Below are 143,863 nucleotides of genomic sequence, written 5' to 3' on the forward strand. Positions count from 1 at the left end.
CATGAACAGATGTGATGGCCTGAGGTCCTGGCCCAGGAAAAGGGGTGCTTTATTTGGCACCTACAAATGCTGGGGGAATTTGCAGACATGTTCCCCAGCGTCAGCACGGGCAGAGCAACAGTGAGTCACGTTAGGGTTCACCAAGTATCGGCACACGCATCCAGCCTTCATGTCCTTCGACTTCACACAGGAGAAATCGGAGGCCTTGGAGGCTGGTGGGTTCTGGGAACACAGACCTGCCACGGGAGAGCTGGGGCGATCTCTACCCTCTGTCCCCTTCATCACAGCCGCGCGCTCCTGACCCCACAGCCTGAGCCTGGGGATGTGGACACTGTCCCCTTCTCTCTGTTCCCTTCTCCACAGAGCTCCCTCCTCCAGGCCTCTTCTCTGCCCTGCTGCCAGTTATCCTTCTAAAATGCAACTCGGATCCCACCCCTTCTTAATAACTTTCCTACCAAATAACTGTTGTTGAGATGAGGTCTCGCTGTCACCTAGGCTGGAGTGCAAGTGGACAATTATAGCTCACTGCAGCCTCAGACTCCTGGGGTTAAGTGATCTCCTGCCTCAGCCTCCTGAGTAGCTGGGACTACAGGCATGTGCCAAGCTGCTAATATATATCAAACACTCAATATGCCAGGCACTATAAGGAGATAGCACCTCACTTATTCGCATGAGAATGTTGTGAAGTATGCACTATGATTGCCCCATTATACAGATGAAACCGAGGCACAGAGATGACAAGCCTCAAGCTCAACGGCACTCAGACTGTACCTGGCAGGGCAAGGACTGAAACTAGCAGGTGCACACTCCCTGTGGAGGTGGAGGGGAGAGCTGTGGCAGGAGCCAGGAAGGCTGAGCTGGGGACCAGGACCAGGTCACAGGCTCTGTGACCCTCTCCACAGTCTCCTCAAATAGAACTAAGCAAGAATGTCCTCTGGGAATCAAGTTGTCCGGAAGACAGCCAGTTCTGTGTTGGTTCTGTGCTGTCCTGTGACGCTGGCCACTCCTCACCAGAACCACCTTCGCTGAGTTTCTGGAGCACATCTACACGGGGGCACTTCTACCCGGGAGCACATCTACACGGGGGCACTTCTACACGGGAGCACATCTACACTGGGGCACATCTACATGGAAGCACATCTACACAGGAGCGTGTCTCCACAGGAGCACGTCTACACAGGAGCACATCTATACTGGGGTACATCTACACTGGAGCACATCTACACTGGGGCACATCTACAGGGGAACACATCTACACTGGAGCACATCTACACTGGGGCACATCTACACTGGAGCATGTCTACATGGGAGCACGTCTACAGGGGAGCATGTCTACAGGGGAGCACGTCTACACGGGAGCACATCTACAGGGGAACACGTCTACACAGGAGCACATCTACACTGCAAGGAAGGCTGAGTCTTCTCATCCCATCGTTCAGCAAGCCGAGGTGGCAGCCTACATGACCAGTCTAAGGACTGCAGCTCCTCAGTGACAGGCCAGAGCCTATTGCCTATACTCCTTGGGGTTGCTGTACCGTCTTCTAGGACCTACTATGTGGATAGGACTGGCTCTCACCCATGTGGAAAGCTTTCCATCTGCAGGTGTAACTGGGTTCTCCCAGACATTTCTGAAAGGAAGAATGAGCTACCCTGTGACTTAGGGGCCTGCAGGACCCTCAGCAGGGCAGGTCATGGGCGAAGGTATGTTTTTAGTGCTGGCCTTGCCGTCTTGCCCCAACACCATCTGCTTTGTTTGTGGCTCTGCTGCCAAAGTCAGGGTGGGCCTGGCTGATGGGCAGAGGCCCACGCATGTGTGCAAAGCACTCTGTTTCCTCTGCTGAGCCTGCTGTTCGTGCCACCAAGCCCTAAACTCCACATCAGAGAGTCATAGCTTCACTCAAGGACAGCATCTCCTGACCCCTCAGTCAACACCTGCTGGGTGCAGGGTGGCAGGAAGGGACATCCCCATTCTACGTTGCCCTGAGGCTGTGGTTTTAGCCAGGCCAAACCCATCAGTAGAGGGCATTGCCCTGATTTCTATGGGATAGAAAGGCAGGGGCCATGGGCTGGGACCTGGGGTGGCTTCAGAGGCCAGAGATCAGTGGGGCCAGCCCCATGGCTGAGGGAGTGCAGAGGCTCTAAGGAGTCTCATGCAAGGAAAATTCAGGGAGGTGCGGGGCAAAGCTCACGCCTGCATCTTTTCCTTTTGTTTTCTGAAGAGGCAAATCCCTTTTTTCTGGATTGTTGAGAGGTCAGGAGGTCTAGGACACGGGTCCACAGTTGGCCTAGGGAGGTAGGCCTGGGCTGTGCAGGCTTTTCTGCCTGGGTTTAACCAGAAACCCAACAGTTATCTCACCCAGAAAACCAGGCAGGACCAGGCTGAGGGGACGGGGACGCAACCCTAGGCCCCACAGAGCTGCTGCCAGGAGCCAGGCTGCCCTAGCTGTCTCCTCGTCCTCCGAGGTTGCCATGGCAACTGAGCAGGAGGGACCCTGCTGTCTGGCTCTGGAGCTCATCTTTTGCCTTTCCAGCCTCATCTGCATTCCAGGTCTTGGTCAGAGCTGGTGTCCAGAGCCCTGATATGGAGATGACATCTGCCGAGACCTGACCCTGGTCCAGTGCCTTGCATGGCGGGGATGGGTTGCTGGGATGTGCGTGTGTGGTATGTGTGTGTGAGAGAGAGAAAGAGTGTGGTGGGGTTGTTGCCTTGCTGTGTGTGACTGTGAGTGTGGGGGGTGGTTGCCCTGCTGAGTGTGTGAATGTGAGTGTGAGTGAAGGGGGTGGCTGGTGTGGGGTGGTTGCTCTCTTGGGTGTGTGCTCTGGGTGTGGGTGGGGCTGGGTTAGAGAAGTGGGAGGGTTTGGATTGAGGAAATGGGTTGATCTGGGCAGGAAAGGAAGAAGAGACCGAGCGCCTCAGTCTGCAGTGCGCAGCACGTGGGTGCTGTGTGAGCGGCTGCCGTTGTGCTGCGTGTGCAGGTGCTGTGTGAGCGGCTGCCGTGGCGGGAGGGCCTCTTTCCAGGTCTTGGGTCCTAGTCCTCTGAAGGAATGGGCAGTGAGGGGACCTCAGCCTAAGGGAAGTTGTGCCATTAACAACCTGTGACCCTGGACAAGTCGCAGGACTTCTTGAAATTCAACTGGAACAGGGACTCGTTTATTTTCCTTTCCTTTTTTTTTTTGAGACAGAGTTTTGCTCATCACCCAGGCTGGAGTGCAGTGGCATGATCTCAGCTCACTGCAACCTCTGCCTCCCAGATTCAAGCGATTCTCCTGCCTCAGCCTCCTGAGTAGCTAGGACTACAGGGGCCCACCTCCATACCAGGCTAATTTTTGTATTTTTAGTAGAGACAGGGTTTCGTCATGTTGTCTAGGCTGGTCTCAAACTTCTGACCTCAGGTGATTTGCCCACCTCAGCCTCCCAAAGGGACTCATTTATTTGTCTGTTTGTTTTGGTTGATGGGGGTGGCTCCTGGGCCAGTCCTAGGGACAGCTGTGATGCTGTTCCTGGGGCCACCAGTGTGAGAGGATGGGTACATGGCATGAGACCCAGTACAGGACTCTGGGAGAGGCAGGCACCCTAGTGAGCTGCACCCCGAGATTGCCTTACCACCCTGGCCTTGGGCAGCCCTGGGTGCCACTCACTTGGGGTCCCAGCATTACTGATGGGTGTGGGAGAAACATTTTGGACAGACCCAGCCTGGTGTGGAAGAGAAAAGAGAAAAGAGTTCCCAGCCTGGGAGTCAGCTCCTGGGGTCGCGTCCCACCCTGAGCCATCGGTTTGGGTGACCTCTGCACCCCCTTCCACCCTGAAGCATGCAGAGCCTCAGCCCACAGCAGCTGGCAGGGGACCACCATGTCATGGAGCCACCGCCATGGGGCCAGGGAGGAGAGAAGCCCACTCACCTACATTTTCCCGGGGACTGCCTCCCAGCAAAGCCCAGTTTGCAGTGTTCTTTGTTAATGGTTGCACTTCAGCTCAGGATTGAAACTTCCATTCCACCCCTGGTGCAGGAAGAGCAACCACACACATTTTTAAATCACCCTGCATTTACTAATTCCCCCCCGCCACACACATACACACAGTAGCCTGGGCTAGGGAGGCCTTCCTAAGAATTATACTACAGAGAACCGCACACCAGAGCCATCGAAAGACCTGCCTTGGGTCCCACAGCTCCATGAGTGGGGCTGGCTGGGTTTGCACCCAAGTCTTCCCACTCCAAGTTGAGCCTTGCATACACAGTCTAGGAAACAGAGAAACTTGCTTGTCTCGCTGGGACATTATGAGGAAAGAATCTATAAAAATACTTAAGACAGAGCTGGGTGTGGTGGCTCATGCCTATAATCCCAGCACTTTGGGAGGCTGAGACGGGCAGGTCACCTGAAGTCAGGAGTTGGAGACCAGCCTGGCCAAGATGGTGAAACCTGGTTCTACTGAAAATACAAAAATTAGGTGTAGTGGCAGGTGCCTGAAATCCCAGCTACTCAGGAGGCTGAGGCAGGAGAATTGCTTGAACCTGGGAGGCAGAGGTCGCAGTGAGCCAAGATCGCACCACTGCACTCCAGCTTGGGCGACAAGAGCAAGATTCCATCTCAAAAAAAAAAAAAAATACTTAATACCTTTAGAAATTCAAAGTGCTGGGTCTGAGCTGAATAATTGATGGGCTCAGGCTGCTCAGAGCTGACGCACAGTCCTCCTGCCTGCAGGCTGGGAGCGTGGAAACCTTCCTTCCCATTTAGCCCAGTGAAAGGCTGCCAAGAAAATCCCCAAGAAAGACTGCTTCCCTGTTGGTCAGAAAGAGGCCCTAGGAGCTATAGATCTAATTTATGGCCTCCCTGAAAGGAGAGGAGAAAGCCCAGGGCCACTGTAGGGAGAGGGGCTCTTGGGACACCTGGTCACTGTGTGTTCCTTCCAAGGATGCAGGGCTCTGGGAAAAGGCAGCCTTGGCAGGCAGGGAGAGGTGCCTGAGAATCTGAGAGTTTGATTTTGGAGGAGACGGGGAGAGGGAAAATAGCCATGGGAAAAACAGAGAAGGAAGTGGTTCTCCTCCGGGGAAATGCTCGACAAGGCAGGGATGCCCAGAAGGGCGAAGGCAGCCCGCTACCGCCCCCGCAACCGCCACATGAGACCCAGGGCTTTTGTGGCCAAAGGCCATGGTGGCAGTGGGGATTAGAGAGCAGAAAGTAGACACAGGGTGGCCTTTAAAGCAATCGGCAGAGATAAAAGCAGAATGCAGCACAGGCTGGGGTCCTGACTGTACAAACAGCAAATGCTTCCCAGCCAGCTGAAACTCAGACACCAGGGCACAGCTAAGGACACTGGGGATGTGGTCCTCCCCCATGGCTCCAGTCCACCAGAGTGGCTCCTAACCAGTTGGCACTGGCCTCAGCCTCCACACAAGGCAGATCTAGGACTATTTGAATCCACAGGATAATTGGCTCCAACTTGAAAATAGGCAGAATCAACAAACTCCAGCTCAAGTGGGGATTTGTCCAGATGATCTGCTTTCTATTTTACTCCACAGCACAAGTTCCAAAGCCCACGGTTTCAAAAAGACCTCCTAGGGCCTTTCATGGTGTTCCCCGAGCTTATGCAAACTGGGCACCTCCACATTCGGGCTGGGGTGCTGACCTCCCAGGGGTAGAAGGGTCCTTGGGGTTTCCTGGTGTTTGGACGCAGTGGGGTCCCAGTATGGCCTCAGCCTGGCTAGGAGTGCCCAGTGAGGCCTGTAACTGGCTGCAGGAGCAGCACCGTGCCTGCACTGGGGCTTGGTGGGGACACGTGGCCTGAGTGCCCACAGGCAGGACAGAAAATGGGATGTGTGACCTTGCTTCCCTGCCGTGTCAACGTGTGCTGGAGGCACTGGGCTGCTGAAGCCTCCCGGGTTCACACCTCACAGAGGAAAGGAATCGGGAGCAGGAGAAAGAGATGGAGCAGGTTAGCAATAGGGCAGAGCCGGATGTCGGAGGACATGGGTGGGTTGACAGCCAGCCCTGCCGCTTACTAGTTCTATGACCTTGATCAATAGGTTCAGCCCTCCTAGGCCTAGGTTCCTCATCCATGAAACAGGATTATAGTGGATCCTACCTCACAGTCTTGGAAGGACCAAATGAGATCAAGTTTACATGAATTTTTAGTTACACCTCTAATAGGATTGTCACCTCCTGCCCTTGACCGTGCTTGGCTGTCACTCTCTTTGGTCCATCAGGTTGAGAAATGGCTACTGCACTGCGAAAGTTAACTGAAGCATGCAGAACAGCACTTGACTGTCGGCTCAGGACTCGGGACTCTACTGCACATGCCGTATTGACTCATCAGCAACCCCACCAGACTGCATGCTCCCTGAGGACATGGCCTTCGCCTCCTGCTTCCTTGGTAGGGTGGTGCATTTGGATCCTAAACTCCTTTGCAGAGACAGTGGGATGTTCTGTGTGGTCTCATTATGCCAGCTGCAACCTGGGTGCATTCAAATCAGTAACACCCACCCCCACCCCACTCGCTCCCACGCAACCGCAGGGGCAGGGACTTCAGCGTCTTTATCTCTTGATGATTAGCAAGGTAAACATTAGAAATGCGTTCTCATTGGTGAAGACAGAGGTATTCAAGATATGTGAGTTGGCTAAATGGATTCAGAGACACTCTCGACTCAGGAAAGAGCAGGTGAAAGAATCCATGAGCGCTCCAGGGAGGTGTGGTCATGCAGCAGAGAGCAGATTGCTGGACTTCCCCGAGGCCACGGGACAGCCTGTACAGACTCCGCTGGGCCTATGTGCAGTAAATATTTGTCCAAAAATGTGTATCTGTGTGGCAGAATTTGCTCTGAGGCTGCTTTCATTCAAACTTGATAATGAGGCTGTCTTCACCTTCCTCCAAGTTTTCTGTGGCTGCTATCAAACAAATAAACACAACAGCAGCAGCCGCAGGTTTTTGGTTAAACCTGGGAGGTGCCTGTGTGACCCAAGGGACTTAGGTCAGTTCACACCTGGCATGGGACTTCCAGGGCGAAGTGTATGGAGAGGATCACAGGACGAGGGAGGTAGTGACACTTTCAACTTGATGGTGGACAGTGGGGACTGGGTCCCTAAGGCAAGAACCCTCAGCCAGAACCTTCCTGGGTGGCCACCACCCGGCGCATGCTTAGGGTCCTTAGCTGCTCGGGGCTGCTGTGCTCACCCGGCTCGCAGAGGCTGCTTGGGCCTGCTGTGCTCACCTGGCTCGAAGAGGCTTGGCTGGCTTCCTGGAATGAGGAAATGCTGCCCAGCCTTTGGGAAGCCCTGGAACTGTAGCCAGTGTGCAGGTCACTGTCTAGGCTCTTTCCATACCTGCCACTCGACCTGGGAAATGGGCTCTGCCCTTGGCCTGTCCCTCTAGGTCCCAAGGGACAAGCCCTGCAAGGGAGCACTTGGGCGTGCACTGCCAGCTTCCACCTTTTGATCTGGAGGCCCTGGAAGGAACTCCTGGCCACACTGAAGAAATGGGGGCTTGGTCTCTGCCCCCAGCGGGAAAAGGTGAATCCCCACTCCCTGCAAGTCTCTGCAAAGGCCAGTGGGGAGGAGGAGCACACTGACAGGCCCCCTAGGGACCCTTTGGAAATTCCTCAGTGAAGGGAGGGGGAGCAAGGCCACCCCTTAGACCACTCAGGGGGAGCTACTGTGTGCTGAGGCCACATGGCAGGGCCCTGATGTGGGGAGGAGCCTGATGCTAGACAGCTGCCACTAGAGAAGAGAGGCCCCCTTGATGGCTGTGCCCACAGGGAGACGGGGCTACGGCTCAGCACGGTCCTTCTCTCGAGAGTGGCTGATGGATGAGATTTGATGCTGTCTTATAGAGCTGAGCAGGCAGGCAGTGCCCAGGAGGAAAGGCGGTGATGTGGGAGCAACCTCCTCTCACTGCACTGCTCGCCTTCTCTCTCCATGCTTGTCCTTCCTCTCCAACACTTCTCAAGAGGGAAGTGGTAGGGGGTCAGGGTGGGGAAGAGCTGGTCTTCAATGAACAGGGCAAGGAACCTAACCAGGGAAAAGCTGAGACCTGCAGCCTTCCCGACTCACCCTGGCAACAGGGCCTCAGTGGCAGCTCAGACTCTACAGGCGATTGCAGAGCCAGTGAGGCTCACCTGCTGCCCCTTCTAAACTCTGTTCCCACCTGTCCCATCCTTCCTGCTCCCCAGCTCCCCCTGCCTGCCTTGTAGCCCATCCTCAGCCCTTCAAGGTCTGTTTCAGTCTGTGCCTTTCCTTTCTGTCTCCACATGACAATCCAAGTCTCGGGGTGCATTTGTATAGTAAGAGCCATCCAGGCTAATCCTAAGGGATTTCTAGTTAGTGGCACATGAGCGCTCCCCGAACCCTGGTTCGGAAACCAGGGGCAAAGCGCTCAGCTATTCATCTTCTGCCTTTGCAAGCAGCTCAAGTCCCTTGGGATAGCACAGCTCCCAAGGGGTTCTGGGAATTCCAGGAGCTCCTGTAGGGCCAAGGGGGTTTTCTGCGAGCAAGATTTGCCTAGAGAACGCAGGCAGACGGGGTGTGAGAAGCCTAGCAAGTAGTTTCTTCCTCATTGGCCTGGGGCTCTGTGGCTCGCTCTCGGCAAATAGTTAGGCAAGACCTTAATTTATTTCCCTGCCAGAGTCCCTCTTGGAGGGGGGCCAAGCTAGTAGACAGGAAGGCGGGGACTGGCAATTTAGTGGAAATCCAAGCATGTAATTGGGAAGACCCAAAGAACAGGAGCAAGTGTGCAGGGAGTCTGGGGACTCTGGGCAGGCAAGGAGGAAAACAGGGGGAGCAACCCTTTCTTCTGCTTCAGATGAGGAGTATTGAGGCTGGCCAGCCAGACCCAGTGGCACAGCCTTGCAAGCTCCTGATAGAAGAAATGGCTTTCCTGGCTCCACAGGGTTCTCAAGCTGGCAGGGGACCTTCTCAGGTCACGAGATGAGCCCCACTACACAGTTCTCATTTCTTTTGCGTGTCGGTGGTTTCTGCCCCTCTCTGGGCGTCAGGGGCCTCAGATTTCCTAAAGCAGCCTTCCTTAGAGCACTGTCCCAGGAGTCAGGCACGTGGGCTGACTATCTCTGCTCTCTCACCTGGTGTGGGAGCCACTTCTGAGTCCCATTGGCAAAACAAGCATAATAGGGCCTCCTTGAAGGGCAACGGGGAGGATGGAGTGACCAAGGGATGCTAGGGGTTTCCAAGTCGTGCACTATCCTTAAATATATTCAAGACAGAAGAGCTTCATCTTTATCCACTCCAAGCACAGCCCATGGCCGCTTTCCAAGCTCCTTAAAAACAGGCAGCAGAAGTTCCTATCCTGCCGACGAGCTCAGGCGACAGGCGCCACCGCACCTCTGCTTTCCCGACTTTAAACACGCTCTCCACTCTCCAACCTGAGCTTAGTAGGTAGCAGGACTGTGTCTCCCTGTTAATGGAAAGCTGCTTTGGAGCACGTGTCCCTTGGGGAAAACCCTGTGGATGGGGACCTGGTATCCTCTTCTGGGATTCTCCAGCAATGATGGAGAGTTTGTGAAAGCTTGACGGGAGAACCTGCGCTTGCAGGCATAAGGCAGTGGCTAGCCCCCAGCCAAGAGCCAGTCCTCCTTCCAGATCTTCCCAGGAGGTCCCAGTCCTCAGAATTCCCTCCAAGCCCCACCGGGAATAAAAACCAGGTAGTAAGGGGTTTACAAAACAAAATACATCCAACCTGACTTAGCTGAAGAAGACACCCCACCCCTTGTGGTCTGTGGTCCTGTGTCTCGGCAACTCTGGGTGCCCAGCTTCAGGGCTGACCTGCTCATTCCCAGGGGCCACTGGGCTGTGCCCTTCCCTCGGGTCACATTGGCTTGGGTCCTTAGAGCACCCTTGGGCCCAGGTGCCCTGGGCCACTTCTCCTGAGTTAGGGACTGAATTCGTGAGGACAGAAACTTCCATCTCACCAAGACTGAAGACAGGAGCCAGGCTGGGCTTGGAGGTCACCAGCCGCCTGGGAGTGGACCCGGAGAGGCTGAGTGGGGCCCGCCCTCTCAGATGGCAGATCCCAACCCTCCACCCAGAATCCGAGTCAGGACAGGGCCAGCAGGGAGCTGGGAGATGAGTCCAGCCCTGGCTGCCCGGCTCCCCGGGGAGGACAGCCAGCCCGCAGGAGCGGGAGCGCATGACCGGCCTCTCCTGGGGGCGGTGGACGCGCGTCCCCTCTGGGGCGCCTGGGGATCGGGCTGCTCCGCGCCAATGCTCGCGCTGGGGACCCGCGACGCCCCAGCCCCTGCCCAGCCCGCGCCGCCCGCCGCGGCCACACCTCCCAGCCCCTGGGAAAGTCCCCGCCGCCGGCGCGAACCCACCTTCGGGGCGCCCAGGGGCCCTGCTGGGGACTCTCCGGGGTCCCCGCCGCCTCCTCCTGCGCCGGTCCCCGCTGCCCGGCTCCGGCCCGGCCCCAGCTCGGCGCTCCCGCCTCGCCTCCCCAGCTCCGGTGAATTCTCGGCGCCGCTCCTTTCGCTCCTTTCGGAGGGGACGTTTTTTTCCCCGCGTTGCGTCAGGGCCGTTGCCTGGCGACGGCCGAGCTCTCCGCCGCGAGCCTTTCACCGCGGTCCCGGCCTTGCTTCTCGCCCCGGGTCCGAGCGCGCCCCGGGTCCTAGCGCCCTGCCTGTTCCCCTGCCCGAGCGGCCCCCGCGAGTGGAGACGAACTGCACACGCCTTCGCCAAACCCCAGATGAAACCAAACCCAAACATCCATTTTCTCATTAAACCCGAAACCAAGGCATTTTCCCCCCAGTCGTGGCAACGTGGCTCCGCCACTGTCAGCAGTTTGTCCACGTGGAGGAGGCAGGGGAACCCCACGCCCACGGCCTCACCCACCCACACACGGCTGGAGTTGACAGGACCCGGGGCCACAACTGCTCCCGAGCGCCCACCGTGGGCCACACCCCCCGACGACCCAGCAGGGCAGGTAGGTATGGGCATCTCTGGCTGCCAGATGGGGAAACTGAGGCGCAGAGACCCGAGCGTTTGCCCCACTAACCACAGGGTGTCCAGCCAGGGGCGCGGCATCGGCCACCTCCGGCTGGTCTTGGGTTCTAAGACCCAGTCCCCGCTCCATCAGGACCAGAGCTGCAAACCCGAAGGCACACGCAGGACAACAGCCTGAATCGCCAGCTGGCAGGTCTTCAGGACCAGTCCCAGATGCGAACGAGGGGCCCAGGCCAGACACCGGAGTCCCCAAGGCTGGTTACTGGATGGGGGCCTCTTACCCCAGACCTCATCAAGCACCTTTCCTAGATGCCCGGGGCTGGAAGCGTCTTTCAAAGCGCTCCCACCTGCCATTCTCACGACAGCCCTGGGCGTGCGTGCAGGTGCCGTCTGCATGAGCAGACGCGAAGCTGAGTGGTGGGCCTGCAAAGTGGCTGGCGAGGGCTCCATGCAGGTGCGCGGCTGGCCCGGCCTTCTGTGGGACCTTAGCCCCTGCAGGTGCCCGAGACCCTCGTGCTGCCCTCTGGTGCCCGTGTCCTTCACTGCAACTCCGCATCCAGCCCTGACCTACTCCCTTTCTTTCTGACTTTCACTGGAAGGTCCTCTAAGGGACATGTTCTAAGGAGATACCTTGCCAGCACAGACCTAGTCATGCTAATGGGGCAACGGTCCTAAGCTAACAGGTGTATTAACAGGTGTCTTTTGGAGAGTCACAGCACTGATGCAGACCTTCTGATTCCAGCTCCTAAACATCTCTCTACTCCTTCCTTCTTCCTGCCCCCTGCCACTGTTCCTACCCAAGCCACCAGCAGCTCGCCCTACCCAGTTCTGGGACCTGCCACCTGAGTCCGAGCGCGCATGCAGTCTCCTCACTGATCTTCCTTTACCCACTCTCAGCAGCTCCCAAGACAGTTACTCCACAACCAGGGGAAACTCTGAATGGAAATCCAATCTCAGCTGCTGCTTAAAGGCCTTCAACGCCCCCAGTCCTCTGAGGATTAAGACAGGGGACTGATTGGCCTCTATCTCTAGGGCCTTTTGCATGGCCCCTGCTCCCCAGACAGATGCTCTTCCAGTCCCTCTGTGCACCTGCTCCACCCCATGGGCTGCTGCAGCTCTGCCTCCCAAGGGAACCCCAGGTTACAGGTGCTCGCAGCCCCCCCCACCTCTCCTTCATGGACTAGTTATAATTCCAAGTTTATTTGTGAGGTTATTTGATTAGTGTCTCTCTCCCTCCGAGGCAGTGGGCTCCGGGAGGGCAGGCAGGAGCCTCGATCCAGACTTGAGGATGCAGCATCCTTCTGGGTGCTGGCTGCGCCTGACCACAGCGCCGGTGCTGAGCGCTGGGAGGCCGCGTTGTTCGCTGCTGTGCCCACGGCCCTGGCACGTGGTGAATGCTCTAAGGTCTTTTTGGACGGGCCGTTCAGCCCCATCTGGAAATGTTTTGTCCTACCTCCACCTCCTGGCTCTCTGGCCTGTGGCTTCTATTTCTGGGAGTGCAGATGCTTTCTCATGAGGGAACTGTCACATGTCTCAAATGGACAGGCGACCTGTCCAGGGCAAGGATAGTGTCTTGCCCTGTGGCTGCCATTCTGCCTGGCATGTGCCTGTGGGCAGGGGAGTGATCAGTGTTGGGACCAGGAGGGGAGTGGGCCAGAGGAAGGAGGAAGGGGAGGAGGAAGAGCAGTCTTGGTTGAAATAGCCTCAACTCTAACGTCAAACCATATGGAGTGGTCACATAAGTGAGTTAGCACAGAATGGTATGTAGCCATAGAAATAATATTTTCAAAAACTGTTTGATCATAAAGAAAAATACTAATGATTTAATGCTAAGTAAGTAAGACTGGGACACCAAATCCTGTGCACATTATGAAACTTCTCATTCGAATATCTAATTCATATGTATACATGGAAAAAAGACTGGAAGAGTATATGCAAATATTAGCTGTGGTTATCTCCGGGCTGTGGATAATGGAGGACTTCAAATGTCTTCTGTAAGCCTGCGTTCGTTTTCTACAGTGAATCGTTTTGTAGTGAGGAACATCAAGGAACACTACTAAACAGGAAAGATGGCACTGTGTTGGTCTTCCTGATGGTGCTGCCTTTTGTGTCAAGCACTCTGAGACCCATTGGTGGTGGGAGGATCTGGGTGGGCCAGAGAGAGCAGGGACACCTGGGGGCTCTTCCTTCCCCTCAATTCCTTACAGAGCAGTTTCCTTTCAAAGTGGTGCATGATACATGAGACATTGCCTCTTGTAATCCTACAGGAAGCTGTGAAATAGATGAGTCAAGAAATATGCCCAGCTAGGCATGGTAGCTCACACCTGTAATCCCAGCACTTTCGAAGGCAGATGCAGGAGGATTGCTTGAGCCCAGGAATTTGAGACCAGCCTGGGCAACATGGTGAGATCCTGTCTGTACAAAAAAAAAGAAGAAGGAAAAAGCAAACTCAGCTGGGCACGATGGTACATGCCTGAAGTCCCAGCTACTTGGGAGGCTGAGGTGGGAGGACTGCTTGAGCCCAGGAGTTGAAGGTTGCAGTCAGCCATGATTGCACCACTGTACTCCAGCCTGGGCAACAAAGCAAGAGACCCTGTCTCAAAATAAAAAAAGATTTTGGCTCACGCCTGTAATCCCCGCACTTTGGGAGGCCAAGGTGGGTGGATCACGAGGTCAAGAGATCGAAACCATCCTGGTCAACATGGTGAAACCCCATCTCTACTAAAAATACAAAAAAATTAGCTGGGCACGGTGGCACGTGCCTGTAATCCCAGCTACTCAGGAGGCGGAGATAGGAGAATTGCCTGAACCCAGGAGGCGGAGGTTGCGGTGAGCTGAGATCGCGCCATTGCACTCCAGCCTGGGTAACAAGAGCGAAACTCCGTCTCCAAAAAAAAATAAAAAATAAAAAAAGATTTAAACTTAAAGTATTATCTTTCAGAATTTCTCCCAATTCATGTATTCGTCTATTCAGTAAATGCGTATTAGCACCACTAAATACAGGACACTGTTCTCGGCTCTTGGGAAATGTTAGTGAACAAGTTAGGTGAAGGACCTAGCCCTTGAGAGCTGACAGTCTAGCAGAGGAAAGCAGGCAGGCGCTTACCAACAAATATGCTAAGTGAATGAGCAATACTGTGAGTTATAGAAACGTAGGACTGTAGACTTGTATTGGAAGCAGTGGCAGAGGAGGGGCAAGGGTGGGCATGTTTTCAGGCAAAGTGGGCAGGGGCTGGCCTCGCTAATAAGGTGGTTTCCTAGCAAAGATTTGAGGGAGATGAGGGAGGGGGTCTTGTGGTGTCTGGGGGAAGAGTGTTCTAGGCAAAGGAACAGTCAGTGCAGAGGCCCTGGGCCAGCAAACGTGCCTGCCACAAGCAGGGGCCAGCACGGGTGCCTCAAGGCCAGAATGCAGCAGGCAGGGAGTGGAGCAGGTGTGGGAGATGACGTCAGAGGCAGGCAGGGCGGGTGCTGAGGCAGAGCCTGTGGGCCCGGCAGACCCTGTGAGGACTGGCCTTCTCCCGAGCGGGCGCTCAGAATGCACAGCTGAACAGGGCTCTGCTCTCTTGGCTCTCTCGGGGCACAAAGCCCTCTCTAAATCAGTCCCTCCTGTTCCCTTTCGAGTTTGTAAGCTGCTTGAAGGTGATTCCTGGGTTCTGGGGATATGAGAGAAGAAAGGCTGAAATTTCTGTTGGGCTCTGTAGGGCAGAGGACCCTAGGGTGGCGACATTCCTGCCCTGCTCCAGAGAGCAATGAAGACTCCCAGTCCGGGACAGGAGACCACCAGCCTCTGCTGTTTGCTTGTGGAAGGGACTTTTCCATCCGTGGGCTCAGGGTTTCAAGAGGAGCACGAAGTGACTGTCTTAGGCATGTCGAAAAGCGATGGCTCTTGCTGCCCTCATGTCTCAGAAGAGGCTGCTTTGGGCTGAAGCTCAGAAGGGCAGTGAGGGCTGGCTTTCTGTCCTCTAGGGAAGCTGTTAGTTCCATTGAGGAGCAGCTGGCTCTGTGCCACCAGGGGGTAGACATGGGGGTGTGGCACATGCGGCTTCTTTGTAGGAAGATAATGAACAGAGCAGTCACCACACAGAGCATCCACCTTAGTGCTGGAGGAGGGAGGTGACAGATGCCACCTGAGCCTGGGTGAGGAGGAGGAGTGGACTGCAGCTGGGAGAGGCACCCATCCTGAGGCAGCAGAGGGAACAGCATCTGGAAGGGCATATATGGAGGCTTCGTGCAGAGCAGGAGGCAGGTGAGCGGCTGAGGTGAGGAGCGGCAGGCGCGGGGGGGGCACAGCTGCAGGGTTTGGCGCAGTTGCAAAGGCAGTGGCTGAGGAAGGAGTGTATTGTGGCTCTCCTAGCTCAGAGGAGCTGAACAGGTGAGAGGTCGGGACAGGATGCCCAGGCAGAGGTTGTTTCTGTGTTACTAACCGCTCAGGGCGATGGGGCCCCCTGCATGTCCTAGACGATGATGACATTGGGACAGCAACGGAGATGGCAACAGCAGGGACCCGGAGCCAGGCAGACCCCAGTCACATCCTAGCTCCTCTGGTGATTAGTATGTGCAGTGCGCAGTCACTGAAGTTTTCTGAGCTACAGTTACTTCATCAGTAAAATGGAAACTATTTTACTATTTACAGTACTGTCTTGGTCCACGAGCAAGAGGGCTGCCTGGGCTGGATTTTAGAGAGCCCTGTCCTGTGCTTTCTCCAAGCAAAAATGGCTGGGGGGCCAGGGGGTGCCCACTCAGAGTCCACTGCCTCCCTTCCACCCAGGACCCTGAAGACCCAGGACCCAGGGATCTCCTGCCCAGATGTGCCACGTTCAAGCTTGTGTGGCCTCTTCCTGGATGAAGCCTGGGCTCTCAGGCTGGGCTGTTCCCTTGCCCGAGCACTGGGTGGGAAAAGTAAGAAGGAACCACAGGTGGGGGCCGAGGCCTCACTCCCACTTCCCTTCTATGTTCAAGGGTCCAAGGATGCAAATCAGAGCCTTGCCTTTGACGTTGTTGTAAAGGTATATTTGTCAAGGCGGGAGGAAAGAATGAAACCTATTTTCCAGTTTATTAACTTGATTTATAACTTTCAAATATTTAGAGACCTGGCATGTGGACCTCCCTTTGTGCATTTGCTTTGGGCCTCTCAAATGGGACTGATTTGGGCGTTTCTTGCTGGTTTATTTAAGGAGCAAATGACGCAGCACACTGCACACAGACACGAGTGATCGCCTTCTGAATCCCGCTCCTCTCCATCATGCTGTCTTAGAGTTTGCAGAGTTTGCTGCTTTATCTTGTGAACACTTGTACGATCATCTTCTAGAAGATGCTGTGGGACGTGTTTCCAGGCCCAGCACCAGCACATCCTTGGTGACGCCTGGAAGGAGGCCTCCTGAACACGCACAGCACTTGCTTTTTGTGTTCGTTTTGTTTTGTTTGAGACAAGACCTCTCTCTGTTGCCCAGGCTGGAGTGAAGTGGTGTGATCTCAGCTCACTGCAACCTCCGCCTCCCGGGTTCAAGTGATTCTTGCATGCACAGCATTTGAAGGGCACCAGAAATGTCAACACTAACAACAGCATAGCGGCGACCCTGATGGGCAGGGGAGAGCCTTCTAGACGTGATTCTAAGCAGTTATGTCACCCGGTGAGCCTGGATGCTTTGAGGAATGGAAAGAGCCCTGAGTAGGAGCTGGGGATCCAGGCTCCACTGTGGGCTCTGTTACTAACTGGAACTTTGTCACATTCACGTCCTCCAGTTGGATGGTTTTCTTTTCACTAGAACAAGGGGTTCCACCTCTGCCATCCTCTGATCCCTGATTCCATGACACTCTGCACCTACTGAATGGACCCTATGCAGCTGGGCAGAGGCAGGAGGCAGGACCAGGAACTGTCAATTAAGGGGCTCTGGCAGTTACTAGAAATCAAGGCCAGCAAGAAAGAAGAAACAGGCTGGTGCCGAGACTGCGATGAGAGCTAGCCAGGGATGCTCAGGCACAATGCGGCACCCCATCCCGGAGAAGAGTCAGCGTGAACTCAGGGTAACCTGCAGGCAAGACCAGGGTGTCTAGGGCCTGCAGTAGAATGCTGCCCCTTATGGAAGCCAGGTCAGGGAAGCCCAATGGCTTCTCCAACTCAATAGCCCGTGGCAATGTCGGTGCTGCAGGAGAGAGGACATAGGAGCTCATTTCATCTCCACTGGTCAATCCCTGATGATACTGGAGGCCAGAGACACCTTGAGAAACCAAGGTGCACAGGACAGACTGATGAACACTGGTGTTGGGAAAACTTGTCGCATGCAGGGATGATCGTTCTGTCACCAGGAAGGCCGAGACATGAGCACAGGCTTTGGAGGCAGGAGTGAGAGGAGCTGGTGAAAGAGAAGGACGGCTTGCTGCTCACTGTAGCGGGGAGATCCCATAAGTGCTGAGGCAGGAGCCAAAAGCCTCAGCCTATTTCCATATAAATAATGAAGAAGAAAGTAACTAGAAATATAACCGTAGTAGTTATTAGTTATTCTTAGTTATTCATAGGTGATCCTATTTCTTTTACTAATGCCTCTCAGGTCGAAAGTATGAACCTGGGGTGACATTGTGAAATGAAGAACTCTAAGGCAAGCCGCTTTAAGCCCTCTGTCACTCCCGCATAAGGGCTGTGGGAGGGCGCCTTGGCTGAGCGGCAGGGAGCGCCAGAGCTGGGAAAGCGCCACTGTTTAGCCAGCTAGGGAAGGAGACGTCCAAAATAGCTGAGACGTCTCCTTCCTCGGAGGACTTAGGAGAAAACTCCGCTTCTCCAAGCTCTGGTGGCAGGCCTGATGCTGTCAGGTAGGCCCGCAGACATCCGGGGGCTTAACTGTCTCTGTGATGCTGTGCTTCTGTGTCATGTTTCATGGCAATCTTATGACCTGCTTCTGCACCTGGTTTCTTTTTTCTTGTAAGAATTAGTAAAAGTAACGTAAATCTTAATGTCTTTGTGACAAGTATAGAAAAAGTGCTGACGCATTATACCCCTTACCTCGTGTTGGCTATGGAAAATTCCTGAGCCCCTACCTGTTTGACATGTGATGTACTTGACCCGATCACTGCCACACCCTCTTTAACCCTGCCCCCAGTCGCCAACCACCAAGGCCATGTCCTACCTTCCCTGCCCCGAGCTTTCGTACTCAATCAAAGTCAGAGTGTGCGGGAACTCGGGGCCACTGCCAGACTCCGAGCTTTGGTTGGCAGTGGACCCCCAGGCCCAAACTCTCTTTTCTCTATCTCTGTGTCTTGTGTCTTTTATTTCTACAATTTCTCGTCTCCACACCAGCAGGGAGGGGCTCACAGAACCCGGTAGGGCTGGACCCTACAACTCACCAGTGCTGGGAGGGATTCTGGGGGAAATGGGCCTTTGGCTCTTAATATTCAACCCCTTTTCAAGAACTGTACCCCGAGGAGATCCTGGGAACAGAGCCTCCCTTCTACATAACTTATCTCCTAAAATCAGCTCTAACCCACTGCCCCATAGATGTCCAAACAAAAGGGACCCACACCGTCTTTCTCACCCCCATCCTGGCCGGCAGGTGGGAGGAAGTGTATGTGGTGCGGGTGCCGTTCTATCCCCAGGTCTGCCCTTTGCTGCCAGGCTGCTTTGGGCAAATCCCTTAGCCTCCTGAGCCTCAGCTTCCTCCTCTACATGTCGACGGTACCAAGAGCTACCATGAAGGTCATTGCGAGGATTAGAATTAACGCCTAGAAAATGCCTGACAAACTTAGGGAGTAGCACACAGGAAATAGTGTGTTTTGTTTTGTTTTGTTTTTTGAGACAGAGTCTCGTTCTGTCGCCCTAGCTGGAGTGCAGTGGCACGATCTCAGCTCACTGCCAATCTTTGCCGCCCGGGTTCAAGCGATTCTCGTGCCTCAGCCTCCCAAGTAGCTGGGATTACAGGCACCCACCACCACACCTGTGTAATTTTTTGTGTTTTTAGTAGAGACGGGGTTTCGCCATGTTGACCGGGCTGGTCTCCAACTCCTGACCTCAGGTGATCTGCCCGCCTCGGCCTCCCAAAGTGCTGGGATTACAGGTGTAAGAGGCAGTGTCCGACCAACGTTTTTTATCACGACTGTGCACCACCTAAAGAGGGGCGTGGCTTTCACTCATTCTGGCACCACGCACAGCATGAGCAGATATTCAACAAGCAAGCTGGCAGCATTCCTGCATATCTTAGCTGCCTTGTTTGACTTCCCCCAGCATGAGGTAGCCCTGTTTGGAACGTGACACCAGCAAAACAGGACGATGCATGGAACAGACAAACATGCCCCGTGGTTCAGCCACAGTTTCTGGGCACAGACTCCAGAGCACTTCCCAGTCGAGGAACGCAGCAAGCCACTCCACCCTGGTCAGCTGCCATGCTATGGTTCACATTTTAGAATCGAGACTTGGTTTCTGCTTCACGGAGAGAACTAGAGGTAGAAAAGAAGAGAAAAATCGGGACAGGCACCCAGAGATGGGCTTAGCTACGGTCCTGGAAGATGGGAGAAGCCACGGTGCAGAGGACAGACTGATGAACACACAGAGAAATCACTTCTGCAAGAACCCACTGATGTTTCATAGTCTGATCAAAATGTTTCACAATCAGCCCTCCTGGAAAAATGGCTGTATGGGATGATGCCATAGGCTTATGGGGAGGAGACAGGAGGAGGAAGGAAAGAGGAAGAGGAAAAGGAGGGGGTGAGGAAGAGGAAGAGGAGGCAGAGGAGGAAGGAGAGGAAGAAGAATAATCACAATAACATCAATAACTAAGGCGCCATGAAGGAGAGGGGAGGGGAGAGAGGGAACGGAGGAGAGGAAGGGAAGAGAGAAATGCTCAGCGGGGGGTGCACTCTGTCCAGAAGCCAGATGTCCTGGCGTCAGAATGAACAAATGAGCAGGACTGGGTCCCTCTGTCTCATAAAGGCTTTGGTCCAAGCAGACTGTGCAGTCTGGCAGCTGCAGGAAGGGCCAGGGCAGCCTGGGGCTGACAGTGCTGCAGCCAAGGCCCACTGTGCCTACCTTAGACAGGTTCCCAGCTTTTCCTCTGCAGACAGAGTTTGCCTGCTGTCGCTGGGGGCCCCCTCCCCTCACCCCTCCCTGTGCCCCTCCAGCCTGGCCTCAGTTTTCCTAGTCAGTTTCCCTGTGGGCCTCTCTGTACCCTTGTGCCAGCTCACAGAGTCGAAGGACTTGAATTGTCTTTGAAGTTTTCCAAGGGGGGAAAACAATCTGTTGGCAGGTGGAAGTACCTTCCAGTGTCTGCATAAAAGCCTCTCAACCCCGCCGCACCCCCAGCTGGGCCTTCTCAGCCTGATGTTCAGCCGTGCAAGTCACTCAGGCCTGTAGCATCTCAGAGCCTAAATCAGAGGAGGCCAAAACGAAATCAAACAGACGCCAAGATTAAAACACAGTTGAGGTCCAACCTGCTACACATCATCCTCCTTCTGAACCTCCCGCAAAAGCCTTCTTGCCGTCGGAAGAGCCATTACGTTTTAAAAACACACCCCTATACAAGCACACCCATACAAATATATCCAGCACCAACTGAATGATCTGACTCAATCAGTCAGGTCAGACATGCATAGTTACAGGTCCTAGAAAACACAGGTTCTCTAATCTTTCCCTAAATGAGTTGATTCTAGCTCTGTTCCTCTCCCCCGACACGAATTGCTGCCCTCACCTGTGTTTCCCTATCACCCGGGACACCTGCGGCTCCCACACTCACCCCCGTGGCCGCAGACCTCGTCTATCCTCCCGGTAGACTACAAGTTCTATGAGTTCAGGGGTGGTTTCCGACTCATCTTTGAGTAAGAAATGTTCCCAGGGCCTAGCGCAGAGCTGGAATGCAGTGGGTACCTAATCAGTGATGCTTCTACAAGTGAACAAATAGATGAATGAATGAATGAGCCTGCATTCTCATTAACACTTCTGCTTAGTTTCCTCTGTTGAAGAAAGAATGGGTGGGAGATGAGACAACCGGAAAAGCCAGGAATGTTCCAGATGAGTAGTTGGTGCCAGGGTGAACGGTGTGTGAGCCAAGCCATGTGTCCTCGCCAACCCTAGGAATGAAGCAGGTGGAGAGGAAGGAGAGGCCAGAGGAAGCAGCGCCCTTAGTTCACCGCTGATGTGATGTGGCCACCAGTGCCCACCCCCATCCGCCCCCAATCAACGACAGAAAGACACGCATGTATCTCCACACTGCTTTTAATGGGCTTATGTGATCTCATCTCTTTTCTGAGGAGCTAAAATGGGGTTGTAGAAGATTCCATCTCCTTTCTCTGAAAATCGGCAAAGGGCAAATTTTGACAAACTTTGACGCATCCTTTCTGTGGACTCAGAGGCTCAGACCCCTTCCAAGGTGCCCCCAGCCCACAGGGGAAGCTGGGCTGGACTCGCCATCCCCTCCAGCCAGCATGCTGGTAGCAAACATCAGTCCCGGCCCAGGCTTGATGGCAGCATTTTCCCTCCCGGAAATGTTTCCCTCCCGCAGCCCTCCACCCGGAGCTAGGAGCAAGGTATGTGCAAGTATTTTCTGCTCAGTCATAGGGAAAATCCCATGACTTGCCCCATCTCCCTCCAGAGCCTCTGGGAGCCCAGGTGTGAGCCGGGGTGGGGGCGGATAGAGCCAAGGAAGGGAACACAGGGCCCCAGCGCAGTCCCTGGCCTTGAAACCTTTCCTGGGCGGATGGGTGCCTTGGCTTGAGCAAGAGGGTGGGAACTTAGGCATCCTCCGGCTTAGAGCCCTGTGTAGACCTAAAATGCTCTCCTGTGTGCCTTGTTTGGGAGACAGTGTTTTGGGTTGGAGTGAGGGTGCCAGGGCGGAGGCAAAGCCTGAGTCTGTGGGAGAGAAATCAGGGTGGTGGGAAGGGAGCATGTGTCACAGCAAAGCTGGGGCCACCCACCTCTGCGGGGGGCCACGAGGAGAGGAATGAAGGCCAAGGGCGAAGGCGGCCTGTATGTGCAAAGTCCAAGAGGCCTCTGCTCCCGGGCTTATTCTGGGCCTAGACCTGGCCCAGCCTGGCCTGTTTGCTCACCACAGAGCCGGTCCCCAAGGCAGTCAGGCAATGGAAGGCGGCTCCTCTGGAAGCTGAGGGGAGCTGAGGGGAGATAAGGGTCTGGGAGCTGAGGGTCTGCTTTTCCCATCAGGGTAGGGTAAGTGGCTGAAGTCCGTGGCTGAGGAGAAGAGCAGGCCTTAGGCAGGCAGGCCCTGGGACAAGGCCCACCCCTCCCTCCTCTCGGCCCCTTCTCTGGAGGGGGCATCTGTCCTTCCCCATCCCCTTCTTTCTTGGGGAAGCACTTGAAGCCCCTTCCCCTTCCCTTTCCAGTTCCCACGAATTCCCATAACCTTGCTCAATTAGCCCTTGTTGGGGGTCTCTGGGAACCTGTGGTCCCCACCTGCCCCCACCCCGTGGAGGCTGCACCCCACCCCACAGGGCATCTTGTGAGGCATCCTTCCCTCGGGGAGACCAACTCTGGCTACTACAAAGCAAAGAAGCCCAGTAAGGGGAGACTGAACACTTGTTTCCTAGATAGATCCTTCTAGAATGTTTGCTTTCTTAAAGAGAGTGATCCTTTACCCTGAGGCATCTAAGTGGGGAATTTCAGGTTCCAGGGCACAGCTAAGCCCTCTGCTTTCTCCAGAGTCCCCACATGAAGCAGTAATGGCTGGCATCATGCACCAGTTACACCAGGCACTCGGCATGTGTGTTACTTTATCGTTTTTCAATCATACATTTAGATTTTTTTCTTTTCTTTTCTTTTCTTTTCTTTTTTATAAAATAGATCCTTTAGATTTTGTTTTGGTCCCAATTTCTCCCCAAAAGAAAATAGCAGTCATCCATATTCCCATGAACCATCATGAACCGTTATTGCTATTTCAGCAGAATTTCCTCTATGTTTTTCATAGTCCGTATTGTTTTTAAAAGTGTGCTAGATGTAAGTAAAGTGATTCTTCTTCTAGAAAACTCTAATATTATAGATAAGGTTAAGCCCTTTTTAATCAACCCCCATCCCTCAATACTGCTTCTGGCTCCTCCTCCCCATAATAATCACTGCTACAGGTTCAGGGTTTATTTCCCTAACCCATTGTTTGACTTCTACATGCAGGTGTATATAAAGCACATACAGTTTTATTTTGTTTATTTGTATTTTTTTAATGGTATAATGTTCTATGCATTGCTCTGCAATTAGCTTTTTTTGAAATGGAGTCTCGCTTTGTCACCCAGACTGGAGTGCGCTGGCGCAATCTTGGCTCACTACAACCTCCGCCTCCTAGGTTCAATTGATTCGCCTGTCTCAGCCTCCTGAGTAGCTGGGACTACAGGCAGCCACCACCACATCTGGCTAACTTTTGTATTTTTAGTAGAGATGGGGTTTCACTATGTTGGCCAGGGTGGTCTTGAACTCCTGCTCTCAGGCGATCCGCCTGCCTCGGCCTCCCAAATTGCTGGTATTACAGGCGTGAGCCACTGTGCCCAGCCTGGCATTTGCTACTAATACACACAGATCTAAGCCACTTCAACAACCCACTCCCTTCCTGATGGGCATTTCTGTTGTTCTCTGCCACTGCACTGAGATAGCATCCTGTTCACCCATGCTTCTCAAGCACAGGCTCTTGGAGGTGGCATCCTGGGTGACTGGGCCAGCACATGTTGTGTTTTACTAGGGACTGACAGAATTCACTCCATATATCAATGTAACTGTGTATATTCCAACCACTAGGGACCTGTTTACCTATGAACCAAGGCAACTCCTGAGAGTGACTGATGTTTTTTGTGTGTGATACGGGAGAACAGTGTCTCACTGTTACTTTTCATTTCTCTGGTTACCACGGAGGCGAGCATGTAATTTTTTTTGTGTGGGTACCCAAGTACTCCAGCATCATTTAGTGAGCTGTTTATTGAGTCATTTATCCTTTCTCTGATGGTTGAAAATGGCAACATTTTAATATGCTTTATTTCAATATATGCATGAGTCATTCTGTTCAATTCTATTGATCTAGCTGTATATTCCTGAGTTAATTGATACCACACTGTTTTAATTATTATAGCTTTATAATGCATTGGTATTTGTAATTTTACTCTTCCTCGTAGTAATTCTGTAAATGTATCATTTTCTTCTGATTGATGAGGAAATTGAGCCGCAGAGTTAAAATGATTAGTCCATGGCCTCTTTCACAAGGACCCAAAGGGACTTCAAATGGGGTCCATGGATTCTCCTGCCCACTCTGTTTTCCCTGCGCCTTCCCGCCCCTTGGCATTAGTGTGGGACAGGAAACAGCCCATGAGCCTTGTCCTGGGCTTCTGTAAGGAGTGTTGGGAGGATCATGTCCCACATTACACAGCATCCCCTCTAAGGGAACCTACCAGACCCTCTGGAACTTTGGGTGAACTTTGTGTGATCTCAGCCTCAGGAGAATGGGACTTCTTTGAACAGCTGGCTGTTTGTTTTCTCTTGGACATGAATCCATGAGCACTAGAGCTGTGCTCTTCACCCTGGGTCCTGGACTCCCGCCTTCCCCACTGCCCTGTCACGTGGAGAGGTGCTCATGGCAGGCTTTGTGCCTGCCATCCCCCCTCCCAGCTCTGTCTTACTCCTCTGCTCTTATCTTCTCCTTTGACTTATTCTACCCCTCTCCTCACCAGCTTCTTTAAAAATGGTTTATTTGGTGTATCATAGTTGTGCGGTGTTTTTTCAGAACAAGGTAGCAAGGCACTCTGTGAATGAAAAGTTAAAGTGAAGCATTTCAGGTAGTTGTGGGAGCTATTTGGGGCCTCACCCCAGTGAGTTAGGAGGTTTCAAGGTCTTCTGGGGGCCTCCAAGCTTCCCTGTCCCATCTAGAACCTCTTTCACCTCCCCAGAGAGAACCCCCGACCCCATGCCAACATCTGCAGCTACCTCATCTCCACAGCCACGCCAGCTCCAGCCACACCCTCCTGCTCCTGGGGCTTGGTTTGTGTCCATCGACTGATGCTGGCTTGGCCTCGGCTTCTGCTACTGCCCTGGTTGAGGCCAGGACTCTCCTGGGCATTCAGGTCTAAAAGAGCTTCCCTGAACTCAGCCATGACTCACCAGGGTGGGTCTGGCCAGGGCGGGGTGGCCCCTTGAGGGGTCTTGGAATGGCCTGGAGTTTCCAAGCTATAAATGTTGGCATTTGTATTATTGAAATTACTGAGAAAGTTTGATATGTGGCAGCTCAACCTTCAGGGGTTGATGTTCCCAGAACATCTGCTGTCAACTCAAACCAGTCATTAGTGGGATTGTGGTCTGGAAGTCTGGGGAATGTTTTCTAAAAGGCCAAGTGTTGGAGAGAAATGAGGACTGGACCATGGGTCAGGAGACCTGGGATCTGGTCTGGGTGTCACTCCTCACTGGACTGCAGCCCTGAGCAAATCTCTTTCCTTCTCCTAACCCTATAAAATGGGGAGAATAAGGCCATGGGTGAGAATCCCTTCAATCACTCAATAATTATGACCAAGCACCTTTAATGAGCTAAGGAGTGTTCGAGGTTGCTGGAGGTACAGTGGCAGTAAAGAACAGCAAGTCAATAGCATTCAGATCACCAATGTACCAGGCACCTTTAGGTATTGATAAATACCATTAAGAGAACAAAACAGGGTGACTCGGGAGAGTACTGGGGGCAGGGGAGTTAAAGGTGATCAGAGAAGGCGATTGTCCAGGTAACTGATGCCTCATCCCGGCTGATAGCAACAGAGATGGGGAAAATGGACAGACTGCAGATAATGGTGGAGGTAGAACCCTTAGGATTAGCAGACTGGGGGAACCAAGCCATGAGGATGATGACCACCAGGCTTTCAGGGTTGAGCAACATAGTCACTGATGCTGTGGAGTCGTTGAATTGGGGAAGAAGTGGGACTAAGAGGAAAAATCGAGAGCTTGGTCTTGGACACGTTAAGTCTGAAGCCCTAAGTTGACACCCAAGTGACACCAAGTGGAGATGTGATGTAGACAGGTAGGCACCTGTTTGGGAGGCCTGGTGCAGAGCTACAGCCAACACGGGGACTCACACGTGGTGAGGGGCTACCAAAGGCGTGGCTGCAGGGCTCTAGTGCTCTTTACTATCTTCCCGCTACTGTTCCCTTTCAAATCCTCTCACACTCCTCTCTGCCCCCAGCACCTCAAACCTGAGCCTGTGCTGGCCCTGAGCTTCCCCTGCAGGTGGCTCTGGGGCCATTCCTAGCTCTCTGCACAAAATCCTCACCTAAGTCCTAGGCCCAGGGTCTGGCTCCAGTTAGCTGACAGGTAGGAAAGAGGCCAGTGGACTTTCTCCAAGATCTCACCCACACTGGGCATCTTATTTTCTGATAGGGCATTTCTGCTTTCCTTTTTTTTTTTTGAGGGGACACTGTTATGTAGGAGCAAGAGAGCAATGTCCCAATGCACAGGCACTATTGACAACATTCCTGGTAATTCTAGAGTGGGGCCCAGCTTGGAATGGTTCAGAAACCTCTGGAGGCCTCTGAATAGCTTGATATGGGAGCTCCTCGGGCAGGGAGGGCTTCTTTCCCTGAGGGAGCTTTGGAAGACAACATAGGGTGTCAGCTCCTGTGATGGGTGCCCCCAAGATTCCACATGGTAGATCTCACACATCAGGGCTTGAAAATGAGAGGTGTGGGTTCTGGTGATACAGCCAGAGCTAATGAACTGTGGCATAAAGAAACATCATAGCCACGCCCAGATACACAGAGATGAACTCCATTGTCCCAAAGTGACAATGGGATCCAAACAATCAGGACCCCTAGTGAGCACCTGCGCCTTGCTCGATATTAGACCAGCTCACTGTTCACACACACAGTCACTCTGTCTGGTGACGATTGCTGTCCCCAACTGCAATTTAACAGGGCAGGAGGTCAGTAGGGAAGCTTCCAGGTTATTGGCTGAGTTGGGTTCTGTATAGTCATTTCTCATGCTTCTATAAGGAAATACCTGAGACCAGGTAACTTATCAAGAAAAGAGGTTTAATTGGCACAAGATTCCACAGGTTGTACAGGAAGCCTGGCTGGGGAAGCCTCAGGAAAGTTACAATCATGGCAGAAAGCAAAAGGGGAAGTAGGCACGTCTTACATGGTGAGAACAGGAGGAAGAAAGAGCCAGGAAGGTGCTACATGCTTTTAAACTAGATTTCAGGAAACCCACTTAGTATCATGACGGGGTATCTGCCCCAGGATCCAGTCACCTCCCACCAGGCCCCACCTCCAACCCTGGGGATGACAGTTAGATGTGAAATTTGGGTGGCAGCACAGAACCAAACCCTATGAGGATCTTTATCTCGGGACAGGGCCTGGGTTCTCTGCAGGTGAGCGGGTGAGCCCTGAGCTGTCCAAGGGCCCGTGGAGGGCAGAGCTCATCTTCAGGGACTTTGATGGGTCCTCATAGCCCAGCCCCATCTCAGTGCTGCCAAATGAGGCCAGTGGCTTCCTCTAGAAAGCAGAGTGAAGGACGTCAGCATCACTCCATGGAGGGCGTGATCAAACAGGATGGATCTGCTGCCTCATTCTCCCAGTGCTGTCACCCCAAACCACCCAGCCTCTTCGTCCATGACTACACACGGGCCTTCTCCGTGTCGTTGGGAAAACACCCACCAGCAGCTGGAGCTTACTGACTCCACAGAGGGTGTGGGCCGTGAGGCAGGGCTTTCTGGGTTGCCGCCCTGACTCAGCCTTTCACTTACCTTGTGATTTTGGACAAGTCGCTTAACCTCTCAGGGAACAGTAAAAGAAACTACAGTATCTCACAGAGTTGTGTGAGAACTAGAGGAGATAATACCTGAAAGGAAATTGAAACAGGAGGTGGTCATAATAAGAGTGCAATCAACGTTAGCTGTTATGACTATTCTCTGCATGGCAATCCCCCAAATGGCTGTAAGGGCCACAAAACCACTCCGTGGAGCAGTGCCTGTCGTCAGAGACGTGGGACATTGTAATCAGCAGGCACCAGGTCGTTGCTCTCCCCTGTGACCAGGGAGCACTTTCTTACCAGAGGAAGGGGATCGGGGGATTTTGAAAGGTAGATTAAAAACAACAGCAAAACAAAACACTGAGGCAAAACTAAAAACAGCACCCACAGTCTTCTACAGATTGCCCCAAACCATTATGTCCACGGTCTCAGAAGGTAGGTGGTCAGCTTAAATAGCCAGCCTGTGGCTGTCTGCGAAACTCTGTATCAGTCTGCTCGGGCTGCCATAACAAAATGCCACCAGACGGGGTGGCTTAAACAAAAGAAGGTTATTATCTCGCAGTTCTGGAGGGTGGAAGTGCAAGATCAAAGTGCCTGCTGGTTCGATTCCTTCCTAGGCCTCTCTCCTTGACTTGCAGATAGCTGTCTTCTCCCTGTGTTCTCACACCGTGTCTCCTCTGTGCACACACATCCCTGGTGTCTCTGTGTGCTTCCCCGTCTTATAAGGACACCAGTCAGATTGGGCACAGGCCCTCCTGAATGAACTCATTTTAATGTAATCACCCTGTTAGGGCTCTATCCCGATGTCTAGTCATTCTGAGGTACTGAGGGTCAGACCTTTGACATATGAATTTTAGGGAAACGCAATGCCCTTCATAACAAACTCTATCCACAGAATTTCAAGTGTGCAGAATACAGACTTTAGGAGGACTTCTGAAATAACTGAGTTTCTAGGCTGGGCAAAATGATGAGACTGTCTCTACAAAAAGTTTTTAAAAAGCAGCCGGGGAAAAGTGATATGTACCTGTAGCCCCAACTACTTGGGAGGCTGAGGTGAGAAGGTCATTTGAGCCTGGGAAGTCGAGGCTGCAATAAGCCTGGGCAACAGAGTGAGATTTGGGGGGGGAAATAAGACAAGACAGATGGAAAGAAAGAAAGGAAGGAAGGAAGGAAGGAAGGAAAGAAAGGAAGGAAAGGAAGGAAAGAAAGAGGAAGGGAGGGAGAGAGGAAAGGAGGAAGGGAGTGAAAGATAAAAAGAAAGAAAGAAAAATCACTGAGTCCCTCCCTTGCTTCAGTTAAGAGTCAGGGAGCCTTGGTTCCCTCCTGACTGTCATTCATTTCATGTGTCTAGTCCACATGGCTACAGTGATGATTGTAAATGTCTGGTATGTTAGGAACGATTAGAAATGCTTTGTATACTTCAGCTTGTTGAATCCTCACAAAGAAATAGGTATCATTACTATCTCCATTTTAAGGCAAGGAAACTAACTGCAGCTAGATTGGGCAACTTTTCCAATTCTTGGAGCTGTCAAATGTCTGTGGCAAGGTTCAAGCTCACAGAGTCTTGCTCTAGACTCCAAGGTGTTAACCACTAAACTTTTTCAGAGACACAGGAGGACCACATGTAAAGATCCACACTGTTCAGGCATCATGCTTTTGATTTAAAAGAAAAGGTAATGAACATTTTCTGAGTGCCTTTTGAGGGCCAGGCACTTTACAGCCTGCTCTCACAAGAATTCTAAGAACTCTTGTAATCTTAGTTTTGGAGATGAGAAAACTGAGGCTCAGTGGTGAAGTGACACAGCTAGAATCTCACAGCTGGTAAGTTTATGAAACTAAAATTTCAGCTTTGAGATACAGGATGGTAAAGTGCTCATCCTGCTGAACTCAGTTGCTTCTTAGGCTAGAAAAAAGTTCCTTCTGAACACACCATACTGGTGGTTTTGGGGAATTTGTTTTTGTTTTTTTCTCTGTGAGGATTGATCCCTGAGTGGTAGTGGAAATCAACTTAGTTGGTCAAAACCAACTTTAGAAAATGAAATAGAGATGAAGTGGTATCAGCAAAATGGCAGACTAGGCAGTCCCACCCCTGTTCATCCATAAAAATGATGGTTTAACAACTACTCATGTATGAAAATGGCTCTGAGAGAACTCCAAAGTGTAATTAGAAAGCTGCAACACCCCAGTGGATTGCAATAAAAGAAGACAGCCACGTAGAAAACTGCTGAAAGCCTTTCATTTGCATCGCCCCAATCCCAGGCTGGCACAGCTCAATGCCAAGAGGTACACCCTTGGTCACGACTTCCTCCAATGAGAAAAAAGGATAGCAGAAGTACCCTGGAAGCCTTTACAATTGAGGACACTAACAGACCTTACTGCTGCCACAGGCACTGAGTACCACACAGTCTTCACCAATGCCAATCCTAGCTGACAGAACTGCCCAAAGTCCATAGCACTGTGCCCCTCAAGAGCCAGAGCCATCACTGCTCCTTTCCTGGGACCTGAGCCACCACTATGCCTCCCCCAGGGCTGGAGTCACTACCATGTGCATTCTTACACCCCATCCCATTGTATATGTACCTACCAATCAGACCCATCACTAATGGTGGCCATGTGCCCACTGGCCAGACCTGGCATCACCACATGCACCCAGAAATGGCAGCATCCCAGGACCTTGTGCTGAACCCAGCACTGCTCACACCGTTTCCAACCAGTGCCATTGTGCCTACCCCTAGGTAAAGGCCTTTCCCTACCAAAGCTGGTTTGTAAAGTCTGGAAGAGGTGGTTGCTCCTTTATGTGAAGGCACCAAGGCAAGGCTTCAAGATACACAAAAAAATCAAGGAAACATGACAGCAACAAATGAATACAATAAATTTCTAGTAAATAACTCCTCAAAATTGAGATCTATGAATTTCCTGACAAATAATTCAAAATATCATTTTAAAGAAACTCAGTTAGTTACAAGAAAACAGAGTTCCTGAACACAGGGAAACAGTACATGAACAAAAGGAGATGTTCAGGAACTAGAAATCATGGAAAAAAAAAAAAAAAAAGAACCAAGCAGAGATTCTGGAGTTGCAGGATACAATCAATGAAATGAAAAATGCAGTAGAGAGCTTCAACAGCAGAATTGAGCAGAAGACTCATTTAACTCAAAGACAAGTCCATTTGAAATTACAGTCAGAGGTGTGAAAAAGAATTAAAAAAAATAAAGAAATCCTATGAGATTTATGGCATAGCATCAAGTGAGCCAAATACACATTCTGTGAATTCCAAAAGAAGAGAGAGAGAAGTAAAAACTTACCCTCACTTCTAATTCCTGAAACCTCTGGAGATTCTGTGATGAAAATAAAATCTTTACTTTGTTGACAGGTAGATTTATCAAACCCATCTTTGGTTTCGCCAATTTCTCTTTTCTTTGTTTGTCTTTTATTTCATTGATTTCTGCTATAATTGATTAACTTCCTTTCTTATATTGTGTTTCATTTGTTCTTTTTCAGTGATTGTAGACCAACCTTGTATTTTTTCTAATATTAATATTTATAGCTACAAATTTTCCTCTAAGTATTTTTTTTAGCTGCTGCCATAAAATTTTATGTGCCACACTTTCATTTTGATTCAGATCAATATATTTCTTAATTTTTCACTTAATTTCTTCTTTGACTGGGGTTGTTTAGAAGTGTGTTGTTTAATTTACACCAAATAAATTTACCACAATTATTTCTGTTACTGATTTCTAATTTAATTCCATTATGGTTAGAGAATACACTTTATATAATTTTATTCCTTTTACAGTCATTGGGCCTTGCTTTAATACTCTATGGCTTACATAGGGTCTACCCTGGTGATATTTTATGTAAGCTTGAAAATAATGGATATTCTGGGTGGATTGCTTGTATATGTCAGTTTAATGAGGTTGTTTGATAATGTTCTTACATTCCGTTTTATCCTTTCTTTTTCTCCACTTGTATCAATTACTGAAAGAAAAACATCAAACTCTTCAACTATAATTGGTATATTGTGTATTGAACTTTTAATTCAGTCAGGTTTTGCTTCACATGTTTTAGGGCTTTTTTGTCTTTTTTAAACTGTACTTTAAGTTCTGGGGTACATGTGCAGAACATGCAGGTTTGTTACATAGGTATACATGTACCATGGTGGTTGGCTGCATCCGTCACCCCATCATCTACATTAGGTATTTCTCCTAATGCTATCCCTCCCCTAGCTCCACCCCTCAACAGGCCTTGGTGTGTGATAATCCCCTCCCTGTGTCCATGTGTTCTCATTGTTCAACTCCCACTTATGAGTGAGAACATGCAGTGTTTGGTTTTCTGGTCTTGTGTTAGTTTGCTGAGAATGACGGAGTTTCTAGCTTCATCCACATCCCTGCAAAGGACATGAACTCATCCTTTTTTACGGCTGCATAGTATTCCATGGTGTATATGTGCCACATTTTCTTTGTCCAGTCTATCACTGATGGGCATTTGGGTTGGTTCCAAGTCTTTGCTATTGTGAACAGTGCTACAATAAATATACATGTGCATGTGTCTTTAGAATAGAACAATTTATAATTCTTTGGGTATATACCCAGTAATGGGATTGCTAGTTCAAATGGTGTTTCTAGGGCTTTTTAAAAAGGTACATGCACATAATTTTGACATCTCTGGTTGTTGCTTGCTCTTTCCTTATTATGAAGTCACCCTTTTTTCCCAGTAATATATCTTCTCTTAAAGTCTATTTTATCTGATATTAATATCGGCACTCCAGTTGTAATCTATATATTGTTCACATGATATGTGTTTTTTTGCATCCTTTTACTTTTAATATGTTTGTGTCTTTGAATTTAAAGTTTATTTTCTATAGCCAGCATAGAATTGGGTCTTGCTTTCTTTTCAGTCTAACAGTCTTTGCATTTTGATTGGAGTGTTTAATTCTTTTAAATTTAATAAAGTTTTCCATGTTTGGATTTAGATTTACAATTCTCCTGCCTCAGCTTCCCAAGTAGCTGGGATTACAGACACCTGCAACCACACCCAGCTAATTTTTATATTTTTAGTAGAGACAGGGTTTCGCTGTGTTTGCCAGGCTGGTCTCAAACTCCTGATCTTGTGATTGGCCCGCCGTGGCCTCTCAAAGTGCTGGGATTACAGACATGAGCCACCACACTCGACCTCCTCTGCTATTCTTTAATTGACTACTTTTATTTTATTATTTTATTTTTTAATTTATTTTTGAGATACGGTCTCACTGTGTCACTCAGGCTGGAGTACAGTGGCACAATCATGGCTCACTGCAACTTCTACCTCCTGGGCTCAAGCGATCTTTCCATCTCAACCACCTGAGTAGCTAGAACCACAGATGCATGCCACCACACCTGACTAATTTTTATATTTTTTGTAGAGACAAGTTTTTGCTGTGTTGCCCAGGCTGGTCTTGAACTCCTGGCTCAAGCAATCCTCCCACGTTGGCCTCCCAAAGTGCTGGGATTACAGGTGTGAGCCACTGTGCTCGGCCAACTACTTTTATATTAAAATATCTTTAGTATACCATTTAAATTCTTCTGCTTATTTTTTAACTCTGTTTCTTTGCATCTTTCTTCTTTAGTGGTTGCTCCAGGGACTATAATACGCATCTTCAGTTTATCATAATCTACTTTAAATTCATACTGATTTACTTTTTCAGTGAAAAATAAAAACTTTGCACAATTATAGCATCATTTCTCACCCTCCCTCCTCTGTGCTGTTATTGTCATGTATATTGTATTTATATATATAATACCATACTGTGTCATAAACCCACAGTATGGCATTATAATTTCTGATTTAAATAATTGTGTGTGTTTTTTAAAGTTAAGAGAAGAAAAAGTAATGTATACATATATATTTTGTATTTTAATTATTATATTCTGTATTTTCACTTTACCTACATGCTCACTATTCCAGTGCTCTTCTTTTTTTGTGAACTGGATTACTATCTGATATTATTTTCTTTCATTTTAAAGGACTGCCTTTAATTTTTCTTATAGTGTAAGTCCAACAGAACCAAATTCTCTGTTTTGTTTATCTGGAAAAATATTTATTTTACCTCTACTTTTGAAGGATAGTTTTATCAAATAGTAAATTTGTAGGTGAAAGTCCTTGTTCTTGTTTTTATTATTCTTTCAGCAGTTTAAAAATATCATTCCACCACCTTCCAGTTACCATTGTTTCTGATGAGATATCAACCATCAATCATGTTGTCTTCAATGTAATGTATCTCTGTTTCCGTCTCTTTCTCTTACTGCTTACAATGTTATCTCCTTTCTTTGGCTTTGGCATTTTGACTATGATGTCTCTTTATGTTTTTTTGTTTGTTTGTTTTTTTAACTTTGGGTTTATTCAGTTTCTTGACTCTCTGAGTTAATGGTATTCACTCACATAGAGAATTTTCAGGTTTTTTTAAAAATAATTTTTCTGCGCCTCTTTCTCTTTTGTATTTTTTGGGACTCCTATTACATTTGTGTTTGAACACTTTGTATTGTCTGACAGGTCTTTAAGGGTCTGTTCATTTTTCTTAAATTTTCACTCTCTGTTCTTTGGATTGCATAACTTCTGCTCTATCTTCAAATGTAAAGCTTCTTTCTTCTGCCATCTCAGATCTGCTCTTGAATCCATGTAGTAAACTTTTGTAATTTTTAGCTGTAGAAATCCCATTTGATTCTTTTTTCGTAATTTCCATTATCTATTAAAACTATCATTGGTTCATTGTTAATGTAAGTTTCTTTAATTCTTTGAACATTTTTCTTTAATTCCTTGAGCATAGCTATAACAAGTGCTTTGAAGCCCTGTCTGAATCTACTGTCTGTTTTGTTTTTTCTGGTTACGCTTTCCTGTTTCATTGCATGTCTAGCAATTTCTCGTTGAAAACTGGACATTGAGTGATTCTAGATTCCATTCATTTTCCTAAAAGTTGTTTTTTAGTTTAGTAACTTTTCTGGACTTAAATTGCAGAATTAATCTCCTCCACGGTGTGCAGCCACTGATACTACAGTGTAGCTTTTATTACGCATTTTTTTGTTTTGTTTTTCAGTCTTGCTCTCTAAGGGTGTCCTCTATTCCTACATTACATAATGATGAAATAATTATTTGGACGGAAGTTATGATCAGATACCTTGAATAACTAAGCCTCCCACCCTCTGCTGCCAAAGCTGTGCGTGGCTGGAGAAACACATTCACATGTATAAGTCCTCGCAAAGGTGGGAGGGTGAGATGGGGGTGAGAGTTGAAAAACGACCTGTTGGAGCAACATGGCAAAACCCTGTCTCTTAAAAAAATACAAAACACTAGCTGGGTGTGGTGGCACGTGTCTGTGGTCCCAGCTACTTGGGGAGCTGAGGTAAGAGGATCACTTGAGCCCAGGAGGTCAAGGCTGTAACAAGGTATGATCACACTACTGCACTCCACCTTGGAAGAGAGAGTGAGACCCTATTTCAAAGAAGAAAAAAAACAAACTACCTATTGGGTACAATGCCTACTATTTAGGTGATGGGCACACTAAAAGCCCAGACTTCACCACTACACAGTATATCCATGTAAGAAACATGCGCTTGTACCCCCTAAATACATAAAAACAAAAATTTTAAACCAAACATAACATTTTTTGCACATCCTCAGGTCTCTCTTGGCTCTCACTTTTTGCTGCCCTTTTTTTTTTTATTTCTTCCCCGGTCAGAGATGTGCAAGGAGTCTATTGTCTCAGCCCTCTCATGGCTTGCTTACTTCCAGGTTCTCCTCATCAGAATCCTGGCTGATCTGTCTACCATGAACAAACGCTATAATCTCAAGTCAGTAAACCTGCAGATTTTTACTTTCTCTCCAGAACTGATTCCATGAACTTTAACCCACAAAACTACAGGTTCTCATCTCCCCATTTCAGACCAAATCTACCACCTTCTGCTGGTGTAGCTACTGGTTTTCTTTTTATTTATTTTTTAATTTATTTTTGAGATGGAATCTTGCTCTGTCACCCAGGCTGGAGTGCAGTGGTGCAATCTTGGCTCACTTCAACCTCTGCCTCCCGGGTTTAAGTAATTTTTGTGCCTCAGCCTCCTGAGTAGCTAGAACTACAGGGGCCCACCACCATGCCCAGCTGATTTTTGTATTTTTGGTAGAGATGGAGTTTCACCATGTTGTCCAGGCTGGTCTCGAACTCCTGACTCCAAGTGATCTACCCACCTTAGCCTCCCAGAGTGTTGGGATTACAGGCATCAGCCACCATACCTGTCCTAGCTACTGGTTTTCAATGACAGGCCTCGAACCAAGCCCACCATTCCCATTAGGTAACCTTTACTTTTCCTCACTCAGGCCAGGGGCTGGGGAGCTTTAGGCAAGATGTCCGCAGACTCGTGGCCATTCTGATGCAGGAGTGGCTTTTTAAGATTAAACACTTATCAGTTTGTTTTCTGTTTTGGGTCATTTTCCAATACCCAGAAATTGTTGTTTTTGACAATTTTGTCTAGTTTTATACCTGTTTTTTTTTTTCAAAAGGAAATTGGCCAACTCCTTAGACCCTTCTAAGATGAATCTTGGACTGGATTGGTTTCATGTTTCTTCCACTTCAATATTTTATTGCCCACAGCTTTTGATTTGGATCAGAGATGTGCTGATATTAGGAGGCTGGCGTAGGCACATGGACGGAGAGCTGAATTTTGCATAAGTCACCTCAAATGTACAAAAATAAATGGGAGAACCAGTGATGCTGAACGCTGAACTGGGCGTTTCAGAGCTGGGGTCTAGTCTCAGTCCAGCCTTGAGAAAACCTCTTTGAGGTTTTCTAAAAAAGTATCTAACAAAGGATTCCCCAAGCCTCCCCTAACATGTCTCACTGTTTCCATCTCCTCCCCAGGGTCCTTTCCCGACTTCTCCTCTGCCTTTCTCATGGGCCTGTGACTGTGAGGGTGAAAATGGCTGAAATTAACTTTCACTTCTGCTCAGACATCTGGAACCCATGAGCAAAGTTATTTTCTTGTTTTCTTTCTGAGTGGCTGCTGGAATCCTTTGAAAGAGAGAGAGATAGTGAGTGAGTGTGTGTGTGCGTGCGTGTGTGTTATTATTTTACAACCTCTGTCTGCTGGGGTGGACAGAACGATAATGTTTTATCCTGGATCATATAAGGGCCAGCACACCTCCCTGCAGATTCTCACATCCCCTCTCACTCTACCTTGGGTAGATGGAAAATGGATTTTCTTTGTAGGAAGCTGGATTTCTTGCTCCCCACCATATTCTCTATACCCTGAAGTCCAAGTATATTATAGTTGTCCAAAAGCATCTATTTAGGCCCCACTGACAAACTATTAGAAGTGGTTCAGGCAACATCACAACATCCTGGTTCAGCAAAAGACTCAGCCCAGGGATCTGTCTCGGAGAGTCTGTAGGAGTCTTAGTCATGGATCATGTTCAAAGCCATCTCCTTGGCAGCTTCCCCCAGTGACCCCTGATAGAATTTTGCCCCTGCCTCTGGTCTAGCACTGTGCCTTATTGAGGACTCAGTGGCTGCATCTACCGTGCTCCACTGCAGTGATCTGCTTACCAGGCCCCTTCCCCAAGCTCCTTAGGCTGAGAACCTCAGAGGAGGATGGAGCATAGCTACATCGGTATCTCCAGCCTCTGGAGGGTGCTTACCACAGAGCATGTGTTCAGAAAACCGTGCTGCGTTAATTTAATTGAAGTAGGAAGACTGAGTCATCTCATCTCAAATCAGTCACTTTTTAAATCAGAAGCTTACAGAGTTTGGTGGTCGGGTCCGCGTAGTAGGTATCAGGAGGTGAATGTAAGAGTAAATTAACAGGAACTGCCATGGACCGAGCAGGCCCAGGGTTCTGGACACTGTTCTGAGCCCTTTGCTACCTCGCAGAGAAGATCAGATCTGGGACTTAAAGCAATTAGCCACATTCACATCAGCTTCCAGGTATTTGGAGTCTAGTATGTGCTAAATATGGTAATAGATGTTTTTGATGCATGAATCCATTTATTCTCACAAAAACCCTGGGGAAGTGAAACAGATTATTTCCACAGTGTCTTAAAACCCCAGAACTCTGTGTTGCTGCCTCTATTGACATGCGCACCTGTCAAAGCTGTAACTCACAGCTCAGTATTGTCTTAGTCCAACCCAAGGAAATGAACTCCATGAGGAAACTGAGACTCTGGACCGTGCAGCAGAAGCTGGCCTGTCTGCCTCCCACACCCACTCTCAAGGATCCAAGACCATGAAGGGAGAAGAGAGAGCCCACTGAGTGGCTTCCTCTGATAAGCCCGATCAAGACACCGGTGGAAAGGAACCAGCTGACCAGTGATTGGCTCACCATGCCTGGTTTGACCAGCAAGGCTCTGAGGTCATCTCAGAAGCCTTCTTGTTCCCACTGGTCCCTTGACTGCTGGTGGGTGGTACAGGACACCACCCACCACTCCAGGCACCACTCACCACTCTAAATGTTGGAATCCTTCTCCCATCACCTCCATTACTCTTGTTCTCTCCTCTGAGTTTTCATAGCCAAGTAAGTAAATTGCCACCATTGAAGAAATATAAGTCAACTGCTGGCTGGGGTACTGTAAAGCACATGAGGAATTAGCTTTTACCGAGCACCAATTCTGCGCCCACCGTTCATGCCCATTCTACCACTTAATGCTGATTATGTCCTGTGTGCCAGCTATTATTAACATCATTTAAAGAAAGACAACACAAAACCAGTGAGGCTGAGAGAACAGCTTCCCTGGTGCACACAGATGGCACACGGCAGAGCCCAAGACCTCTCCCTGAGCTCTGCAGCATCTGTCCACATGGCAGGCAAATTACCTTATAGAGTCAGCGTGGAGGTTTGCTAACTCTGTCAGACTTGGTGCAGGAAAAACACCAGCCATGCTGTTAAACCAAAACCCCATGAGAAAACTTTCTGGTGACAGAGGGGCATTGTGACCCATGTGGCCCAGGGCCAGGGAAAGGGCAGCTGCTCATGGTCGTTCCTCAGGCATTTTCATGGAGCAGAGGGACCCCCTGCACCAAGCCCAGGAAGCCCACAGGAGCTTCAGCAGGGCTCGGCTTGAGGGCGGGGCCCCTGCTGCACTTGCTCACTGGGGGCTGGGGAGGCTCTGATTGCAGACCGGGGTGCTGCCACCTCTGTCTGCTGCCAGAAAGCCACAAGCCATGAAAACTGATTGAGATGAGAAGAATTCATCTGGGACTGGCGTTTGCTTTAGGATGGTGTTGGAAGCTGCTGGTTGTTGCTAGAAGTCTGCTCCACTGTAAGGGTGCCAGGATTTGAAGAGCTATGGTGCAACACCACTGAAGCATTGCCAAGGTGAGGCTTCGTCTTCCGGGTTCTTGATCGTCTGCCTGTAAATTGTGCAAATAGTGCTCTAAGGCCTGTTGTGGGGACAGCAGGCAGGGACATTGCTGTGGGTGCTACAGATGGAGGAAGAGGCATGAATAGGATGTCTGCCTCAGCTATGAATCAATTGCCCCATGGTTTGTGTGTTTCCAGTTTTGAGAATTTTTCATTTATAAAAGTTTATCCATCCAGGGTAGATTCTGCTTTTTGGGCTCCGGAAGTTGGAAAAAGCAGTGAATGTGCCACAGAGGAAAGAAGGGATGTGGGCTGTGGAAAGGGGGTCGTGTGGGCACACACAGGCCACCGCTGCACTGTGGGCGAGTCACTTGGCCTCTTGATAGAAGGTGATATCGTCTGTGCAGAGTGTATGGAGGTTAGCGGGCACACGCAGGGAGCGTCTGGCTCAAGGCAAATTACTGGTTGTTGCTTTCATTTTATTTTGTTTGTTTCTGAGTGAAGTTGTTCCATTGTTCAGGCATTCGGGGATGGGGTAACTGAATGGATTTACAATGATCTTGGTTAAGAGATCTGTCTCGCCAGGAAACACCAACTGTGAAAAGGAAAGCTGTTGATCACATATTTTGAAAGGATTTATTTAAATAGTAAGGCTTGGCCAGCTTTTCCACTTATCTTGTAATGTGTGTAGATGAAGTTCACCCTCATCTACCCACATTACCAAGGAACTAAGGAATCGTGCGTTTGCAGTAACAGAGAAGAGTTTGCTGTGATATGTGCAGATCCTCCTCCCTTGGGAGAGGGAGACTTAATTCCCCTCACCTTGAGTGAGGCCTGGACTAGGGATATGGAAAGGGAGAAATGGTTGCTCTGTCGTGGAGAAAGCTGCAGATGCCAGCTTCACCAAGCGATCAAGCTTAGCATCACCAGGGATAAGATGAGCTGCTATTGTGACCTGTCACGACAGTGCAGTTCTTCCCATCAACTCATAACCCCAGTCTAATCATGAGAACGTATCAGACACATCCAAACTAGGGAAGATTCCACAACAGGTTTCACCTTCAAAAATGTCAAGATCAGGCCGGGTGCGGTGGTTCACGCCAGTAATCCCAGCACTTTGGGAGGCTGAGGCAGGTGGATCACCTGAGGTCAGGGGTTTGAGACTAGCCTGACCAACATGGAGAAACCCTGTCTCTACTAAAAATACAAAAATTAGCCGGGTGTGGTGGCGCATGCCTGTAATCCCAGCTACTCGGGAGGCTGAGGCAGGAGAATTGTTTTTACCCGGGAGGCGGAGGTTGCAGTGAGCCAAGATTGCACCACTGCACTCCAGCCTCGGCAACAAGAATGAAACTCTGACTCAAAAAAAAAAAAGAGTCAAGGTCATGAAAAACAAAGACAGGGCAAGTGCCACAGATCAGAGGAGACATGACAGTCAGGACACCCAAACCCAGAATTTGCATCCTGTATTGAATCCTAGAACAACACTGCAAAGGTCATTGGTGGAAAAATAGATGAAATCGAAACAAGGCCTGGAGTCTCGCTGATATTATGGTAACAGTTACTCCTTAGTTCTGGCAAAGGTACCATGGTTAGTCAAGGTGTTAACATTAGGAGGACCTGTGGAAGGACATATGGAAATTCTCCGGACTATCTTTGTAATTTTTCTCCAATCTAAAATTATTGCAAAATATTAAAAAAAAAAAAAAAAGTAGACTCATTCTTCCTCAGAGCAGAAGTTCCAAATCCTGGGCATCCCTGGGAAAACTGGCATTCATGGCCTGGTAGTCGTGCCCTCTCTTTGAACATTGTGGAATATAGCAGGCCTTTTGCATTTTTGATCATCTATCGTTCTCTTTCCCAACCCCGACCTTATTCTAGAATAGCTCTGTATTTGCCTCTCTTTATGGTATTTCTCATGGATGATTTGTTGTTGTTGTTGTTCATTGGGTTTTGTGGGAGTTATTTTTTGTATTTTTTGTTTGTTTGTTTTTCACAGATGGGGTCTTGCTCTGTTGCCCAGGCTGGAGTACAGTGGCAAGAGATCATAGCTCACTGCAGCACTGACCTCCTGGGCTCAAGCGATCCTCCCACCTCAGCCTCCTGAGTAGCTGGGATCACAGGTATGCCACTGTGCCTGGCTGATTTTTAAATCTTATTTTTTGAAGAGGTGGGTCTTGCTTTGTTGCCCAGGCTGGTCTCCAACCCCTGGCTTCAAGCCATCCTCCCACCTTGGCCTCCCACAGTGCTGGAATTGTAGGCATGAGCCACTGCGACTGGGCCAGCATGCATTTTTGAGCCTTTGCTCTGTGGCAGGGGCTGCAGGACTGTCTGCCTAGCCAAGCTCACTGCACTGGTGTAGGCTCCTGGTACCCCAAGCACAGGCCCAGCTACCCAGACCTGACTCCTCTCCAGGAAGGAAGCAGAAGGCCAAGAATGGAGGGAGTGAGGACCCGGGCCTCTAGGGGAGTACCGTCTTCCAGCCAGATGGAATCTGCTGTCCTCTGGGCTCAAACAGCCCCACAGAATCTGGCCGGCCAAGCAGCTGTGAGCTGGGCTGGACAGCCCTTCCTCAAGAGTAAACTGTGGCCTCCAGGACGTAGGCAGGGACTCAAAGGTCCAGCTCCTGTTTGAGTACTCTGATCTTGTGGGCCCACCAGTGGCCTGGGGTCTGAAGCCTTGTGGACTGCCCACCAGCGGCCAGCATCCTTGCTTGCAGGGGTCATGTGTGTGGAGCGGTAACAGCCAGAGAAACCTGGCCCCACTTGCAGGCCCAGAAGAGCAGGTGAGCCCTGCTCAAAGGTGACGCTGCACCTGATTAGAGAAAAGCTTCCGAAGCAGGCGAGAAGGAAGAAAGAATGATAAAGCTGCAGGAAGACAGCATGTAGATGGAAATCTCAAGATACTTAGAAATAAATCACACAACTCTTACAGGAAAATCACAGCTAAAAGGTGGTGATTACACATGGGCCTGAAGTGCCTTTCCTGTCACATCTGCTACCTCGCTGTCAGCCTGTATGCAGCGGTGACAGTAGCCCTCACATTTCTGGAATGTTCCGTGACATGCTCCTGCTTGTCTGAATCCCCTCCCCACCTTCCCATGTAGGCAACTCTCAATTGCTCTGACGTCCTGGGCAAGTGCGGATGTCTCCTCCCAGTCACGGTGCCCAAGCCCATTTGTGTGTTCCCAGCAACCACCAGCACATGCCCGGGGCTGTTGTTTGAGGCTTGCCAGGCTCTCTGGACCAGAGCTCCTTGAGGACAGGGACCGGCCCTATGTGTGCCTTTAGGTCCCAGCACCCAGCAGCACAGTGCCTGGCCCACCAGGGGTATCTGGTAAAGTGGTTCTTGAGTGAAAGACACAAGGGCAAAACCTTGAATGAAAATTCAGGTTAAGACATGAGGATGAAAGCTTGAAAGAGGAAAAGCAAAGGTAATTAAATAACCATCCCTAACCATGGTGCCCTCCAGTGCCGTCAGCATGCTGGGGTTTTGACACGGCCCTTGGAAGAAAGAGAAGAGGCATCTGAGCCCTCTGGCACATTCCACTTCCTGCAAGGCAATGTGGTATAGAGCAAAGCATTAGGGCTTCCTTTCGGCCAGGTCTGTCTGGCTGTGCACCCGCCAGCTGGGAGTGTGAAATGGGAGCAGTGGCACCCACCCCCAAGTACAGATGTGAGAACTGAACAGAACTACGGGATGGGGCTCCTGAGCCTAGGAGGCTCCTCCTCGTCCACTGTGGGGCTTGTGGGTACCCCTTCATCAATGCACTGGTGCTTCCCTCATTGCATTCAAGGAAGTTCTCTCACGTGCCTTCTCATCACCACTCTCTACTGGCCTCTTTACACACTTTGGTACCTAGGATGTTGAGTCTGGACCAGTGGGGGGGGCAAACAAGACGCCTGGGATGCAAAAGCTGTGATTTTCCTGTAAGAGTTGTGTGATTTATTCAGGTCGTTCAAGTGCAGGGAAGGTTTGTGTATGGGTGAAACACACTGTGCCATGTGGTGTCTATAAGGGCATTTGAGGTTCTGTGCTTAACGGATGGAGTTCTGAGCATTGAGTCCATGGACTCCTGATGAGTTTCCTGGTGCTCTGAGCTCCCTGAACTTTTAAGCAAGTTTTTATGTAGGTGGGTACTTACATTTTTATGAGATTCCCAAAGGGGTCTGTGAACCCCAAAATACTTGGAATCATCCAGTCAAATATTTAGTAAGGATACTTTAATTTTCTCTCTCAGCATGTTGTGGATATGAGGAGGTGGAAAGGACTCAGACATAGAAGTCAGACAAAGCAGCCACGTCTGAGCAGTCCTGTCCTGCAGTGTAGCGGTTAGATGGCTGGCCTTGTCAACCAGAGGGCCCCAGTGCAAGGTTCAGCCCTGGCAATGTGACCAAGTCACTGTGTGCCTTCCTGAGATGACAATAGTTTGGCCCCACTGTATACTAGCAGCCTTACCTATCTCAGGTAGGTTAATTATACCCTCTTCATCTTATTTCTTTATTCATCGGTAGTATCACAGTACTGTCAGAATTAAATTGCAAAGCCCTAATTCTTAGGTGAGGAAGCTGAGGAGCATGCATTTCTCTTCTTATCGGCTGCACTCAATTCTCAATGTCAGAACCACCAGGGGGTCCTTGTACTTCACAAAGACACATCTTACATGATAACGTCTTTGATTTCCTTTTATGCACAATAATCATTTTGAAGTCTCGAAAAGGAGAGCGTGTTGTTTCTCAAAAGAGAAAGTAAATTTAATAAGATTGAGAGACATGAACCTAGACTGTCACGGGCCACATAACAAGATTTCGGTCAGTGACGGACCACATATGTGATGGTGGTCTCATAAGATTACAGCACTACGTTTTCACTGCACTTGTTCTATATTTAGAGACACAAATATTTACCATTGGGTTACAGTTGCCTGCGGTATTTAGCACAGTCACATGCTGTATAGGTGTGTAGCTAGAAGCAACAGGCTATGCCTCACGGTCTAGGTGTGGAGTAGGCTCTGCCATCTCAGTTTTGTGTACCGTGTTCGCACAACGACAAAATCACCTAATGACACGTTTTCCAGAACAGATCCCCGTAGTTAAGCAATGCATAACTGTATTTTGGGAACTTTCCCTGTATCAAGATAGTCAGTCCAAGAGCTGTGTGTTTGGATCTCGCAATGCTTGAGATGCTGAGAGAATCTCATTTCCTGAGTCAGACTTGGGCATCCTTTCTTGGCATGAGTACTTTGTCCTTGGCTTGTGCTGAAGGCTGCATAAGAAACAGAGGTTGGAAACTCATGGTGGCATTTATTGCTGAGAGGACACTGAGCTGCTCACCATTCTACCTGGGACTTCCATAGAAGGAGTCATGGGAGGATGACTCTCAGACTCCAGATCTGGGAAATCCATGCCTCTCTGGAGCAATGGATGTCTTACAGACACTATGACTCTTCAGACTGATCATTTTCTTCTCTGTACTTTGGACTCCAGGACACTTAGAGCGCAATTTGCATCTAACCACTAGCAGCTGGGTGCCGGCATGTCACGGTCTGTATTTCCATGCACCAGCTTTGTACACAAATTTTTTTTCTGCCCTAACTTACCCTTTGGTCTAATTTCTTTGTCTCTTTTTCTATTCTGTTGTATTGTATATATTTTTATAAGTGGTCTCAAATCTTTTCTGGAAACACCAGGAAAGGAATAAACAAACAAATACAAGCAGGACAGCATTTCTGAAAGAGCCTGATACATAGTGTGTGTGCTCACTAACGGTTAGTTCCCTCTCTGTGCAAAAAACAGAGCAGTTCACTGAGGGAGCCAACCTACAGTGAAATGTGCAGCTGTGAGTCTATTTTAGTTACAGAAGTAGCCTATTTTTACAGACATTCCACCTTCTATTGATTTTGGGGGTTTTTGTTGTTGTTTGTTACTTGAGACAGTGTCACTCTGTTGGCCAGGCTGGAGTGCAGTGGTTTCATCTCGGCTCCAGGGTTCTGCAGTCTTTGCCTCCTGGGTTCAAGCGATTCTCCCACATCAGCCTCCTGAGTAGCTAGGACTATAGGTGTGCGTCACCGTGCCCAGGTAATTTTCGTATTTTTTTGATAGAGACAGGGTTTCATCATGTTGACCAGGCTGGTCTCAAACTCCAGACCTCAAGTGATCTGCTCGCCTCGGCCTCCCAAAGTGCTGGGATTACAGGCATGAGCTACCATGAGTATATATATGCCTGTAATCCCAGCTACACAGGAGTCATTTTAAGATTCTTTTATTCCTGCTATTTCTGTGGTGTAGTTGGTTTTTTACATAAAATTAAATAATAATTTTTATTTTGGCCAGCTGAGGTGGCTCACACCTATAATCCCAGCACTTTGAGAGGTCAAGGCAGGGGATTGCTTAAGGTCAAGACTTTGAGACTAGCCTGGCCAACATGGTGAAACCCTGTCTCTACTAAAAATACAAAAGTTAGCTGGGCATGGTGGCACATGCCTTTAGTCCCAGCTACTCAGAAGGCTGAGGCAGAAGAATTGCTTGAACCCAGGAGGTGGAGGTTGCAGTGAGTTAAGATCACACCACTGCACTCCAGCTTGGGCGACAGAGTCAAAAAAATAAGAAACTAAATAATACTTTTAATTTTATTATTTTATTTTAATAAATAAAATGATACTTTTTAATGTATTACACATGAAAATAGGTTCAAAAGTAATAGCCCGTTTTCTTGATTTTATTTGATGCTTTATAGGAAAGGCTAACCTTTTCTTTATTTTTACACATTAGCATGGAATGGAATCATTTCTACTTTGTGGTGTCTGTCTGTCTATCTGATGGGCTCCCTGGCACCTGCAGTGCCATGGGGGAAGTGTGAGGTCAAGGTAGGCATCCTGCTGACGAAGAGCACGGTGTGCTAGTAAGCGTTTAACAACCAGCTTTCCGGGAAACGAATGTACCGTATACATACCTAAGTTCATAATAGCATGTACTGATACGAAGGATGTATAGCATTTAATTTACAAATAACAAAATATGCAACAATCCCTATTCTAAATACCACATAGGCAACTGGGTCTCACAGGAAGCTTTCGTGACTTTGTCGCTGTCGTAGCTGTAGCCAAGCAGCGGTCGCAGCGGATGATCAGGTGTAGTGTTGGCTCGAACACTGAAACGTTCATTTCTGCTAAGGAGTAAATCAAAGTGAAACAACAAAGATATGGGGCAGCCTGCAGCCTTCGTGCCATGAGTGGCTTCTTTGCTGAATTGGATCATAGTTTTTAATATTCAAAAAATTTCCTCAAGTTTTTGTGCTACTTGCAGTGTTCTAGCTACAGACAAGATGCTCTTTTAAGTATAGAAAGTCCACAAAACAAATCAATGTCGATCTGTAGCATTTGCCCATTCCTATTGTGTAAATACTCCCATCAGGGCTAATTTCAAGTTGCCAACATGATGTGCGTGGACATGGGTTTGAGAAGAGACGTGCAGTAGCACAGCACTATAGAATGCTTCCGCCTTACAGACACAGTCGATTAAAGAACCTCAAAGCACATTTATTATTAAGATGTAGTAAAAATAATTAGGAAGTGATAAGGTTTAAGTATTTATAAACTTTGTTTTAATAGAATCATTTAATTATATCGTATAATTTAACATTAATTTTTTATCATCTTAATTTATATAGGTTTTTTTTTCTTTTTCTTTTTTTCCTTTGAGACGGAGTCTTACTCTGTTACCCATGCTGGAATGCAGCGGCACAATCTTGGCTCACTGCAACGCCTCCTGGGTTCAAGCCATTCTCCTGCCTCAGCCTCCCCAGTAGCTGGGATTACAGGCACCTGCCACTATCCCCAGCTATTTTTTGTACTTTTAGTAGAATTGGCCAGGCTGGTCTTGAACTCCTGACCTCAAGTGATCCACCCACCTCGGCCTCCCAAAGTGCTGGGATTACAGACGTGAGCCACCACGCCCGGCCCATATCATTTTTTATACCTTAATCTTGCATAATGATTTGAATAATTCAGCTCACAAAATTCCTGAGAATTTAACAATTGGCTCTTGCACATGGACACAAGCTGGACCGCAGTGCGTCACTCATGGAGAGGTAGAGTATCTGGAGGGCAAACTGCTCCTGCCTGCAGCTGGCTTCGCTGAGCGGGAACAAGTGGAGAATAATTTGCCTCCTAGGCTCTCCTGAGTCCCGAGGTTGACAGCGGGGACCCGGGTGGGTGGCCCTGCTTTGTGGTCGGTGGCAGGGAAGGGGAGTGATCTAGGGGCCTGGATGGAGAACCTCTCCCCATGGCTGTCATGTGCCTACTTCAGCTGCTGCCAACTAAAGTCCCCCCTCGCCAAAGGGCTGGTGCTTTCCACAACCGTGTGCTACAAGGGTGTCCTCTTGGGTGCCTTCTCATCCCCACTCTCTGCTGGCCTCTTTGCACACCTTGATACCAGGGATGCCGAGCAAGGACCAGGGGAGGAAAAGGCACAGCTGAGGTGCAAAACTGAAGGAGGCCCTGATGCTGGAGATTGTCCAGGTGCAGAGAATGTTTGTGTATGTGTGAAGCACACAGCCACACGTAGCATCTAAAAGGATATTTGATGTTCTGCACTTCATGGATTAAGTTGCTTCTGACCTTCCAGCCCCTGGGCTCCTGATGAGTCTCCTGGTAGCCTGTCAGCTCCTGATTTTGGATATGAGCTTGTGTGTAGGTGGGCACTCTTTTGCAAAGAGTGTTGGTAGATTTTATCCAGTTTCATCAGATGAGAAAGATCTGGGGCTGCCGGTACAGGAAGGATTGAAGTCTGGTAACTCTCAAAGGGAGAGGGTGCAGCTTTGTCACCTGCCCCTGTGTCGATATAGGATGCTTTTTATTTTCTGCTTTTTCCTGCATCCAAGCTTCATGCAGGGTGACCCTTTTGGAGAGGCGTTTGCCAGAGGATCAGTGAGAGCATGTGGCCAGGCAGTTTCCTGCAGTGGACTAGGGCTCTGTGCACTGACTGAAGTGAGCAGAGGTTCTCTTCCTTGGCAAGGTCTGAGGGCTGAGACTGGCCAGAAGACACTTGCTCTCTTGATCACCAGGCTGGGGGTTCCTACGTGCAGGTGTGAAGGATGGAAGCGGTCACTCTACCCATTTTCCTGCCAGGCCCTCACCTCTGCTGAGGCTGCTGGCCACGCTAGGCTCTCAGTGAAAGGGGCCAGCTCCCTCCCTCCCCTGCTGGTCAAGGGCATCTTCCTAGCCTCCTGCACCCCACGTTGCCACCAAGACAAATGCCCTGTGAGAACTGGCAAGTGGGAATCAAATACCCCCAGAGAGGCTCCTAGCCGGGAGATGAGGGGTTCTACCCTGGGACTGGCATCTCCTCAGCCTTTCTTGGAGCTTGGGTCCTGGCTTGCCTGTAATCCCAGCTACTCAGGAGGCTGAGGTAGGAGAACTGCTTGAACCTGGGAGGCAGAGGTTGCTGTGGGCCGAGATTGCGCCATTGCACTCCAGTCTGGGCAACAGAGTGACATTCCATCTAAAAAAAAAAAAAAAAAAAAGACAAAAGAAAGATCCCATTCACCTGCACAACAGTCACATTCCTCTGTGGCCAAGGAAAGGGTTTCAAACCTTTCTCTACAAGGCCCCTGGAAGAGGGATAGCAGGCATTGCAGTGGGGGCCACATGCCATGCATTCGTTGCAGTTGCTTGGAATGACTCCACACCATCCATCTCGGCGGCACGGAACCTTCTGTTTTCGAATCAGGTTCCCCTAATTGCTGCCTGCCCATAAAGCCACCCTCTCATGATGGAGCTCCACCCTCCTCCCTCCCTCCTCCTATTTATTTTCAGACTGTCACAGTGGCCTCTCTGTGGCCATTTGGACTGCCTGCATGTAAGAAAATTGGCATCTTCATATTTCGTCTTCCTTTCGTTGACTGAAGACCTGCTGACAACTGACTGAGGAAGAAGGCATAAATCTGAATGGGGAGAAGCAGGGGCCTTCAGGAGCTGGTTATCCGTGTATGTGATGCCATCACAGGGGCGTGTGTTCAAGATCTTTTATGAATCTTCATGGCTAAATACTTTTACTTAATTGCAGGTGGGAGGGGCTGCTAGCTTAGGCTCCACAGAGCATGGGCTCAAAAAATGTCTCCAATATGGTGACTTGCTGTTGGAGGACAGTCTAAGTGACTGAGAAGTGTGCCCCCTGTCCCCATCCCTGAGATGAGATGTGAGAAGGGTGCTTGCATATTTAGTGTTGGGTACCCTGCGCTCTCTAGCATGTGGTGTTTGGGTTAAGTGGTCCATGTGGATTCTGTTTCAAGGATTTTACAACAAGAAAGACTAAAAAGAGGACATCTCTGAGGCCATATAGCAGGCAAGGGGGTAACTGCTATAGAATATATGCACACACAGACAAACACACATGCACAGACACATGCAGACACATACATGCATACAGACACAGATGCAGACACACATGCATGAGAACACACGCATAGACACATGGAAATACATAGACACAGAGGAACACACAAAGATAAACAGATACCCATACAGGTATACCTACACACTTACCAAAAACAACAGCAAAATCATCTACCATGACAAACACCATTGCAACAAAAGTGAACGAATAAATTCTGTGCCATAAAGATTCCCAAGCCTCACCTATTTTGTAGAAATCGAGTCGCTGGGAGTACCATCCTTCACAGAGTTCTTTTATTCTTTCTACCATACAAAGTTTCCTGTTGTCCAGTGGCAAGACATCTCTATTTTCTACTTGGAATGGGCCTGGAGAAGGGAGACAGCACCCATTCCCTCCACTCCTTGTCCCCGAGCCCAGCATGGTGACCTGCCAAGCCAGAGGGTGGCCTGGACACTCACATCTCAATACAGAGCCAACCGTAGCCTCTGGCCAGCGTCCCTAAGTAAGGGCAAAATTGCAGTAACGCCTGTTCTCTCCTTTCTCAAATTTACTCCCAAGCTCCACTGCTTTTGTTCAGGCCCTCCCACCTCTAGACTGGATAGTCCTGCATTTTTGGAGCTCATCTCTCTTTCTGCAGCCACTCTAATCCATTCCATGTGTGGCTGGCAAGGTCTTTCTAAAAGCAAATGTGGCTACATCATCCCCCAGGTCAAAACCACCATAAACTCCTCTGTGTTTGAAAACAAGGGCCAAATCTCCCATCGAGGCCTCCAAGGAGTGGACAGTCTGGGTCTCCTTTCTTCTCCAGGAATGCTGGGCCCATTTGTCCTGTCGCCGAGGACTCCCTGGCACACATGACACTTCAGAGCTGTTGACAACCCCACTCCCTGCCTGAAATGCCCATCTCCCTCAGAGAGCTCCTATGTATCCTTGGAAGTCCAGTCCTAATGTCCCTGCCTCCAATGAGCCCTCTCTCCATCTACCTCTTGCCCTGCCCCTGGCCCCACCAGGCATGACAAATCACTTTCTGCACTGGACCCAACAGGGAGGCGGATGGTAGAACAGGCTTTGGACCGGTTGCCAGGTACACGTGGCTCTTCATCCTGGTTCTCCAACGCACACCTGGAGAGCTGAGTGCCTTTCCTGAGGTCACGCAGACGGTGACCAGCCTGGCTCTGGAGCTGTCTCTTTGCCACATCATGGGGTGTCTTTAAGGTGACCTTGAATGTGCTTGAAGCTCTTCTATGTCCTGTTTACAGACCTAGGGGAGGATAATGCCAGGGCAGAATTTGTCTCATGTCTTTATTCTCTTTTACCTTCTCAAGGTCACACAGCCTGAAGACACTTAGGAAGATGTATTTGGCTCATTTATCATTTTTTAGAAAAAAACAAAATGACAGAATGTGCTGAACCTTTGCAATTGTTGGCAATGACATTAGCTTCATGGAAGGTGGAAGGGTGGGTTAGGCTTCTTATGAAGGCATTTCTGGCCTCTGGAAGGGTGTGGGTGGGCTTAGGTGAATGATTGACAGAGTGAATTTATGTATGTTGAGTGTGAATCACAGTCCACAGCTTGGTGTGCAAAAATAGAACATCTGTTTGGTAACACCTATGTCCCTATTGGGGAGAGGAAACTGATGTCTCAGCTCAGGGTGTTCACCCCTTTCTCCATGGTTGGGTCCAAGTTCTGGGAACCCCATGAGTCTCAGGAATTCAGGGGTCGCCTCTCTGGTCTTTGTCATCATTTCGTGCAGGGGGTTGCTAGGATGTGTCATGTCAACATCTGGCCCTGGCTGAGCCCCTTCTCAGAGATTCTGGGCCACATCCCAGGGCAAGGGATGCATTCTCCCACTCCGGGTCCCCCCGAGGTGGGACTCTCAGGGAGGCCACTTGAGACCCATCTGCCCAAACTGTCTCCACAAGATCTCTCAGTCGGTCATATCTGCATCACAGGCTTAAAGCAGGAAAGTTCTTTCGTTTTTCTTTCTGCTTCCCCGTGACAGTGGGTCCAGAACCAACATAAATGGGTTCAGGTGTGGGTGGAGAAAATAATAAACAGAAGGAAGAACAGTCTCAGAAAAGCAGGTCTGTCCCATCTGCTGACAGAGCAGTGTGTAAGCATCACTGAGCTTGTAATGCTGATGTTTTTTCCAGCATGGAGTATAAATGTACACTGCGATTTTACAAAGCCAGGAGCAGAGTAACAACACCCTTGGCACCAGAAGAGCGAAGTGAGGAAGGAAACTGAGGCAGGCTAGGGCGGATGGACAGCTTGACAACTAGTTAGAATTGGAAGGACGATGGACTGGGATTGTAAAAGAATAAGACAGAATGCCCTACCTTCCTCCCATGGCAAACCCTGCCCCTGGGAATGGTCCTGGATTTGCAGTGGGCCTGGCCTGGACCACCATGCAGCTGTCACTAATGGATCCTACCAAGGGAAGGGCCTGTCATGACCCCCAAGAAAGACAGGGGTGGCCACCCCAACTGCAGAGGAAGACACCACCCACCCTGCAGGGCTTTGGGGAGCTTTTAGAAGAAGGCAAGTCAGTGCTCTAAAAGAACTTTGAAGAGACAGGAGTTTAGTGGACCCAGTGAAGATAAAAGGTCCAGGTAAGTAGTGGCCAAGTGCTTGGAATTTAGGAGAAACCGGTCAGAGAGTCCCAGTGGACCAGCTTGGGGGTTTGGGGGGTTACTGGCCCATGTCAACATCAAGCTCAGTGGGTGTCAAAGATCGGCCTGGCTGAGGGTGCAGATGACAGCGAGGCAGGATGGCAACCTGGATTAGGACCGGAGGGGGAAGCTGAGGCCAGGAGAGCAGGGAAGTGATTGCTAAGATGGTCAGCCATGGCAAGCTAGTTTTCTCTTCAAGCCAGCATTTCTACACCTGGGCACTGGCCTGGCCATCTGGCTGGATGACTTCCTCTCTCTGGGCTTCAGGGCCCAGCACTGCTAATCAGGGGTAAAGTTGACAGCCTTCCAGTGTGCCCTCCTGTGGCTCTGTGTGGCACATCAGGCACGCTGGTCAAGTAGGGGATCGCCGCCAGGCTTTGGGTGCTTCTCACCCCTAAAGTCACATCGTCCTCACAACAGCCCCGTGATGTCATCAGGAACATGCCCGATGGCCCAGGGCTGGAAGGACCAGAGCCAAAGCACATGCTCAGGACGGTGTGACTCCAGAGCCAGTGCCCTGAACACTCCACCCACCTTCATTAACCACCGCCTCTGCCACTGCTGTAGGGCAAGAGAAGAGTGTCATGGCACGAGGGCTAAGCACATGCTGTGAAATCATCTGTCACTCGCAGATACACGCACAACTACTTGGGGGAGATCAAGAGCCAAGAACGGTGAGCTCGAGCTGTGCTCACATGGGGCATGTACTGGGTGATTGCAGGCCTCGGGAAACCTGGGACTCAGAACGGCTTTCCTCCACTAGGAGGCTCTGGTGCAAGCTTGTCTGAGACGTGGCCCTGTGGAGGAGCCGTGGGGCCTTCTTGGCCCCTCCTGGTGAGCCGCATTCCTGTCCACACAGTAGCTCCAGCCCCAACCCGTGGCTTTTCACGTCTTTCTTGCTTTCTGCTTCTGTCCACCCTAGGCCAGAAGGTCCTCATGTCAGTCCTCTCCCGCATTCCCTCTGCCTTCGAGTCACCTAGCATTGGAACTGTCACTGGTCAGTCGTTACTTGTGGAGACATGCAGAAAGCCAGACAGTGTGCTGGGCCTCGGGGCAGAAACAAGACAGCCCCTAGTGTCGGCTGTGTGCACCCATCTGTCCTTCCGACCCAAATACAACTGTGATGGGGGCCGGTCCTGCCCTTTGGGGTCATCAGACAACAGAGCAGATCACTTGTGCAGAGGCCAGAGGAGCTGTGGAGGGCTGGAAGGAAGCACCTGCCCATCCACTGAGAGCTTTGAAAAGGAAATGCTGGGGGCCCTTTGTGCCTCCCACTCATCACTTCCCCCAGCTGCAGGCAAGGGAGGTCGGTAGCAGCCCAGCCCATGGGGAGCAAGTGGGCCTTGAGCTGGTGCAGCTGGCACTGCCATAACTTAGCAGGCATCACAACAATGACTCAGGTGCTGACCCTGACCCTTTACCAGGTCACAGCAGCCACTTGATTGTTGAAGCTGCTACTCCTCCCTCAAGTTACAGAGCAGGAAACTTGGCAATGCTCTCTCGGTGGCGGCCATGGGAATAGCTAATCTCACAGCACCCGTAGGGATGTCATGGGGACCCCACATCTGTTTCCAGCATTAGCCAATGCCGGCAGGAAGCCAGCCAGGCCTGGGGTATGGCAGCCCTGGGACTTTGCTGCCTACCACCTATAGGGCTGTTGCCCTGGTCAGGTCATTCACAGCTGGCTTACAGCCAATTCATGGGTAACATGAATCCAAAAATCAGAGGCTCTCATGTATTTAGAGATGGAAATGCCTCACCTGCTTCCATGAGCCAGTCTTCATGCGGCAGACTCACACTGCATGGGGCCTGATAGGAAGCAGGGCGGGCGCTGGGATGCGACTGTGCCTTGCCACTGTTTCCACTCACCCAGCTTGGGTTCTGTGGTTGTCTAAGCCTGGGGGGTACTCTGTGAGTCTGCAGCTACCCAGCTGCCTTTTCAGCCTAATCACCAGAGAAGCCATGGAAAGAGCTGGGTCGCTCAGAGGGGCAGGCTGGCCGCAGCCGCTTGGAAGAACAGGCTGATTTTGCACAGATGTATAATTTTCTCCTGACTTTTAAACTATAAAAATTATATAATACCCTAGAAAATGTTGAAAACAGATATAAATCATCAATAATGCTGCCGAGCTAACACTCTTACCTAAGAGCCGCTCATCTTGATTTATCGGGTGCACAGTTTTCATTGCTGGAATCCTAAAGAGCATAACACATTGGATTCTCTTTTCTTTTTATCATAACATAAGCATCTTTCCCACTGCTACTTTTGATCACTTTTGAGGACTCAAAATGATCATTTTTGAGCCTGCATAATGTTTCGTCGTATGAACTCGGTATCACCGTTTTAATCGAGTGTTTCGTTTGCTTCCATATTTTTCATCGTTATAGAGGGTGATGATTGAAAAAATAACATGCAGCTTGCAAAGTCATTCTGAATTACATCATGGAGCTGGAGACTATTCTTTCCTAATCCTGTCAAAGAATTATGAGGATATGGGGAGATGAAACACTCTTTTGGGGGCAGGAGTGGGGTGAGCTTTGAATTGCATTTAAAGTGAGTGTGATAGTGACCTGATTTTTCATCTCTCTTCTCCAGCTTCTTGACAGCCATGCTTGCTGGCCAGGGTCACTGATGTGGTCTTTGGCTGGAGAGCAGACTTTCCTCTCTGTGAAATGAAATGACTCATAAGGAAACAAAACCCAAGGCTTTGGCTGCATTTGTCCCATCATGCAAACCAGGGTTTCCAATCAGAGGTCCATGAATAACTGTGGGGCTTTGTCGGGGGAGAGGTCCTGAAGCTGGGCGCAATATTTTGCATGTATGTAATAAGTGTATTTTCTAGTGATAGTGTCTGTAATTCCATCAGGTTCTCAATGGGGGCTGTGGCCCCAAAAATGTTTTTTAAAAATCCCAAGTCTCTCTCTCTGTGTCTCTTTCCCCCTTTCCGGGAATCTGAGATTGAAATGAAAGAAATAGAAAGATCTTTGCTTAGATACAGAGGTCCAGTAATGGGATGAAGAATATATTAAACCCTTTTTAAGGATGAAAAAACTGAGGTTCAGAAGTACTGGCCAAAGAGCACATGGTGAGCACGTGGGGATCCTTGGATTTGAACCCATTCTGTCTTGCTGTCAAGTCTGTATGCATACACCTGCTGTGCTAACGTGCTTCTTCATGAGCTGGCACGGTGGCTCATGCCCGTAATCCCAGCACTTTGAGAGGCAGAGGCGGGCGGATCACTTGAGATCAGGAGTTCAAGGCCAGCCTGGTCAACATGGTGAAACCCCATCTCTACTAAAAATACAAAAATTAGCCAGGCCTGGTGGCGAGTGCCTATAGCCCTAGCTACTCGGAAAGTTGAGGCTAGAGAATTACTTGAACCTGGGAAGTGGAGGTTGCAGTGAACCGAGATCACACCACTGCACTCCAGCCTGGATGACACAGAGAGTTTCTGTCTCAAACAAATACAATTAAATAAATAATTAGCCTCTTGGTTAAGGCAGTTGCTTCTATTTCTACTTTTTTAATCAAAGCTAATTGCTAATGTGTTAAAGTATCAGATTCAGCCTTGATTATGGCCATCCGTGGTTCTTAACTAAAGGACATGTTTTGGCATTTTAAAAACAGATGGATCCCACAGACTTTGCATTTCTCACCAGGGAGTCAGACTGACACAGAAATATTTGTGGTTGGTTAATTGCTCTTTCCTGCTACAAGCATTCACCATAGGAGGTTAGCGGTATTTACCAAACTGAAGTGTTATTACTTAAGGCTGAAGGAGCCAAGGAATCCTGGAAATTCAAGAGACCAAACCCGAAAGTCCCACCCAACCGAGTCAGAGACTTCAGCCCATTGACGTCCTGAATACAGTTTGGCCTTTTCTCTTCACATAGTCATTTCTATTAACAACAACCTCTCTGGCACCAGTGAGTGACTTTGACTTCCTAAATGCGTTTGATTTCCTTTCTCTCTTAGTAATTCTGTCTTAAATTTCCTTTAACTCAAGTGTGTATACCTGGAGCAAAGAACATAGGGTGTAATCCAATTTCTCTTCTCCTTTCTTCCTCTGGGAATCTCTGCTAGGTTTCCCACTGATTATTGATGAAAACTGGCAGTCATTAAAGGGGATAGACTTCATGAAATATGGCAAAGAGTCATGCAACAAAAAGGAGAAAATTATATTTTCATTTTGGGCATCTTAGATGTAGTGCAACATTCAACATGAGATCAGGGTGTCTTCTTGACCCCAAAGTATTAGCTAATGATCCATAATCAATATTCAGGATATCACTGGTTGGGGGTGTGAATGATATCTTTCTATCATTGTCTTGGCAAATTAAACTATTTACTCCTTCTGGCACTGGGATGCTCTCGAGAGGTGGAAAGTAAGCATTTTCTTATATTTGGGTTTTCTGTCATTGTTTGATTATTTATTCATTCAAAGAAGAGAAAGATTTACTGCATGTCTACAGTGTTTCGAGTGGTAAGATGGGGTCTGAAAATACAAAGATCGACAACCAAATAAACAAAAAGCATTTTCTTTGAAGAGCCCAGGAGTCTAGTTTAGACAGCAGACATGCGGACTTGCGTTCTCTGCTACTGGTCTGTAAGAGGCACTGTGGGCTCAGAAGGGATGACTTCATGAGTACTGGTTGGTGATGTGTGGACGACATCTTGAATGAAGACTAGTTCTTCAAGCGGACCCATGGAGGACACCAAAGAAAACTGTATTGTTTGTTTAGCTCTCAAACAAACAATACAGTTTTGATCTGTATTGTTCTCATACACGGTTATGATCTCATAACACGGTCTAGTCAATATCATCATAAGCATGTAAAATTCCTCATCCTAAACCCTGTCCTGAAATCACTCTGACAACATGTTAGCCATCTAACATAGATGTAGATAGTCTGAAAAAACAGCAGTTATAATCATTTAGCTTTTATAATTTGGTCTCAACAGAGATTTTATATGGGACTTTATGTTTTACAAATTATTTTTGTATTATCAATAAGATCCTTTAAGTCAGGCAGAAAACATATTTCCACCGCCCACTTCATAGATAAAGCCACTGAGGCTCAGAGAGATTTTAAAATTTTGCTGTAAATTACATTGGCTTCTGTTTTTTTTTGTTTTTGCTCTTTGTTTTTTCTGAGACAGAGTCTTGCTCTGTCACCCAGGCTGGAGTGCAGTAGTACAATCTCGGATCACTGCAAACTCTACCTCCCAGGTTCAAGCGATTCTCTTTTCTCAGCCTCCCAAGTATCTGGGACTACAGGCGCCACCCACTACCACATTAATTTTTGTATTTTTAGTTAGAGACAGGGTTTCACCATCTTGACCAGGCTGGTCTCGAACTCCTGACCTCAAGTGATCCTCCTGCCTCAGCCTCCCAAAGTGCTGGGATTACAGGCATGAGCTGCTGCGCCCAGCCATACGCAGTCTTCTAACTTAATAAATACAATAATTTCTTCGTGGTTTGGGGTGACTGCTACAATATTATTGTGCCATGATATAGTAATAACTAATATTTATAGAGTGCTTAGTTCAAGGCACTCTTCCAAGTACTTTATATGTTCTGAATCCTGTAACATGAAATCACTTAAGAACTAGCTTTCATGAGAGCACTTTGGCTTTTTTGGCTTTACCTTGTCTTATAATGATGGGTACAATTATTCAATTTTTATTTATTATATTTTTTAGACAGTCTCACTCCGTCGCCCAGGCTGGAGTACAGTGGTGCAATCCTGGCTCACTGCGACCTCTCCTTCCCAAATTCAAGCAATTCTCATGCCTTGGCCTCTTGAGTAGCTGGGAATACAGGTGCCGCCCACCACCATGCGTGGCTAATTTTTGTTCTTTTAGTAGAGACAAGGTTTCCCCATGTTGGCCAGGCTGGTCTCAAGCTCCTGAACTCGAGTGATCCACCCGCCTTGGCCTCCCAAATTGCTGGGATTATAGGCATGAGCTACCACAGCTGGCCAGATTGTTCAATTTTAAGGTCTTATGGGCCACATAACATGATTGCCTTTCTAAAAGAATTATTCATTCATTGAAAGCTGAAGCAAGATTCTCTCGAAATTCTTTTTTGTCCTTGATAAAATATTTTCTTTTCTTGTTTTATCCTCCTATGAGATCCCTCCTGTCCATGCCCACTGCTTAGATCGGTCTCTGCCTTGAGCCTCAGCACCTCAGCATAGCATGCTGGGTCCCAGGGCTTGCCCTCCATACACCACACGCAGTTGGCTCAGGAACTGGGACCTCTGAGTCTTGAAGTGAGTGTGGATGGTACGGAGGGGGAGATGGAAAAGCAGGGGAACAAGGCTGATGCTGGCAGCAATGAAGACTTTGGTGATTTGTGGACCATGGTGGAGACTGAGAGGGAGTGGAGAGGTGAAGAGAAACCAGAGCACCATTCCTGATGGAGCCCCGGGTAACCCCCGGGCTTCTTTAGGGCAGAAAAGTGCTGGGGCTAGACCATCTCCAGGCTCCACGCTCTTTCTCCGCAGCTGTGAGCAGAGCCCAGGCTGTCTGTCCCTCCGCGCCTCCTAAATCTGTGGTGGAATCATAGCCCCTGAACGTTACGGCTGGAGGCGACTCTGAGATCATCCACCCACAGCCCTCCTTGCTCAGAGGAGACAGAAGCAATGAGATGAAGTGACTCATACAAGATTGCACCTGGGGCTGCAAAATTCATACCAAGTGATCCAGGGAGGCCTTTGAGGCATTGCACTCCCAAAGTGCCTTCTAAATAATCAGCCAGAGTTACAGAGTGGTGCTCAGGACAGGTTGCAGGCGTTCACTGAATTCCACGTGACTTAAGTGTGGCCAGTGGGCAGCCCACACCGCGGCGCTGCATGGGGACCCCGTGTGAAGTCAGGTTGGAGTAACAGAGCGGCCGGGCCCAGACCAGGTGGATTCAGAGTCTCCCATCACTTGGAGAAGCCTGCGCCTTGGAAAGAATTCAACACCTTGGCCTGACTTTTGCGAGGGAAATGTTTGGGACGTTTTATAGGTCTCCGTGGGTCTGGTGTTTTATGACATGGAACCCAATAAAACCTGTCATGACACGGGATCTGCCAAGGGGATCCGGACCTTCCCTTCTGGCACAAGGAACCGTACTGTTCGGGATCTCAGGAAATGAGCGAGGGAAAATCCTCGTGATTTCAAGTGAATAGAGTCTGGGTAAGGTCTCTCCCTGGGCACCTTGACCACGCACAGCCTGTCGCTGAATCTTACGGTTGCTCCAACTCAGCCAAAATCTGTCCCCGAGGTGCTCCTGTCTGCTGCCCTGGCAAATGTGAGAAAATCCGCTTGTCCTTTGTGAGAAAGGCATTGGTGTCAGTCCCATCCTAAAGGCAGGACACTAAACACGGGGACAAGGGTGTCTGGGGTCTACAGGCAAGCGTCCCACAATGGCCTCCCCCAGGGAGTCTGAGGCCCAACAGGCCACCCAGGTCTCAGAAGCCTCGTAAGAGTAGAGTAGAGGACCCTTCTTGCACGCTGAGCTCTGAGCAGTCAGGGGGACAGCTGGGAGAGAGGCTGGGGTGCAAGTGACACTGTGCAGAGATGCTGTTCCCGGCCACAGCTGCCACTGTGGGCCTTCTCCGTCCACCCAGCCCTTGTGACTGCACTGTCCCCACCTCTCGGCTTGAGTAGCCTGTGAGCCTGCCCTCTGGACCCATCCTGGCAAGTGGCTGGTGTATATGCCTGTGTGGCAGGGCCACTGCAGGCTTCAGAGGGCTCCATTCCAGCCCTGGCTAAGCATCAGAATGGGGGTGAGGAGTAAAAAATACAGATTCCTGGCCCTGTTTCCGACTTTCTGTATCATATGCAGGAGCCCAGGAAGCTGTTACAGTCCTAGATCATTTCTGATGCAACTCACCAGCCAGCTCCACCTGCTCAGATCTGGGGGTCGCTAACCTCAGTCCCCTCCCTTTCCTGGGGAGCTCCCACTCCAGGGTCGATGCATACATGACCTCCACGTCTTCTGGAGTCCTCCTCACCCTGTCCTCCAACAAGCTGCTCCTCTGGGAGTCCTTCCCCTCCCTCCACACAGGCCAGCAGTCACTGCAAACACCCAGTCGCCATGCACCAAGGACCTTCAGGGTTTTGTGCTGTTTTGCTGGTTGGTGCCATGAGATGGAAGCTCTAGAGTGGGGTGTGCTGTCCCCTGGGCTGGGTGGAGGTGGCCACAGCAGAGAAGGAAGATGGGTCTTGGAAATCCAGGCAGCCTGGGCTTGCAACCTGCCTGCCCCGTTCCTGGCTGAGGGACCTCGAAAAAGCCTGACCTCTGTCTGTCTTCATTTCTTTACCTGTAGAGTGGAGGCTGGCCTCCTGGGAGGCTTTGGGGATGAACAGGAGCTGAGAGGCAGTGCCAGGGCGTCAGGCACGTCGGCGGCTCCACCTGCATCCTCAGGGCCTGGGGGAGTGTCTGGGATGAAGTAAGCAGCCGACACATGGGGGTACTCCCTGCTCCGCTTTTTGCTTGCATCCCTCTCGGGCTTTCTTTTACTGTCTGGCTTCTTTGCTTCCTGCCGCCTTCATTGGGTGCCTGCTTCTATTTCCCCCTTCCTTCCATTTTCTTTAACTGCATTATTTTTCTGTGTTTTTAGGTCCGTCACTTACCTCCTTAATTTTCAGACATTTGTCTTTTCTAAATATTATCTCGACGCTAAAAATGCTATGTTTCCCACGTCATAGAGCCTTGTGTCATAGGCAGTGCACTGCATGAGGGGATGGCCCGGAGCATCTTCCCGCAGTCTGTGTTCTTCAGAAAAGCGGCTTCACATGGGAAATCAAACAGGGAATCGCCTTAGTTGTTCATGAAATCGAGTGAGCTGCTGCTGGCATTTTAGAAGCAAAATCATATAGAATAGAAAATACACAGGGCATTTCCTGTAGGAAAGGCTTTGGGAGGCCTTTGTCTCCTGGTGTGGGGATGTGTGTGCACTCGTGTGCCTGGGATGGCGGGCATTGCAGATGGACTGAACGTTCATGCACAGATGAACAGATAAGCAGATGGTGGCCTGTACACTCTGGGGAATACCATTCAGCCTTAGAAAGGAAGGAAATTCCGTCACATGCTGCCCCGCAAAGACAATTATGCTAAGAGGAAAGAATCAGACACAAAGGAGAAACAGTGCAACTCCATTTAAATGAGTGCCTAGAGTAGTCCCATTCAGAGAACAGAAAGCAGAATGGGGGTGCCAGGGGCTGATGTGTTTCTCAGTGATGGCCACAGTAAGAAAGGACAGAAGGCCCGACGGGTGCTGTGGTGGACACTCTCAGACCACACAATACGGTGGGGACTTCACAGCCCCCGAGTCCTGCACGTGGCCGGTGGTTCTGACGACCGCCCTTCCCCCTCATGGTGCAGAGAAAGTTTGGAATGGTGGCGGCTGTCCTGTCGCTGTCTCTCCTGGAAGATCTTTCTGATCTACTCAAGGAGCATTTATTAATGATCCATTGAGAGACAGATAATCTAGTAGGTCCTATGTATTTTCTATCTTCCCTCATATCTCCAAGAGCTATATCTGTGATAGCAGCCCTGTTAAAGTAACTCCCTGACCCAGCTCCCAGCCCCCAGCCCTTGACACCTGTTACTCTACCATCTGTATCTATGAATTTGACTACTTTAGGGACTTCATTTAAGTGGAATCACACAGTGTTTGTCCTTTTGTATCTGGCTTGTTTCACTTAGCACAGTGCCTTCAAGGCTCACCCATGTCGTAGCATGGGCCAGAATTTCCTTCCTTTGTGAAGCTGAATTCCATTGTACATATAGACCACACTGGGTTTATGTATCATCTGTTCATGGACACTGGCTGCTGCCACATTGTAGCCACTGTGCAATGCTGCTGTGAACATGAGTGTACAAATATCTGCTTAAGTCGCTGCTTTCAGCCATTTTGGGTACACACCCAGAAGTGGCATTGCTGGATCATATGGGGTAATTCTATGTTTAATTTGTCAAGGAAACTCCATACAGGACTTTGAAGTTTACTCTGAATGAGATGGGGTGTACTGGAGAGTTCGGAGTACGGAAGTGATGTGATGGGACCTAACGTTTTTCTAGAGTCACAGTGGGCTGCCTTTGGGAATAGGCGGGTGGGAGGGCAGGGAAGAGGGGAGCAGTCAGGAGTTGCTGTGTGTATCCTGGAGAGAGTGAAGGTGGCTTAGACCCAGCTGTCAGCCAAGGCAGAGAGATGTCTATTTCTGGCTGCCTGCGGACAGGACAGCTAACAGAAATCAGGGTTGCATGTGGATTTGTATGTGCAGAATAGGAGAGAAAGAGCATGAGGGAGATGGAGCTGCCATTCACAAGAATAGAAAATGACCAAGAACTCAGCTCTGACTATTTTAAGTCTGAGACATTTACTAGAAGTCCAGGTGGCCACATCACTTGGTGACATCGTCAGCTGGTTCTCTGACCTCTACCAGCCACTTTCCCTGGCCCTTTTTTGGCATGAGCCTCCAAGCTGCCAAGCATGCCTGGATGCTCCAGATGCTTCCAGGTTCCCAGATCCTCCTGCGATGGCAACTCAAGGCTTCCTTTCCGGTCTCATCTGCTTTCAGTGTGATATTTGAGGTTTTCTCAGGTGTGTGGGAGCGAACAGCACGTTGTGGGGCGAGGAGACAGCTGTCAGGCCCTTGACAAGGCAGGGACAGCTTCAGCTCCTGAAGACCCTCTTGCCTTCCCAGCCAAGCCAGAGGCTTGCAGGCTGCTACACACAGCCAAGGCAGCACCCCTGCTGCAGCCTGGTGCTGCAGGCAAAGCTCTTGGTCCTGTTGCAGGGAGTAAGAGTGTATGCCCAAGGCCCCAACAGTTTGAACCTGAGTCAAGGGTCACCTTTCAGAGCTGACATTGACTTCTGGAAAGCCAGAGAATTGCATTTCTCCATAGTATTGAGGGCAGCCCAGCCCTGTGCCCACCGAGGGAGGGAAGGGGGCTTCTAGAGGCATCATCAGAGCAAGATGTGAGCTGCCTTTGCTTCGACCTCACTGTCAGGGCCTGCCACCAATGCCGGCACTCAGAGCTCACTCTGCAGAAGAGGAAACCAAGGCTGGAGGGGCAAGAGAGTGTGCAGGGTACACAGTGGGTGCATGGGTGAGTCAGGCAGAGAGCCCAGTTCTCCTAGGTCCCAGGTGTGCCGGCAGCCTGCGCAGAATGGCCTTGGCTTGGGCGTCTTTCCCCACAAGGCATGGACTTTCAGATTCAGACCCCAGCTGAGATGAGACACCAGCTCGATTCCTTTTTAGACGGTGCATCCTGTTAGAGCTTAGGCTTCCCAGAGCGAACATGCACTTTCGTGTGAGTTTTTCAGTGCATTCAGTTTTTTAGAAAACTTCCCCGTAAATGCCTGCTAGAGATTGGGTTCCGATTCTGAACACAGATGCCCACCATGGATGGATGGGGGAGGGCAGAAGATTTTAATCTTTGGGAGGATTGAGGGGTGTCTCTCTCCCCTGCATCTCTGAAAGTCACTGCCACGCTGTCACTGGCATCTCAGCATTTCCATCCACTTCACCATTTCCACTAACAGCGCCCTCCCCCTGCCACATCCACCTCTCACCAGTCTCCTGCAGTGACCTCCCACCTAGCGTCCTGCTTCCCTGGCACCCCACAGTCTCCTCCACACAGCAGCTGCAGTGATCCCTTTAGAGGTGAGTTTGCCCCTGCTTAAAACCATACAATGGCTCAACATGGCACTGGAAACAAATTCCACTACTTCCCCAGCTGGTCTCCAGGCCCTGCCCTCCTCTCGCCATCCCTGGCTGCTCCACTCCAAGTGCAAGGAGCTTCTTCCTCCTCCGGGAACCCGCCAAGCCTGTGCCCATTTGGAGCCATCTCTCTGCTCTGCCCTCTGTGCTTTGCAAAACCTCTCCTTGCCACTGAAGACCCCAGCACACATTGCGCCTTCTGGGAGAGGTCTTTCTCTGATCCGAATAGCCCTGGGCCTGTGCGATGATTCTGTCTCATCATCCTATTTGAATCTCTTCGTGGCACTTGACTCTCCTGGAAATCAGTGGCTGTTTACTTTGCTGGTCTGCTGTCTGCCTTCCCTTCCACTCTCCACCCTGCGTCAGCTAGAATGTGGGCTGTAGCCTCCAGCCTGGTGCAAGATCAATCTCAAAAGTTCTTGTTCAGGGGATAATGAATCCTCATGGGAAGGAATCACACCCTCTCTGGGTCTCCCCTGGGTGCTAGAGGACCTCGCTGCCTTCATGTGGGGCCGCTGGGAGCCAACACTGTCACAGCCTTTCTGGACAGCAACTTGGGCAGTCTAGACCAGGAACCCCCAAACACTCCCCTGGTATCAGACCAAAGTAATAATTCTGAGAGCCTAAACTGAGGGAAGAATTCTTAAATGTAGGCGATAATTCATACACGAATGTTAGATGAAGCTATATACATACATACATTCATATGTTCACACAAGTAGTAGTGAAATGTCAAAAGTGGTATTTATTAAAGCTTGAATGATATAAAAAGGTTTATGGTATAGTATTAAGTAATAAACATACAAACGTGTTTACAAGCAGCGTCATCACAGTTCATTTATGTGATGTGAGAGGTAATAACCTTTTATTTCCTAATTCTTGGAACAACACTGTGAGGTAGTTATTATTATCTCAATTTTATTGACCGAGCAAATGAGACATAAACAGATCAAGGAAGCTGACAAATGTGGTGTAGTTTGTGGAGTGTAATGTGAGGATTTGAATCCTAGCTGTCACACTCCAAGCGCTCCGTTTAAACTCTACTGTATACTGATTTGAGTTTCATAAACAACTTGAAAATGTGCATATCTCTCACTGCCCCCACTGCCAGAAAGACTAAGAAGAAATACACCAAAATATTCTGTGTATTCAGGACATGGGAAATTTTTTTAAAATAATGTCCTATGTTTAAATATTTTTCTGTAATGAGCACATATTATTTTCATGTAAAGTTTTGAGTTTTATGAAAAAATAAGTAGTCACACACAAACCACAGATAACTTTGGCTTATTAATATAGAATCAAAATGCTTCTAAAAAACAAAACAAGCAATTTGGCCAGGCACGATGACTCACGCTGTAATCCCAATGCTTTGGGAGGCCAAGGCAGGCAGATCACAAGGTCAGGAGATCAAGACCATCCTGGCTAACATGGTGAAACCCTGTCTCTACTAAAAATACAAAAAGTTAGCCAGGCCTGGTAGTATGTGCCTGTAGTCCCAGCTACTTGGGAGGCTGAGGCAGGAGAATCACTTAAACCCGGGAGGTGGAGGTTGTAGTGAGCCGAGATCGCTCCGTTGCACTCCAGCCTGGGTGACAGAGCAAGACTCTATCTCAAAAAACAAAAACAAAAACAAAAAAAACCAAGCAATTTGAATCAAACATGGTGTTTACTATGAGTAAAGAGGGCTCATTCCACTATGAAAAGACAAGTTAGCATTCAGAACCATATAGCCGAGCGTGGTGGCTCACATGTGTAATCCCAGCACTTTGGGAGGCTAAGTAAGGTAGGCAGATTGCTTGAGTCCAGGATTTCAGGACCAGCCTGGTCAACATGGCAAAAACCTGTCTCTATAAAAATATACAAAAATTAGCTGGATGTGGCGGTGCATGCCTGCCGTCCCAGCTGCTTGGGAGGCTGAGGTAGGTGGGAGGATCACTTGAGCCCAGGAGGTTGAGGCTGCAGTGAGCCATGATCATGCCACATACTCCCAGCCTGGGCAATGGAGCAAGACCTTGTGAAAAAAAAAAAAAAAAGGAAAGAGGAAGGAAGGTAGGAAGGAAGGAGGGAAGGAGGGAAGGAGGGAAGGAGGGAAGGAGGGAGGGCGGGAGGGCAGGAAGGCAGGCAGGAAGGCAGGAAGGCAGGAAGGCAGGGGAAACATAATCAAAGGTATCCCTGTAAAAGCCTGTTGTAACCTAAAGGAAAGGGAAACTTCCTAGGTATCTTCTGCAAGCCCATAGCCAAATTCAGAAGTGAGAGACACCTGCTAACACTGAGATTATTTACCTTCATTTTGGGAATTATTACCTGTGTTAATACAACAAGAAAAGGTAATACAACATCTACACATTTAGGAAAAAAGCATAGCAGATGATATATTTGTCTTCCAGGGAAATCTAAGACAAGTAACTAAAGTTATTAGAACTAATAAGAGAACTGAAATACACAAAAATCAATAGCTTTCTTTTTTCAGCAATCACATTAGCAATGCCAGTTCTCCAAAAATTATATGTGAATTTAAATTTAATGCCTATAATAATGAATACAGGAATTTTTAACTTGTCAAAATTATAGCCTTAAGTGAGATAAGTAAAATGGATCCGAAAGAATAATGAAGAAAGTCTTTAACAAAGGAATTGAAACTGTATCATTGAACTGGAGTAATTAATTTACACGGTTCTATGCAGGAAAAGACAGAGCCCAGAAATAGGCCCATGATTATGTGAGAATTGAGGAAGTGATAAGGAAGGCAATTCAAATCAGTAAGAAAGATGGATTTTTAAAAATTTTATTATCTAATATTTGATTTGTCAAGTCATTAAATAATTATCTGTATCCAAAAGATATCCTGTATTTTTTCTAAAAGCTTTAATTTTTTCCTTTGATTTACAGTTTTTAAGATTTTTTTTGAGACAAAGCCTCACTCTGTCACCCAGGCTGGAGTGCAATGGCATGATCACAGCTCACTGCAGCCTCAACCTCCCAGGCTCAGGCAATCCTCCCATCTAAGCCTCCCGAGTAGCTGGGACTACAAGCATACACCATCATATCCAGCTAATTTTTCTATTTTTTGTAGAGATGGGGTCCCACTCTGTTGCCCAGGCCAATCTTGAATTCCTGAGCTTAAGTGATCTGCCCACCTTAGCCTCCCAAAGTGCTGGGATTACAGGTGTGAGCCACTGCACCTGGACCATATTTATGTCTTTAATCAAGTTGGATTCAATAGTTGAGAATGATTGTGCAGTAAGGCCACAGTTTTATGTTTTTTCTGTATAAAAAGAAAAACAATTTTCTCGGCATCATTTATTGAGTGGCTCATACTGCCCTGGATACCCACATTGCCTCCCCAGCTTGTGCATGAGGGTCTGTCTGGGACCCTGTGTTTGTTCCCTGTTCTATTTTTGCGCTCTCTGGTCCACTTCGTCTTCATCACCGCAACTTTTAGTAAGTGTGGACATCTGGGAAGGGACTCCTCTCTATCCTTCATGGATATCTTTTCCAATTTTGAGCCTTATCTTATCCATAAAATTTTGAGAACCAGCTTGTAAAGTTCCTCAAAAACACCCTTTGGAATAAAGATTGGAAATGCATTTGGTTTTTAAATAATTCGGAGAGAATATGCCTCTTAATGATGAGTCCTCCTAATCATGGTAAACCCATCTTTCCTCTTGTTTAAGCCCTCCTTTAGTATCTTTCAGTAAAGTTTACATCTCCATGCAAGTTTGTACATATTTTATTAGGTACATTTCTAGGTAAATTATGTATTTAGTTGGTGTTGGAAATGAGTTTAAAAAAACTGCATTTTCCTAAGCGGTCGAAATGTATGATTAGGCCATATACAGAGGCAAAAAAAAACCCATGTAGCCCATGAGCATCTCAAAAATAATCAAGTTAAAACAAATAAAACAAAAAGATTCCATTTATTATCTATTCCATTGATAAAACTGATATCTGACAATACGAGGTTTGGTGAGAATATGAGGAAAATGAAAAGTCTCAGGTATTGCTGGTGGATAAGTGGGTTTGATTGTTTTCGGGAGCGTTTTGGGAACCCACAGTGCCACTGAAGGAACACAGCCTACTCCCTTGTAAGTTCACAAGTAAATTAAATCCCTAAATATTAAATCCCTAATTCCCTATGTTGTTCAGAGAAACTCTCACATACATGCACAAGGGGGAACGTATGAGGATGTCCATCCCGATGCTGTTTATCATTATGAAACAGTCTTCCTTAGAAAACGAATGAATAAAAAAAGGAAGATTATTCACTTAATAGAAAAGGATACAGAAAAAAAAAGAATTGGGAATCGATATATTACAACGAACAAATCTCAGAAACACATATTTTTGAAAAAAAAAAAGTTGCAAAAAGTTTACATATATTATGAAGCCACTTTTTAAAAGTTTAAAACATACAAAGCAGCAATATATATTGCTTATGATTGCTTATACATGTCATAAATGTTCAAAATCATACATTGTTAAGACCTACTAACTCCATGAGAATTATTACTTTTGAGGAGAAAGAGAGGAGAAAATAATGACCAATCTGTAGTTGTATCTTCATATCTGGAACAAAAAAGGGAGAGGAAAGAAAGAGAAGGAAGGAAGTGAACCAAAATATTTATATCTGTTTGATCTTAGCAGTGTCACATTACTTTCTGCTTTTTTTATATGTTTAAAATATTCATAGCTAATGGTAAAAAAATTAAAATAGTTGTATATTTTTATCATCTTGGATTGAAGAAGACATTTGCAAGTGTGAACAACAAAGGAAAGATGAATAAATTGACTAGGTAGAAATAATAGCTTTTTATGCATAGTACATACCATGTTGTAATACATAATAGAAACACAAAGTTCATTCGGGTGCGGTGGCTCACACCTGTAATCCCAGGACTTTGGGAGGCCAAGGCAGGAGGATCACTTGAGGTCAGGTGTTTGAGTCTAGCCTGACCAACTTGATCAAATCCCGTCTCTACTAAAAAGACAAAAATTAGCGAGTGTGGTAGCGGGTGCCTGTAGTCCCAGCTACTTGGGAGGCCAAGGCAGGAGAATCATTTGAGCCCCAGAGATGGAGTTTGCAGTGAACTGAGATCACACCACTGCACTCCAGCCTGGGCAGCAGAATGAGACTCCATCTCAAAAAAAAAAGCAATAGAAAAGTAAATTAATTCTATGTTTTTCATCACTTTTCACTCAGCAGACTGACGAAGTTGTTTTTGTAATTTGATATAAACCGTTGCCCAGGGATTGGAGAAATAGTTTCCTTCATCACTATGAGAATGTAAACCAGTCTTACCTTTATAGACATTAATTTAGCTTCATAGATCAAGATCCTTAAAAATGTGCTATTCTTGAACATCCTAATTCCAGTTACAGAAACATAGTTTTAAAATATTGGACAACTAAATACATGCCTTACAAGAATGTTTACTGTGGGTTTATTTGTAACAGCCAAAGGTTGAAAATAACTTATTTGATCAATAGAGGTTCAATAAATTAATGGTAAATTTGTAAAATAGCATGTAGTTATTAATATGGTTCAAAAATATATTTACTTATATATAATTTATACTGAACTGTTGACAGAAATAACCAAGTTATGACACACTATAAAGAGTTCGACCCATTTTCCAAGAGTATATGTATATGTAACACCTTTGAAAATGCATACACTGAATATTCACAATGATTTTCCATGGGTGGTAGGGTTGTGACTGATTTTTCTCCTTCGCATAGATGAGAATTTTCTGATTTTCTATGTGTGCAGTACTTGCTTAATAAAAAATGGGATTGAAAAGTAAAAGACCACTTTTTTGTAAGTCAGCTCAGAACAGATGAAAACAGTAATACTTATTAGAGAAAGTGCAGGGAAATACACACTTCCATACTGCTGCATGAAAGTCTAAAGGACAATTTGCCAAGATATATCAGAAGACTAAGAAAGGTTATGTATCCTCTTTAACCTAGTAATTCCACTTGTGGCTTTTTTTTTTTTTTTAGATGAAGTTTCGCTCTTGTTGCCCAAGCTGGAACGCAGTGGTGCGATCTTGGCTCACTGCAACCTCCACTTCCCGGGTTCAAGCGATTCTTCTGCCTCAGCCTCCCAAGTAGCTGAGATTACAAGCGCCCACCACCACGCCTGGCTAATTTTTGTATATTTAGTAGAGAAAGAGTTTTACCATGTTGACTAGGCTGGTCTTGAACTCCTGACCTCAGGTGATCCACCTGCCTCGGCTTCCCAGAGTGCTGGGATTACAGGCATGAGCCACCGTGCCCGGCCGGGATTTTTAACTTCAACAAAAATTAAGGGAAGATATGAGCAAAGATAAAGGACATGAGCAAAGGACATTTTTGCGGCATGCTTATTATCTTGAAAAAATGGAAACAACTGGGGCGTGTGGCACTGGGGAAAATCACAGCAGGTCGTTAAACCTCACGATCAGATGGCGACAGCCCCTCACAGGTTGCTGCAGACAAAACCGGAACGACAGGAAAAGATGACCGTGATACTCGCTGCTAAAAGCAGGTCATAAAACGGAATGTAGATAATGATCCTGTTTCGCTTTTTAAACAAAAATGGCCATGGAAAATTACATATCACGAATGTTCAGAGTGGCTCTCTGTGGATGATGGTGTTGTAGTTAATTTTTATCTTTCTATTTTCTGAATTTCCCATATCAAAAGCAAATTGATTGTGTGAAGGGGAAAGCATATTTAATGTGATTCCTAAAAACTCAACCCTCCCTGCATCGATTTAGCACTGAAAGAAGAAGGTTCTGTCACCTCTTCCGTCCTGACCCTCGCCTTTTCTAAGGTTGCTCAACAGCACGCAGATGTATTTGCTTTAAGTAATTGCTTGTTTGTTTTTAATATCACATCATTTTTTTTTTTTTTTTTTTTTTGAAACGAAGTTTCGCTCTTGTTACCCAGGCTGGAGTGCAATGGCGCGATCTCGGCTCACCGCAACCTCCGCCTCCTGGGTTCAGGCAATTCTCCTGCCTCAGCCTCCTGAGTAGCTGGGATTACAGGCATGTGCCACCATGCCCAGCTAATTTTTTGTATTTTTAGTAGAGACGGGATTTCACCATGTTGACCAGGATGGTCTCGATCTCTTGATCTCGTGATCCACCCGCCTCGGCCTCCCAAAGTGTTGGGATTACAGGCATGAGCCACCGCACCCGACCTAATATCACATCTTAAAAAGGTATTTAGACAACATGAGTTTGTTACTTTGTGTTTAACCCAAATCCTTCAGAGGTACTTAAAATGTAAAGTCCTCTCATCCCTTTGTGAATTTCAGTCCGCAGAAGTCCCACAGTTAGCAGTTTGAGTTTTACCAAAAATTTCCGGACATTTTCTTTTCATCTGCAAATGTGTTAATAGACTCCTTTTTTAAAATTTCACACAACCAGGATCAGCTCATACAGAACATTCTGTAATGTACTGTTTCACGTAACAATAACACGTCCCAGGCATTTTTCTTTGCCAGTTCAGATCTTTTTTATCCTTTTACTAATTTACTTACCTATCTATCCATTTGCTTAACTAGATTTTATTATTATACAAGTTATCCATGAATATTATTTTCAAAAATGTGAACAGTCAGAAAAGCTTCAAGCTGAAAACTCGAAGTTCGCCTCCCCTGCCACCACTGAAGCGCCTTCCTCGGAGGCAGGCAATGGAGCAACTTTTGTTTTTTGTGTTTTTTTCTGAGACAGAGTCTTGGACTGTCACCCAGACTGGAGTTTAGTGGCAGGATCTCGGCTCACTGTAACCTCTGCATCCCTGGTTCAAGCGATTCTCCTGCCTCAGCCTCCCGAGTAGCTGGGATTACAGGCACCTACCACCACGCCCAGCTGATTTTTGTATTTTTAGTAGAGGCGGGGTTTCACCATATTGGCCAGGCTGGTCTCGAACTCCTGTCCTCAAGTAATCCACCTGCCTTGGCCTCCTGAAGTGCTGGGATTACAGGCATGAGCCACCGCACCCATCTGCAGCTTGTTTTTAGACATCCTTTTCATTACAGGTACAACTTCAAGAATACTAATATCGATATCTCTGGCTAAATATACCAATAGCAGCAGAACTCACCTCATCGTGCTATCTCTTTCCTACCTGGCTTTCACCTGCACACTCCCCTCTCCACTTCCTGGATTTTTATCAGTTATTCCTTATCCTTCTAGTGACTGGCTTTATGGCTTTAAATAATATATTTAAATGTTTACGTCTCAACTCATTAGCTATGGACAGTATCTAAAAGTTGACACCTGCCGGCCACCGCCGCTTTCAACTTCACATCCTACTTTTTGTTATACTATTATTTTTACATATTAAGGCTTATCATATTTATATTCTGGCCAGCGAGGTGGCTCACACCTGTAATCTCAGCACTTTGGGAGGCCAAGGCGGGTGGATCACCTGAAATCAGAAGTTCAAGACCAGCCTGGGCAGCATGGTGAAGCCCCATCTCTAATAAAAACACAAAATTAGCTGGGTGTTGTTGTGCATGCCCGTAGTAGCAAAATGTACTACGGAGGGAGGCTGAGGCAGGAGGATTACATGAACCCAGAAGGCGGAGGTTGCAGTGAGCTGAGATTGTGCCACTGTACTCCAGCCTGGGTGACAGAGCGAGACTCTGTCTCAAATATATATATGTATATATATGTGTGTGTGTGTGTATATATATATACATTTGTAAATATATATATTTATATATATTCTGTCCTGTTCAGTTCTTACATAATTTTACTGTGTTTCATCAATAGGTTAATATTCAAAACTTTTTCAATTGAAAATCAGGCATTACGATAATATAATTATGTAAATTTTATTCTGTAGAATCAAGTAGGATAATTGGATACATGGAGAAGGCCATCTGATACTATGTCATTAAAATTTGCCATTTAAGGGAGAATTTCCCCAATATCAAGGTTTTATGAAGCCTCTTTTATTTTCTTTTATGTGCTTGGGGGTCATAATCAGCTATCCTTATTTGTTATAACTCATGTTATTCTCTTTCTTAAATGCTTTATTTTCAGTTTGCTAGAGGACATCCTAGTGTCCTGTATTTTTCCCTGCGTATGCATGTTTGCAAAGGGACCATTCATTGGTTTTAAGGCTTAATGTGGATGTCTAGACAGGAATAAGCTTTTTCTACCAGCTTACAAAACTTAATACACCAAAGGCTATACAAAACTCAACACCCTTCAATGACTTGCAAATGTTCTTTTTAAAAAGTCACCTCTAAGGATGTGTAAATAACATTCCATAAAATTCACCCATTTGGGACACAAGCATGCATTTTTTGTAATATAAACACTTGTATAAACTCTACCACAATCAAAATGGAAAACATTTCCACCACTCCAATAAGTTTCCTTTAGCCCCTTTCGTTCATACCCCTTATGCTACCTCCAACCACCGATCTGCTTTCTAGAACCATAGCTTTGCCTTATCTAGAATTTTTCATTTTTCAGTAGAGAAAGAGTTTAATTGACACAAGCCTAGCCCACATGGGAGAACTGGAGTTGTCACTCAAATCAGTCTCCCCAAGGGCGTGAAGGTCAGGACTTTTATGGACAATTTGGTGGGCAGAGGAATAGAGAATGGATGCTGTTAGAGAGATCCAAGATGGCTGATGATTAGCAGCTCGGGCATGTACCTCCCAGTGAAAGCGCAAAGAACGAGAGGACGCCACACTTTCAGACGAATATTTGTTGCTCACGGACCAGGAGATTCCCAGTGGAGGAGCCCCACGGGTCGCCAGGGCGACTCTTGTGGCCGGCGTGGTGGTTTTGCTGGTGTCTTAGCACGCCAGTTCTTGGTGCAGAGTCCGGAGATTCCCGGGCAGAAAAGCACCATCAATCTTAACACCGCTGTTTTGGCCGGCTCAGTGGATTGCTCAGATTTCGGCGCAGGGAATCAACAAGTTGGACGTCAGAGACCCAGTTAGAAAGCCGGTAATTATAAAGACGACAGATGGACAAATATATAATGAAGGGAAGAAACCAGCGTAAAAAGGTAGAGAATACTCAAAATCAGAATGCCTCTCCCTCTACAGGGGATTGCAATTCCTCATCAGTAACGGAACAAGGCTTAATAGATTACACGTGTGTTCCAATAACAGAAGCAGGTTTCAAAACGTGGGTGATAAGAAACTTCTGTGAATTAAAAGAACTTGTTCTAACCCAATGCAAAGAAACTAAGAACCTTGAAAAAAGGTTTGACGAACTGTTAACGAGAATGGACAATTTAGAGAAGAATATAAGTGAATTGATGGAGCTGAAAAACACAACACGAGAACTTCGCGAAGCATGCACAAGTTTAAACAGTCGAATTGATCAAGCAGAAGGAAGGATATCAGAAGTCGAGGACCAGCTCAGTGAAATGAAACGAGAAGACAAGAATGCAGAAAAAAGGATGAAAAGGAATGAGCAAAGTCTCCAGGAAATATGGGACTATGTGAAAAGACCTAATTTACGTTTGATAGGTGTACCTGAATGTGATGAAGAGAATGAATCCAAGTTGGAAAATACTCTTCAGGATATCATTCAGGAAAATTTTCCCAACCTGGCAAGGCAGGGTAATATTCAACTCCAGGTAATACAGAGAACACCACAAAGATATTCTTCAAGAAGACCAACCCCAAGGCACATAATTGCCAGATTTATTAGGGTTGAAATGAAGGAGAAAATACTAAGGGCAGCCAGAGAGAAAGGTCAGGTTACCCATAAAGGGAAACCTATCAGACTTACAGCAGATCTCTCAGCAGAAACCCTACAAGCCAGAAAAGAGTGGGGACCAATATTTAACATCCTTAAAGAAAAGAACTTTCAACCCAGAATTTCCTATCCAGCCAAACTAAACTTTATGAGCGAAGGAAAAATTAAATCTTTTGCGAACAAACAAGTACTTAGAGAGTTCACCACCACCAGGCCTGCTTTACAAGAGCTTCTGAAAGAAGCACTATACATATAAAGGAACAACCAATATCAGCCTTTCCAAAAATATATCAAAAAGCAAAGAACTTTAACACAATAAAAAATTTACATCAACTAATGGGCAAAACAGCCAGCTAGCATCAAATGCCGGTATTAAACCTATATATATTTTAATTGGATAAAAAGCCAAAACCCATCGGTATGCTGCATCCAGGCCCATCTTACATGCAACAATACACAAAGACTCAGAGAGAAGGAGGAAGATTTACCAATCAAACAGAGAGTAAAAATAAACTAATAAACAAAAAGCAGGAGATGCAATTCTCGCCTCTGATAAAGTAGACTTTAAAGCAACAAAGAACAAAAGAGGCGAGGAATGACATTACATAATGGCAAAAGGATCAATGTAACAAGAAGAGCTAACGATTCTATAGATCAACGAGATAGAAAATTAACAAGGATATTCAGAACTTGAACTCAGACCCGGAACAAGTAAACTTAATAAACATTTATAGAACTCTCCACTTCAAATACACAAAACATACATTACCACCTCACACCTATTCCAAAAGTGACTACATAATTGGAAGTAAATCACTCCTCAGTAATCGCATAGCATTTCATAGGTTTAAATTAAATATTGGTTGGCTGTTTGTTTGTTATCTTCTTCCCTTATTCCTTCCTGACTACATCATTAAGTATAATTATCAGTATAAAAGAGCTTTTCAATACCCATTACTAAATTGCATTCTAGCCTGGGCAAGAAAGCAATACTCCCATTCTCTCTCCCTCTTTCTTTTCCTTCTCCCTCCTCCCCATTCTCTCTCTCTCTTTCTCTTCCTTTTTCCTCCTTCCTATTCTCTCTCAAAAAAAAAAAAAAAAAAAAAAAAAAAGAGAATGGATGCTGTTGATTACTTATAAATGAAATCATAGGGGTGTGGAAAATGGCCCTCATGATCGAGTCCTGCTTTGGGTGGGGCCACAGGACCAGTTGAGTCATGAGTCATGAGTTTGGGTGGGGTCCATCGGTTACCAGAATGCACAAGTCTGGGGGTAAAAAAAAAAAAATTCAAAAGAGCAATCTTAGGTTCTACAATAGTGATGTTATCTACAGGAGCAATTGGGGAAGTCAAAAATCTTGTGATCCCTGGCCACATGACTCCTGAGCAGTAAGGGATCACAGAAACTATGCCTACATTTTAGAAATTATGTCTACATTTTAGCAGAATTCAGGTCCCTTCATAATCCTATTCTTGTGGCCTTTCATTAGTCTTACAAGAGTGATTTTTTGTCCCTGAGCAAGAAGGGGGTTAGTTTTAGGGAGAAACTATTACTATTCTTGCTTTTTCTTTGAGACAGAGTCGTACTCTGTTACCCAGGCTGGAGGGCAGTGGGATAATCTCAGCTCACTGCAATCTCTGCTTCCCACGCTCAGGTGATCCTCCCACCTCATGCCCCAAACACATGCTACCATGCCCAGCTAATTTTTGTACTTTGTGTAGAGATGGGGTCTTGCTATGTTGTCCAGTTTGGTCTCAAACTCCTGAGCTCAAGTGATCTGCCTACCTTGTTCTCCAGAAGTGCTGGGATTACAGGTGTGAGCCACAGCACCTGATGATCATGCTTGCTTCTAAGTTAAAGTATAAACTAAATTTCTTCCAAAGTTACTTTGGCCTATGCCCAGAAATGACCAGGGAGAGCTTGGAGATCAGAAGCAAGATAGTCAGCCATGTCAGATTCTCTTGCTGTCATAATTTTGCAAAGGTGGTTTCAGTTCCCCTCACACACACTTGGGCTTCAGCATACCTTAATCCTGAGGTATGTGTGAGCTATGGAGATAGGAAAAGGCTAATGGCTGCTCTCACTTCTTTCTGCTGACAGGGGGTGTAATTGGGGGAGGGATTGCCCTCAGGGTAAAAAGAGTGGAGGCAACTTGCAGCTGTCTGTATGTATTCACAGGTAACTGGTTGGGGGGTCCAAGACGTGTAGAGCAGAAACATTAGTGCTCTTATCCACAGCTTCAATGCAGCACTTAAATGAAGAAAAATAATGAGCCGTAAAAAGGAATGAGAGTATGTCCTTTGCAGGGATGTGGATGGAGGTAGAAGCCATTATCCTCAGCAAACTAACACAGGAACAGAAAACCATACACTGTATGTTCTTACTTATCAGTAGGAGCTGAACGATGAGAAGACATGGACACAGGGAGGGGAATAACACACACTGGGGCCTGTTGGGGAGGCGGAGGAAGAGCGACAGGAAAAATAGCTGATGCATGCTGGGCTTAATACCTGAGTGATGGGCTGATAGGTGCAGCAAGCCACCATGGCATACATTTACCTATTTAGCAACCCTGCACATTCTGTACATGTACCCCAGAACTTAAAATTTAAAATAATAATAATAATTAGCCCTAACATAAAGAGTGAAAGTGTAAATCACCCAGTGGGTTCACCTTGCCCACTGCCTAGACAGAGCCAATTTATCAAGACACGGGAATTGCAATAGACAAAGAGTAATTCACACAGAGATTTACTGTGTGGGAGGCTGGAGTTTTATTATTACTCAAATCAGCCTCCGAAGCATTTGGCGATCAGAGTTTTTAAGGATAATTTGGTGGGTGGAGGAAGCCAGTGAGTCTAGAGTGCTGACTGGTTGGGTCAGAGATAAAATCCTAGGGAGTCAAAGCTGTCTTCCTGCGTTGAGTCAGTTCCTGGGTGGGGGTCACAGATCAGATGAGCCAGTTTATCCATCTGGGTGGTGCCAGCTGATCCATCAAGTGCAAGGTCTGCAAAATATCTCAAGCACTGATCTGAGGAGCAGTTTGGTGAGAGGATCAGAATCTTGTAGCCTCCAGCTGCATGACTCCTAAGTGATAATTTCTAATCCTGTGGTTCATTTGTTAGTCCTAGAAAGGCAGTCTAGTTCCCAGGAAAGAAGGAGGTTTCTTTTGGAAATGGGCTGTTACTGTCTTTGTTTTAAACTATAAATTAAAAACTAAGTTCCTCCCAAAGTTAGTTCAGCCTATGCCCAGGAATGAACAAGTACAGCTGGGAGGTTAGAAGCAAAATGGAGTTGGTTAGGTTAGATCTCTTTCACTGTCTCAGTTACAGTTTTGCAGGAGCGTTTTCCAAAGTCCTAGTTTCAGGAGTCCCTGAACTCCTGAAGTCAGTAGAACTGACCTGAACCCTTAAGGAATCTAGGTGAATGACCCTGAAAACCAATCAAATATGGGGTCGTCAGCAGAGACTCAAAAACAATGGATGAGACTGGAATCTAATAACAGGTGTGCTGTAGCTGTTTTGAAACATAATTTTTCTCTCTACAGTTTATTTTTATTAAAGACAAGTCCCATTCATTTGCAAAATAAGTTTGCCTTATTATACTTTGCCTAATTATTTACATAAAGTGCAGCAAGAATAATTATTGGCCATATAGGCTTTTTTTTTTTCTAACTGTCTTTGCTAGAATTTTTTCATAAGGAATCTCAGATTAGAACTTTTAAAAGCCTCTTGAGCCCAGCCAAAGGTTTATTTATGCTTGAAGATAGTTGTATGAATTGGGTGAATTCCTTTCTTCTTGAGGTCCCAAGAAGTGTATGTTGGAGTTCCTGGGCCTGTCAGAAAGTGATATTCTTTATTTGCCACAGGTCAGGAATCCTGAACAGGACAAGGTAGGAGGCCAGTTCCTCCAAGGGGCTTTCATCAGTTCAAAGGTCAACCTGCATTTCTAAAGCCGTCTGAAAACGTGTTGTCCCAGTCAAAGCTTTGGTAAAATAACCAGCATCTCCAATTGTGTCTTGCTACAAAAGAAAACCAATTCCTATTGAACTTACTCAAATAACTATATTCCCATATGTTAAAAATACTCACGAATAGTTTCCAAATTCTGGAGAAGTCAGGTAGAGAGAAAGAAATATGCTCTAAATTTTGTTTACAGGAGTGTATTTTGCTTAATTGTTAAAAGTTGTAAATAGCTCAATAGAAGGTTTCTTGACTCTGAAAAACAAAAAGAATCAGCAACATTTTAAGCAAAAAGTCATAAAAAGATTATTCCAGTTACTGAATGTTTTGGTTGTTTCCACCTGGGAGCTAGTTAATATGAGTAACAATGCTAAGAACATATACGTCAAGTCTTTCTGTGGTCATGTGTTTTCATTTCTCTTTATAAGCAACAAGAAGTGAAATCTCTTGATCACAGGATAAGAAGCTCCCAAAGTATTCCCTAAAGCTGTTGTTTCGTTTCACCTTATCACCAGCGTCGTGTGCATCCCAGTTTCTCTATATCCTTGCCAACACTTGGTATGATCATTCATCTAACTTTAGCATCTGGGTGGTTGTGTGGTGGCATTTCACTGTGGTTTTAGTTGCCATTTCCCTAATGACTGATGACACCAAACACCTGTTCATGTGTTTGTTTCCCACTCAGCTGTTTTCTTTGTTTAACTGTTTGTTAACTTGAATTTTTGGCTTCTTTTATAGAGTTGAGAAGTTAATTATATATTCTCATATCAGATACATGTTTTTCAAAAATGTTCTGCCAGTCTCAGGTTTAGCTATTTCTTTTCTTAATGGTTTTTTTAACGTGCAGAAGTTCTTAACTTTGAAAAGTCTAATTTATCAATTTTTCTTTTGTAGTTTATAATCTCTTCTAAGGGAATGATCTCTTCTAAGGGAATAGAAGATCGTATCTGTATTCTTGTTACTCATATTCTTTATATCCTTTGTGACACCGGCGTCACAAAGATTTCCTTCTATGTTTTCTTCTAAAACTATAAAGTACCTCTTTAAAGCAGCTTTTACGATTGTTTTTATTTATCATTGGTTTTCAGCAATATGATTCTAATGTACCTTGTGTGGTTTTCTTCATACTTGTGGTTGATATTCTTGAATCTTCAGGTCTATAGTTTTCACAAATTTGGAATTTCCATTTTTTGTTTCTTTAAGTTTTATGTTCATAGTCTTTCTGGTAGCCCAATTACATGTTTTTTGACCACATGCTAATTTCTCCCCACTCACTGATGCTCTGTTGTTGCTGTTCACCTTTTTCTCTCTGTGCTTCACTGTGGGTGGTTTCAATTGCTCTGACTCCAAGCACACTGACCTTCCTTGTGCAGTGCTTAATGTACTATTTATCCCATCTAAAGTTTTTTTTGGTTTTTGGTTTTTGTTTTTTTTTTTGAGAGCGTCTCGCCCTGTTGCCCAGGCTGGAGTGCAGTGGCATGATCTTGGCTCACTGCAACCTCTGCCTGTCAAGTTCAAGTGATTCTCCTGCCTCAGCCTCCTGAGTAACTGGGATTAAGATGCCTGCCACCACACTAAGCTAATTTTTGCATTTTTAGTAGAGATGGGGTTTCACCATGTTGGCCGGCTGGTCTCAAACTCTTGACCTCAAGTAATCCATCTACTTTGGCCTTCCAAAGTGCTGGGATTATAGGCATGAGCCACTGCACCTGGCCATGTTTTTTTCCTTTTATAAAAATTTTAAATATTTATTTATTTGAGTCAGAGTCTCGCTCTGTTGTCCAGGCTAGAGTGCAGTGGTGTGGTCTCGGCTCAATGCAACCTCTGCCTCCTGGGTTCAAGCAATTCTCCTGCTTCAGGCTCCCTCGTAGCTGGGATTACAGGGGCTCACCACCATGCCCAGCTAATTTTTTGTATTTTGAGTAGAGACAGGCTTTCACCATGTTAGCCAGGCTGGTCTTGAACTCCTGAGGTCAAGTGATCCTCCTGCCTCAACCTCCCAAAGTGCTTGGATTACAGGCATAAGCCACCACTTTTGGTCTCTCTTTTTTCTTAATTTCAGATGTTGTATTTTCCATCTGTAGCAGACCCACTTAATTTTTTTATGTCTTCATTTTCTCTTTTCGTTATCTTATTGCTTTCAGTTCTTCATTTGAACCAGTTTATGTAATTTGTCATTTCCGTTTTAAGGCTGTAATCTACTAATTAAAAAATGTGTGCAATTTCTGCTTATGTTCCTATCAGTTAACTTTTCTCCTGGTTGGGAGTCATGTTTTTCTGTTTCTTTGCATGCCTGGCAATTTTTATTGGATGACAGGCACTGTGAATGCTGAATATGAGTAGTGGGTGCTGAATATGATTGTGTTTCTTCAGAGAGTGTCAGACGGCCGGGCACGGTGGCTCACGCCTGTAATCCCAGCACTTTGGGAGGCCGAGGAGGGTGGATCACGAGGTCAAGAGATCGAGCCCGTCCTGGACAACATGGTGAAATCCCGTCTCTACTAAAAATACAAAAAATTAGCTGGGCATGGTGGCGCGTGCCTGTAATCCCAGCTACTCAGGAGGCTGCAGCAGAAGAATTGCTTGAACCCAGGAGGCTGAGGTTGCAGTGAGCTGAAATAGCACCATTGCACTCCAACCTGGGTAACAGGAACGAAACTCCATTTCAAAAAAAAAAAAGTAAAAAAAAAAGAGAGTATCAGATTTGGTTGTGGCACATTGTTAAGTTACCTGTGGATAAAATTGGTTTTTGAGTAACAGTTCTGTGACTTACTGTACCTTGAGCAAGTCCTCAAGCCTCAAGGAACCTGAGTTTCTTCATCCGTAAAATAGGAAGGCATATGTCTGTTGTCAGGCCTACATATAATGCATGAAAAGCACATAGTATAATGCCCAACCTTGAGTCAGAAGGTGTTCTAAGCACTGTGCCGGCACATTAGTATTCATGTTTTCATGTGATGAGCAAATCCTGAAACAGCGTTATAAGTTGATTTTAAATCTCTGCCTCTCCAGCAGGACATCCATGTCTCTAGATCCACTCAGTAATTACAATCAACCCGAGCATGTTAAAGGCCTCAGACCCTTTTATTTTCTTTTTCTTTCTTTAACGTTTTCCAATCTCACATTTGAAAGCATAAAAGAGAACCAGCATTTTCAGTCCAAATGTTCTCCTGCACCCTCAAACCCGATGGAGGTGCTTCTCTGTGCGCGCTCCCTTCTTACACGCTCCGTCTCTGGTTCTGCCGAGTAAACATTGGAGAAGCAACTCCAAAGGACTGAATGATGCTAGAGCCTTTTAAGAGAAGTTCAAGTTGTGACCAGATGCGCATCTGGGGAAGATACCTGTGACCCTCCGTGGGAAAGATCACAGCTTTGAAGTCAGAGACATGGCTCAAATCTCTGTTCCATGCTTCAGTTTTTTCCCTGTCTGTCAGAGAAGAGGAGGAAGATGAGGAGGAGGAGGAGGAGGAGGGGGAGGAGGAGAAAGAGAAGGAAGAGGAGAAGGAGGAGGAGAAAGAAGAAGAGGATCTGTCTAGCTTACAGAAAGTACCACAGAGGTGTGAGTTATTATAAAAAAGGGAAGTTATTTCCCTCTGTCAAAAAACTATGCAAAAATACACTAATATGTAACAAATGTTTGTATGGACAGAAATAATTGATTTCATGGAGAGACACGAGGATCACTGGCGGTAAAAGTGCAGGTGTATTTTTGGGAGACTCAGAGGAGGTAACGCCCCGTGTTGGCAGGCCTGCCTTTCCATCCTTGTCACAAGCCGTGCTCCAGAAGCTCGGCCAATTGGAGAAAGGGTCTCTATGAAGTGGGGTTCGTGATCTGCCTGCATCAGCATCATCTGGGGCATTTCTTAAAAATGCAGATACCAGCACTGCTGGGGCCAGGGCCAGGAGTCTGCAAACTCCCCCGCTGGTTAAAATGCAAACTCAGGTTTCAGAACTATTGTGCCAAAGAATCATAACTGACTCCATTAGGAAGTAATGAACCCATGATTTCATTTCTCATTTAATTTTTAAAAATGCAAACAATGCAAAAAATTAAAAATTGAAAAATAGGTTAAGGCCCATAATCTCATCAGTGCAAGACGTAACTGTAGTTGTATTGACATTCTGGCATATCGCTAACATATTTTAATAATCACTACTGTGAGGATTTTTTAAAATATAAATTTTCACAGTGTTCCCAAAGAAGGAATTTTACTCACATAAAGGAATTTTATCTGTCCCCAGAATTACTTAATGAATTCCAAGCTTCCCTGTTAGCAGAATCAAATGTAGGTCATTCAATAAACAAGTGCCTGTCTCTGACCTAACACAGCTTTCTAAAAATGGATTCTTCCTTCCTTCCTGAAGGTCTACTCAGCACCCTCAAACTTTTTACCACCTGAAAACCTTTTCTGTCAGCTTTACCACAACAGTGGGGGGAGGTGAATTTCCACAGCACATCTTTTTACTTTAAAAAACTTAAATGGCCACATAGATTTCTTCTCCTAAGTGTGCTGAAATGCATACAAGTCACATGTTGGCATTGCTAGGTCACCCCTTTGCAGGGGCCACACGTGCCCAAGGCCCTTCCACAGCCAGCCAGGTGTTACAGAGCAGCATCTCACCATCAGGCTCTGTGCTGTGCTGGGAAAACATTCTGCTGGCATTTAAAAGTAGTGTACAAGGAGGCCAGATGGGGCGGCTCACACCTGTATTCATCTCAGCACTTTGGGAGGCTGAAGCGGGAGGATTGCTTGAGCCCAGGCTTTCAAGACCAGCCTGGGCAACATGAGAAAACCCCATCTCTACACAAAATTGTTTAAAAAACTAGCCAGGCATGGTGGCATGTGCCTGTGGTCCTAGCTACTCGGGAGGTTGAGATGGGAGGGTCACTTGAGCCCAGGAGTTCAAGGCTGCAGTGAGCCATGATCATGCCACTGCAATCCAGCCTGGGTGACAAAGACAGAGAAAAAGAAAGAAAGAAAGAAAGAGAGAAAGAGAGAGAAAGAGAGAGAGAGAAGGAAGGAAGGAAAGAGGAAAGGAAGGAAGGGGAAGAAGGAAGGAGAGAAAGAGAGAGAAAGAAATAGCCGGGCATGATGGCGCACGCCTGTAGTCAGCTACTTGGGAGGTTGAGGCAGGGGAATCGTTTGAACCTGGGAGTTGGAGGCTGCAGTGACCCAAGATTGTGCCACTGCACTTCAGTCTGGTCAACAGAGCAAGACTCTGTCTCTAAAAAAAAAAAAAAAAAAGAAAGAGAGAAAGAAATAAGGAAGAAAGGGAGAAGGGAGGGAGGGAGGGGGAAAAAAGTATTGTACAAGGCACTAACTGTGAATGATTCTAGCACACAGGCTGCAATCCAGCAGTGGAAAAGCTTTGTTTCTGAATGTGTCTTCCATCTTCATGTCTTTGGGGAAACACCTACTTCTCAAATACTACCCAGCCCTGGTGGGAGTATGCCTGGTTTTGCTTGTTTGTTTGTTTGTTCGTTTGTTTTTGGTGTTCCCAGTTTCTCATCCTTTGCTCTTTCAAATCCCAACTAACAAATGTGGAAGGAGGGATGAAATTAGAGCACTCCCATTTTGTAACCCCTAACGGGGCTTTTCAGTGTTGGTGAGGAACTTGTCAGTGGAGGAATGGGAGCGCCTGAGCCTCGACCCGTGTTAACATCACAACACAACAATGGTGCAGGTAGACACACGAGCCTCCTGGTAGGATACCACGTGGAGCACAGATCACCCCCTCAACAGCATCTCTACCAGGAGGGGATGAGCTTGAATCTAACGGAGCCTATAGAGGTAACTCTGTGTATAAGAAATATGAGAGGGAAGAGCAAGTGATGAACCATCACAAGGAAGCAAAATCCAAAGTGCAGAACATTCTATAGGACTGGCTTTTACATATCAGTGGCTTGAAACTAACCAAAGTCAGAGCAGAAGGGACTCCTGTTTAAAGGAAACCTAAGAGGTTGAGTTATGTATGAACCTTGTTTGAATCCTGAGTAGGACAAACTAAGCAAGAAGCTATTTTTAAGACAGTTGTTAAAATTTGATTTTGAATTGGGTTCAGTGGCTAGATGGTTAGATGATACTGTGGAAATATTGCTGGTTTTATCAGATGTGATAAAATGACATTGGGAGTATGTGAGCAAATGGCTCCCTGCTTTAGAAACAAATGCAAAATACAGGGTGGTGAAATGACTTGCTTTGCTACATTGGTTTCTTGTCATTTTGAAGTTTCATTCATTTAGAGAAAACAAGATGATACAATATAAAATATTTCAACCCAGAAAACAATTTTAAATTTAATTATTGAATCTGGGTGACAAGTGTAGAAGAGGGTTTTTTTTGTTTCGTTTCTGTTTGTTTGTTTTGAGACAGAGTTTCACTCTATCACCTAGGCTGGAGTGCAGTGGCGTGATCTTGGCTCACTGCAACTTCCACCTCCTGGGTTCAAGCGATTCTCCCACCTCAACTTCCTGAGTAGCTGGGATTACAGGCACGCACCACCATGCCTGGCTAAGTTTTGTATTTTTAGTAGAGACGATGTTTCACCATGGGCAGGCTGGTCTCGAACCCCTGACCTCATGTGATCTGCCCACCTCAGCCTCCCGAAGTTCTAGGATTACAGGCATGAGCCATTGCGCCTGGCCAATATTATTGACTTTAGTGTATTTTGGAATGTTTCATAAATAATAGTTTTAATATAAATATATATATATTGTAGCCATTCTTCTCAGGTCTGGCCAGGGTTTTCTCCCAGGTGGAAGTAATTTCTTTTTGCTGAGCTCACAAAACACTTTACCCAGGCTTCTTTTTGCTGCATAATCGTGTCCACTCTGAACTGTTGGAATCGGGTGCATGCCTTACCTCCTTATTTTCCCCTGAGAGCAGGCTCCATCCTTGTTTCATGCCAAACCTTCCGCTGTGCCTAACATAGTTCGTGGTTGATAGCAACTGAATGTTTGTGGCTGAATAAACAGAAGAACCTAGGTGCTAAGAGCCGTCACCGGGGCAGTTTCAGGTCCACATATGGAGGGATCAGTACTGGGGAAAAGGTGAGGAAGCCTCATTTCAGTAGTTTATCCTGAGTTGAGACACGAAACATGAATTTTAACTCAAATTCTTTAGCTGCTTCTTTAATTCAGAGCCACAGGCCAATCGCTGTACTTTCTTCATTTACAAGATGGGTATAGCACTGGCAGTTTGTACTGGGAAGACTTGGAATCCTGGACATTGGCGAGACGCTCCACATGGGATCTCACATGGGCAGCTGGCATGGCACTGTGTTTGCAACACCCAGGCTGAGCCTCAGCTTTGCCAGTAGGTTCCCCTGTTCTACCTGGATGCTGCCCATCTATGTCTGGCAAGTTAAGTCAGAAAGGCAAAGCTTCCGGCACATAACATGGCAAGGTTTCCAGGTACAAAATAGCAAAACTATTTTGCCATGGTGGGGGACAGGGAATCTGAACTGTCCCCCACACAAGGGACACAGAGCCTCAGGCAGGGCTACACGTGTACCTGTTTTGTGCAGAGGGCTCCAGCAGCCCTGGAGACAGCAACACCCTCCAGCTGCCAGCTCTGCCACCTTCAGCATGACCTTAGCAAGGCACCTGGCCTCTCCTTCTTCAGTGGTAAAATGAGGATAATTGTAACCAATTTATGGAGGCTGTCATTAATATTTTTAAAAAAACACCTGTGATCTGTCAAGTACTTTTCAGCCATGACATGCTAGCCAAGTGCAAATCAGGGGTTTCTAGTTTTTCTGTTTTTAGTTGTTGCCTCTACCACACCCCTTGTTTGACTGAAGCTGTGTGTCAGGCCATTTGAGCACCTCCCCAGGCAAACATTGATCGGTGAAGGTCTGCACAGAGGGCCGAACTGGTTTCAAAGAAACAAACAACTCCCCTTCCCCTCCTCTTGCTAACTCCCCTCACCATCCCCACACATGCACACCGTGCACAGGCATGCTGTCTCGCACATGCATATATACGTGCACAAATACACAAGCACACACACATATACAAACACATCTTCAAGCACATACACATGGGTGTATTCACACGCATGCCCTCTCTCTCACACACAGACACACACACACAGGTGCACATAAGTGTGCGTGCTTCCTCTCCCACTCTCTCACAACCATACACAGATTCACACCCTCCCCCAGTGCAGCAAAGCCACCTGGGGCCCCAGCCGGTGTGTGCTGCATTTTGCCTCTGTCTGGACTTCTGCACTTCCTGGCTCCACCCAACCTGAAACTGCTGGGTGCAGCCAGAGCACCAGTGATAGCCCTGGTTATCACATGGCCTCCTGGGTAACCCAGGTCTCCAGTCAGAGCCAGTGGTGTAGGGGGACCCATAGAGACCCCAGGTACTCGTGAGAGCCATGCAAAATCACTTGCACACACACTGCTAAGGAGTCGCAGGACATAGAAGTGTAAGTAGGGGGTCATTTAATTTTAGGAATTTTACTTTTTATCCAGTTCTTTGTTCAATAAATTGAACAATCAGTGTTCAATTATGTAGTTTCAGTGGACACAGGTTTTTGCCAGGAAGCTTAAAGTCAATGGCAATATGGCTGGCAGGACTAAGGAAGACAAGAGGGCTGGTTACCTGGGCAGATGTGGAAGTATGAGTCCAAGTCTGGGGAATGCACTAGGAGCTGCAGACCACTGGCCCTTCGTTGAGCCAGGGAGGCTGAGAGAGGCCAGGAAAGGCCTGAGGCTCAGGTAGTCCTGGCTGGCCACTTAGTGGTCATTGTTAAGAACTACAGGCTCCGGGCCTTATACCCCTCTGTTGCCAGGCAAATCACTCACATCCTCCTTTTATTTTTCTGCTTGTATCAGTAATATATGCTTAGTATTAAAGAATTCAAGAAATATATACAACTACAAGAAAGAAAGTAAAAGTCACATGAAGTCCTATCATCCACAATAGAACAGTATTCACTGTTGAGAAAATATGTTTTCAGGGCACTGCTTTGCATTAGCAAACACACAGTTTTTTAAGTCTGCTTTTTTTTTCCTTACACCTCTGTTTTGTATCTCTCCCTCCCTCTAGCAATAGCCACAGTAAACAACTTGATGTTCATCCTCCCCAGCCTCTCTCTGTGTAATATGCAAACACTGCACACACCTGAATAGGGGTTTCTTTTCTTTTTATTCGATGTTTGCAAATATGGGATTCCCTCTGTACCTCTTCGGGTCTTGCTTTTCTCATGTCACAACATGGCATAGAAATTACTCTTGACATCACTGGTGAAGCTCCAGCACATTTTTTTGGTGGTTGTATGATATTTGAGAGATTTGTAGAGTGTAAATTTATTCAACAATCTTTAATTGCTGAGCAGTTACATCGTCGTTTTTTTGTTTGGGATTTTTTGTAGAGGAGGGGATTGTTGCTCCAACTATTGCTACAACAAACATTTTCGTCCCTCATATATGTCTATATAATGATGTTTTATTAATCTGAGATAGTCCAGAGCGGGACTGAAAATCAAAAGGTATGTGTGCCTTTTTATTTTAACAGTATTTAAAAGATTGACTTCTAAAAGAATTTAAAAGACTGCGTCTTCCAATAATATTTCATGTTTTGTCTGATAAACATTTATTAAGCCCACACTCTGTGTCAGACATTGGTTTAGCAACTTGGATTCAACAATGAATAAAACAAAGATTCCAGCCCTCACAGAAGGTTAATCCTAGAAATGGAGTGGGAAGGAACAAATGAAACAATAATTATAATAAACACTTTACTATTTGGATTCGTGTTGCACTAACTTCTTATTTCTTATCTTTACACATTTTTCTATTGAATGGATTATATGCTACAATATACTTCCTGTCAATATTTTATGAGCTTTGTATCTATTCTGAATAGGCATTTATCTGATGCTTTGCAATCTCTTACCCAATCTATTGCTTATCTACAGACTTCATGGGTAGTTTCTTATACCATCTAATACTTTTAATGTTTATGAATTTGTACATATTTTGTCCTCTCTTAGCTTCTGACTATTCTATCTTTGCTAATAGTTGTCTCCAAACTCTGGGTTATACACACAGTTTCTTACATTTCTTTTAATTACATTTTTGTTTTTTATTTTTTTCATCAGTACACCTAGAATTTATTTTTAATATGGTGTGAGGTCAGGGATCAATTATATTTTCCTTAAAGTAAACAGCCATTTTTCCAATACCACTTATTGAAATAAACTATCAATTTTTTACTGAATTAAAATGCGATCTTTTTCATATATGCAGTTCCTATATTCACCAAAATCTGTATGTTTTTTATTCTGCTCTGATGATTGTTGTCTACTTTTATTATTCCAATTTCATGCTGTTTTGATCACAATCTTCTATTTCATAATTATAAAACTAGGTTAAAACTTAATTTAGTCATATAGAGCTTCAGATGATTTTATCCAATTATGAATTATAATTTTAATTAAAATAACATCCAACTTATATTAAGAAGAAGAAAAAAATCACAATCAAAAAAGAGAACCGAGTATAATAATTACAGACAATACTACATAAAACTTTATGGCAACAAATTAGAAGATGTAGATGAAATTAAAGATGTCCTATAAATCATATAAATCATCAGAATGGCACAAGGAGGAGAAAAACAAGAATAGATCATTCCTATAGAAAAAATTGGAAATGTCTTTAAAGGTTTACTATTTGAAAGGGCCCCAGACACAGATGGCTTCACAGCTGAGTTCTATTTAGCCTGTAAAGAGCAGATAACCCCAATGTTATGAAGCCACTCAAGACCATAAGACAGCAAAGAGAGAGCTCCTCAATACTCCTTACAAAGCCAGTGCAGGTTAATGCTAATGCCTCCTAGACAAATCTCCCTTGGGAATACAGATTCTGATTCTAAATAAAATATTAGCAAATAGGGCCAAGCATGATGGCTTACACCTGTAATTTCAGCATTTTGGGAGTCTGAGGTGGGCGGGTAGCTTGAGCTCTGGAGTTTGAGACCAGCCTGTGTGACGGCAAAACCCTGTCTCTACCAAAAAATAATAATAACAACAAAAAAAATTAGTAGGGCATGGTAGCACATGCCTGTCATCCTGGCTACCTTGGAGGCTGAGGTGGGAGAATCACCTTAGACTGGGAGGCAGAGGTTGCAGTGAGACAAGATTAGGCCATCGCACTCTAGCCTAGGTAACAGAGTGAGACACTGTCTCAAAACAAATAAAATAAAATAATTAGCAAATAAGAATCCATCTGTGTGCTGAATAGACTAATATGCTGTAATCTAATAGCTTTTATTCCAGGAATGCAAGGATGTTTCAATAACAGAAAATTTACCAATATAATTTATTACGTTGACAAATTAAAGGTGAAAATGTATCATATTGATAGATACTGAATGGGCACCTGGTAAAATTCAGTAGCCATTCCCAATACAAACTACAAACCCAGAATATCTCTTTCTCTCTCTCTCTCTCTCTTTTTTTTTTTTTTTTTTTGAGATGGAGTCTCACTCTGTTGCCCAGGCTGGGGTGCAATGGCATAATCTCAGCTCACTACAACCTCCACTTCCTGAGTTCACATGATTCTCTTGCCTCAGCCTCCCGATTAGCTGGGATTACAAGCCTGTGCCACCAGTTTTTATATTTTTACTAGAGACAGGATTTTACTGTGTTAGTGAGGCTGGTCTCAACTCCTGACCTCAAGTGATCTGCCCATCTCAGTTTCCCAAAGTGCTGGAATTACAGGCATGAGTCGCTGTGCCCAGCCAAACCCGTAATCTCTAATCCCAAGTAGCTGGGATTACAGGCCTATACCACCACTTTTATATTTTTACTAAAGATAAGGTTTTATCATGTTAGCCAGGCTGGTCTCGAACTCCTGACCTCAAGGATCTGCCCACCTCAGCCTCCCAAAGTTCTGGGATTACAGGTCTGAGCCACTGTGCCCAGCCATAATCTCTTATTCAAACTTCTGAATCCCTAAATCTCTGAAAACCGAAGTGATACTTGTAACCCTGGCACTATAATTCACTTGGTGGTGATCTGAAGTTACATAAAGCTGATCTGAGCTCACATAAATTCTTCTATGTAAAAAGTGTCATTCCTTAAAACTGTAAAGTATTATGTGTTCTGTATGCAAGACATACTTTACAAAACACACTTGTGAATTTTTTGCTTTTGTGGTTTGCCGTCCTATATCGAAAATTATTACAGTATTTTCTTTTTCAAAGTGGGTTTGAGGAGAAATGATGTGAAGAAGGTGCTTTCAACTCTCTGGGAGAAATACATGACTGTGTTTCATTTAATGTAAGACACCCCTGATAGGAAGGCTAACGTTTAATTTATCGTTAAAATAGAAAAAATATGCTATTACTAATTATATTGCAAAGCATCCTCCATTGTAAGAGGACTCCCAGTTCAGAGACATTGAAACGTGAAAACGGTCCATCTTAGAATTGATGAAATATGGTGCATACATCCAAAAGAAATTGCCACTAACAGCACGGCCTTCTGACAAGTGTGGGGACTTGGGTGATTCCTCTCTGTGATGTCTGCGTCTCTGGGAAGAGGCTGATGTAAGCGCAGGAGTGCAGGGGTCTCAGGTCAGACTGGACTCCAGCTGGCTCTGCACCGGCCAGTTGTTTGACTCTGAGCAAGCTCCTTAATATATAAGTAGCACACCTGGAATGAGGATGGTGACAACATGGTGGTGTTGGTGGCGTCAAAAGGGTCTTTCCCGCATCTGCCATCCTAAGACTCTTTACCGAAGGAAAAAACCTGACCACAACTTCCCCGCTTTAAGGAGACCCCCGATGTTACTGTGAAGCGGCAGCTGGGCCCCGACGCCTGTGCTGTCAGCCTGTCGTAAATGTATACAGTGTGTCCCCCACAAATCTGAGTGCAAGAGAGCCTTAGTCATGTTCTAACAAAGCCCCTGCTGTTTACCGAAGAGCTAATGGGCCTGGAGAGAAAATGTCACTTTCCCAAGTGACACAGCCCGTGACAATGTGAAGACTAAACCCAGAGAGCCCCAGACACGTCGGTAGGCTCTTTCCAGAACACCACATGGCCTCCTGCTCAGGCTCCCGTCCCCTGAGGACCCGGATCCACCCCAGTGGTCTCTGGCGGTTATCTCCAGCCAGATGATTTCTGTGTGCTAAATGCCGTGCTTTCTGCTCTATGGACCCCTGAAGAAAGATGGGCGCACACTTACCTCACCCACCCACTTGTACCCATGTTCTGACTGTGAGGTCTTTGCTTTCCCACTTCCACCCCACCTTTGTAGCCTGCCTCCCGGAAGGGGCTGGGGAGCCCCTCTGTAACAGAGTGATCTGAGGCCCTGCCCTCTCATATCCTCCGTCTGCTGTGTGCCTCGAACAGGATGGGGATGGTGAGCAGCAAAAGGCAGGTCAAGGAGAAGGACAAGGGCCGATGGAGCCCCCTGAAGGCCAGCGCCCAGGACAAGGCCCCCCCACCACTGCCGCCCCTGGTGAGTGATCCCCCACTCCCGGCCAAGAGCAGGTTACTTACTTCTCCTATGCCTTAATGTCCACATTTGTAAAATGGGTTATAGCAAAAGTGCCTTCCTGATAAGGATGTAACGAGCTGCACTGTGTAAGTAGGTGTGCCATGCAATACAACACACACAGGACCCGGCCTGGTTAGCGCCCAGTAATTCTTAGCCGGAGCTCATTTCTCAAGGGCAGCATGGAAGAGAATAAGAAATTTAAAAGGTCAGCTTGGGGAGAGGGTGTCATAAGGGAGGATGCGGGTATCTAGCTGCAGCCACTGCCTCTCTTCTCCCCAGCAGCTCCCGGAGACCCTTGGCTCCTACATGGAATTGCAAAGCGCCTGCTCTCCTGAGATAAGCATCATGAAACAGGAGGGTGCCTGTCCTCACCTCCCGAGCAGGCTCTCAGGTTTTACTGGAATGCCTTGGGCATTTTAAATGAGAAAAACTTTCCAAAGGAAAAAAAAGTGAAATTTCAAGTGAAAAGTCTATTGCTGGGGAATGCGTCTTCCTAGTCATGCAGTTTGATTTCTTTATAAAGCAGTTAGTGCCCTTTGATGGCTACTACTGCATGTCTGAAGATGCCTTTTTTTTTTTTTTTTTGAGACAGTCTTGCTCTGTCACCCAGGCTGGAGTGCAGTGGTGCAACCTTGGCTCACTGCAACCTCCGCCTCCCAGGTTCAAGCGATTCTCTCTCATGGCTCAGCCTCCTGAGTAGCTAGAATTACAGGCAAATGCCACCATGCCCAGCTAATTTTTGTATTTTTTGTAGAAATGGACTTTCACCATGTTGGCCAGTCTGGTCCCGAACTCCTGACCTCAGGTGGTCCACACTCCTCGGTCTCCCAAAGTGCTGGGATTACAGGCATAAGCAACTGCGCCTGAGCTGAAGGCGTGTTTTAGATGACTCTGTATGCCTCCCACTCCCTGACCAGTGACCTCCTTTTGGTTTGGGGCAGTTGGGAGCCATGCCTGGACCCTCTCCCCTGCGCTGTCCTCATGCCCACGTGGTCATCTCTTTATCTTAGCAGGGGCCTGATGGGGAGACAGGGATTACTAATCCCACTTCCTAGATGAACCCAGTTCTCTTATCTGTCTGTGTCCCAGTTTCATGCCAGGCTCAGCACACAACCGTAAGACGTTTGTTGAATAAATAATTGATCAAATGGGGAAACTTGAACTTGGACTGATTAATTCCCCAAAGTTTTATGGTAATAAGTAATAGCACCTGGAGTTTTTTTAACTTAAAAAAGTCACATGATACATATTAATTATGGAAGAAACTATAATTACTCTTTATTCCACTATGTAGAGTCACCAGGGTTAGCTCTTCAGAGCTACTGCAAGACCCTTTCATAGAAACATACATACATAGCGTTTTGCAAAATGCTGCTTCAAAACTGTGTTCAATAAATATGGAATTAAAAAAAGAATATTGGGCTGGGTGCAGTAGCTCACACCTGTAATCCCAGCACTTTGGGAGGCCGAGGCCGGTGGATCACCTGAGGTCAGTAGTTCAAGACCAGCCTGGCCCACATGGTGAAACCCCCATCTCTACTAAAAAATACAAAAATTAGCCAGGCTTTGCTTTTTAGTATTATCACATATGTATATACCCCTAAACAATAATTAGTTTCATTTTTCATGTTGTAAGCTTTAAATCAGCTACATCCAGCATCACATATGCTTCTGAGACTGGGGTTTCGGCTCTGTGTTATGCATGTAAGATATACCGATATTGATGCACGTGGCTACAGCTCATTAATTTTATTGCATGAGCATACTGTAATTTGTTTATTCTTTGTCATGAGGGTTAGTTCCACTTTTTAAAATTATCTATTGGCCAGGCATGATGGCTTACGCCTGTAATCCCAGCACTTTGGGAGGCCGAAGAGGGCATATCACTTGAGGCCAGGAGTTCAAGATCAGCCTGTCCAACATGGTGAAACCCCATCTCTACTAAAAATACAAAAATTAGCTGGGCATGGTGGCAGGCACCTGTAATCCCAGCTACTCGGGAAGCTGAGGCATGAGAATTTCTTGAATTTTTTTTTGACCTCCTGCATCCTCCTCATCCTCCACGCCCACGCAGCATGGGGAAACCTGCTCACACCACGTGCACCAGGAGGCAGAGATTGCAGTGAGCCAACATTGCACCACTGTACTCCAGCCTGGGCAACAGAGCGAGACTCCATCTCAAAAAAAAAAAAGAAAGAAAATTGTTTCTGTATTATTATTTTTGCTAGGAGCACTGTTACACACGATTCCTCGTACACATACGCAAACATTTCTTTACAGGATATATATCTACCAATATGTTTGTTGAGTTTTGGGGAAATATGCTTGTTAAATATTTTTTCTTGTCCACAAATACCCATTTTCAGTTTGCTCTTTCAGTGGTAGAGCCAGAATGTTAAGCCCAAGTGACTGGGCTTCCCCTCATTCTCCACAGCTACCTCTTATCCACCCTGGGGGGGTCCCCCACGCGGTCAGGGCGAAGGCAGCAGAGGGTGGGGGTCTATCTGAGGGTGGTGCTGGTCCCTGGGTTCAGAATTTCCCTGTGCAGCCCCCACTGGCAGCTGCCTCTCCTCCCACAGTGGGTCCCCGGAGATAACCTGGCTGCCTGCTCAGCAGCCTCATCCATCCCCCCAGGCCCCTCGCCCGCGGCAGGGACTGAAATAACTCATGCATGGTTTCTACCCAAGGTCGTCTTTAATCACCTTACTCCTCCACCGCCCGAGGAACACCTGGACGAAGGTAAGAAGGGTGGTGTGGGAAGCTGAGTCTCCACGGCCCCCTCCCCCAGGTTCCAGCCTTGTGGAGTTGGAACAGGAAATAGTCAGGAGCAGCTTGAGAGCTGGAGAAGAGAAAGAGGGGAAGCTGAGTGGGGTCCAGGCTCCGTGCCTCTTGGGGGTGTCTTCAGGAACCAAGCATGAATTTCTTTAGTTTGCCTGAGCCTGGGTGGGACTTTTAAAAAATGAAAGACTTTACAAACTATAAACAAGAACAAAAACGAGGGTCCCAGAGAAGACACACACCATCATCAAACCCAAGCTTGCAAAGAGTCTAACTCCCAAACTCAGAGGCTGGGCAGAGGCTCCAGGCCCTTGCCTCCAGCCCTGGTCCACTCCCCGTAGAGGGCGCTCTCTTGTTTCCCCCTCCCAGCCACTTCGACAGTCCCCTGCTGACCACCTAACCAGCCATGCCCCCTCCCTGGTCCCCAGACGTCACCTTTTTTCTTTTTTTCTTTTTTGAGACAGAGTCTTGCTCTTGTCACCCATGCTGGAGTGCAGTGTTGTGATCTCAGCTCACTGCAGCCTCCACCTACCGGGATCAAGTGATTCTCCTGCCTCAGCCTCCCGAGTAGCTGGGATTACAGGTACACACAACCACACCCAGCTAATTGTTATGTTTTTAGTAGAGACAAGATTTCACCATGTTGGTCAGACTGGTCTCGAACTCCTGATCTCAGGTGATCTGCCCATCTCAGCCTCCCAAAGTGCTGGCATTACAGGCATGAGCCACTGTGCCCGGTCCCCAGACTCCACTTCTGCTCTGGTGGGCCAGCCTGCTGGATGCCTTAGGGAATGAGCTTGGCCTTCCTGGGCCAGAGGCTCCACCCTCGGGCGCTCCCAGGAGGTTGCCTTGTTCACAGTGACCTCCCGCAGCCTCCTCATCATCCATGTCCACACAGCATGGGGAAAGGCTGCCTCAGCCAGCCTGGGTCTCACCCATTAATCTGCTCACGCCACGTGCACTGGGCATTCAGCACACAGGGCGCGACTCTGTCCCAGGAATGGCGAAGGGGTGACAACGGGTAGAGGCGACTCCTTCCCTGGGAAAGCTCAGAATCTGTGACACTCGTGAGCAGAACTCGGATCTTAAAACTGCAGGGAACTGCTGTCGCCTATTCCAACCCCTTCTTTCCTGCTGAGAAGAAGTGACCAGCCCAAGGTCACACCCCTCAGCTCAGTGACAGAGCTGAGCCACCTCACCCGGGGAAGCTAAGTGCTCTCCATGTGACCTTCACCAGGTGGGTCCTGTGGCTCCCAGGGCTGTGCACAGAACCCTCGTCACAGAAGTGCTCATTTGAAGATGATGCTTCAAGCTCCCGAGCTGTCTTGCTCCTTCTATCCAGGGCCTGCCAGCAAGTCAGGGGGTCCGTGGGGCACTGGCAGCCACAGGCAGTGTGGCAGTGCTCGGGCACAGGCAGTGGGGAGGCCAGGGCTCCAGCTGCCACGTGGCAAGACCACCCCTCTTGGGCATAGAGGCGGGAGGAGGCAGAGGAAGAAAAGGAGAAGAGGAGCTCACAGGCCTCTGAGACCAGGTGTGGGATAAGAAGATGAGAGACTGCCAGCGCTGGCTTCCGGTGTGGGCCTGAGGCCGCCAGCCCAGTAGTGGCTGCCTCCCTGTGCTGACCTCTGGCCATCAGCGCCCTCACACACGCCCTGCCCAGGCCATGGGGCTTCTTAGTGGGTCCAGAAAGGAGGACAGGATGGGCTCTCGGGGCAGCCCGTCCTGGTGTGGTCACAGGTGGGGTCACAGGCGGGGGTGGGGGCCTGTTCTGGATGAGCGCGTCATCTCCAGTATGGGCAAGCAGAAGCCTGTCCCTCTTGGTAGCCAGAGGTCGCTCCCATTATAGGCTCACCCCAGCCCTCCCTCCCTCTTGGGGGCCCGGGTGTTGGTCATCTCTCCCTCGTTCCTTTCAGACGAGCATTTCGTGGTAGCCCTCTATGACTACGCCGCCGTGAATGACCGGGACCTGCAGATGCTGAAGGGGGAGAAGCTACAGGTCCTGAAGGGGTGAGGCTCCAGGACGCCGTCCCCTGTCCCTGCAGGACTCCCGCCACATCCTTCCCTCCTCTGCCCACCACATCCTCCGTGGCTGACCCCAGAAATCTTCCCCACTGCCCCGCCCCCATCCCTGGCCCCAGCATTTTCTTGAACTTGGCCCGTTCATCCTCCTCTCCAGAGTCTTTCTGGTGAAGTGATTTCCATTCACAACTTCCTGCTCATCCTTCAAAGCCCACGTTCCATGCCACCACCTCCATGCAGCCCTCCTGACTCCTTCGGGCATGTGGACCTTGTCCTTTATGCAAGCCAGTCTGGCTGTTCCTTGAGAGCCTTGCATTTAAGTCAATCGTGTCCATATTTGTCTCCTTCTCAAGTCAGGCACCCACATGGATTACACACACCCGTCCTGCTTTAGCTCATTTCCGTGTCCTTCTCAGAAACTCCGTCTAGGCCTGCTCTCTGAGTGACCAGCCTTGTCCCGTGGAGCTCTGAGGGTCTGATTTTGTTCTTGAAGTTCTGCAGTGACCTTGAGCCATGCTCAAGAAAGTCCTGACTGTTGATCCTATACAGGCCGCCCAACTGTGTCTTCCTCAAGCCTGTCCCAAGTCCCTTACCAAGCTCCGAACACATCCCATTCATCAAGAGGAAGGCTGCTGGCCGGAGCCCTGGGTCCTCTTGGGCTGGTCAGGCTGTATAGATAAGCTCTTCCCCCTAGAGCTTACCCAGATACCCACCATACCACGGAGCAGCGGGCACAGCCCCTTCCTGCCTCCCGTACTGTCTACGTCTGCGGATTCTCTGCCTTCCAGGGAGAGATGGCATTGAGGAAGCCTGGGAGCTGCCCAGAGATGGGCCCACAGGGGCCATGATCACAGCTCTGTTTCCCCTGCTCCCGCTAGAACTGGAGCCTGGTGGCTGGCCAAGTCGCTTGTCACAGGAAGAGAAGGCTATGTGCCCAGCAACTTCGTGGCCCGAGTGGAGAGCCTGGAAGTGGAGAGGTAGGTGGCATGGGAAGCCCCCTGGAGCCAAGGTGCAGTCACTGTCTCTGCTCCCTGGGCTGCTAGGCAGGGCAGGTCCAGAATGGGACTGACCAGGGAGCCCGCAGGCACCAGCAAAGCGGGGACAGGAAATTAGCTCTGCTGGAAAGGCCCCTCTGCTGGCTCCAGATGACAAGTTCAGACCACTGTGTGACACTGAGCGAGCCATTGTGTGACACTGAGCAGACCGCTGTGTGACACTGAGACACTGAGCAGGATGCTGTGTGACACTGAGCAGACTGCTGTATGACACTGAGATACTGAGTAGGCCGCTGTGTGACACTCAGCAGGCCACTGTGTGACACTGAGCAAACCGCTGTGTGACACTGAGCAGGCCGCTATGTGACACTGAGGAGACTGCTGTGTGACACTGAGACACTGAGCAAGCCACTGTGTGACACTGAGCAGACCGCTGTGTGACACTGAGCAGACCGCTGTGTGACACTGAACAGGCCACTGTGTGACACTGAGCAGACCGCTGTGTGACACTGAGACACTGAGCAGGATGCTGTGTGACACTGAGCAGGCCGCTATGTGACACTGAGGAGACTGCTGTGAGACACTGAGCAGACCACTGTGTGACACTGAGCAAGCTGCTGTGTGACACTGAGCAAGCCGCTGTGTGACACTGAGCAGGCCGCTATGTGACACTGAGCAGACTGCTGTGTGACACTGAGGAGACTGCTGTGTGACACTGTGACACTGAGCAGACCGCTGTGTGACACTGAGCAGACCGCTGTGTGACACTGAACAGGCCACTGTGTGACACTGAGCAGACCGCTGTGTGACACTGAGACACTGAGCAGGATGCTGTGTGACACTGAGCAGGCCACTATGTGACACTGAGGAGACTGTTGTGTGACACTGAGACACTGAGCAGACCACTGTGTGACACTGAGCAAGCTGCTGTGTGACACTGAGCAAGCTGCTGTGTGACACTGAGCAGACCACTGTGTGACACTGACACTGAGCAGGATGCTGTGTGACACTGAGCAGACTGCTGTGTGACACTGAGACACTGAGCAGGATGCTGTGTGACACTGAGCAGACTGCTGTGTGACACTGAGGAGACTGCTGTGTGACACTGAGACACCGAGCAGGCCACTGTGTGACACTGAGCAGACCCCGCTGTGTGACACTGAGCAAGCCGCTGTGTGACACTGAGCAGGCCGCTGTGTGACACTGAGCAGACCCCGCTGTGTGACACTGAGCAGACTGCTGTGTGACACTGAGCAGGCCGCTGTGTGACACTGAGCAGGCCGCTGTGTGACACTGAATAGGCCGCTGTGTGACACTGAGCAGGCCGCTTTGTGACACTGAGGAGACTGCTGTGTGACACTGAGACACTGAGCAGGCCACTGTGTGACACTGAGCAGAGTGCTGTGTGACACTGAGACACTGAGCAGGCTGCTGTGTGACACTGAACAGGCCGCTGTGTGACACTGAGCAGGCCGCTTTGTGACACTGAGGAGACTGCTGTGTGACACTGAGACACTGAGCAGGCCACTGTGTGACACTGAGCGGAGTGCTGTGTGACACTGAGACACTGAGCAGGCTGCTGTGTGACACTGAACAGGCCGCTATGTGACACTGAGCAAGCTGCTCTTCTAAGCTAAACAAGAGCAGTCCTTCTCCTGGCTTCCCTGGATGGAACCGTCCCCTGTGTCTGATGGCCTCACAGGCTAACAGGGAGGCACTGTGACCACAAACCCTCCCCTGTATCCTCCACAGGCAGGACTCAGGGCTTAGCCTCGGAAGCTCCCAGGAGGGTGGCTTGTTCAGAACCAACTAACTAACAGGAGAGCAGGATCCCAACCTTCTAATCCTGTAGTCTCTCCTCCCCCATGTCCCCATGGCGCTGGGAATGTTGGACTCGGCCAGCCAGGGCCCCCAGAAATCTGTTCACAGGGCCCAGCTCTGCCTGAGGACTGGGGCCCAGCAACAGTGAATCTTCTCTGGGCACTGTGAGCCCTGCATCTTTCCCCAGAATGGTGTGGGGAACCGTGGGACTCTCCCACACAGAACGACCCCATACTGAAGGGGACATGCTGGGGTCCCTGCTCAGAGAGTCTCGGCAGTTTGCCTCTTTCAGAGCTCGGACGGCAAGGAGGCAGGCGTGTGCCTGTGATACGCAGCTGTGCTTTGGAGAGAGTGAGCAGGTGCATTTTTCCAAAGCAAAATTAACAAAGGTCACCCAAATAGTGTCCTTGTTTCATTGCAGGAAACAGTGAGTCCAGGGCTGACAGGAAGGACGGGAAGGGCAGGGGGACAGAGGGCGCTGACTCCATCCCGGTGCGGAGAGCAGCAGCTCAGGGCCGACTTGGGAGCAGAAATGCTAGACTTTATTTCTTGGGGGTGGGCAGCTCAGGCGGGAGGCTCAGTGGGGATACTCCGAGGAGCAGGGCCGCTCTGAGGTTCGCCAGTTCCTGCTGTTTTCCAGGTGGTTCTTTAGATCACTGAGCCGGAAGGAGGCCGAGAGGCAGCTTCTGGCTCCAGTCAACAAGGCCGGCTCCTTTCTCATCAGAGAGAGTGAAACCAACAAAGGTAGGTGTGGTGGCCTTGCCCGCCTTCCCTGCCCTGCGTATCCATCCCGAGAGGCCCTCTCCAGAGGCCTGGCCCTGGAGTGAGAGGGGAAGGGGTGACTGCCAGGAGAACCAGCAGCTTCCGGGCCTGTGTCCCTCCCAATTCAGGCCCTGCCCGGGAGTTGATGTGGGGGCTGTCCACAAAAACAGTCCTCCTTGTCCAGGCTGGAAACCACCCAGGCATGGGAAGCCAGGTGGACAGGGGTGGCCCCATGCCAGACTGACCATGTTGCCTGGTCAGCAGGAACACCAAGGCCAGTGGAGGCCAGGACAGGGGGAACCCTGAGCCCTCAACCACCAGCTTCTTTGGAATCAAGGATTGGGGGAGCTCAAAGAATCCCTGGAGATCATCTCAGCCAGAGGCTGCAGGTAGCATAGGTTAGGAAGTGGCCTATGCCTGACGTAAGGGAAGGGGTAGTGATTGTGGGGAGCCCATGTCAGTCTAGACACGAGTTTAAATCCACTGATGACGGAGCAAAACTTTGCTGTCACTACCCTCAGGGGTTTTCTTGCTTTCTCTGTCATTTGCTTTCTTTCCTTCCTAATGTTTTTTGGCGTAAAACAGAAATCATATATAAAGCTTGCACGAAGTATGAGTGCGTAATTCTAAATTAAATAGGGTGATAATACACAAATCCCTGCGTAACCACAGCCAAGAGATAGGGCATCCCAGACCACCAGGAGCCCCCCTCACTTCCCGACTCGGGCTCCTCCTGATTCAACCCCCACCCCCAGGAGCTACCCGTTGTCCTGACTCGGGTGGAAACCCTTCCTCGCTTTTCTGTGGTTTTGCCACCAGGTCTTGTCTGTTTCTTAGCTTTGTGCAGATAGAATCACTGTGTTTCTTTCTCTGTGACTTGCTCCTGTCACTCAGCAGTGTTTGTGAGATTCTGTGTTAGTTTCCTGGGCTGCCGTAACAAAGTAGCACAGACTGGGTGGCTTCCACGACAGAAGTTTGTTATGTCACAGCTCTGGAGGCTTGAAATCCAAGACTGAGGTGTCGGCAGCATTGGCTCCTCCCGAGGCCTCTCTCCTTGGCTTGCAGACAGCCGACTTCTCCATGTCCTCATGTGGCTGTCCCTCCGTATGTGTCTGTGTCCTAATCGTTTATGAGGACACCTGTCACATTGGATTAGGGCCCACCCATATGAACTCATTTTACCTTAATCACCCCTTTAAAGCCCTGTCTCCACATATGGCCACATTCTTAGGACTGAGGGTTAGGGCTTTCACATAGGAATTGGGAGCACACATGATTCAGCCTGTAACAGATTCATGCACGTGGTTGGGATGGTAAGCCTGTTCACGTTCATTGCTACAGAATCTCAGGTGTGACCGTTCCAGGGACAAGTTAGCCATTCTCATGCTGTGGGCATTGGGTTGTTTCCAGTCTGGGGCCGTTAATGCATGTGTTGCATTGAACCCTATTATGGTCCCTGGTGCTCACTGGCCACTAGCTTTTCATCTGTAAGATACAAATCCATTTGACAGATGGGCAAAGTGACCCCCTGAAACAGGAAATGACTTGCTGGAGGCCAGCAGTAAGCATCAGAGCCCGAAGCACCAGTGGCCACATCATCTAAGAGGCTGAGAGGCTTCCCAGGCTCTACAATGTGGCAAGCTAGGGTGATCCAGGGACTTCCCACACAACGTGAAGAATGCTTTGCTCATCCGGAAGCTGTCCATAGCAACCGGCTACAGCCTCGCGGCCAATTTTAACAGGAGAGGAGATGGTGACAGTGACATCAGAGGAGGGAAGGAAGAGAGAGTGACTGAAATATGAGTTTGGTTCCTGTGGTTGGGGTGATGAGAATGGATGGGGATGTTGCCTGGTGGGAGCACCCTTGGGCTGTCCCTTGATTTCATCTGTGGCTCAAGGACAGCAGCCAGAGAGTGGAAACCCAGAGTATGGAAAGTTGTCATAGCACCCTGTGACTGTCTGGATCATTAGGCCCCGTTGCCCCACTAATGGCCAGGACCAGGTTGGGGAGCAGGAGGGGTACATTGGAAAACTGGGGTGCTCTGTGCAGGATTTCTTGGAATGCACCAATGCCTGTATAACGTTTTATATATACATATACATACACATAGATATATAAATTTTATAGTTAGATGCATATTGGATATTGTCACTATCCCATTTTTATGGTAGAGCACCTCTGTCCAAGAAACAATTTGGGAGTCACTGGAGATGACATAAACGTTTGACTGTTGTAGAGCCTTTCAAACATACACGGAAGTAGAGGAAATAGTTCAGTGGAACCCCTGGTGCCCATCACTGAGCTCCAACAGTTGTCAACGGAGCCAGTCGTGTTTCATCTGTATCCTCCACTCCACCCCTGTTCTTTCAAAGCAAATCCCAAACATCATGTCATGTCACCCTAGAAGTGATATTTCAAGCATTTCCTATTGCTAAGGTGCCTTCTGATGTGAAAGCCCCGCCCCCCGCCCCCCGCCCAATCTGGTGTGGAAGAAGAAGGGTTCTCTATGAGTCTCACATCTTTTCCTGTCCATGTCCACCCCAGGAAGCCAGTCCAAGCTGGGAATTGGCCAGATGGGACCAGGGCTACAGGATTGTTCATCATCACCTCACCACATGCACATACACATGCGCACACACACGCACGCACATATGCATACATGCACACACTCATACACATGTGCACACACAGGCATGTGTACACATGTATACACATACACATGCACACGCATGCACATGCATGCACACACATGTGCATACACAGGCATGTGTGCATACCATGCATACACATACACATGCACACATGTACACACGTGCATACACAGGCATATATGCACACCATGCATACACATGCACATACACATGCACATACGCATACATGCACACATACATGTGCACACACATGCACACACATGCATACACAGGCATGTGTGCACGCCATGCATACATATGCACATATGCATACATGCACACATGTGCACACACATGCACATGCATAGACAGGCATGCGTGCACATCATGCATACACATGCACATATGTACACATGCACACACTCATACGTGCATACACAGGCACCTGTGCACACATACACATGCACACACATGCACATACACACATGCACACACATACAAGCACACATGTACACATATGCACACATATACACACATGCACATATGCACACACACACGAACACATGCACTTGCACACATACACATGCATACACACACACACGCACACATGTGCACATATGCACCCACGCCCCTTCCTCCTGCCCAGGTTACCTCCAGCTGTGTGCCTATTTTCATCAAGGAGCTATCGTATGATAGAAGAGACTCATTACATGGGGGGGGTGGGAAAAGGGCAGGATATGTACACACCTTACACACACATATGCACACATACACAACTCCAAAGCAAGCCCCGTCTGTATATGGGAGCAACAGCAGTGATTCAAGACAGGGATGGAAGCAGGGGAGTGAGTCCTACCCCTTGTGGCCTCCACGGTGTCCCTGAGCCTGTCAAGCCTCAGTTTATTGGTGTCTATGCTAGGACAGACTCGCTTCCCAGCTCAGCATCAGGCAGTCCTTCAGTGCTGAGAAATCGTTATCTCAGAGCCAGCCCTTCTTGCCCAGGGCAGTCCAGACATACTACAGAGGCGGGGGTCCAGGTTTTGTGAACCTGAAGCTGATAGGATCTGAGGTCCTCTTTAAGAAGAATACGTAATTGTCAGCAGCCATCAGGGACCGGGCCTCAATGCAGCCCAGGTTAGTGAGGGTGGCCTTTAGGTCAGTGAGCTTGGCCAACATCACTGCGTGGAGAGCAGGCTCCTGGGCTCATCACCAGAGGCATCTGACATAGGTGCAGCCTACAAAATGGGGAGAAAGCCCTTGATTAATGAACCCCCTCAGGCCAGGCTCAGGTTCCTTAGACTAGGGGCACAGGCGCATCCGGGCAGGGTCGGGAAGAGAGTCTGCAGCATCCTGGCTGAGGCTGGGGTTGGGGGCATGGACTGGACTGGCGCACGCCTCTGGGCGTCCTTTTGCAAGTAGGTGATGAGAGAGAGGCACACTGGCTGAGGGAAACTGAAAGGGAGGAAGGGGTTGAGGTGGAGGAATGGACAGGAAAGGAAAGAACCTTAAGTCAAATGGGACCGCGGAAAACCAACGTCCACACCAAGAACGAGGCTCCGCGCCTGACCCCTGGCGGAGAGGTGTGGTACTGCTCCTGGTAGGCGCGGACTCGGGGAACTGAGAGAGCCCATGGTCCGCTGAGAACTCTGCCGGGCCCGGCGACCCCATCTCCCAAATAATGGGTTGGGGGAGGGTGGGGTCATGGTACTCAGGTAGCTGGACAGACGCATTTTATAAAAACATCAAGCTCATGGAAAAACGCTTCTCATCGGGAAACTCTTAACTCTTCTATTGTCCTTAACCCTTGACATCTGCTGCCACTTGCCTGCAGGAAAACATTAAGCCAGAAGACAAAATGATAGATTCATGTAACAGGCAGCAAATGAATTTGAACAGAGCCCCTGGGAATAGCTCATTACGCTCGCCACCATGGACATGGGTACTTGCAGCTGTGATTGGCTGTCTGCCTGTAGGAGTAAAAGACATCCTCCATAGCCAGAAAACAAAGCTCCTAGTCCCTCCAACGAGACTAGATTTCTCAGTCCCTGGCAAAGGGTCCCCGAGTGACCAGGTCCCCAAGTGGAGACTCACATGATTACTGAGAAAATGTCCTGCCTGCCACAGAGCTCTGTGATCCCCCGGTTGATTCCCTGGGGGACACTGGGGTGATGTCAAGGTCAGAGTCAGGCGGAGCTTACAGGGAAGGCTTCCGAAAGCACAGAAGTTGAGATGCAGGGCAAGGGAACTTGTGGTGGGAGTGGTGACAGTGGAGGACAGCACTGGGGAACTTTTTTCAAGCTTTAAGATGAGGCCCAAACCCCAGTCCTGTGTTTCATGCGTGTGTCTCTGTGAACCCTCCAGGTGCCTTCTCCCTGTCTGTGAAGGATGTCACCACCCAGGGGGAGCTGATCAAGCACTATAAGATCCGCTCCCTGGATGAGGGGGGCTACTACATCTCCCCCCGGATCACCTTCCCCTCGCTGCAGGCCCTGGTGCAGCACTATTCTAGTAAGACGGGGTGTGCAGTGTGGGTGGGGACTTGTGCCAAGAGCCCCTGTGTCTCTCGATAAGATCCCCAATTGTGTGGGTCATTAGTGCCACCTTGGGGGAAGGGAAGATCATCCCAAAGCTAGACCTGAGGAGGTAGCAGGTCTCAGCACTATGAATTGGTGGACCTAACACCCTCTCCTGGCTCAGCAGGGAACCCCTTAGAAAGTAGCAAGTATTTTCAGTCTTAGAGTGAGCAGGTCAGTTTTAGAGATAGCATGCCCTGCTTTGTGCAAAGAGAGAGTTGAGTGTGTGCGCATGAGCAGGCGTGTGCATGTGCCCATGCAGGGGGGTCGGGGCGGCTGGGGAGTGAGGGGCCCAGCTAGGAGTGACACGGCTCCCAAGAGAGAGCCTGGCTGCTCTGGTGACCCCCAGTCCTACCTTTTCTTCTCTAATGCAGAGAAGGGGGATGGTCTCTGCCAGAGGCTGACCCTGCCCTGTGTGGGCCTAGCCCCGCAGAACCCTTGGGCCCAGGATGAATGGGAAATCCCCCGGCAGTCTCTCAAGCTGGTCAGGAAACTCGGGTCTGGACAATTTGGCGATGTCTGGATGGGTAAGTGTGTGCACATGTGGGAGTCTTTCTCCCCCACATTCCACCCACGCTGTATCCTGAGTCCAGAATTGGCTGTGGAAGACTGAAGGTTCAGTATTTTTAGAGCGTCATCCCTCCCCTGGAAGACTTGGGAGGGAGCGAGGACAGAGGCAAGGACACCCATTTTACAAAGGAGCCGGAGGAGGTACAGAGCTGTGTTGTAACAGCTGGGTCACCTACTGTGGTGGCAGAGCAGGAAGAGAATCCAGCTCTCCCAGCCCCCAGGTCGCTCCCTCCCTCGTTCTCTGCCTGCAACTGGCTTTTTCATTGAGCTGCAATGGCGCTAACTCCCCTTAGCTTTCCATCACCCGGATGGAAACAGGAGGTTCAAGGTGCTGAGCCATGAGGTTCCAGGGTCTGAGTGCAGGCTGGGGCAGCTGTGGGACTTCGGCCAAGTCACGGAACCTCCAGGCCCGGTGTCCTCACGTTTCTATTGCTGCTGACACCTGCCCCATCCCCTGCCTACCAGGATATGAAACTCGTGTTCCGTTTTATCCCTGGACTGGTTCACGAGTCCTCCGTTGCCTGGGGCAAGGTGCCTTTGGCAGGAGCTGCACCCAGGTCCCTGGCAAGTCCCAGATCCTCTAGAAAGGCAGGTAGAGTTGTCTTCGGCCCTTCAGGGAGCACGGGGACTTCCTGGAGTGCAGGGAGAGTGTGGAGATACAGGTAGTTTAAGGACTGGGACAGGTCTGCCACGGGGCTTCAGAAGGAAGGATACCCCCACTCCCCTTCCTCCTGCCCAGGTTTGCCCCCACTGTGTGCTTATTTTCATCAAGGAGCCATCGTGTGATAGAAGAGACACATTACATAGGGGAGGGGTAGGAAAGGGGCAGGTTACATGCAGGACAGAAGAACACAGACCTTGGGTGTGGGGCAGAGAGGTGAAACAGACCCCAAGCAGGGTACATTCCTCCATTGCCTGAGGCCCCGTACAGAAGGCCTAGGACACGAGGTAGGCCCCACGCAACCACGGCCTCCAGAGCGGCACTTTCCAGCTCTGGCACCTGGAATGGGGTGGCTCCTGGGCGCTTACCCCAATTTTGGTTAAGCGATCGCCTCCAAGCAAGGTCTCTGTCTACTGAGCGGTTTCTTCCCTCCCCTGGGCTCAGGTTACTACAAAAACAACATGAAGGTGGCCATCAAGACGCTGAAGGAGGGAGCCATGAGTCCAGAAGCCTTCCTGGGCGAGGCCAACGTGATGAAGACCCTGCAGCACGAGCGGCTGGTCCGGCTCTACGCCGTGGTCACCAAGGAGCCCATCTACATTGTCACCGAGTACATGGCCAGAGGTGGGGCCCGCAGAGCTGCATCCTCAGAGCGAGGCAGGAGGGCGGTCTTAGCAGGAGGAGGGGGATTGCAGCAGTGGGTTCCCCAGGCCAGGGGGTCTCCACAGGGAGCCGTTAGCCAGCGTCCTGCAGACCTAGGGCACGGCGTGGTGTGGGGGCCCGGAGGGATAGAGGGAGGGTGAGAAACGGGAGGGCGAAGTGGTTCTGATGGAGCCACGTTCTCCGCTCAGGAGCAGTTCAGCCAGCATCTCTGGAGTGTGTCCTCTGTGCCCAGCACTCTTTGGTGCCTGCTGGGAGGGACAGAGCATTGCAAAGTCAAAGGGGCCCCAGGCCAGGTGTGCAGGGACCCTGCTACACCCAGGTCTACTGCTTCCTGGTCGGGGAACCTCTTAGAACTGTGTGAATATTTTACAAGGATGGCCAGAGAGGTTCGGTTCGATGGCCTCTTAGGTCCCCAGCATGGCCAAATTCTCACGGGACAGGAGGCCTGGGATCGGGCTGAGCCTTTGACCTTCTCACCCGTCCTGTGACCCTGACCGCACGCTGCTCCTGTGCGATCCTAACATGCCCATCTAATACAGCTCCCTAACAACTGTCCCCAAGGGGGCCCCAGTCTGAGACTGTGCTGGGGGCGCCTCCAGACTGCCCCTAGGGCAAGCACTCATCCCTCCCAGCGCTCCGATTCCAGGGGAGCTGCATTTGTCCCCTGCGCCAAACCCGGGGGCAGTTCTGTCCCTCTGGTGCTTTCTCGCTGATGCCTGGTCCTCAGAGGCAGAGCGTGTCTGCCAACAGGGATCAAGGGAGCGAGGCTGACATGGGGGAAAAGACAAGAAGGGGCATCAGCCGTAGAGTCAGAACTGGGGCTCTCCTCCCAGCTCCCGGCCGGGTGACCTCAGGCAGGTCCCTGCACCTGGCTGAAACCTAACTGCTGGGCAGCTGCTGGTATATGCGCTGCCTCCTGGGGTGCTGAGCTTGGCACTTTGTGAAGGGGAAGGCACTCGACAGCAGCAGGTAGGTCCTTCCTGATGCACTGAGAGATCTGAGGGTGCAAACTCCCTCTTCCCACCCCTGTGGGGAAACGCTCACGCCGGGAGAGGCCGGCACCGCCGGGGGAGGTCACTTTGCAGAAGGCCACTTGCAGCTTCTCTTTTCTTAGGATGCTTGCTGGATTTCTTGAAGACGGATGAAGGGAACAGATTGTCACTCCCAAGGCTGATCGACATGTCGGCCCAGGTTGGTGAAGGACCAGGTGCAGAGGAGGGGCGGCGTGGTGCCCTCTGACTTCCCGAGGCCCTCTCCTCCTCCAGGCCCTGTGGCTAACAACGTCAATGATTCAGAGGTTGTAGCAGTTAGAGTTAGGCTGGACTGTGAGGAAGAGAAAGCCTGAAGTCATAAGAGCTTAGATGTATAAACATCAGGAGGTGGGCAGTCCGGGTAGGCGGCAGCTTCGCCCCTCCATGTTCTCCCACCTGCTGGGATCTCAGGGTACCACTTTCTGCCGACAACAGCCGCTTACGTCTTACCACCCCATCCTCTCCTCAGCCAGCAGGAGAAGTCAGGGGCATGGAAGGCCACCTTCCTCTAGGCACACGTCCCCAAGGTCACCCACTGAACTTGCACCTGCATGCCCGGGCCACTGTGCCTCTTGCCCCATGCAGCGCATGCCCGGGCCACTGTGCCTCCTGCCCCATGCAGCGCATGCCCGGGCCACTGTGCCTCCTGCCCCATGCAGCGCATGCCCGGGCCACTGTGCCTCCTGCCCCATGCAGCGCATGCCGGGCCACTGTGCCTCCTGCCCCACGCAGCAGTGAGGGAGCCTGGGCCATGGAGCCTTTGTCCTGGGCAGCTGTGATGGAACGAGGTTGTTCTGTTCTGAGGGAAGCAAGGGCAAATGGGCATCATGGGAACACACAGGGTCAGCGAGATTTCCACTGGACCCGCAGCCAGAGTGTTCTGTGGTGACCTCACCCCTTCCTTAGATGGTACCCACAGACATCTCCGGTAGGAGGACGCTGAAAACGTGCCTCCCACCCCAGGGGCCCTCAGCCCTTGCCCAGCCCTGGCATCGACCCCAGGCTGACGGGCAGGTCTGGGCGACACACAAGTGCCAAGGATGTGACTTCTCTGAGCCCTGGAGGACCACCCCCCCTTCTGCCACCAGGGAATTATGAGTGCTGGGCCTCCTTGGCTACCCTGGACTGGCCCTCACGTTCACATGCAGAACCTTCCGGACTCCATGAGGTGAAGAGCAGAGTGGAGGGGAGGGTGTGTAGGCGAGAGCTCTAGCTGGCAGGAAGCACATCTGGTGGACCTGTTAAAACTGGAACTCTCAGCAGAAACGTTTTGGTCTGTGGTCAGCCAGTGAGGCACACACATGGGTGCACACACACCCACCAGCCACCGAGAGGAAACCCTCCCACCTACCACCCACATCAGCCCTCCTCCTTTGCCCAGACTCACCCAGGAGCCCTGCTGCAGGAACTGATGCCACAACGCCTTTTTCCACTGATGTGGGCAGAGAGCCATCTGGGCAGGCTGGCGAGATGGTTTTGGAAAATGAGTTCTGGTGATGGACTTCAAACCCCAGGCCACTGGTTCTTTTTCCTTTCCCCTTCCTTCCCCCACCCTCCACTGTCTCTTATTCAGTCCCCACTACACCCCCTTGGGAAATCTTGGGTGAACCAGAGGCAAAGGATGTGAAAAGCCCATCTGAGTTTAATACCTGGATGTGGTCACAGAGCTGGGGGTGAGGAGTCAGAAAATCAGAACCTCCCAGATAAGAAGCCTCTAACCACATGCTGACCATGCCAACGGCTCTCCAGGCATACACACACACACACACACACACACACACACACACACACACAGCAGACCATGCCAACGGCTCTCCAGGCATACACACACACACACACACACACACACACACACACATAGAGCAGACCATGCCAACGGCTCTCCAGGCATACACACACACACACACACTCACAGCCTCACACACAGCCTCACACACACACACCGACTCACACACACAGAGATTCACACACACAAACTCACACATTAACACACAAACAGACTCACACACACACAAACTCACACACAAACATGCCAACTCACACACACACTAGCAGACACATGGCCTGCCCTTCTGGGCTCTTCTTTTCTTACTCCATCGGATGAAATGCAAAGTCCCAAGGCCCGAGCTGGCCAACCCCACAAGACCCTGCAACCACAATCCCACAGGCCCCACTTTGCAGCCAGATGGCCCTGGTCCCTGTGCCCCATGCCTAGCCACCCCTCTGTCTCCTTTGCCCAGGAAGACTTGAACTCTTCCCACTCGGCAGAATCCTTATCATCATGCATAGCCCAAGTGAAATGTCATTTCTATGAAGGTTTTCCTGGACAAGAAACTGCTAGAGAGCCCTTGGCTCAGGTGTTCCCAGAAGCATTGTTCTTGCTAAGCAGATCTGGGCAGCTTCTTCGTGAAAGCTGATCTGAGCCATACTCAACATTTTTAAAATACATATTTCTGGTACTGCTCAATAAATATTAGTTATCAGAATGAGTGCTGTTAGATGCTGCCCTGATATATTTAGTACTCAGTTTTATATTCCCCACAGTCCCATACTAATAAATGTGCATTGATTGAATGGTGTAGCAAGGGGATGGATGGATGAATGTATGGATGGATGCATGGATGAATGGATGGATGGATGCATGGATGGATGGATAAATGGATGAATGCATGGATGGTGGAGGGATGCATGGATGGATGGATGCATGGATGGATGGATGGATGCATGGATGGATGGATGCATGGATAGATGGATATATAGATGGATGGTTGGATAGATGGGTGGGTGGATGAATGGATGGATGCATGGATGGATGGATGGATGAATCAATGGATGAGATGGATGCATGGATGGATGGAGGGATGGATGGATAGATGGATGGATGAATTGATGGATGCATGGATGGATGCATGGATAGATGCATGGATGAATGGATACATGGATGGATACATGGATAGATGAATGGATGGATGGATGGATGCATGGAGGGATGGATGGAAGGATGGGTAGATATATGGATGCATGGATGAATGGATGGATGGATCATGGATAGATGGATGAATGGATGGATGGATGCATGCATGGATGGATGGATGAATGGATAGATGGACAGATGGATGTGTGGTTGGATGGATGGATGGATAGATGGATAGATGAATGGATGGATGGATGGATGGTTGGATGCCTGGATGGATGGATGGATGAATGGTTAGATGGACAGATGGATGTGTGGATCGATGGATACATGGATAGATGAATGTATGGATGGATGGATGGTTGGATGCCTGGATGGATGGATGGATGAATGGTTAGATGGACAGATGGATGTGTGGATCGATGGATACATGGATAGATGAATGGATGGATGGATGGATGGAAGGATGAGTTGGATGCATGGATAGATGGATGGATTCATGGATAAACCAATGAAATGCAACCATAAGGAGAAGTGAGATCAATTCTAGTGCTGGCTTCTTGCAGTCGCAAGTCTGATGTGGTAAATGTTCTCTCTGTTTTCTGTCTGCCTTAGTTTCTTCATCCATTGATTGAGTGAATAAAGCCTTAGTTTCCTCTGCTACAAGGCACCAAGCAGCACAAGCTGCTATCCCTGGCCCAGGCTGGTGAGCTGGGGAGGAGAGACGAGGCTCTTCTTCCTCACGGTCTCTGTCCACCCGGATCTGCCAGTGCTCCCTGGGTGCCCCCATGAGGCAGGTGTTGGATGAGGTCCTTGGTCACAAGTCACCTCGTCTAATGCTTGCCTCAACCCTGCACCCTGAAGACCACATCCCTCACGTTCCAGGTCAGGAATGTGGCCCCTCGAGGAGGTTAAGCAGCTTCCTGGAGGTCAGCGACTCCAACTGAGGGCTCCCAGCTCCAGGAGCTGTGCTTCCAGCCAGCCGGGGAGAGTCGCCTGTCCCTGTCTCCTGCTCCCCATCTCCTTCCTTCCCTTTCTTCTTTTCTCCCTCCCTGTCCTTTTCTCCTGTCTGTGTTCTTCTACCTTCCATCTCTGCAGACCTTGGACACAGTTGTGTTGAGGGAAAATGAGGACGGGGAGGGCCACAGGTAGCCCCAGTGTCTCTGATGTCCACGTCGCTGCCGTTCTGGGCTTCTAGGAGAGGGGTTTATTCAGCTGAGGAGCAGCACAGCCAACTTTCTACTCTGCCCAAGAAGCAGCTCCTTCCCCAGCAGCCCACAGGGGCTGTGCAGGGGCCGCAGGTGGGCTCGGTCCTGGTGTGGAGGCCCCCGCAATGTCCTTTACCGTGTGCCTGTTCCCTCAGATTGCTGAAGGGATGGCGTACATTGAGCGCATGAATTCCATCCATCGCGACCTGCGGGCGGCTAACATCCTGGTGTCTGAGACCTTGTGCTGCAAGATTGCTGATTTTGGCTTGGCTCGGATCATCGACAGTGAATACATGGCCCAGGAGGGTGAGTACAGCCCCCAACCACGAGGGAAACCTGAGCCCTTACCTTCCCCAGCCCCCCAAAGCCCCCTTAATTCCTCCCAGCACAGCCCTGAGGGAAGACACCCGAGGGCTAGATGGTTTCCGCAACTCTACATCAGCATTTCTTTCACTTCCCCAATGTGTCCAGCAGCATAGTAGTGCCCCAAGACCTCCCACGGAGGAACAGCTTTAAGATAAGGTAGGTTTGGAGAAACAGTAGTCCACCCGCTCCCTGTCTTGGAGATTCCCAGTGTATATCAACATATTAAAGGCACTGAGAAGTCCTGAAGCAAAGGAACCATTTATGTTTGCCTCACCTAGTGCCTCCCGAACTAATTTGAGCTCCAAATACTTTTTTTTTTTTTTTTTTTTTTTTTTTTTTTTGAGATGGAGTCTCTGTCACTCAGGCTGGAGTGCAGTGGCACAATCTTGGTTCACTACAGCCTCCGCCTCCTGGGTTCAAGCAATTCTCCTGTCTCAGCCTCCCAAGTAGTTGGGATTACAGGCAAGTGCCACTACACCCGACTAATTTTTGTATTTTTAGTAGAGACGGGGTTTCACCATGTTAGCCAGGCTGGTCTTGAACTCTTGACCTCAGGTGATCCGCCTGCCTCAGCCTCCCAAAGTGCTGGGATACAGGCATGAGCCACTGTGCCCAGCCCCAGATACTATTTTTATGTAGCACCTATTAACCTTCCACAGAAGTAGGCTTTCCCAGAGCATGCTGTGGGAAACATGGCTCTCATGCGTGAGCAGCAAACCTCCCGAATTAGGGGCTCCACAGAGCACTCTCTTATTCTGTGAATTAAAATCTCCACAGAGCCCTCTGTCTTACTCTGTGAATATAACTGAGGTGGAAATCTCCTTCACAAGAGAATCTGAAGGGATCACACACATTTATCAAGCAAGCAGGCTGTATTCACTTAGCGTACGAGTGACAAGCAGACAGGATATGGCTTGCTCTCTCCGGAACTCAGGCTGGCTGAGGAGACCGAGAAATGGAGGCCAGGGGAGGCCATGAAGTGCCAGACCCTGAGGCCTGCTCCAAATGCTGGCCAGGCCCAGCCACCTCGGGCTTCACAGGGTGGCTGGATGTGAGTCCTTCCTCGCAGCGGCCTCCCAGGTACCAGTGTGACCGTTTCCATTTGGCAGGAAGGGACTCATGGAGGCTCCACCAGCTTTGAATGGCTCGCCCAGGCTGTGTTTTCTTTATTAAACAAGGCCCCTGCAAGGCAGAACACACCCCTTCCATCCGAGGTGGAAATGTGGTGGCTGCCCATGGAGGCCACTCTCTCTCTTTTTAAAGAACCAAAGTGGGTGACTGCGTGGCACTGGTGTCCATATTGTCCTTCTGTGCTGCAGATGCCTCTGCACTCACCTGGCATGCATCCTGGCGTGTGGCAGTGGCTCCCCCACCGTGTCTGGCTGCCCCGCCCTGCGAGGCCCCACAGTGGGGGACTGAGGGAAGGACAGCAGGAGCAGGGGTAGGGGTGAGGGTAGGGTGGAGAGTAGAGGCCACCTGCCGTGGCCTCCCAAAGCTGTGCATGGCTTTTCCTGCAGGGGCCAAGTTCCCCATCAAGTGGACTGCCCCAGAAGCCATCCACTTCGGGGTCTTCACCATCAAAGCAGACGTGTGGTCATTTGGAGTCCTCCTGATGGAAGTCGTCACTTATGGGCGGGTGCCATACCCAGGTAGGCGGCTCGCTCCGCAGCTCTCGCGGGCTCCCTGCTTTCCTGCGGCTCGTGTCTGTGGCTGCCCCCTTCTTTTCAGAGTGAGTGCCAGGGTGGGGACGGAGACCCAGGTGTGGCATCTGGGGTGGAGCTCTGGCCCTGCATCACTACTGCTCCAGGCAACAGGGCTGTGTCTCCTTCCTCCAGCAAAGGTCATGAGCCCCACAAACTGGAATCAAGACAAAGGGCACACCCGAATTCAGTTACTCCCAGTGGTCTGTTCTCAGTTGAGGACAGGTGGTACCTACCTTGGCATCACACCATAGTGGATTCCAAAAGCCCCATCCTGAGTGGGCAGAATCGTGGATGCCAGCCCACAGCCCCTGTCAGAAGGGCTTGGACCACTCGGCCCGGGCAGCTGGGTAGGCTCTGGGTCACCTGCTGCTGTGTGCACCTGCCAGCTGCCCGTGAGTGATGGGCTTGGCTGTGCCCCTGGCAGTCACAGTAATCAAGACAGGGAGGGTGCCATCTGCACAGGACCTGCCCGGCACGCAGGAGAAAATCTACAGCCTCTTTCCTAGGTGTTCCCCAAGCAATAAAAAGGACTGTTTAGAGGCTGAGCCTGTGGGCACTTGCTGTTCCCCGTCTGGGCCCACTGTGCCCCGCGGGCCGCTCACGGCCCCCCACCCACCGAGGACCCCTGCCCCTCATCCCCGCTCGCGGTCCCCTCTGCCTCTGTCACAGGGATGAGCAACCCAGAGGTCATCCGCAACCTGGAGCGCGGTTACCGCATGCCGCGTCCCGACACCTGCCCGCCCGAGCTGTACCGCGGCGTCATCGCCCAGTGCTGGCGCAGCCGGCCCGAAGAGCGGCCCACCTTCGAGTTCCTGCATTCGGTGCTGGAGGACTTCTACACGGCCACCGAGCGGCAGTACGAGCTTCAGCCCTAGCCAGCCTGCGCCCGCCGGCGCCGTGTGCCCACTGCTGCGCGGACGACCTCCCAGCTCCCGTGCCAGCACCAACGGGCCTCGAAGGCACTGAGAAACCAGAGGGCAGCTTTGCAGGGAGGGTGCCGGGACGGACTCCTTCCCCGGCTGTGTGCCCTTGGGCGACTTACGCGGCCTCTCTGTGCCGCCCCATTTGTAAAGAGGGCCGCATCAGTGACCTGGCACGGGCACCTGGAGTACTAAGTTAGCCCCCTAAGGTGTTCGGGACTAGTAAGTGACTGATAAGGCCCCAGTGCTGGGCCTTGACCGAGGAGTGGCCGCCGGTGGCCACGTCCAGGCCGCTGAGCCCTGCGAAGACCCCGCCCTGCAGAAGCTGGACTGGGTCCCCACCGCGCCACCTGATGCCAGCAGGGGCAGCCCCAGCCTAGGCTGCTTTCTGGCACTGCGGAGCTTTTCCATAATAAAGTCACGAGCGTTCGAGATTTCCGTGTCGTTACCGTGGCAAGCTGGACATCGCGTGCAGGACGCGCACGAGGCACGCGCGTGGCGCAGCCGTGGGGTCCCGCGTGGCCTGGGCTCCGGGAGCTCGAGCGGGGCCAGCAGGGGGCGCTGTGGCCTCATAAATCCGTGGCCAGGGCCCGCGCCGGGAGCGCTGTGCGGGGCAAAGCCCGGAGCTGACGCCGGGGGCCGGCGCTTTGGGGGCGGCCAGGATGAGAGCCCAGCCCCCAAGGCCAGGTGCATGAACGACGATCGGGTGATGATGGGGCGTCGAAGCGCGTCTCTCACTGCATGGAGGCTCTTCACTTTGCATGTTTTCGTTTTGTTTTTAATGGATCCAGTTTTTATTTGAGCAGTTTAGGTTTACAGAAAAAAAAAAAAAGGTAGGAAGTAGTAAGTAGACAGTCTCCATATCCCGCCCATTTCCCCTGTTACTAACACCTGGCAGTGGTGGTGCATTTGTTACCACTGATGAGCCAATCCTGATACAATGTCATTAACTGAAGCCCACCTCTTCATACGGGTTCTCGCTGCAGTGTTGTACATGCCATGGGTGTAGACGAAAGCAGAAACTTGTACCCACCGTTCTGGGCCCAGTGGTCGAAAGCCCCCTGGCCCCACCTGTGCACCTCCTTCCTTCCCCTTGAACCCTTGGCAAACGACTTGTCAGTGTTGACTCCTCTGACTGTGAGAACGCCCCGAGGCAGGACTCTTGCCACCCCGAGTACTAAGGTGGAAACTGAGGCACAAAGCGCTCACACACAGCTCACCTGCAGCAGGACGGGGGTGGAGGTGGGGGCGAGCTGCAGGCTCCGGCAGCACAGGATGAGAGTGGGGCCTTGGTGGGAGAACCCCGGAGAGGGGGCAGTCCCTGCAGGGGTGCTGGTGACAGCCATCAGCCAGGAAGGATGCAGTCCACATAGCTGTTCACCTACAGTCTCTGGATTCTCCAGCAGTCCGAGGTGGGAGCTTCACCATGGTTACCATGAAGCCGTTTCTGCAGATGAGGAAATCCATGGACTCCATGCCACCAGGCTTCTCTCAGCCAGTTCTTGGCCCTCACAGCCCCCACTGGCCATGGGCAAGCGCTGGGCAGGAGAACACAGCACTTTAGGAAGGGGGTCTGCAAGGGCAGGCAGGGGCAGGCCTGAAGCCTCGATGAGGAACCCAGGGGAACAGGTGTCCCCCAGCTGCGCCAGAATGCTGGAGGTGGAGGAACCTAGAGGGGGAACTCTGTTGTCCCAGACAGTGGAGGCTCCAGAAATTGTGGGGCCTCTGACCTCCCCCAGGACCTGGTCACACCAGGTTGCTGGAAGGAGGAAACTGCCTGGCCAAGAACCTGGTCCTAGGGGACATGGCTGGTGGGGGGTAAACGGGAGCGTGGGACAGCAGGGTTACTGCTCCTGCCAGTGGGGGCTGCTGGGGTTTGTGAATGGCAGGGCCAAGCTCACATGCTGGGCCTTCTCTGGGGTGGGGCTGAGCAGGGAGCTAAGATCACAGGATGAGGAATGAGCCCTTCCTTTCTTTCATGAGCAGGGACCGTAGGCTGGAGCACCACCTCTCAGCTCCGCCACAGCCTCTGTGAAGTGACTCTCATGACTCAGGAGCTGTCCTCAAGCTGCAAGGCTTGGGACTGTCTCCTCACCTCCCTGGACCCCAGTGTCATCCCCTAAAGATGAAAGAGTCACCCAATGCTTCACCAACGTCACCTCAGGTTTTTGTTTTAAAATGCAGGCTGGGCCTGGTGGCTTGTGCCTGTAATCCCAGCACTTTGGGAGGCAGACGCAGGTGGAACACCTGAGGTCAGGAGTTCGAGACCAGGCTGGCCAACACGGTGAAACCCTGTCTCTACTAAAAATACAATTTTTTTTTTTTTTTTTTTTGCAGGTTTTCTGACTTTTATTAAATCCTTACAAAACAGAATAGAAAATTCTGGCATTGACAGTTGGTGTAAAGGAAAACTTCTGAGCTCCATCAGTCCACCTGGTACAATGGAATTAAAGTGCTTGGATGTTTTTCCCCCACTTTAAAAAAAACTTTGAGGTTTTTTTTTTTTTTTTTTTTTTTTTTGTCTTTTAAAAACATCGTAACATTGACACATGGCTGTTCCATCCCCCAGCGCTGGGAGCTGGCCTGGGCGTCCCAGGATCTCCGCTCATTCACAGTAATGGTTCTGACCAGTCCTCCAGGTCACACGTGGATGCGACGGCGGCGCGGGGTGGGGGGGAGTGGAGGAGGAAGTGACTGTCCCACCTTAAGAAAAAAAAAGCTGCTAGCCGCTCAGCTTTCGAGCTGGGATGGCTGTGGTTACCTGCAGCAGGCGGGGCTGTTTGCTAGTTCTTTTATACAAAAAGGCAGAGAATCCCCCATTGCAAAATACGGAATCACTGACGGGCGGGACATGATGGGGGAGGGGGGCGGCCTTCCCCATCTTCCTGGGGTCTTTGGAAGGGGCAGTCCACAGATATGGGCAGTGGGGACCAGGGAGGGCACAGCACCCCCACAGCCACCAGACTGTGACCATCGTAGATTTGGGAGGGGTAGTGGGGCTGGGCAGGCCCCCCAACAGGCCCCCCGCCACATTCAAGTATTCTTCAAGAACAGGGAAGCAAAGTCAACCGATGTTTTTTCTTTCTTAAAAAAAAGAAACGACTAATTAGCTGGGTGTGGTGGCAGGTGCCTGTAATCCCAGCTACTAGAGAGGGTGAGGCACGAGAATCACTTGAATCCGGGAGGTGGAGGTTGCAGTGAGCCAAGATCGCGCCACTGCACTCCAGCCTGGGCAACAAGAGCAAAACTCAGTCTCAAAAAATAAAAATAAATAATAAAATAAAATTCAGGTCTTTCAACCTCTCCTCTTCCCACAGAGATTCTGATTCAGTGGGTTGAAGTCTGGATCTGGAAACGTCCTCTTTGATAAGCGCCCTGAGTGATTCCAATGCAGGCATTTCTTCCAGTGCAGCTCTCAGCCCTCGCCACTCACTAGAATCACCTTGTGTGGAATGGGGTCGAGGAGGCATAGTAAAGAGTGCCCGTGCCGGGGTTCCAGGTGAGCATGCTTTATCCAGAGCCTCAGCATTCTTTAAACGGCCCCAGCTGGTGCTAATATCCATCCAGGATTGAGAACCACTGGGCAGGGCTGTGTGAGGCTGGAAGCACTCCATCCCAGCAGGGCCAGCTCCAAGCACTGGGGGCCACGTTCAGGTCCTGAAACTGCAGGACCAGCAGATGCCTATGGCGTTTTCCAGCTCTGTCATGCAAGTGATAACCTGCGGAAATCAGAAAAGAAACTCACAAGACCGGCACATTCTCAGAGGTATGTTCTCAGGCAAGGCAAGCACCTGGCTCTCCTCCAGCTTGGTATGTGAGGCTGGAGAGGGTCTTGAAGGGGAGGGAGAGCTTCTCCACTAGGGGGCGCACTTGTCCGAGTAGTGCCGCGAGCCGAACCCGTGTCCTGGTATATTCTTGTTCCGGCGTACATATGTCTATACGGGATGAGGAGCCCAGCCGGTTCCCAGCCAGAAAGTGAAATGTGAGAGTGTGTGGCGTAAGAGAGATGGAGAGAGGAGGCAGAGAGCGCATGTATGGACTAAAGCAGCATTTCCTGCTCTGGAACTTTGCCTTCCTAGTGGGAGGGAGGGTATTTCATGGAGTGGAGTCCGCCTTCTCCCGAAACCATAAGTCTGCACACATGAGGACATTGCTGGGGGACAATGCCTGAGCCATCGGGGCATACGACCGCTGTCCCGACACCCAGAGCTCTGATGAGAGGGACAGCCCAGGTCTGGGAACCCCAGACCTCTCCTTGCCTGTGAAGACAAGCCAGTGTCTTTCCCTCTGTCCATTCCAGAGCGAGCACACACCATGGCATTGCTGTGAAGTGAGCAACAGCAGGGTCTCTGAGTCAGAACTTTCAACATCAGGCACTTGTTCTTCTGGGATGTTTGGCCTTGGAGACTCGGCTTCACTTCTCTGAGCCTCAGTTTCCTCATCTGTGCAATGGGTACAATGATGCCGCCTGCATCACAGGCTTGCTGCGAGGTTTAGAGAAAGCAGCACACAGGAGGCGTTTGCCAGCATGCCTGTCTTACGCCAAATGCTCGGAAATGTTAGCTCTCATTAGCGCTATCATAACCCCAGAGACAGACCTTGAGAGAGACCCTGATCCCAGCTGAGCCCCCTAGCCGGGCTTCCCTGGCCTCTGCCATACCTCCCTGCCTCAGGCCTCCAGCTCTACCGCTCAGAGCGTTGTTCTGTTTTTGCTGCTGTGATCTGTTTTGTCTACAGCAGTGGTCCCTTATCTAAGGTTTCAGTTACCAGTGGTCAACTGCGGTCCCAAAATGCCACATGCAGTAAGATATTTTGAGAAAGAGGGAGAGAGGGAGGCCACATTCACAGAAATGTTATTATAGTATATTGTTATAATTTTCTATTTTATTATTATTTATTAGTGTTAATCTCTTACTGTGCCTAATTCGTAAATTAAACTGTATCATAGATACGTATGTATGGGAACAAACACGGTGCACACGGGGTCCGGCAATGTCTGCGGTGTGGAGCGTCTAGTAGTTTGGGGGTGCTGGAGCATATTCCCTGTGGTTAAGGGGGGACTCCTGTACTTTCACACTCTTCCCGCTCTCAGGGCAGAGCTTCCAAAAGAGCACACAGGGTCAGAAGCCAAGGACCTCGGCAGGCTGTGTGACTTTGAGTGAGTGACTCCATCCTTCTGAACCCTGATTTCCTTGTCAAAAACAGGACAGTGAGGCCTGTGTCATTCTCAGAGGCATGCTCTCAGGCAAGGCAGACACCCGGCCTTCCTCGGGCTTGGCTTTCCTGGGCAAGGTGAGGCTGGAGGGTTGCTTTAAGGACTTAAGGAGTATTTTGGAAATGGAAGAATGTATTCGTTTGCTAAGGCTGCTGGAACAAATACCACAGGCGAGGGGGCGTCAAACTTATGCAACAGAAGTGGATTGCTCATAGTTCTGGAGGCTGAAGTCTGAGATCAAGGAGCCTGCAGGGGTGGCTTCTCCTGAGGACTCTCTCCTGGGCTCATGGAGGCCACCTTCACCCTGTGTCCTCATGTGGCCGTCCCTCTGCGTGTCTGTGTCCTCGCGTGGCCGTCCCTCTGCGTGTCTGTGTCCTCGCGTGGCCGTCCCTCTGCGTGTCTGTGTCCTCGCGTGGCCGTCCCTCTGCGTGTCTGTGTCCTCGCGTGGCCGTCCCTCTGCGTGTCTGTGTCCTCGCGTGGCCGTCCCTCTGCGTGTCTGTGTTCTCGCGTGGCCGTCCCTCTGCGTGTCTGTGTCCTCGCGTGGCCGTCCCTCTGCGTGTCTGTGTCCTCGCGTGGCCGTCCCTCTGCGTGTCTGTGTCCTCGCGTGGCCGTCCCTCTGCGTGTCTGTGTCCTCGCGTGGCCGTCCCTCTGCGTGTCTGTGTCCTCGCGTGGCCGTCCCTCTGCGTGTCTGTGTCCTCGCGTGGCCGTCCCTCTGCGTGTCTGTGTCCTCACGTGGCCGTCCCTCTGCATGTCTGTGTCCTCGCATGACTGTCCCTCTGCGTGTCTGTGTCCTCATCGCCTCTTCTGATAAGAACACTAGTTCTATGGGACTAGGGCCCACCCGTACGGCCTCATTTTACTATCGATTTTTAAAGGCCCTGTCTCCAAATACTGTCACATTCTGAGGCCGTGGGGTTAGGAATTCAACACGGGAATGTGGAGAAGAGAAGGCACAGTTCAGCTCTTGAACCATAACACAGAAGCATACGGGTTCTTTCTGCCTGTGTATCTTTCACTCTACCTGCCTGTGGTGGGTATCAATGTATTCTTGTGACTAATGGATTAGTTTCAAAATCAAGAATATTTGGTCTAGATAAACATCCCATCTACAAATAAGGAAGACCCAAAGCTAAGCTGGAACACCAATGGACCAGTCTTAAGCAAATTCACATATGAAAATCCAGAGTTCCTCCAAAGATAGAAATGCCTTTAATGAAATATTTTATGAAAGTTTCCACCACATATTCTATTAGAGACTAAAACATAGGACTCGAGCTTCCCCAGGCCTCATGACGTTGTTTTTTATTTATTTATTTTTTTGAGACGGAATCTTGCTTTGTCGCCCAGGCTAGAGTGCAATGGCACAATCTCAGCTGACCACAACCTCTACCTCCTGGGTTCAAGCGATTCTCCTGCCTCAGCCTCCCAAGTAGCTGGGATTACAGGTGCCCATTACCATGCCCAGCTAATTTTTGTGTTTTTAGTAGAGATGGGGTTTTGCCATGTTGGCCAGGCTGGTTTTGAACTCCTGACCTCAGGTGGTCCACCCACCTCGGCCTCCCAAAGTGCTGGGATTACAGGCGTGAGCCACCACACCCACCTTGATTTTTTCTAAGATAGTAAAATACATACACATGACATGAAATTTACCATCGTTGGCATTTGCTGAGGGTGCCATTCGGTGTATTGCACACATTCACCTGCTGTGGGGCTGCCACCACCATCATCTCCAGGACTGTTTTGTCTTCCCAAACCCACTCTGTCCCCACTCAGTGCTAACTCCCCATTCCTTCCCACCACCAGCCTGGCACCCCCTGCTCTATTTTCTATCTCTACGACTTTGATTCTTGGGACCTCAAGAATCATACAGTATCTGTCCTTTTGTGACTGACTCATTGCGTTCAGCATTAGTGTCTTCAAGGTTCATATATATTGTAATGTGTCAGAGTGGCCTTCCTTTTCGAGGCTGAATAACACTTCCCTTTATGGATACATCACCTTTTGCGTCTCCATTCCTCAGCTGATGGACACTGGGTTGATTTCACCCTTTGGCTGTTGAGAATAATGCTGCTGTGAGTCTGCTGTACAAATGTCTCCTCGAAACGGCTATATCAGATGGTGACCCCGGGTTGAATGCTTTGCGGACCCGCGCACGACTTTTCCCACCGGCGGGCTTTCCACACTCCCATCAGCTGTGCAGGCTCCGCTCTCCCCCGCTCCTCACCAGCTCTTGTCATTCTCTGTCATTTGAGACTGTTGCTGTCCTAGTGGGTGCGAGGCTCATGGTGCTGTTTAAGAGCAATGACCCCATATTTTTAACTTTGGCCCCCATGGGACCTCAGCCCTCTTTGAAATGCCCTCACGTGTTTTGGGGGTTCGCAGGTGTTTCATGTGTGCTCCTGACAAGCTCCTTCAGGCCCAATGCCTCAGCCTCCGCTGTTCCTCACTGGAGGTGAAGGGGCTTCAGGGCCTGGCTGGGAGGAGTCCGCCTGTGCTGGGGGCAGGAGTCCTCTCCTCTGGAAGAGCCCCTGGTTCTGTTCTTGGGAAAGAGCTTTTTTCTTTTTACCCCTGGGTGAGTCTGCCCTGTGCTGCCTCAGGGTCTCAGGGAACTTGGCTGAGACCCTCACCAGACATCTCCAGGCAGGTCTGCATCCTGGTGGGCACATGACTGGACCCCCACCCCCAAACCAGACATCTCCAGGCAGGTCTGCATCCTGGTGGGCACATCCCGGACCCCCACCCCAAAACCAGACATCTCCAGGTGGGTCTGCATCCTGGTGGGCACATGCCCGGACCCCAGCCCCAAAACCAGATATCTCCAGGTGGGTCTGCGTCCTGGTGGGCACATGCCCGGACCCCAGCCCCAAAGTGTTCACAGAGACTGGTTGGATGCACAGTGTCCCAAGCATCACAGGCAAGAAGCGTGCCTGGCTGTGGCCACTCAGTCTCAGGTGACAAGGACAGATAGCAGAAGGCAGTGACACCATGATCCACGGGCAGATCAGGGACAGCAGAGGCACCAGACCCCTGACCTGGGCTGTAGGCACTCTCCATGGCACCGATGGATTTGCAGAGTCTCCCAAGTTAAAGGCTGAAGCTTGATACCATGCTTAGAAGCTTTAGACAGCTAAAGAGACCTTCATACTCAATCACTGTGTGTTGAGTGTAAAGTGCCGATGACTTGAGCAATCCCGGGGTAGTCTTCTGATCCTCATTTTACAGATGAGGAAGCTAGGGCCCAGAGAGGGTCAGTAACTGGCCCAAGGCCACACAGCTGATAAATAGTAGAGCAGGGACCCACTGCTCCCAGCCTTTCTTCCAAAATGGTATGGCCACTGCACTCCAGAGTTTACAAAGGGGTTTCCTGTGCCTTGCCTCAAAGGCTCCTCACAGCAGCCTCTTGGATGTGTGGCATCTTCATTCTGTTCACTCTGGACGGAAGAAAGGCAGAGACGCTGAGCCTGTCATCCACATTACATCCCTAGAAATGGTGGGGCCAGACCTCGAATCCTGGGCTCAGCTCCATGGCCAGCACTCGAGGGGCCCTGAAGGGCACCAAGATTAAACGTGCCCCTGAGCACTTGAAGAACAGGCAGATGTAACCCACAGGGCCTGTCCGGTGGCTCTCGGGGGGCAATCCTTTTAATAAGGTTAAGCAAACTGCCGAGAGGATGACAGGAAGGTTCGTGAAAGCCTGGTGGAAAAGATTGGAGGAAGAGAAACATCTGGTGCGGACGGGGCCACGAGGCTTAATGGATCCACACTCTCATCTCAGCGTGGCAGTTCCTGGAGGGGTGAAGTGGCCAGCGTCCCCGTGCAGGAGGCCCTGCTGATGATCCAGAGAGAGACGCCTCCGCTTCACAGCAGCCAGAGACCGAAAAATAGCCCTGGGTGTGTTCAAGAGATCATGAGGAGACATTAAAATTTGTGGGTGCACACAAAAAATTTCCACTTGGCACCATGGGGACTTGGTGGCCTCTCAGGCTTTCACTTGACCCTGAAGAGGGGGAAGAGACACCCAATCCCGGGGAGCTCTGCCATACACCCTTGTTCTGGAAGCAAGGGCCTCCCCGTGCTCACAGACACAGATGCTGATGGCAGTCCCCTGCCAGTCACGCCGCTGAGCTGTGTGTGCACTGGACACTATGCTCACGCTTCAGTTGTGTGGTCTCACTGAGCCAGCACCGCCGACCTCAGGAGTAGATTGTTACAGGTCCCATTTTGTAGATGAAAAAATGGAGGCTCCAAGAACTGAGGTCATCTGCCAAGCCCACGCAGCTGGGACACAAGCCCAGGTCAGCCTGGCCTCCTCCCAGGACTCAGCAGAGCCGCTCCAGCCAGAGCTTCCTGGGAGAGGAGGGGGAACGAGGTTCTGAGGCTGCAGGTCACACAGCGAACAAGAGCCAGAGCGGGAGCTGGATCCAGACACCACCAGGCTTGTGCCCTGCCCGCACCGCCCGGCTTGTGCCCTGCCCGCACCGCCAGGCTTGTGCCCTGCCCGCACCGCCCGGCTTGTGCCCTGTCCGCACCGCCAGGCTTGTGCTCTGCCCGCACCGCCCGGCTTGTGCCCTGCCCGCACCCCTTGGCCCGGCTCCCTTGCCAGTTGCAGGTTATGTCATAGAAGAGCAGGCTTTGGAGGAGGCGGATAGGGCTCACTTCACCTCTTGGCTCTGCCGCCTATCCGTTGTGGGATTCTTGGCAAATTAACCTCTCTGAGCCTCAGTTTCCTTACCTTTAAAATGGACCCAAGCATACCTATCTCAAAGGGAATCTGGGATGAACTAAAATAATGTACACGAAGCTTCGGCCACAATGGAGTACACACAGTAGGTTGTCAATATATGCACACTCCCTTTCCCCACACGCCCGCGACAGCAGAGCCCCAGGCCAGACAGCACCTTCCCTGGGGCACCTGGGATCCCGGCCTGCCAGATACCCCTGGTCTCCCTTCCCACCCTGGTCCCATCCTCCTCCCTTTCCAGTCAGCAGCTTGGCCCCTGGGCCACCAGGCCCCTGTGGACTGCAGAGGCTGACAGGGCTGATGGGAGCCAGCCCCAAGGGGTCTGAAGGCTGATTACGGAGGACTGATGAGGTGAAGAGGGACTGCTGCCCAGAGCTGACAGCCTTGCCTGGGAGGAAGGACAGGCCGGAGGGCAAGGAGAGCTCTCTGGTCTCAGCCTGACATCTCGGGAAGGGCCGGGGGTCCATCTGGGGGCATCTGTGTTGGTGCCTCCCTTTCCATGCCAAGTCACTCCACTGCTCTTGGTTAAAATTAGCCTCCTGCTCACTGCTCTGGACCAGGTAGCCTTTTCCCATGAACCAACAGGACCTGGTCTTCCGCAGGCATGGCTGGGCTACGTGCCCTTGGCTCTCAGAAGAGCAGATACAGTACATATCCGGCGCCTGGGAGGCTGGAGCAGGGAGGGGTGTGTGCATAGGCCTGTGGTGGGTGTGCCTATACGTGTAACTAGCCAAACCAGGGTTTCTAGTAGGGAACAGTCGTGGAACTGCAGGCATTTCATCACTAGCATCACTTCCAGTTGGCGCTGTTTCTTGCTGTTTCTCTAAGGCGCCCATGTAACGGCTGATGGCCTCACCTGACTCATTTCTAGCCCCTAGTGTTAAACACTTGGCCTAGCTCCACCCGCACATCGCCCCTGAGATTAAGAAAAATGTGCATCGCCCCTGCATCCCAGGATCTGGTACACAGAAAGTGCTCTCAGAGGATATTTGTCAGATACACAAAGGAATGGGGACAAGTCACTATCTTACTCTTTGTCCATATCCCATACCTGGTAACATCTTAATCCAAAACCATATGCTCGGTCAGGGCTCAGGCAAGGATGGTTTGAGCTGGAAGAAAAGCCAGCTGGGGTTGAAGGGAAGAGAGGCACAGTGGTCAAGGCTCTGGGGCCAGACAGATGTGGGCGCAAGTCCTGCCCGGCCACATGGCCTTCTGCAAGCAGCCACCTCCCTGAGCTGTTTCCTCACTTGTCAAGCACATTTGCTAAGCAGCAGCCTCACCCAGAGTGGACAAGACAGTGCCCTTCTGGTGCTCAGCAGAATGCCCGGCACAGCCAGGTATTCAACAGAAGGAAGCTGTTAAAATAAAAGTGTGAATTAAACACTCAAAAGCAGAGGATAGCATGGTTGCTAATCCTTCAGAGGGGAACGAAGGACCCTGTGACCAAGTTAAAGCAAGTGTCAGGCAGGAGGACAATATTTGCAGTGCCTGTATCACGAAGGATTGCTGCAGAGAAAACTACAGAAGCTCTTCCTGTTCCTAAACAACCCGAAGATGAATGAACAAACGGTCTAAGTGTGTGCACTGCACAGAAGGAGAACGAGGAACTGCTAATAAATAAAGCAAACGGGGCCCAGCCACGCCAGTCCACGGAAACATGCGAGGGAAATAGTAGCGCCTTTTACTTTTGCCATCAGGTGGCAAAATGACAATGCTAATATCCAATACTATAGGTAAAGATGTTACTCTCATAAAGGTTAATGACAGTGTAATTCCATAAAGCCTTTTGGGGAAGCAGTTTCGGCTTCCAAAATGTTGCCGCACACACACACTGAAAAGCTGCTGCATTTCTAGAAAATTGTCCTACGCTAAGACATGCTCTTATTCCCAGAGATAAACTTACGATGTTCTTTACTGCAGCTTGTTTGTAATCACCGTGGAAACAACGTAACGGTACAACAGGGTAGCTGAAGGAAATTAGGGCACAATTTTTTTTAATTGTCCAAAGGGCCAGCTAGAAGGGCATAATTATCTTATAATCTGTTCTGCCATTCAAATGAATGGGCAGGGCAGGCATGGTGGCTCACGCCTAGAATCCCAGCGCTTTGAGAGGCCGAGGCAGGAGGGTCTCTTGAAGCCAGGAGTTTGAGGTCAGTCCCTGGAAAACATAGCAAGACACTGTCTCTACAGAAAATACTTTTTTTAAAGTGAACTTGAAAAAATGAATGGGCACTTCCATAGGTTCTGATTTTGACACATGACCAAGACTATCAAGCCAGGGAAAAAGATGCAGAATACACACACACACACACACAATTGTATGTTCATCACACACGTGTATTTGTGTAAATGTGCAGCAAGGGATCCCAGTGATACCAACCAAGGAGAGCCCTGTGACCTCTGGGGAGGGAGCGGCTGGGGCTGTCAGCGCAGAGGGATAAAGAAGGGCGCTGGCATTTTACCCGCATTGCCTGAGTCTTCTGTAGTAAGAATGCATTAATGCATTCGGAGGAGAAAAAAGCCAGGCCGGCAGGCAGTGATGGATGGTCTGGTGCAATTGTGCCTGGTGGCAGAGAATGGATGACGCGACCCCTGGGGTTGGGTCCCGCCCTGGGGCTCCAGCGGCCCCCTCTGGCCCGTCCCTGCCCACTTCCTCTCCCGATAGCGCCCTCCCCCAGGTTATCAGTGGGGAGGCCACCCCGCAATGCATCGCCGTCCCTGTGCCTGCCGGGGAGCCCTCAGAACAGTCCATCAGCGCTTATCATCCCTGTCCCTGCGCCAGAGAGGCTGCTGGGGGGTCCGGGCCGTGCACCCACCAGCCAAGAAGGTGGACCCTCCCCTCCACCCAGGCCAGCATCCTAATTTGTGGAGAGGAGACTTCTGGCCACTAGGGACAGCTCCCTGGCTGTGCCATCCAAAGGAGAGTGTTACTCAGACACCCTCACTTCCTACAATAGCAGTCGTGTTGCCTGGCATCGATGTCAATGGCTGCCTACTAGGACCAGCCACTGCACCAGTCAAGGGACATGCTTTTTGTTCGTTTTCATCTTTTTTTTTTTTTCTGAGACTAGGTTTTGTTCTTGTTGCCCAGGCTGGAGTACAGTGGCATAATCTCAGCTCAGTGTAGCCTCTGCCTCCCAAGTTCAAGCGATTCTCCTGCCTCAGCCTCCCAAGTAGCTGAGATTACAGGCACCCACCACCATACCAGGCTAATTTTTGTATTTTTAGTAGAGACAGAGTTTCACCATGTTGGCCAGGCTGGTCTTGAACTCCTGACCTCAGGTGATCTGCCCACCTTGGCCTCCCAAAGTGCTGGGATTACAGGCGTGAGCCACTTCGCCAGGTCCTTTTTCATCTTCACACAATCCTAACTAACTTCAGAGATGAGGAAACACTCAGAGATAGTAAGTGACCCAGGTCACCAGAAAATACACAGGAGAACCAGGACCAGGTCACCAGATCCCAGGTTTGTGCTGTGACTGCAAACACAGGGACAGGTCACTGCAGAGTCTTCTGCCTGGAAAGCAGTGTCCCTCGTGCGAAGTGGTGACACACTCCACCCCCTTATCCTTGGCAGTGAGCGAGGGACCCTCTCCATTAGGGGTGGTGAGAAGTGGGACTCGCAAAGATATCACTCACTTGAGCCCAGTAGCAGAGAATGGGAGACTTCCCGGCTTTCCCGGCACTGGTTTTGGGTGGAGAGATCCCTTTATGGAGTCAGAGCCCTGGTCGGGCCCACGGCGTCTGGAGCTCAGCTGTGCGGTTTCCCAGCCTCGCTTTTCTCATCTGTAAAGCAGGAACAGCAAAAGTACCAATGGGAGTAAAGGAGGTATCAAATGTATGCCAAGAGCAGAGATGTTAAGTACATGGAAACAAGCACCTAGAACCCGGCCAGCCCGGTGTCAGGAGCTGGGTACCATCACCATCAGCATCAGGGTCAACCTCGGGACGTTGGCTTCCTCATAATTAAGAGGAAAGACTAGTAGTCCTGTTAGGTCTCTTTCGACTTTGTCTAGAACTCTGAAAAGGCAGGGTGGAGTTTCTGTGGCACACTCTTTGAGGAAATAGGATTTGCCAAAACAATGCAAATGGAGAAATGTATTTCACCTGAGAGGGGAAGAAAACCCTTGCAAAGGCTTCCAAGAACCTCCAGAAACCTACCGGATGTGCTTACCACGAATCTTCCCTTTTCAAGCAATTCCCTGCAGATACTCTGTTAATCTCTCTTGAGTTCCTTCATATTCCTGAAAGTAATAGGACAGCCTTACTTCCGAAGTCTTCACCTTTGCGAGTCCAGTCTGTGAGCCCAGGCTCACCTGAAGTCTGAGACTTTGGGAGCTTTGGAGAATTCTGAATAAAATCGCTTCATGAATTTAGAGAGCAGGAATCTCCAATCTTTGGAGAGGTCTCCTCGGTTTTCAGAGACTGGGCATCTGTTCCTAGCTTCCTCCCAGGCTCTGACGCCATTGATGGAAGCTGTTCCAGGCCTCAACACGGAAAGGACCCTTAGATGCTCAGAGCTGGGAGGGGCACAGAGTGGTCTCTGCCTGAGCTCAAAGTCTGTGATTCCTCAGCTTTCTCTTATGAAAATTAAAACAGTTTTAGCCGGGCGCAGTGGCTCATACCTGTAATCCCAGCACTTTGGGAGGCCAAGGCAAGTGGATCATGAGGTCAAGAGCTCGAGACCAGCCTGGCCAATATGGTGAAATCCTGTCTCTACTAAAAATACAAAAATTAGCCAGGCATGATGGGGCACACCTGTAGTCTCACTTACCCAGGAAGCTGAGGCAGGAGAATCGCTTTAACCCGGGAGATGGAAATTGTAGTGAGCCAAGATCATACCACTGCACTCCAGCCAAGGCAATAGAGCAAGACTCCATCTCAAAAAAACAAAAAATTCTCAGGGCAGGTAAAAGTGGTGGGACTCCTCCCCAGGAGGCCAGGAAAGATGTAAAGATGGATGGGCGTGTCCCCAGGAGTGGGTGTGTCCTGAGGTGGTTGGGTCATGGGGAGTGGGGTGTCACGGAGGCAGGTGGCTGTGGGGGTGGTTGTACCGTGAGGGTGGGGGCTATGGGCAGTGCTGTGGAAGTGTGGGTGTGTTATAAGAAGTGGGGTTCAGAGGGCTGGGTGGGCTGTGGGGTCTGTGTGAGAGGAATGGGACTAGAGCAGAGGGCAGCAACGTTCCAAGTCCAGAGTACCCCACCCAGCAAGCCCGAACAAGTGTGTGGGGTTTCTGGCAGAACCACAGCCAGGCAGACGGGCAGAAGAGCTGGGCAGGCCAAGCACTGGATGCAGAGAGGGAATCGTGGCCACTGCAGTGGCTGGCAGTGGCTTAGGCACCTCTAGGGCCCTGCAGTGGAGCTGGGATGGGGTGGCTGATGCCGAAGCGTTCTGTTCCGGCCATGCATCTTCATGGAGACTTTCTGAGCTGAACGTGGTTCTTGGTGATTCCCACTAATTCCCGACTCCCTTACCCAGCGCTCACTGAGGACCTGGAGGGAGAGGCTTCACTCAGATCCTTTCACTGGATGGTATGATAACCCTGTGGGAAGGTGCAGGTGAGGAAACCACGGCTCAGGGAAGCTGTGTGAATTGCCCAAGTCACAAGGCTTTTGACCTCCAGTCCAGCGTCCTTCCTGCGTTTCTGCATTGGCAAGGTTTGCTGACAGGGTGCGGCCAGCTGCTCCTGGCACAGCTGGCCCTGGAGAGCACTTTGCAGGGACAGAGTCAGCCACGTGAGAAAGGACTTGGCATACAGTAGGATTTAAGGGTTCCAATTGGGCCTTTCCAGCAAATTCTGGTGGGCCAGTGTGACCCACTCAAGTATTAGGTTGGGCCATATGAAAGTGCAATTTCGTAGGTGAAAAATCATTGAGTATTAGCGATTTCATATGGCTCACCCTAACATTATCTGGGGGGAGAAGCCTGTGAAATGCATGACATGCCGTTTTCATGCAGTATGAGACAGATCTTCATCAGAAAGGCCAGGTTTGGGGAGGAAAGCAGGGGGCTGGTGGAAATGACCTCTGTGCAGCTGAGGATGCTATGCCTTGTTCCTTGGGCTGAATTGCAGTTGTGCCCAGCCTTCCTGGGACAAGGGCGGAAGTAGCTCCAACCACCACCACCCAACCCTGGGAAAGCCACGCTTGATTTGGGACAAGTTCCCTCCTTTGTGGCTGGATGAGCCCTCGGGCAACAGCTGCATTCCCTCAAGGAAGCCACGCTAGGGAGGCAGGGTTGGGGTGGGATGGGTGGTGGACCCTCTACCCACTGACTGTGAAACCCTCCGCCCTCTTCCCCCGCAGTGTTCTGAGTCCCTGTGTCACCCTGGCATTCCCACCGCAGATGCAGCTGGAAAGGCTCCGGTGGGAATTTCCGTGGGCTCCGGTCCCGGGCAATGGAGTGAGGCGGGGTCTGGGGGTCTCTGGACGCCACCAGGCCGGGATGCAGGTCCTGGTTCTGCCCCTTCCCAGGGGGTAGTATCCTCAGGCATGTGGCTGACCCTCTCTGCTGCTCTGCTGTGCCTCAGTCTCCACTGCTGCACAATCTGGGTAGTGGCAGGCCCGCCCCGCAGGCTGTGGTGAGGGCCCTGTGGTGGTGTTTGTGCGGTGCTCAGTGGAGGCTGGCTGGCATATTGGCCGCCATCCGTGTGACCCGTGGGCACTCAGTGCAAACCCGTGTGGAGCCAAGACTGGGCCAAGCCTGAGGGGTCCTTCCCTCTGGCTCCCCCTTCGCTTCGCCTCTGCCTGGTCTGTCTGCACTGTTGGTGGTCTGGGCCCACCGCAGAACTGTCTCCTGGGACAGCTTTGGGGTCAGGGGGGTCAGCCTGGGGCCAGCAGCTGGTCCGGTACGGCCACTCTCCCCGCTGCTGGGAGGGGCTGTGTTGGAAGCTAGAGCTGTCACCTCAGTGAAGACAGTGTAAACACCAGGCATCTGCAGCCAATCCGGGTGAGCCGGGCACCTCTCCCTGGGCCGGGAGCTTCAGGCCTGGCTGAGAATAGCAGCATCCCAGCCTAAGAGGACCTGATCCAAGGACCTGATCCAAGGACCCAGGGCCTCACAGGTGTGTTAACACACCTTATGTGTGTGGTATGTGAAGGGAGGCTACACTTCTGGCTTCCTACTTACTCCTGGCATGCTTCCATATTCTCCTTTGAATTCTATGGGATCTCTATGAACCTTAGTCTTCTCTTCTACAGAGAATAATACCTCCTACCTCCCTACCACGGCCTGGAATGGTCATGAGCAATCAGTTAATTGCACAGTGCACAACGCAGGGCCCAGGCCCAAAGAAGCACTCAGCACCAGCGAGCACCCAGAGCTTTGCCTTCTCCAGTAGTCCTTTTCCAAGATGCTTAGGTCACTGGGATCAGCCACACACACAGGCCAGTCTGTGGCATCTGCCAGTGAGGAGAGTGTCACGATGGAGTCACAGACCTTTGAAGCTGAAAGACTGCCGCAGAACTGGGCTCGTCCAGTCCCGTTTCTCCACTTTATGAAGGACTCTGGGTGGGTCCATGAGTGTGGGCTGCTGTAATGAAGTTCTGGAGGCTGGGCAGTTTATGGGTCATGGAGATTTACTTCTTGCAGCTCTGGAGCTAGAAGTCTGAGGTCAGCTGCTGGCGTGGTTGGGTGGCTGCGCACTGCTGACTTCTGGCTGTGCCCTCAACTGGAAAAAAGAGGGCAAGAGCATGCTGGGATCTGTTTTATAAGGGCACTAATCCCATCTGTGAGGGCTCCACCCTTACGTCCTTCTCACCCCTCAAAGGCCCTATATGAATTCAGAATTCAACGTGTAAACTGTAGGGGGACACAGACATTCGGTTTCAACAAAACAGACTTCGGTCAAGGGCCCAGGTTGGATTTCACTCCCCAGCCGTGTGGCTGTGGAGCAGGCAGGCACTCAAACGCCCTGAGCCTCAGGGTCCTGGTCTTCATGTGGGCATTGGAGTAGTAACACCTGCTCCACCAGCCTCACACAAATGAGATGAAATACAAGAAAATGCTTCATGTTCTCTGCATTGTTTTAAAGGCGTAGGTAGGTGTTTTGCCTACTTTATCCTTGGATCAGACTCACTGTGGGCTCATGCCCATGCTCCTGCCTCCAGGCGCATAGAAGGAGGAGGCAACCCATCTGCGCGTCTGGAGGAGGTTTTGATCTCCTCTCCTTGGTCACGGCTGCTCATAAGAATCTCCACTGCAGGATGGGTATTTGCTGCCATTTCTTTTCCTCTGTACATGTTCTAGAGTAAGCAGCCAACAGAGGTGACCAGAGATGCTAGGATGGGAAAATGAGGGGCCTGGAAAGTCCCCCACTGAGAGATAAGAAGCTGGGTTTCGTATACTCACCACAGCTAGTCTAGCGGGTTAGCAGAATTCCGGAACTGGATGAGATCCTGAGGTTTGCTTTTCATCAGGCTGGCTGTCCACTGATGGGGTGGACTTTGCAGGAAGGAAGGAAACAGGGAAGGCTCCCACCTGCCCCATCAGCTCACTTATAAAACATGCTCACCTGGCCTCACCACGTGAGGTGGGTGGAGAGCGAGGTCAGTTCACTTTCTGCTTCACACGTCCTTCTTAGGTCACCTCTCTGCTCCCTGAACTTGCATGGCTCACGTGGAATGAGTTCAAGGTCTCCCCTGGAGTCTCTCCCTTTCCACTTCCTGTCTCAGAGCTATTGGAGCAAGCCTACAGCCACCAAGCACTCATACAGTCGGGCGCCTTCGCTGACATGTGACATGCTAACATGCCTGGTGCAATTCAGCAATGCCTCCTCCTCCTCCCAGGAGGGATGAGTACCTGCAGCTGTTGTAAATGTTAAAGTAAAACTAATGTTGGTTGTGTACCCATGTTCATAGCAGCATGACTCACAATAGCCAAATGTAGAAGCGGCCTGTACTAGTCCGTTCTCAAGCTGCTGATAAAGACGTACCTGATACCGGGTAATTCATTAAAAAAAAAAGAGAGATTTAATGGACTCACACTTCCACATGGCTGGGGAGGCCTCACAATCATGGTAGAAGGTGAAGGAGGAGCAAAGGCTCGTCTTACATGGCAGCAGGCAAGAGAGTGTGCACGAGAACTGCCCTTTATAAAACCATCAGGTCTCAAGAGACTTATTCACTATCACAGGAGAACAGTATGGGAAAGACCCACCTCCATGATTCAGTGACCTCCCACCGGGTCCCTCCCATGACATGTGGGGATTATGGGAGCTACAGTTCAAGATGAGATTTGGGTGGCGACACAGGGAAACCATATCACATTCCAAGTGTGCTCGGCAGATGAATGAATAAGCAAAACATGGTCTACCCATGCAGTGAAATATTATTTAACCTTAAAAAGGAAGGAAATTTAGGCTGGGTGCAGTGGCTCATGCTTGTAATCCCAGCACTTTGGGAGGCTGAGATGGGTGGATCACTTGAGGTCAGGAGTTCGAAACTAGCCTGGCCAATGTGGAAACCTCGTCTCTACTAAAAATATGAAAAAAACCAGGTATGGTGGCGGGCACCTGTAATCCCACCTAATGAGGTGGCTCAGGCAGGAGAATCACTTGAACCCTGGAGGTGGAGGTTGCAGTGAGCTGAGATAAAGTCAGCCTGGGCAAAAAGAATGAAACTCTGTCTCAAAAAAAAAAAAAAAAAAAGGAAGGAAATTCTAACCCATGCTATAACATGGATGAACCTTGAGGACATTGTGCTAAGTGAAATAAGCCAGCCACAAAGGGCAGGTGCTGTGCGGTTCCACTTATAGGAGGTCCCCAAAGGAGTCAAATCCAAAGACAGTGTTGAGGTTGCCAGGGGCTGGGGGGAGGTGAATGGGAAGTGAATGTTTAACGGGTGCAGAGCTTCAGTTTGGAAAGATGAAGAAAGTCTGGAGATGGATGGTGGTGATGGTCTAACGCTGTGAATGTTCTTAATGCCGCAGAACTGTACACTTAAAAATGGCTAAGATGGTAAATTTTATGTGTATTTTACCACAATGAAACAAACCTTTTTTTTTTTTTTTTTTTTTCCTTTGAGATGGAGTCTTGCTCTGTCACCCAGGCTGGAGTGCAGTAGCGTGATCTCGGCTCACTGCAACTTTTGCCTCCTGGGTTTTAGCTGATTCTCCTGCCTCAGCCTTCTGAGTAGCTGGGATTACAGGTGTGTGCCACCACATCCAGCTAATTTTTTGTATTTTTAGAAGAGACGGGGTTTCACCATGTTGGTCAGGCTGATCTTGAACTCCTGATCTCGTGGTCCACTCACCTCGGACTCCCAAAGTGCTGGGATTACAGGCGTGAGCCACCACACCCGGCCTAAAACAAAACTAAAAATATCAAAGTTGGTGCCTAACTTGGCAAATAGTAGCCCTCAAAAAGTGTTCACCAAACAAGTTAGTTTTGTTTAGGACTCTGGGACAGCCCTGTGGATGCCTGGAGAGAGCTGGCATTCACTTGCAGCTGAGTCCCCTGGGTCAGAGGCAGTGCCTGGCACACAACAGGCGCTCAGCAGATGTTTGAGGAGTGAGTGAATTGAGACCGTCAAGTGGAAACCCCTGCTTTACCTTATTTCTACCTCCGATTCCACCCACCATCTTCCCTTCCTTGTCGCCATGGTGCCCTAAGTGGCAGGGACCTTCAGGAGTCCTGGTGTTCATCCTCCTCCCTCAGGAATAAATGTAGCAGACAGTCTGTGTCTATGCTCTTAAATCCCTCTGGGTTGCATTTTTAACACTCTGTGATTGATGGGACATTCCTCCGTGAGTAATCCCAGTTTCTTTCACTGTGATTGAAACCTCCCACATCCACTGTGAAAGTCTTTCCCCTTGAGAAAGGTGAGAGGGAGCTCTGAGAGCAGGTGGGGGCTGCCACCAGGGCTGAGGTCAGTGAAGAGATTGAGAGTCAGCCACCTCTCAAAGACTGTCATCCCAGGCACTATGTTATGGGAAGTAAGGGGGTCACTCCTGGAGGCAGGAGATGGGTTATGTGACCCTGGGAAGTCCCCCTTCCCAAGTCGCGGGATTCCTGGAGTCTGTGAGACCACCTGCAGATGCTCCCGGGCCAGGCTGCGTGAGCAGTCACTTGGGAGCTTTCCCTGGCGAGTGTGTTCCTAAGAAGCAAAGGAGGCGGGTTAGTGACTGCCGAGTCTCATGGAAAAACCCAGAAAACCCTGTGTGCAGTGAAAGGGCACACAGGGAAAATATTAACAAAGAATGCAAAACTCCCGAATTAGGAAAATGAATCCAATCTGCTAACCAGAAAGAAGGGAATCTCTAAGAGAAGGGCCTCGCTTAAGGTTCAGTGAGTGTCCTACACATCTTAGAGATTAAGAATAACTAGTATGATTAGTAGAAGAAGGCAGTGTAAGTGCAGCAGATGCATGGTTAATTAAATATACAAGCAGAACATACATCACTGTGGCCACAGCGAGTCTCCAAATGCAATCCCACTGCTGTCTTCCAGCAAGCGTGCTTCATAGGAGAACTGACAAAGAAATACATCTGTTTCCCAAAGCGGGCACCCTAGAACCCTGTGTAAAGATGGACTTCTTTCCAAAGAGAAAAGATGGCAGTGATCAAATGAGTTTGGGAAACACTTCAATTTATATCTGCTCCTTGGATATTAATACATGTTAGCGTAGTAAAATATTTTTTATTCATCAGTGCATTCGTTTATTCATTCATTTAATTTCATCATATATTATTGTTATAACCAAAAGCAAAATTTGATAAACACCAAATCTAATTAGTTTTCCTGTATTAATTATCTTAAGTTAATGGTACCGTTACCCATCTAAGTGAAAATTGGAAGCCATCTTAGACTCCCCTTTTATATGTTAACACTTCCTATCAGTTCTGTTGGTTAATTCCCATCCCCATTTTCAAATTATTAATGGCTTTGTCTTAGTCCAGCCGCTTATGGTGTCTTACCCAAGGCTTTGCACTGGGTTCCGGTTTTATCTCCATCCACATTTGCCTGCCTATCTCACCTCCACATCGCTGCCAGGTATTTTCTTTAAATATGGAGCTGATCGCTTAACTTTCCCGCTCAAAATCATTTAGTTATACCACATTATGCAAAAAACAAAGCCAGGTTCCTGAAGGTCTGTTTACCATCTGGTCTTAAACCTACACGCTGTGGAATGTTTTGTCAAGCATCTGAGCTGTACCATATTTAGATTCTGCCTGGAATTATTTATTTATTTATTTACTTTTGAATTATACTTTAAGTTCTGGGGTATATGTGCAAAACGTGCAGGTTGTTACACAGGCATACATGTGCCATGATGGTTTGATGCATCCATCACCCCGTCATCTACATTAGGTATTTCTCCTAATGCTATCCCTCCCCTATTCCCCCAGCCTCTGCTATTCCTCCCCTAGCCCCCCACCCCCTGCTATCCCTCCCCTAGTCCCCTGCCCCCCAACAGGCCCCAGTGTGTGATGTTCCCCTCCCTGTGTCCATGTGTTCTCATTCTTCAATACCCACTTATGAATGAGAATGTTCGGTGTTTGGTTTTCTTTCTTGTGTCAGTTTACTGAGAATGATGGTTTCCAGCTTTATCTATGTCCCTGCAAAGGACATGAACACATCCTTTTTTATGGCTGCATAATATTCCACAGTGTATATGTGTCACGTTTTCTTTATCCAGTCTATCATTGATGGACATTTGGGTTGGTTTCAAGTCTTTGCTATTGTGAACAGTGCCGCAATGAACATATATGTGCATGCGTCTTTATAATAGAATCCTTTGGGTATGTACCCAGTAATGGATTACTGGGTCAAATGGTGATTTCTATTTCTAGATCCTTGAGGAATCACCACACTGTCTTCCACAAAGGTTGAACTAATTTACACTCCCACCAACAGTGTAAATGTGTTCCTATTTCTCCACATCCTCTCCAGCATCTGTTGTCTCCTGATTTTTTAATGATCACCATTCTAACTGGTGTAAGATGATATCTCAATGTGGTTTTGATTTGCATTTCTCTAATGACCAGTGACAATGAGCTTTTTTCATATGTTTGTTGGCTGCACAAATGTCTTCTGCCATTTCTGTGCCCTCACCTCTTCCCAGCAATCTGCAGTCCTCTGTCCAAAACACAGTGAACTTCATGGCCAGACACAGCGGCTCACGCCTATAATCCCAGCACTTTGGGAGGCTGAGGTGGGCAGATCACTTGAGGTCAGGAGTTCAAGACCAGCCTGGCCAACATGGTAAAACCCCATCTCTACTAAAAATACAAATCTTCTAAAAATACAAAAATTAGCCAGGCGTGGTGGTGCATGCCTATAGTCCCAGCTATTCAGAGGCTGAAGCAGTAGAATTACTTGAACCCGGGAGGCAGAGGTTGCAGTGAGCCAAGATGGTGCCACTGCACTCCAGCCTGGGTGACAGAGCAAGACTCCATGTAAACAAAACAAAACAAAAACAAAAACAAGCAATGCCATCCATCTTCACGGTACAGCACCTGCAGGCCTTGGATGAATGCTGAAGTCTCTGTATGTCTCTCTGCATTCTTTTGATTAAATTATTTTTTCCCTCAAGAACCAGTATTTGGGGAAGGGAAATGATAGCTTCATCAAATTGTTTTTTTAATTTAAATTAGAGCTTCCCAACCCCTGGGCCATGGACTGGTACCAGTTTGTGGCCTGTTGCGTCGCACAGCAGGAGGTGAGCGGCAGGTGAGCGAGGAAGCTTCATCTGTATTTACAGCCGCTTCCCACTGCTTGAATTACCGCCTGAGCTCCACCTCCCGTCTAGGCTGTGTGCTCCTTATGAGATCTAATGCCTGATAATCGGTCACTATCTCCCATCACCCCCAGATGGGACCGTCTAGTTACAGGAAAACGAGCTCAGGGCTCCCAGTGTTCGTACATCGTGGCAACTTGCATAATTATTTCATTATATGTTACAGTGTAATAGTAATAATAGAAATAAAGTCCACAATAAGGTAATGCGCCTGAATCATCCCGAACCATCCCTTCTCCTGGTCTGTGGAAAAATTGTCTTCCACAAAACTGGTCCCTGGTGCCAACAAGGTTAGGGCGCTGCCGATTTAAATTACATACAAGTTTGCAACAGAATGGTATCTTTTGCTGGGAATACATGGCATTTTAGGAAATGGGTTTGGGCGATTTTTGGACTTGGAAGCATTACATTGTTTCCACAGGGAAGCATGTGACTAGCTCCAAAGGAACCCGTCCACAGAAGGCACTCCCCGAATCATCACTCCCTTCACTTTAAGATTGAGACAGGTCTGCCAGGAGAGATGGATGGGTAACAGCAGACTGATGCATTCGGCCAACACAGCTCTTTCACGTGGGAAATACAGAGGACTCACTGACTGAGCTTCTGGTTCTAGCAATAGTACCATGGACCCTGCACTAGGACACAGGAGCAGAGGAGCTGAGAGCCCAAGCCACTGTGAGGGCCAGTGACCCCCACGGCAATTGGCTGTGCTCATGGCCCCGGGCAGGACAGCTTACAGAACTGAAGGCAAGGTTTCCCTGGCAATTCAACAGGAAACTTCCAGGCACTTGCCATTTCCAAGTGAGACTTGCAACATGAAGCCAGATATGACTGTCCAACAAGACCCAGCAGTCCCCGTGAGGCTCCACAGGAATGCACTCAAGTTAGGAAACCACAGTAATATCACTGACTCACTTTGCAGACTCTTGGACGTATGAGAGGTGCTGTCTGTGCTCCTGTTCCCAGGAGAAGAAGCAGGCATGGCTCCTGGGTGCTGTCCCCTCCATGTGCGTGCACACATAGGCACGTGCACAGATACACACACACGAACATTCTCACTTAAGCCCTCCCCTTATTTGGGGGTGATCAGTGGCCTCTGCCCTCCCAGGACATGGAGAGCTCCCAGCCGCCTCAGGAACCCTTTGCTCTTCTGTGTAGGGCTCTCCCCTCCGCGGATCCAGGGAGCACACTCCTGCGTGTCCCAGAAGAATTGGGACACTGGATGGCAATCACGGTGGTGACAGGCCAGGCTGCGGGTAAATTCTATAATCCTGTGACTTTTAAAGGAGAATATTGATGATATTCAGTTTTTTCTTTTTCTGGCTTTTTTCCCATTCCTTTTCTCTACCCTTCTTTCTCTCAGGCAGGCTGTTCCATGCCTGCCTTCTCCCCACCAGAGGTGATTCCAGGATGTCCACACAGGAGGGCCTTGGGGCTCTTAGAAGAGTGTCTTGGGCCTGCGTTTCTCACAGCTCTTTTCATAAAATTGAGAAAACACCAATTGTCTCTATCAAAGACCTGGGGATGCTGATGGTGGCAGGGTCCTGGCTCCAGCTCTCCTCCCATATCCGCTGCTCCCTGGCCTTCTCTGTGCCTGCCCCAGGGCAGCTGGGGTCTCCCAGCCAGCCCACCTCCTCACGGCCCTCCGGTCCTCAGGGTGGCTATCTGGCCATCCCATCAGCTGGACAAAGCATTTGTCAGCTCTAATGGATGTAAAACTCCCAGCCCTGACATGCTTTATGCTTCCCCAAGGGCTTTGATCTCCTTGTCTGCGTACATAAATGAGAGGATTACCGAGACATCCAGAACACGGCACCAAAAATGTCTTTCATGGAGGCACTTTTGCCTCCAGGAGATAAGGTAACAAGCTGTCACCCCCGGGGCCATTACGGCCTGCGCTTTGGGGGAGACTTCACTCACTGAGAAATGTTTCGGGAGGCTGGCCTAGGAGGATCTCCCTGTCATTATTTCCCGATATTGTTTATATCTGGGCGATGTGGATAAAGAAACCGGCCACTTCTGGCACCGTCTCACCTCCCCGAAGATTACAGGCGACTGCGGCTGACATTTGCCAAGGTTTCCTTGAGTGACGTGGAGGCGGCACATGGTTACTGTCAGGGATTTCTGGGGGTGGGGGCTGGAGTAGGGCATTGGGGCGGGGACTGGTATTTTTAGGACACTCAGAGTCCTCTACTGGATTTAGGCCGGCTGTCCAGACCATTGCAGAGTGGCAATGTCATTCCTGCCTTGCTCCGTCCCCAGAGGGAGACAGAAAGGACAAAAGAGAGACTGGGGGCTGCTGCTGTGACCAGTCCTCTGTTCCTGGAGGTGGAAAGCTGGTGTTGGAGATGGGGGTTCTTTGGTGCACACCCAGAGTTTCAAGATGGCAGCCCCGATTGGGGAACCATCCGTGAGGTGAGATGGGACCCCATGAGTCTCTCAGCTGAGCAGACTGCAGCTCTGACCCCAGTTCTCCGTCCCCACTTACTCAATAAAGTCCGTCATATGTACGAACTCATATGTGCCGCTAGGGACGGGAAATGTGATGACAAGGCACATTCCTTCCCTTAGTGAGCTCAAGAGCTTGGCATCACTGTCCCCTTAGTAAAATAACAGTGTAGACTCCCTGGGCTGGAAGGGAACCTGGAAGTCTGTCCAACCCAACCGCATCTAACGTTTTAGGACTTTCTACAATATCACTAACAAATAATCATCTGCCTCAGCTTGAATACTTCTTGTGATGGGTACCTCACTACCATAAATCTCTGGTACTGCAGTTCCTGTAGAGCTTTCTGCATCAAACTCACACTTGTCTGCCTATGTCATTGGCTCAGAGCAGAGCAAGTATGATCCACCTCTAAAGATCTCGTGTGGAATAGCCGCTAACCCAGGGGCAGGTCATACTCCACAGCTGTCAAATGCTGAAGTAAAGTTAGGTAACGTCTAAGCCACACCCCTCACTTTACCCTTAAGCCACAGGGAACCCGTGAGGGGCGTGTGACTGAATTAGAAAAAGGTGACTTTCCCCAAGACTCATTACCGCCACCTGCTGGAGGGTCGCCATAATGAACTTGCATAGCCCACAGCCTGCACAGCAGCCCCAGGGGACCCTGGCTCCTCCCAGCGCCCAGCATTGCTTCTGTGCCCTTCACTCCACCATGGGGTGGGAGAAGGAGGGAGGGTTCTCAACACTGGAATGGGATCGGTGATGTGCAGGCAAAAGCCAAAGTGAATCTTTTTCATTATCTTTCTAAAAGCAAACAAAAAATGACTAAGCCTCTAGAGCAATCCTCCAAATTTTCAGAAAGTGCTTCACACTCCTGTATGCTTGTGGCCTCCTTCTCTGCCTCCTTTCATTTTCTTTGCTGTGTTGGTTCCTCATTCCCAGGACCTGACCCCCACTGCCCATCCTGGAGTAGATGGAGAGGCTCTGAGGCCATGGGCCATGGAGACACCTGCTACAGGAGAAACCAGGTTACAGTTCTCCCACCCTGAGCCACCCAGGAGAGCACCCAGGAGCATCAAGCTCAGTCATCTTCTGTGTCTGAAGACACAGAGGTTCAGCTGGGGCCGCGTTGGGGGCAAGAGCCCCAATCCTCGCCTTACAGTGCCTCCAGCCGAGTTGAGAGTCCAACTTAAACTTGACGCACACATTTCCTTCTTGAAAGAAAAGGCCATTCTATCAGTCTGATTCTTTCAGTTATTTCCAACAGGTGAATTTCAGTGCCAGGAATATGATAGCAGGCACCGATTCGGCAAAGACTTTGAGCAACATGTGACTTTTGCTCTCTTGTGTTCAAGCCAACTGGGAACACTGGGGTGGGAGAAAGGTTGTTTCCCCAGTACAAGCCCCTGGCGACACTGTCCTTCCACTCCTGGCCGTGCTCAGCAACCCTGTGCAGTGCAGCTTCCTAGGGGAGGTGACGTTTGCACTGGGCCTTAAATGACTGGGAGATTTAGAAAAATGGAGACAGTCCAAGTGGTCATAGACCCATATATGGGTAAGCAAAATGTGTCTATCCATGCAATGAAGTACTCCTCAGCTTTAGAGAGGAATCACGTTCTGACCCGTGCTGTAACGTGGGCGAACCTTGAGGACATCATGCTAAGTGAAATAAGCCAGCCACAAAATGACAAATGCTGCATGACTCCACTACAGGAGGTCCCTAGAGGAGTCCAGTTCAGAGACAGAGGCAGAAGCGGGGAAGGCAGGGCTGGGAGAAAGGGAATGGGCAGTTAGAGTTTCCTGGGTGCAGGATTTCAGTTAGGGAATATGGAAAAGTTCTCCAAATGGATGGTGGTGATGGTTGTAGAAGCATGTGAATTCATGTCGCTGAACTCTATTCCTTAATGCCATGGAACTGAAAACAAGGTCAAAATGATAAATTCCATGTTATTTTTATTTTACCATAATAATAATTTTTTTAAAAAAAATATGTAGATGTAGAGATTAGAGATTGGCAGGAACAGCATTCCGGGAGGTGGGAACAGCCAGTGCAAAGGCATGGAGTACCCACTTCAGTACGAAGCAGAGTTTGGTCTCCTTAGTATGCTCGCTTACCTGGGGAAAGTCACCCAATAGCTCTAGGCCTCATGGGTAAAATATGG

At 49.2% G+C, this 143,863-nt stretch overlaps 1 protein-coding gene across 1 annotated transcript; it reads left to right on the plus strand.

The window, feature by feature from the left end:
• Window positions 1–38,462: 38,462 nt before the first annotated feature.
• BLK (BLK proto-oncogene, Src family tyrosine kinase) lies at window positions 38,463–115,909 on the plus strand. Its single transcript, XM_012457350.3, has 13 exons — window positions 38,463–38,961; window positions 91,798–91,906; window positions 94,633–94,684; window positions 96,637–96,730; window positions 97,621–97,719; window positions 100,199–100,302; window positions 105,313–105,459; window positions 105,899–106,051; window positions 107,200–107,379; window positions 108,533–108,609; window positions 112,727–112,877; window positions 114,455–114,586; window positions 115,310–115,909. The coding sequence occupies exons 2-13, from the start codon at window positions 91,799–91,801 to the stop codon at window positions 115,513–115,515; spliced, it is 1,503 nt and encodes a 500-aa protein (XP_012312773.2). The 5' UTR covers window positions 38,463–38,961; window position 91,798; the 3' UTR covers window positions 115,516–115,909.
• Window positions 115,910–143,863: the final 27,954 nt, after the last annotated feature.

Source organism: Aotus nancymaae, unplaced genomic scaffold (assembly GCF_030222135.1).
Source record: "Aotus nancymaae isolate 86718 unplaced genomic scaffold, 86718_ANA_hifiasm-v0.15.2.pri h1tg000079l, whole genome shotgun sequence".
NCBI classification, from domain to species: domain Eukaryota; kingdom Metazoa; phylum Chordata; class Mammalia; order Primates; family Aotidae; genus Aotus; species Aotus nancymaae.

Coding starts and splice junctions, on each gene's coding strand:
- BLK (XM_012457350.3), top strand. CDS start 91,799: ATGGGGATGGTGAGCAGCAAAAGGCAGGTCAAGGAGAAGGACAAGGGC. Junction 96,731..97,620: donor AAGCTACAGGTCCTGAAGGG/GTGAGGCTCCAG, acceptor TGCTCCCGCTAG/AACTGGAGCCTGGTGGCTGG. Junction 112,878..114,454: donor TGAATACATGGCCCAGGAGG/GTGAGTACAGCC, acceptor CTTTTCCTGCAG/GGGCCAAGTTCCCCATCAAG.